We start from the raw sequence: 144,179 nt of genomic DNA on the forward strand, positions 1-144,179 counted from the left end.
AAATGAGGAAATTGAAACGGTCAGTCTAATGAGCCACATATTCACCTGAACCATCATCTTGAAATTGGAGTCAACAATTTGAAGACGGTGATGACCAAATGTTCAAATGTGTGTGAAATCTTATGGGACTTAACTGCTAAGGTCATCAGTCCCTAAGCTTACACACTACTTAACCTAACTTATCCTAAGGACAAGCACACACACCCATGCCCGAGGGAGGACTCGAACCTCCGCCGGGACCAGCCGCACAGTCCAAGACTGCAGCGCCTTAGACCGCTCGGTTAACCCCACGCGGCCGGTGATGACCCTGAGAGATCACTACCAAGAAGATACCATTATGCATAGTGTACCACATGGAAATATCAATACGATCATGTGAAACAGACCTCATCTAGAGAACGTTTATTGATATTCTTAATAGCACGTATCCTGTGCCACATAGTGTGCAGAAAATGCTGGAAATATAAATACACCCCGTGATTTTTGACATTCAGTCTTAATCTCACTTTACGTAATTTATAATCTGCCACATCGCAGGTGTTCAGCCACTCCAAGGTTAATTATTTTCACACATACCAGATACGAGATGAGATCACAAAAGATGCAGCTGAAAACTTTGAGATCAAGACACACACACACACACACACACACACACACACATTCGGCTAATCTTTCCACATAGTGACTTTTGTTCTCCAAGAGTTTTTGACAGGGTGAAACATGTATTTCTTTAAGAATGTGCACAGACCACGTACCATCTTTTCCTTAGTTTTCTTCACCCATTCCTGAAGACTCATATCAGCCACAGAGTTCGCAATGCATTTCACCCGTGTTGGGTTCTTTGGCATTATGTAATCGAATCCCATCCATAAAGAGGAAGTAACAACAGTACCAAGAACTTAGCTGCTTTCTTTTTTTTTATTTTTCCTTTTAGTTCCTAAAGCCTTACATCACAGTTGCAATCTAGTCATCTCTAAGTCCATTCGCCACAGACATTGTACTTTATTCCATAACTACTAATAACCGTTAATTTGATTTCGTGATATACAGGGTGATTATAATTTAAGTTAAACTTTCAAACCGCCGTAGAAGTAACACCACTGGTCAGAATTACGTCAAATTGCAACAGAATATTATCGGAGAAGGGGAAAAACGTATGGCAGAAGAAAAATAAATCGTTACAAAATGTAGCAGTAGATGGCGCTGTAAGCATCATAATTTAATATTGGCCGACTACAAATGACTAATGAATCATACAACAATGCCTAAGGCGTGCGTCTGACGTTAAACAAACTGTACTACCCAGTGTGCATGGGTGTACAGGTGTGATACTGTTAGTTAGTAAGCGCATCCACCACAGCAAGGTCATATCACATCGGATGGGAAAAATCGGTTTTTAATTGTCCTGAAGCCAAAAACCACATACAAAGCATCAATCAAAATCGAATCGGAGTATTACTTTCCGTATGACTGAAGCAAAACATGTTCAATATGCTGTCCACCGTTTTCCGCAACAAGTTGAAATTGAGAAACAGCATGTTCCACAACTGATCAATGTGTTTCAGGGGTCACGTTCAGAAAATGTTGCGCAATGCATGCCTTCAATGCAGCTAAGTTTGCAATCGGAACGCTGAACACAACATCTTTCAGATAGCTCCACAGCTAGGAGTCACACGGATTAAGATCAGGTGATCTGGACGACCAGGCTGCAGGAAAATGGAGGCTGATAATTTTAGCATTTCCGGAATGGCACTTCAGCAGCTGCTTAACTGGATTTGCAATGTACGGAGGTGCGCATCTTGCATAAAAATGATCCTATCCACACATCCACGCTGTTGGAGAGATGGTATGACGTGATTGTACAAAAGAAACTCACAGCGCTTACCAGTGACGGTACAAGTAACAGGACCGGAAGTAGCTGTCTCTTCGAAAAAATATGACCCTATGATAAGTGAAGCCGTAAACCAGCACCAGACAGTGACCTTTTCAGGATGAAGTGGTACTGGTTGATTTTTATTTATTTATTTATTTAAATGTCAAGTTCCGTAGGACCAAATTGAGGAGCAAATCTCCAAGGTCATGGAACGTGTCAGTACATGAACTTACAACATCAAAAGTAATAACAGATAAAAATAAATGTTCATGAACCTGAAAGAAAATCAGTCCATAAGTTTAAGCAAACGCTATCAGCAATACAACGAGAATCATCTTAATTTTTCAAGGAACTCCTCGACAGAATAGAAGGAGTGACCCATGAGGAAACTCTTCAGTTTCGATTTGAAAGCGCGTGGATTACTGCTAAGATGTTTTAATTCGAGTGGCAGCTTATTGAAAATGGATGCAGCAGTATACTGCGCACCTTTTTGCACAAGAGTTAAGGAAGTCAGATCCAAATGGAGGTTTGATTTTTGCCGAGTATTAACCGAGTGAAAGCTGCTTACTGTTGGAAATAAACTAATATTGGTAACAAGAAACGACAATAAGGAATATACATATTTAGAGACTAATGTCAAAATACCCAGACTCGTGAACAGAGGTCGACAAGAGGTTCGTGAACTCACACCACTTATTGCCCGAACCGCCCGTTTCTGAGCCAAAAATATCCTTCTAGAATGGGAAGAGCTACCCCAAAACATAACACCATACGACATAAGTGAATGAAAATAAGCAAAGTAGACTAATTTACGTGTCGAAATATCACTCACTTTCGATAGCGTTCGAATAGTGAAAATGGCAGTATTAAGTCTTTGAACAAGCTCCTAAACATGGGCTTTCCACGACAGCTTACTATCTATCTGAACACCTAGGAATTTGAACTGTTCAGTTTCACTAATCATATGCCAGTTCTGTGAGATTAAAACGTCAAGGTTTGTTGAATTGTGTGTTAGGAACTGTAAAAACTGAGTCTTACTGTGATTTAACGTTAGTTTATTTTCTATAAGCCATGAACTGAGGTCGTGTACTGCTCTACTTGAAACCGAGTCAATGTTGCACACAACATCCTTTACTACCAAGCTAGTGTCATCAGCAAACAGAAATATTTTAGAGTTACCCATAATACTAGAGGGCATATCATTTATATAAATGAGGAACAGGAGCGGCCCCAACACTGATCCCTGGGGCACCCCCCCACTTGACCGTACCCCACTCAGATCCCACATCACAGCCGTTATCAACATTGTGAATAATGACCTTTTGCTGCCTGTTGCTAAAGTAAGAGGTGAACCAATTGTGAGCTACTCCCCTTATTCCGTAATGGTCCAACTTCTGGAGCAATATTGTGTGATCAACACAGTCAAATGCCTTTGTTAAATCAAAAAATACGCCAAGCGTTCGAAACTTTTTGTTTAGCCCATCCAATACCTCACAGAGAAAAGAGAATATAGCATTTTCAGTTGTCAAACGACTTCTAAAGCCGAACTGTACATTTGATAGCAAATCGTGTGATATAAAATGATCAATTAACCTTACATAAACAGCCTTTTCGATAACTTTTGTAAACACTGATTGCATAGAAATAGGTCTAAAATTATCTACATTATCCCTTTCTCCCTTTTTATAAAGCGGCTTTACTACTGAGTACTTTAATCGCTCAGGAAACTGACCATTCCTAAAGGAAAAATTACAAATATGGCTAAATACAGGGCTAACATGTGCAGCACAGTACTTTAATATTCTACTAGACACTCCATCGTAACCATGAGAGTCCTCAGTCTTCAGTGATTTGATTATTGTGTCAATCTCCCTCTTGTCTGTATCACAGAGGAGTATTTCAGACGTCAATCTCGGAAAGGCATTTGCTAAGAAATTTATATGATTTCCTGTAGATGCTAAATTATTATTTAATTCACCAGCAATGCTCAGAAAATGGTTGTTAAATACTGTACATATATCTGATTTATCAGTAACAGAAATATTATTACTGCAAACTGACTTTATATCGTCAACCTTGTGCTGCTGACCAGACACTTCCTTCACAACTGACCCTATGGCTTTAATTTTATCCTGTGAATTAGCTATTCTATTTGCATACCACATACTTTTTGCTTTGCTAATAACGTTTTTAAGCACCTTAAAATACTGTTTGTAATGGGCTACTGTAGCTTGATTGTGACTACTTCTAACATTTTGATATAATTCCCGCTTTGTTCTACATGATATCCTTATCCCACTAGTCAGCCAACCGGGCTGTCCATTACTGCTAGTACCCCGTTTAGAATGTTCTAATGGAAAGCAACTCTCAAAGAGCATGAGAAATGTGTTACGGAAAGCATTGTATTTATCATCTATATTATCGGCACTATGAACATCTTGTCACTCTTGTTCCTTGACAAGTTGTAAAAAACTCTCTATTGCTGTTGGATTAACTTGCCTACGTAGTTTGTAATTAAATACGACATTGGTTAGAGTACAAAAATCCTTTTAGTGTTAAAATTTGTGCATCGTGGTCTGAAAGGCCATTCACCCTTTTACTAACAGAATGCCCATCTAGTAATGAAGAATGAATAAAAATATTGTCTATGACTGTGCTACTGTTCCCCTGCACCCTAGTTGGAAAAAACACAGTTTGCATCATATCATATGAATTTAGGAGATCTACCAACATCCTTTTTCTTGCACAATCATGTACAAAATTAATATTGAAGTCACCACATAGAACTACTTTCTGGTACTTCCTACTAAGTGAACAAGAACCCTCTCTAGCTTAAGCAAAAATGCTCTGAAGTCGGAGTTAGGGGACCTATAAACAACAGCAATTAGAAGTCTAGTTTCACTAAATTCAACTAATGCTGCGCAACTTTCAAATATCTGTTCAGTGCAGTGTCGTGATACGTCTATGGACTCAAATGAAATACTGTTTTTTTACGTACAGAGCCACTCCCCCACCCCGCAAGGAACTCCTTGAGAAACAGCCAGCTAATCTGTAGCCTGGTAAAGGAAGCCTCTGAATTATCAAATTATTTAAGTGGTGCTATGATATACCAATAATTTCAGAGTTAACATCTATTAGCAGTTCACTAACTTTATCTCTAATACCTCTTATGTTTTGATGAAATATGCTAATTCCTTCTCTACCTGGAAACATTACATCCTCTGGAGGTGATCCCTTAGTTAGAGGCACTTCCTTTAAGCAGGTATTTGGGTGTGGATTTTTCGTTGCCCATATTCGACAATTCTGTGTATTGACATGTCCTATCAGATGGAAGTAGGCTTCGTCTGCCGACAAAATCTTCAACGGCCAATCATTATCCACTTCCACGTGAGCAAGAAATTCTAAAGCAAAGGTTTCTCTTGCTCGCAGGTCAACAGGAAGCAACTCGTGCACGTGGGTAATTTTGAATGGATAGCAAAGAAGGATGCTTCGTAAGATTTTACGCATCACTGGTATTTCCAATGTTCGGGCAGTACACGTTTGCACACCATCACTGGTCCGCTTCTGCATTCTTGTGGCCACAGCTTCCATTGGCGTCGAAACAATTCGTTTCCTCCCTCTATCAGGTTGCACACCAAAAGAACCCGTCTCTTCGAATTTCCGAATCATTTTCTCCAGACCCACGGCAGTCATCGGACCAACGCCTTTCTTGAAACCCTTCAGTTTGCGGAAGTTCTGCAGAGCGACGTGTGCACAGTCATCATTCTTGTAATACAGCTTTAAAAGCGGAGAGCGAGCCTGCATTGAGACAGTCATGGCGAAAGTCACAGATGCAAAAGGAGGAAAAGCCGTGTACCCGGCGTGTTTATACCAACTTCAGTGGGTCGTGAGCATGACAGGTGCATTCATTTATGTATTCTGACACATAAAGCGCCATCTATTGATCAATTTTCACACTATTTTGTAGCAATTTGACGTCATTCTGACCAGTGGTTGTATTTCTACAGCGTTTTGAAAGTTTAATTATAATCACTGTGTATATATTTAGCTGAGACTCTAAAGAACGGCACGTTTAAAACTCACACCCATGACAAAGTCAGGACGAAAACCCGCTTATAGGGTCAACGTGGTTCTAGGTGCTTCAGTCTGGAACCGCGTGACCGCTACTGTCGCAGGTTCGAATCCTGCCTCGGGCATGGATGTGTGTGATGTCCTTAGGTTAGTTAGGTTTAATTAGTTCTTAGTTCTAGGCAACTGATGACCTCAGAAGTTAAGTCGCATAGTGCTCAGAACCATTTGAACCATTTTGAACCAGGGTCAACGACATTACATCGCCGTCAGGGACACAGGCTACTTTTGCTGTGAGTAGTCTCACACGGGTGTGTGAATGCTATTGCTCTTAACGCTAGCTGATCTCTCAAGAAACTTTTGTCAACCATATGCTCGTCATTAAAGGACGCCTCGTACTTTGCCACTTCGACAAAAATAGTACTCGAATTACAACGAAATGGAAGCAAGTAAAAATCTACTAAGAATGCTAAGATAAGTGGACCTAATATCGTCCCTGTTCCTAATTCCGTCCCCCTTAGTATTCCCGGTATCCGAAGTTGGTAAGTAATGTTTAGCTGCGTACTCATACGTGACCTCAGTTCATTGTTGTTGAGAAAGGCTGTTGTGTACAGAACGTTCAGCTGCCGTGTACGGGGGAATTCATCTTTTTACGCTGAGGCGAGTTAGTTCAGCAGTTAAATTAACAGCGTGCTATTCCTAGTGTGAATACTGCTTTGTGCTCAAATATCGGGCTTTATTTCAGTCGAGTGTTGTAGTCTCTGTCGTGTATTCGCTATAGTCAAGGGTTTGGGCCACGTTGCTGTGGAGGACATTGTAATAAATCTGGGGTCGTCCGTCATTTCATCACCCTCCCAGTTCCATTTTTCGTCCGGGGACCAAATTTGGAACCGCTGCTAAAAACTTATTTTATTTTCTGTTTATAAAGAATATTTTACATTTTCATATGGTGAAACGCAAGCGGAGGGAAAACGATTCGCTGCACAAAATGCCTGGTTTGTTATCACTAAACGTTCTCTTCATCTACGAGGACTTACGGACAACTGACAGATGTCTAGAAAGCTGAACACAGGTTGAAAATATTGTTCACTCATGGCTTTCATGTGGTTTATAGTGGTAAAAGCCTTCGCCTCTATTTCTTGTTAGGCGAAATGAGGTACATAAAGGTAATTACAAATATATGTACTATTCTACGTATCTTACACAATTTTTCCACATAATCCCTACAGCGATTCAGACATTTGTTCCATCGCAATACTAAGTTTGTGATGCCTCTGTGGTAGAATTCATCCGGTTGACAGTGGAACCACCGTTGGACGCCTGCCTTGGCTTCACCCTCGCTTTCCTGCCAGGAACTTCTTCAACAGACCAGAAACGTCAAAATCACTAAGGACGAGGTCTGGGCTATATGGTGGTTCGTTCAGACTCTCCCACTGAGAGGACAGGAGCTTGTCGGTGATTCTGATTATCACATGTGGCCCAGTAATGTCGTGGAGGATAACCAAATTGTTCACATCGAGAAATCATCGGCACTTCTTCCTGATGGCAGCACGCAAACGTGACAGTGTAGAACAATAACTGCCGGTTTTCATCATTGCATCCAGGCGGAAAACGTTGTTGTCAGTAAGCGACGAGCTCGGCCTCTCCGAACGCTCATCGTCATGCAAGTCTTCACGGCCTTTCGCAAACCCACAAAACCACCACCTCCTCACACTTCTCAAATCAAGACACTTTACCCCCATATAGAGGCTGCATTTCCTGTAGATTCCGATGGGCGTTCGCCCCTTGCTCCATAGGAAACGAATCACACGTTGTTCATGCGCCGTGGACATTTGAAAAACAAAGGCCATCTTCAACAACTGGCAGCTGCACCATGCCGCGGAGCTACCGGCAGACAAGTCGGACCGCTCCAAGAGAGGTCCACCGCTGTAAATGGACATCTTGACGTACTGCGTATCATTGGAGATTCAGAGAAATTGAAAAACGACTTCGAGAGAATGTAAAGTTCTAAGGACGTACCGTATTTCCCGGCAGAAGTAGTTCCAGAACTGTACAGTGTATATATTTCTTCTGTTTCTGATACGGTAGTGTTGTAAACTAGTAGACAGAACAAAATAAAGTTACAATTCCAAAAGATATAGGCTGATAAACAAACAGAGATATTTGATTTTGGTGTGCTGTGTCTCAAGAAACGTGTGATAAAGATTGAAATAATAAACAGTACAGTACGGTTAGTGCAAATAATATATATGTTAACTACCAGGAACCGTTTGAATAAACAAATATGTGAGTCAACTGCACGACATGCAATTCAGTGGATAAAAAATGCTAGACGATGGAATATCATAATCAAATTTGAAAATTTATCACCTACTTTTGCCGGCTATAAAACCGATAAACGCTACTCTGACACATTATGCGATGAATTAAGGAAGTCTCATTAATAGAATATGTAATATCTTCGCATCTTTGAGGAGCTGTTAAACTATAAGTCCCAGTCGTAATAATGACGACGCCATGGCCTCCACTCATATCAAAATCTAACTTTGGAAAGTCACTTGGGATACTTTTAATGTGGACTGTTTTATGAACAAGTGTGCAGTGAGATGAGAAACCCGTCGCCTAATGTGATGGCTGTTTTTAATAAATAACTCTATTAAAGAAACAAAATACATTCTGGTTCAAAATGGTTCAAATGGCTCTGAGCACTATGGGACTCAACTGCTGTGGTCATAAGTCCCCTAGAACTTAGAACTACTTAAACCTAACTAACCTAAGGACATCACACACATCCATGCCCGAGGCAGGATTCGAACCTGCCACCGTAGCGGTCGTGCGGTTCCAGACTGTAGCGCCTTTAACCGCTCGGCCACTCCGGCCGGCTACATTCTGGTAATTCGAGTACAAGATACTGTCCGCAGCTTGTGGTCTAGTTTCTAGCGTTGCTGCCTCTGGATCAAGGGGTACTGGGTTCGATTACCGGCCAAGTTGGGGTCTGGGAGTTTGTGTTGTCCTCATCATTTCACCATCATCATTCGTGAGCATTGCTAATTTGGACTGTGTGAAAATTGGGACTTTGTACGGGCGCTGATGACCGCGCAGTTCAGCTCCCCACAAATCAAACGTCATCATCAAGATACTCCACGAGAAAGTTTTGCTAGAAGTAAGAGAGAAAACAAAGGAATACTACTGCACCAGCCAATATTTTGGTGACTTCTTTGATGGCATTTTTGTTGAAGACAAATGTTATACTATGTATTTGCCTAGGAATCTATGTAGTGAAGTATGAAAAGCCAAGTAAGACAACATAAAGTCACAGTTGCGTGTCCCTCAAGATCTTTGGTAAGAATTCAAGAGCAAAAGTACTAACATGTAAGTGAACATGTTAATTCAGGGAGCAAACAGTTGAATTAGACAATTATTAGCACTTTCCCTAACGTCTAGTAAATGAAGAAAGTCCTGTAAAGTGCAATGACGAAACATGGCTGTATGAGGGCTGTAATATTGAGAATTTCTTTGATACAATCTGTTACGAAAAAAGAATATAGCTTATGCGAGTTGTAAAAAGTGATAATTACTAACCTCTGACCAAGTTGGTGAACATTTCTGAACTGGAGAAGATGCTAAACATTTCACGAGCTTTTCTGGTAAATTGTGAACTGAATAATGAAACTTTTGAGAATATTGATAGTAAAACTTAAGCTTCCTAAAACTTTAGCAGCTCATTTACGAAGTGAACCGTGAATAGAACAATGCCTGTGAGACAACCGAATTACTGTATTGAAACACCGTCCAAATGAACCAGACAACTTCATTACTGACAACACAACAGTTCAGCGAAACAGACAACATACGTAACTCTGACGCAGAGAAATAACGTCTGCATCGATCAAGATGGTGGAGTGCAAACTCTACAGACGCTGTACATCTACATCTACGTACATACCCCGCAACACAATATACGGTACATATCGGAGGGTGGCTAGTACTACTACTAGACATTCCTTTTCCTGTTCCATTCCTAAATGGAGCAAGGGAAAAAACACTGTGTTTATGCGTCCGTACGAGCCCTGATCCCTCTTACCTTGTCTTCGTGTTTTTGCGCGAGATGTAAGTTGGTGGCAGCGGGTGCGTTCTGCAGTCTGACGCATATACCGGTTCTCAACGTACAAAGAGTGTATTATTCCCTACAGACACTCCCATTTGAGTTCACGAAGCCTCTCCATAATATTCACTTGTTGACTGAACCTACCAGTAAGAAATCTAGAGCACGCCTCTGAATTTCTTCCGTGTCTTCTTCTAATCCGAGCAAGTGGTGATCGCAAACACTCGAGCAGTATTCAGAAATGAGTCGCATGGGTGATATGTACGCGGTGTCCTTTACTGATGAGCTACACTTTCCTACAATTCTACCAATAAACCAAAATCGACCATTCACTTTGCCTGCTACCTTATTTAACCGTCCCATTTCATGTCCCTCTGCACCGTTTTTCTAGAGTTTTTAATCGACGTGACTGTACTTATCCTTATTAAATTACACTTTCAATACGTAGAGCAACTTGCCATTCATCGTATCAAAGATAAAATCTATCCATCATTCTGTATCCTTCCACAGTCAGTCAAAGACGACACAGTGTCATCAGGGAAGAGTCGTAGATTGGTGCTCACCCTGTCAGTCAGATCGGACGAGTATATAGTACACTTTCCTAGGGCACATCTGACGATACGTTTGTTCCCAATGATAACACTCGCCGTCAAGGGACAGGGTTCTATTACTTAAAAAGTCCTCGATCCAATCACTTACCTGATAACCTACGTATTTCTTATGCTCAGACCTTCGTCAGTAGTCTGCAATGGGGCACTGTGTCAAACGCTTTTCAGAAAACTAGGAATATGGCATCGGCCTGTTGCATTAATAGTTCAAAGGATATTCTGCGAGAAAATGGCATGCTCATCTGTCTGCTGCCTTCCATTCAGTGTTCAAAGGATATCCTGCTAGAAAATAGAAAACTGAGTTTCTCAAAAACTATCGATTAAAATCAGTTTTGACTTCTGGATGGAAGCTTTTTCTCTCAAGGTAATTTATTGTTGTTGTTGTTGTTGTTGTTGTTGTTGTTGTTGTGGTCTTCAGTCCAGAGACTGGTTTGATGCAGCTGTCCATGCTACTCTATCCTGTGCAAGTTTCTTCATCTCCCAGTACCTACTACAACCTACATCCTTCTGAATCTGTTTAATGTATTCATCTCTTGACCTCCCTCTACGATTTCTACCCTCCACGCTCCCCTCAAATACTAAATTGGTGATCCCTTGATGCCTCAGAATATATCCTACCAACCTATTCCTTCTTTTAGTCAAGTTGTGCCACTAACTCCTCCCCAGTTCTATTTAATACCTCCTCATTAGTTATGTGATCTACCCATCTAATCTTCAGCATTCTTCTGTAACACCACATTTCGAACGCTTCTATTCTCTTCTTGGAAACTATTTATCGTCCATGTTTCACTTCCATACATGGCTACACTCCATACAAATACTTTCAGAAACGACTTCCTGACACTTAAATCTATACTCGATGTTAACAAATTTCTCTTCTTCAGAAACACTTTCCTTGCCATTGACAGTCTACATTTTATATCCTCTCTACTTTGACCATCATCAGTTATTTTGCTCCACAAATAGCACAACTCATTTACTACTTTAAGTGTCTCATTTCCTAATCTAATTCCCTCAGAATCACCCGACTTAATTCGACTACATTCCATTATCCTCGTTTTGCTTTTGTTGATGTTCATCTTATACCCTCCTTTCAAGACACTGTCCATTCCGGTCAGCTGCTCTTCCAGGTCCTCTGGTGCCTCTGACAGAATTACAATGTCATCGGCGAACATCAAAGTTTTTATTTCTTCTCCATGGATTTTAATTCCTACTCTGAATTTTTCTTTTGTTTCCTGTACTGCTTGCTCAATATACAGATTGAATAACGTCGGGGATATGCTACAACCCTGTCTCACTCCCTTCCCAACCACTACTTCCCTTTCATGCCCCCCGACTCTTATAACTTCCATCTGGTTTATGTACAAATTGTATGTAGCCTTTCGCTCCCCGTATTTTACCCCTGCCACCTTCATAATTTGAAAGAGAGTATTCCAGTCAACATTGTCAAAAGTTTTCTCTGAGTCTACAAATGCTAGAAACGTAGGTTTTCCTTTCTTTAATCTATTTTCTAAGATAAGTCGTAGGGTCAGTATTGCCTCGCGTGTTCCAACATTTCTACGGAATCCAAACTGATCTTCCCCGAGGTCGGCTTCCACCAGTTTTCCCATTCGTCTGTTAAGAATTCATGTTTGTATTTTGTAATTTATTATATTCAAAATTAGAATATGCTCAAGAATTCTGCAGCAAAATTACATTAGGAATATAGGCCTCTAATTTTTTGTGTCCGTTCTTTTACCCTTTTAATATACGGAAGTCACCTGGTCGTTAGTTTTCTAGTCTTTGGGACTTTCCACTTCATGATTAACGCAAGCTAAGTATGAGGCCAATGCTGATCAGTACTCTCTGCGAAAGCGAACAGAAGATGGCGAGAGCAGTGTTATGACCTACAGAATGTTTTCGTTGCATTCACTACGACTACAAATCCAGGATTCTGAGGATTATCAGAAAACGTCTCAGAGTTGCTTGTCCTGCCTGATATGCAATAGCGAACACAGGGTGACATGTACTTCTTGTGGGGTCGTCTGCAAAGTATTATTTCCGAGACCCCAGTAACGACAAAGGAAGATCTTCTGGCGCGAGTTCTGGCCGCTGTGCTAGAAATTGAAGAGACGCAAGGTGGGATGGAGAGTGTATACCAGAGCGTGCTTCGTAGGTACAGTGCCTCTAAGAGCGATAGTGGTCGTCGCTTCGAGCCGCTGTTGTAATGCATCGGTACTGTTCTGCTCATACAGTATCTGGAAAAATATAAACACTTAGTTTAAATATTAAAACAAACAAATGTGCTTAAATGATAAATGGTTTTTCCTTTGGTTTCATTTCGAATCGTTACCTAATAACTATACAGCGTCACACCTAATTCAATTCCTCAAGCAGAAGTGGGTTAGTTAAACTTCTGAATTGAAATTGTCATAGGACATATACGGTACGTTTCCAGACATGGATTCCTATTAGAAATACTATGCACTCGAACCTGTCTACAAGTCCTAGTAGTTTTTAACTGGAATGGGGCAGGTAGTAGGCCGTCGCCTTGTAGTAGGAAACATTCAGGAATTTGCTCGAAATAATTTAAGGAAACCACGAAAAACCCAAATCTTCATGGCAGAATAGAGACAGGAGCCTCCACCAGATACAAGACCAGTCTGTTTGGAACAGTACTACCCCATTCGGTTTATCCCTAGTGCACAATACTGTTCTATGAATAAGTTATTTGACAACATAAAACTAGTGGTACACTGTTCATTCATTTCTCATTCCCTGTCACTGGCCACACTACCTACACTATAAGCGACTTATTTCATAGCACACGTACTATGAGTTGACGTCAGGACCATGGTGACTAGTTCCGCTTTTATTCTGTATACCGCAGCTTCCCGTTTGCTAGCCTGAAAAACGGAGTCATCATCCTTCTATAAGGAGTGAGATGTTGAGCTCAGAAAGGGGTAAGGAGTTAGTATTATTCACTGCATAGCTTTGGGGGTAAGGTTTGCCAGGGCAAGAACAGTGTGGAAGAGTTATACGAAATAATAGGTGTTCATTATTATTATTATTATTATTATTATTATTAGTCCTATTGTTATTACTATTATTTATTTGTTTTACATTTTTTATCAGTGATGCTCGAAATTATGTACAGCAAAAACGTGGGCGATTAGGAATTTAAAGATCAACGTTTTTAACTTAGTATCTTAGAATTTCAAACAGTACTGGAGGTTATTTGTCTGGCAGAATTTCACTCATTGTGAGTTGTCTCTGTAAGTCACTGAAATAAGAGCGTACTAGCTGCTGTGCATGATTTCGAGTATCATTCTAAGGTGCTTCAAGCTTATCTATACTCTGTTTTTCTTCTTACTCTTAGACAAATCATGTTACTAATTACTTTTATTTTCAAAATTCTCAGTAGACACCTTCTTCGCTGCACATAACTTCGGGCATCATTGAAAGGGGCGTCAAATGATTCTATAACCTATTTTATTTCTTACTTTTAGACAAATCATTTCACTTTTGATGTGCTCAAGTGGTCGGTAAATGTACTCACATGGCTTATTTAAAGTTACCATTGGTTTGAGCACATCTTTACAACGAGCTCGACTATTATTTTTGGTTATTGTTCTTATGGTTCTTTTCTGAGATTTGAAAACTACGTTCATATTTTGTGTATTTGTTCCCCAGAAAATAATTCCTTAACTAAGAGCTGAGAGAACATATGAAAAGCATGTAACCAAAAAACTGTGGTTGTTACACACTGATGACAGGACTCTAAAGACATAATATGCTGATGACATTGTGTTTACAAGGACCTTTGTTTGTTCGCACAACTTCAACTGACAATTAATATTCATTCCTAGTAATTTTTTGTTTGTTGCGCAGTCTGTAAAGGTGTCATCTAAATTTAATTTAACAGTGTCATTCTCCCTCTTCAGACTGAAATTCGTGCTATTTGTTTTCTTTCTATTCAATGTCACATTATTGCATTCTGAGCAGTGGTAACTCAAGCATATAAGGAATAGTATTGGTCTAACATGCTATACTGAGGCAATCCTAAATTAATTCATTTGCTTCTGGTAAGTTTTTCACTAAAAAATTACCTTTTTAGTACCACTTGTGCGACTTCTACTGTATCTAATTCTGTACTTCTACATTTCGGAAACGAAACTCTGCTTCGCTTAGAAGGTTGTATTTATTTAAGCACTTCATTAATCTGCCATTCATAGTTGATTGTATTACTTTGTGACAGCAGGAAACGAACCATTAGTTTTCTACATTTTGCCGGCTGAAGTGTCCGAGCGGTTCTAGGCGCTTCAGTCTGGAACCGCGCAACCGCTACGGTCGCGGGTTCGAATCGTGCCTCGGGCATGGATGTGTGTGATGTCCTTAGGTTAGTTAGGTTTAAGAAGCTCTAAGTTCTGGGGGACTGATGACCTAAGATGTTAGGTCCCATAGTGCTCAGAGCCATTTGAACCATTTTTTTCTACATTTTCTGCATTATCTTTCTGTAGAAGATGCAGAACACTTGCCTGTTATAAATATATTGGAAATTTCCGTCATGTGAATGACTCATCCGTCACATTTGTTAAAGAAGCTTGTATACTATGTATGCATATTTCACCACACACAATGATACTTCATCTAAGACTACTTTAATTTTAAGATTTCGTACACTTTCACTGGTTTCACGTTCTGTGGTTAGTAGTAACGTTATTATATTTAGTGCGTGATTAATTAAATGTGTTATATTTGTTTTTGAGAATTTTTGCTGCAAATTATCTGCATTGCCATCAGCATGTTTCGCTAGGCGATGTGAATCATTCATTACTTTATCCTCCTCTTTTATCAATATGTTATTATGCTTCTGTTTGTCTATCCCTGTTACGTGGTTATCGTGCAGAAAGGTGATTCATTTTATTCGTTTTGTTCTTTTCAATGGGTCATATTGCAATCGAATCTTTTTTTATTTATTTATGTATTTTTTATACACATTTGGGCCAGTTGAGTACCACGGCGACTGTGTTTTTGATTTCCTGTTGTTATCTGCCAAGTATGATGATGTTAGTGAAGTTTAGTAGCTGTTTTCTCGTTACTGTCTTCAGCGTTGCTGTACGCCCAGTATTCCTCAATTTCCAGCTGAAATCTATCTTGCATTCCTCGGAACATTGTCTGGTACACAGTGGTTAACAACTACAAGGGATGTTAGTAGGCGCTTAGTTTCAATAACTTAATGATAGTCACGCCTGTTAGTTAGCAAGTCTTGCCTAATCTGCAGTTCTGCAATGTGTTTCTCTGTTTGGATGAACAGCAAGGTTCCAGTGGCTTTGACATTGTTGACTACTTCGTAGTCTTATAAGGCAGACTATGGGATCCATTCTGCACAGGTGGTCATAGAGAGCTAGTTTCTTCTTCTCATGGCGTCGATGATGTTCTCTTGGTGTTAGCAAAGTTCACGATTAGTTTTTTATCATCATCTCCCATCTGGTAGGATCTCTGGTTCTACTATCTTTCGTAGGAATTTCCTTCCTTCTAGTTTGAGGACTCTTATTGGAATCTTCTCAGTTAGGAATAGCCACTCTGAGCCATAGAGGACTGACGGTCTGACTATTGTCTTATAGTATCTTAGATTGATGTTTATCGATAGATGTTTCGAGGTGTACATTTCTCTACAAGTATCTAGTATGATTTTCCTTTGTTCGACAGCTACCGTTTCACTTAGATCATCTCAGCTCCCGTCTCCGAGGTTTTTTACGATTTTCGTTACCGCTTGGTGGCGCCGACTCCTATCGTTGTAAGGACGTCATTAAGACTGGTAATGAATTCAGTCTTTTCGATTTTGATCAACAGAGGTGTTTTCCCAGTTACTAAATGCAGTGTTTGGAGTTCCATAGAACACTCTTGCATATTGTTTACCTGTGAGGACAGGTCATCACCAAAAGTCAGGCAAGGGATTCTTCATCCATTCTCTAATGATTTGTTCTAGGACACAGTCAAATAATATACATAAAATACCATTTCCTTGCCTCACCCCTGTATTGATCGGAAAGTTCTCATGCTTGTCCTGTAAACTTCTCTTTGGATTTGGTGTTGCACAGGGTGACCTGCATCAAGTGCTACAGAGGTTTTGATTGGGCCATAGTCCTCTAAGTATTGCAAAGAGAATGGCTCTATTCACAGTGTTGTACGTATTTTAGAGCTGTACGAAGGTAGGTATCCACTGTCTGTTCGTTTCTTGTTGCTCTAAAACCTGTCTGATATTCGCCATAACATCATCTGTTTGTCTCATTACTTGTCGTCAGAGGATTTTGGGAAAGATTTTGTGTGTGAGTGCAAGGAGCAATCCTCGTCCTTATTCAGCGGGGTCTGTTTTGCTACATTTTTATTAAATGGGTGTATGATGGTTGAGGTCCTATCGTCTGGGAATTTCTCGCTAGCTCATACGCCGAGGACTTTTGTGTGCACATACCTGTCTGTGTTTTGCTCCAACTAGTTTCAGCATTTCTGCCATTATGGAACTTCCCCAGAGGCTTTGTTGTTTTTGAAGAGTGCGTTTTAAGACGCTTCCGATGTATTAACTGCTTGAACGGTTCACAACCGTTGCATTAGCGCTGTGTAAACTGCACAATATTTCCACTAGACAGCTGCTAGCCATATTCAGATGCATCAATAATTCAAGAACAGTCGTAATCGCATTTATTATTGTTATAATACCGCCAACCGGTTTCAACCCGACGAAGGGGTCATCTTCTGGGCGTTTACACCATTGGTCGACGGTTGGCTGTATTATAACAATAATAAATGCGATTAAGACTGTTCTTGAATTATTGATTAATCATACTAATCGCTGCTTCTCTCCACAACCATGTTGCCCAAAAATATTCAGATGCTACTGACACATTGGTGTTGTGGCTCGCTAATTCATGCGCTGGCTTGCGGCTTGCTAGAAAAGTGCAGGCACCAAGCGACGGGGTTGTAACGTCATCGTCGACATCTGGAGCTCCCTGCCGAGAAAAGGGCCACAGTCATCGCATGGGTGGAAAATTCATGCACGGGAAAAGCGCAAGCGCAAGCGGCGGACTACGGGGGACGCGCACGGCTAAACTGCTGGTGCATGCATAAACTGTCTTGGCTTCGATGTCCCTTTTGTGTTACTTCATTTCATTAGTATGCCCGCGGTTGACGATGTCTTAGAGCCGCTAATGCCGGTTCCCATGCTTTGCCGAGTTGATAGCCCTTGTCTCTGTAGCTTAAGTCTTTAGTTATATGTATTTCAAATGCTCCTGTAATGATAGCTCCCATAACGTGGTAGCGGATGACGAGAAGATCGTGTGCGGGGGAGGGATGGAGGAGGGCCGGATGTCACACTGGAGTGGGGGCTTTCCACCCTCACCCTCACACCCCGAAAACATTTATATTCGGATTGTAACATACATGAACTTCGAAATTTCTCTGTAAACTTTTGAAGAACACAGTAACATGAAAACACTAAGACCACATAAAATTACAAAGTAATCTAGAAATCACAAGATGTGTTTAACGTTGCTTGTGCAAGGACCTTTCTATATGGTCTAGTGGTCTAGCCCCCTACAGAAAACTGTCCAACCAGTTAGAAACGCCCATTCACAAGGGGATCCGACAAATTAGCAGTATCTTAAGACCTTTATTCACAATGGTAGTGGTCAAGAAAATACTGATAATGCTGAATGCACACTTAAATTTTATGTGGAACTAGCCTGCTCCGGCAGTTTTGCCCACGTATGCATCCAACACAATATTGCGCACATAATTGCCTCCTCTTTGTTACCATCAATTCTTCCATCATTTTCCACTTCTCCTCCTCACTACTCTCTGTCTCTTCATCTTCTTCTCCTCCCCCTCCCCCCAACCTTCCACCCTCTCTCTCGTCCTCTCTCTCTGAATACCTCCTCTTCCCCTCTCTCTGTCCATCCACGCCTCTCCCTGTCTCTGTCCATCCCCTCCTCCACCACTCTTTGTCCATCTTCTCCTCCTCCCTCTCTTCCACACCCTCTCTGTGATGATCAGCTTCTCCTTCTCCACACTGTCTACCCATCTCCTTCTCCCTCACATTCCGCCTGTCTCCTCTTCTTCCTATGTGCCCATACCCTCCTTCCCACTCTCTCTATCCATCCCCTCCTCTCTCCCTCTCTACCATGCCATCTTTACATCAAGCTAAGACTACTCTGTCATGCAGAACAGCCTACATGTCGTAGGCTGGAAAAGTCTTTCTTGCCCCTAACATGCTGGCTGGCATGCAAAGCAGGTCGATCAGGCAGCTACCCAATATGTCTCTTATACAGGCAGCCTTTATGCCAGGGGCTGGAGCATCTTTTTTCCAGTATCTCTACTCCTATTGGAGCTAGAAGTGCTGATACTTGTGAGATGTGCTGTTTCTGTGCCAGATTTGGTTGAAATCGATCCAGTGGTTTGGGAGGGATACCAGACTTACACAAAAACATACGCACTGCTTTATATATGAGAGAGAAGAGATAAATCAAGAGACTGTCAAATTTGTGAGTGTCTTTTGCTATAATAGTTCTTAAATCGACCATATAACACATGTATTCCTCAAATTGTCCAATGAATACTTTTCTGATTCAGTATTTCTCTTTATTTCAATTCCTTGGAAACTGTGCTGAAGCTATTACTGAGAACTCATATCAAAATCTATTATTGCTATTATTATTACTGTTATTATTTCAGTAAACAAAACAAATGAGATCACTGAGCTGGACACTGCCTAAGTCTCTATGTCTGGGGTATGTATGGGTGGAAAATTCATGCACATGCCACTAAAGTAGCTTCTTACAGGTGGTGAATGGCTATTTTATCAATCCCAATGGTTCTCAAGTGGCCATTAAGATCTTTTGGCACATCTCCCACTGTGATGAGAACCAATAGGTTCACTTTCAGTGGTTCACACCAGAGTCTCCACAGTCCGATTTTCAAGTCTTTTTATCTGGAAGTTTCAAGTTATTTCTTGTCTATTCTGCTATCACTTAGGACGGCAATATTAGTGATTAACACTCACTTTTCTACACAATTGTGATGTCTGATGTACTGTGTTCCAGCATTCTATCTGCCTGGAATCGGAAGTCCCACACTAATTAGGTGCGTTCATAGTCCACGACTTTATCTGGCTTGGTTACCCACCATTTACGTACCACAGGAAAAAGGTTATTGTGACATATGCCCCGTTTGATCATTCGTGCAACATCTTTTAACCTCTGCTTGTTATCAGTCTGAGCGATCTTTACACAATAGCTCAGAATTTGGTCAATTGTTTCGCCAGCTTTTTTGCAGAGTCTGTACTTCGGATCTTTCGTTGATTTCTTGGTTCTGGCATTGATGGCGTTAGATCTGATGGTTTAATCCTGTGCAGTAAAAATCAGTCCTTCGGTTTTCTTCTTTATACTTCCGTTAGTCAGCCAAGACCAGGTCTTTTCTATATCTATTTCTCCAAAACACCCTATGCAATGCCTAGTGCACATGGTGTCACTGTACCACTGGAGTACAGGTTTTTGGTACTGATTCTAGGTTTGCTGTACCTCAAGAAACTTTCTGTGACAGCAGATTTCAATCATAGCCGACTCTGTTTCACTTTCACATAGCCGACCAATGCATGCTCTTCTTGCACTGTGTACCTCACTCGCAAGAGTCCCCTACTGCCTGTTTTTCTGGTCGACTACAGGCTGTTGATACGCTGCGATAATGGACTGCATGGTGTTTTTTTCTGTCCAGATTATCCAGATCTACTTGAGATGAGTTCCTAGTGTCTGCAGGGTGTCTGTTGATGAGTATGGTCCTTGTAGTGAATGCCTGGATAGTATTGCCACCGTTCAGTTTGCTGTTCAAAGTATTTTCTGACCCTTCGGATACACTCTTTCCTGACCAAATTTTTTTAGATGCTCATGCTTGATTATGTGCAGCTGCAAAACTACATATTTGTAGACTTCTGACTTTTGCCTTTTTTTATTTGCCCATTTGGCACTTCGATGCCTTTATTTTCTAATATTTTGCTCTTGTTTGGTTCCACTGTGGCGTACTTGTCTAATCCGAATTCCATCCTGATGTCATTGTGTGGATTCTGAATGCATTCGTTGGAGACTCGATTTTTATTTCAGATTTTCCATACAGCCGTAGTTCATCCATGTACAACAACTGGGATATTGTCTATGAACTTCTCGCTGCTTGATAGTTCAGGTTTATTTTCTGTAACATGGTTGACAATGGAATCAAGTTGATCCTGAAGTCATGAACAGCAATGGGGACAACGAGTCTCTGGGGAGTCCGCAGGGAGGAGGCGACAGCGGGGCTACATGCCCCTAGTGAGAATTATATAGAGCCTGTAATGGCTCGAATTTTTATGATGTGCAATACATGAAAATGTATCACTAAAATGACCTGAAAACATCGATAAAGTTACACAATAATTATGTAACACTTATATACAATGGTTGATCAAGAAAGACTGTAACCGATTCTTTTCACAGATGTTTATTATTCGAGTTCAGCGTTTACATGATCTTTTTAAAAGTACTCCCCTACTACTGGAAAGCACTTTTCGTAGCGTCTCTGCCAGTCCTTGAACACATGGTGCAGGCGATTCTTTGTCAGAGAATCGCCTCACTTTTATTGTATACTGCTTCAGAGCTCTCAAATCAAACGCCCAGGAGCTTTCCCTTTAGTGATGGAAATAAAAAAATAAAAATCACAGGGTGCAAGATCGAAACTATAAGGAGGATGCGGTACAGAGATAATCTTGAATTGAACCAGAAACTGCTCGACTTGATTTGCGATCTGAGGCCGTGCATTGCCACCCAGTCTGAGAAAGTTGTGGTCGTTTCCTTGCAATGTGCTCCCTCAGTTTATCCAATAATGACGTGTAATATATCGCTGTAAAAGGGATGTGTGAGGAAACAGCCTGCTGGTAAATCATTCCTTGGCAGTCAAAAAACGTGATCATCACTTTCACTACAGATGGAACAACTTTCACCTCCTTGGTATTGGAGGACCTGCCGATTTCCACAGTGTGTTGGCTCGTTTTCCTTCAGGATCATAATGAGTCAGGCATGACTCATCACCTTTGGTAAGCGATTCCAGCATCAGCAAAGAGACGCAGCACCTCACGGCTTGTCTCCATTCTCACAGCATTTTGTTCTGGAGTCAACAGACGTGGCACCCAATGGGCATATACACGGCTCATATGGAGATGATCATGTATAATTGTAATGTCACTGCCATATGAAATTCTCAACACTTCGCTAAGGTTGCATAATGTTATCCGCCAATCCTCACGGGTAACCACAGCAGCTGTTTTGCTCTTGACTTCAGTCCCGGCATAAGTCCGAAGTCTAGGACGGTCTTGCTTAACACAGACTTCTTTGAACCGCCAACACACTGTTGCACGAGGTAGTGCAGCTTCGCCGTAAGCTTGCAGCAGCTTTTCGTAAGTTTCAGTGGCTGTATCATTTTTAACGAACACAGAAAGTTATTGCGCCGTACTGCGCCTCTCGCGTCACCTCCATTGTTTGGTATGCAAAATGTAAAAAGCATCTACAAAATGCAGCATTATTGCGAACGGCAACTGATACGAAAGTGTTGCCACCTATTGACATTATTCATAAAAAACCGCTCTTTTCATATATTCACGGTACAGATAGGAAACTGTCACGGAAGCCATTGGAAAAAAATCTGTCTTTTTTGATGAGCTCTCATACAGTGAGTTCTGGACTAGACTAACGAAAAGCTTTAGGAGATTGGAATGGAAATTAAAAAAGTGATACTTAACTAAAATGGCCATTGAAGACGAACAAAAATTGTTCTGTAACCATCATAGAGCAATGGCCTGGTGAGTCGCCATGGAAAAAGGCTCTGTTGATGTTGACTAGTCCATAACTTTCGTTTTTGACAAATAGTAATTACTATTATATTAAAATTTTTGTATATTTTGTTCAGTCTATTGCTATCAAAGTCATAGGCATCTGTGGCACGTTAAAAGTGGCGGTGATGAGAAGTTGGGGGTGGGCGCGATAAGAAACAATAACAAAATATGACCTACCCCGCAGAACCACACAACCATCCCTGGATCTGCATCTCATCACCAGCATCTGACTAAGTCAGTAGCATTTCCTCATCTAGACGTTTGCACGGGTCCTAATAGGTGGTCATAAGAGTGAGACTTGATGGTGTACATTTTATTATAAACAGTGATTTTTGAAAAGATCGTCAGTTGTTTTTGGGTGACGGCGTGTATGTGAGTTGATACTGCCGCCAGGTGTGACGGGCAACATGGCGACGACGGTGGTGCTGTCTCGCCCGCGCATGCGCTCCTCGACCAACACGTACCTGTGCGCGCTGGCCGTGTCCGACCTGCTGTACCTGTGCTTCATCTTGACGCTCTCCTTCAAGCACTACCCGGGCATGGACCAGGAGAGACACTCGCGCTACTGGTACTACCTGCCCTACGGCCACTGGCTCACCGACGCCACAAGTAAGTCGCTGCTCGCTAAACACTAACCACTGTACTCCATCGTAACACCTGCTGTGGAATAACACGCGAGTGCCAACAGAATGAACATCTCAGTTTTCTCCAGCGTCTCTGGACATTGGAACCTACGGACTTCACCTGCAAGGAACTCAATCTTTATCTCATGGCAAACTGCTTTAGGTCTTGGTTGCAAATCGTTGTCGTGTCCTGGCGTAGGTGGGAGAGGGAGAAAAGGGATCAGTCTGCGCTCCCGAGCGGTACAGAGCAGAAGGCAGAAGGACAATTTACTGTGAAGGCATTTGATTGTTTTCTTCTGTCTGAGCCAACACTGGTACAGGCATTTACTAGAAATGTAGATGGTGAGACTCGGTAGGGAACTCGTTGTGGAGGCTCTTGGACAAACAGGGTTTTGAAATAGTTGTTTATTCCAGACAGGACTAACTAATACACTGGAGGCTAGTTAAAAAAGCATGACTAACACTGTTACAACAAAAGCCAGTGCAGAAGTCCCAGGAGTGGATGCTAACCACAGTAACAAACACTAGCAGCATCTTAAAGCAACAACTTAGTTGAAAAAAAAAATAAAAAAAAACATGCTAAATGTCACACTGTTCAATGAGGCACTCCAAGTGCAAGAGCAGACTCACGTGGAGCTGGACCAAGGCTGGAGTCAACGGACGCGGATTCAGCGCCCAGATTGTCTGACTGAGAACTCCGCCAAAATGCGGAATCTAGGGGTTTTAAAGAGTCGCGTGGGGGCACTGTTTTTCCGACTTAAAGCCACCCAGCCAATCCCCCAGGTCTTTTGCAGGCGCCTGCCAATCACGGTTTAGTTTAGTTGTCCCCTCTACTGCTCCTAAGGCGGGGATGTTAATGCAGTTGCGCTAAGTCCGTATTTGGTATCAACATTGATCAGCTGAAAGCGAAACGTAACTGCTCTGCCAATTAAGGCTTGCAACATTATCGTTATACGTCATTTAGTCCCGCCCCTCGGGCTCCCCGAGTAGAGACTGGTAGGTCAACAGTTTTTGGCGTTTTCACTCTCTTTCTAACCCTTGTGAGACTATTGACGTTCCTGTTGTCAGGGCTGGTATCAATCCTGGCTTTATACGCTAGTACGTGCCAATTGGTTACAAACTCTACGGTGGCAACCTACCACAGCGTCTAGACGACGTATGAAGTTACATGTTAATTCCTTGAAGAGTAACTAGCGCCCTGGGACCGCGTCTGGGGGCGTCTGCATTTTCGCAAGGCTCTCCCCTTACGGTTTACTGCATGTAACAATATCTCTGCTGGTTTCGTCGGCCCTCAGCATCGTCTCTGCTTCCGCGCCTTGGAGCGCCTGGCCTCCTTTCTCACAGCTTCAAGATAACACTACAGTAGCAAGGAATAATCAATATATTACATGGTGTTGTCAATTTACGCAAGACTAAATAAAATAATTTGCCTTTCCTTTAAGCCGTCCTCTGTGAGAACCCAATCCCTGCCTCAGACACAGTGTATTAAAAAAAACAAAAAAAAACAAAAAACTCGTTCATATTCACCAGTATCTGCTCGATTTCAGCTACTAGCACCTGTTTCAAAAGGGCACTGTTCGATGATCTTAGATCAACGAGCAGATGTTGTCTCTTACCACAAGAGCTGAACCACCTTCAGTGAGAGTGGCTACAACGACAAAAAAGTTACAGCCAGCTAATTCAGGAGGTATTTCCAAGCAAAACACGTCCAAATGGCGTTATAGAAAAGCTTGCGTTTCTGCCATTCTGTGGTTCAGTGACCGGAAAGATCACGTGGCTCCTGAAATCTGACTTCAGGCCTCTTGTGAAAGAGACGACGCGACACTACGCCACCAAAAAGTCTATGAGTAACGTACTGTGATTTTTCCGGCGCAAGCACTAGACTTTATTTTGACAGTGCAGATTACAACAGAGATAGGCGCTGGCCAAACGTAAGGACGCTTTAAATAAACCACTAACAAATGCAGTAACCGTTAAGAAGTTTGTCCATAACCGATGGGAATCACATGTAAGTAAATTCAGAGTCTATTGGAAAGCCAAATAACCCACGCGGTTGGATTAGTTGATGCCAGTGGCAGCGGGGCCACAAAGTGATCGTACCTGAAGTGTTCGTCAGATTCTGATGTGAAACAGAGGTTCTGCCTAACCTGGATGGCAAATGTCGCCGTCGTATTTTCTACCGTACTTTCTGAATATGCCTGGCGAGATACCTTTTTTCTCGTTATTATTGCATTGCAAGCCAGCCCACACAGCTGTAATCATAGATAATAAACTTTACTTGTACTTTTTTGAGAGGTCTTTCGTATTAAAGTGCGTTCTTAAATTTGATTTTACGGAATGGAACATTTTAAAAATTGTTAACCTAATGTCTCTATTTTATGCCTGCTCGTATGGGTCCGCAAGCCTACATTTCTAAGCAATGTTTGAAATATGTACTGAAAGCAAGAGAAGTAAGAAGAAAAGACGAACAAAATAGGGCTGTAAAATATGGCTGGGTGATGCTTGGTAAAATATCGGTGAAGCAGCGGCACGGATTGACATTGGAATCTACCCACTAATATATTGAACAGGAGGCGAGGCTGAACGAAAACCTTTAAACATTTTAATTACAATGGGGATTCAAAGATATGACAAATTCTTGACTTATATCAATTTGCTACCAGGCTGTTATTGTTAGGATTAAATCACGTTTTCATTGTATGTTGTTCAACGTAGTTCTGTCTGCGTCACCTTTCCTATGTGTAAAGTACAACCTGCGAAATGCACATACTTGTGCGACAATCAACGCACTTCTTTAAGTTACGCAGTTTTGGAAGCCAACCAAACTCTGCTTCTACAATTGTGTGACGTAGACAAGTACGTTGACTAACTCAAGTACATGGTTTTGACGGGTTATGCAGGGTGACTACTAGGTGTGGTACCACCCATAAAGACAAAAACAGGTGGATCATCTCTGGAGGCCCAGCCACCGCCTCACTGTCGCAGTGCAAACGGCATGGAAGGCGCCACGTACCTGATAATCGTCTGGTATGTGAAAGTAAGTATATGTCATTGGTCAATGGCCTATTGTACATTCACTTAGAAACATTTATTTTAAAATTTCTGCTTGGGCTAATGTGTGCCATTTTGACTGATTTCCTTTATACGTCGCATCGCTTGTCCAAATCTCGGTATAAGACACATTACAACTAGTATAATTTTTAAAATCACCATTGTACATAGTCAGCATTCTGGAACGTTCACTAGTCGATCTTACCCATCACTGTCGTTAGCAAATGCGCAAATACAGTGAGTCTCGTTTTGCGAGGCGAAAATATGGAACTTCCAGATCAAATTTTTGTCGAGAGTGGCTCGTCGTAGCGCCAATGATGGCAAAGTTATAAGTCGTTACGATTATTTTAGTTCATGGCATAAAAAAAGTTGAAATTTCGGAAATTTTATTTTACAGGACACAAGAGGCAATAGCAGATGAGCGTTATGTACGGCACCGACCTCTTTTCAGAAAGACCGTGCACTATGAAGCCCCTGCACTCGTCATTCGCCTTGGCCAGTAGTTACAGCAACCGACATTTGGCAAAAACCGACGGTTAATTTGATGATACAAAAATGTATCGATTGAGGCAATACATGTTTTTGTTATTAAAAACTGCTCTTTCGCCAAAACTGGTTTTTTGTGTGTGTGTGTGTGTAGGCGAGAGGAGGGGGGGGGGGGGGGGGAGAGGGAGAGTACATAAGACAATACTTCACTGGTGTGATATGAAAACATCTGTACTCAGTTACTAGGAGCTCTTGTTTAAGACATACAGCATGGGCACATTTACTGGTATGGATGGCATAAAATGAAACGTGTCAATGCAATCATTAGCAAATATAGTTGACATTAAAGAATTTTCCGTTTGTGCTTGACAGGAAAAGCGTGATAACAATATCACTTCACGATGGCCTAAGAAGCCAAAAGCCTATTAGCGATCAAATAAACAATATTTTTAGGACATCAGTAAAGTGTATCCTATTAGATATTAAACTCAGATGGAATAAAATCATATTGTAACTACAAGTACCAAATGGACTTAGCTGCACCATAGATATCTCAAGAGATCACTGACAAGCTTTCTCCCAACTTACCTGAGCTTTTCCTATATTGTTTAGCATGTATGTCCATACTCTTGTTGTGGAATGGTGGTCAGGGAACAACCATTTCTGTTCCTCGGTATACGATTGTTGAATAACATAAGTGTTGAGCGAGGTAGCGCAGTGGCTAGCACACTGGATTCGCATTCAGGAGCACGACGGTTCAATCCCGCGTCCAGTCATCCTGATTTAGGTTTTCCGTGATTTCCCTAAATCGCTCCAGGCAAATGCCGGGATGGTTCCTTTGAAAGGGCACGGCCGACTTCCTTCCCCATCCTTCCGTAATGCGATGAGACCGATGACCTCGCTGTCTGGTCTCGTCCTCCACAACAACCCAACCCAATAACATAAGTAGGGCAACGCTTAAAACAACACACTTCAAAACATTTTAAGATAATGACAGCGAAACCTATAGAACTAAATATCAGTACACACACACACACACACACACACACACACACACACACACACACACAGACGCGCGCGCGCGCGCGTGCACGGTGATCAACTATCAAACCATATATACACAACACAAACAAAAGACGAGGGATAAAGACACGGCGCAGTTGGCAACACTACACACTGCAAACACAACGAACGTTCAACACACAGTGAAAAGTGTAAGTAAAGTGTTGTAATAAATGTGGACGAGTAAACGCCGAAAACCGGTCATCTGGAGAATGGAGATCGAGTAAACACCTTCAGAATACGACACATGAACTAACAACGTTGGAAATCATAAGTAATACCAAGCGATAATTTAATCTCACGAATCTTGTGCTACAAAGATTGTTTATAACCTGAAAAACAAGAGAGGGGCAAGAGAAAACTTAACATAGTAACTTAGCTGTAACTACCACATGATGTAAACATGATTTACAGACCACTGAAGATGCTTCATAAATAAAAGAAGCGAAACGCGTCTGGCAAAAAACAAACAGCATTTAATTTTACTGCAAAGACGGAACATACCTCCACGGAGACAGAGAGTAAAATTTGGAAATTTGTGGTAAGTTCTTATAGGACCAAACTGCTGAGGTCATCGGTCCCTAGACTAACACACTACTTACTCTAACTTAAAATAACTTTTGCTAAGGACAACACACACAACCATGCCCGAGGGGGGACTCGAACCGCCAAGGGCGGGAAGGGGCGGGGGGGACCGCGCGAACCGTGGCACGAACCGTGGCCCTAGACCACGCGGCTACTCAGCGCGGTGACAGAGAATACACTGGATTATCTTTCTCGTGGAAGGTACTCTAGAATCGGTCTCAATTTTCAAATTCTTGGAAGATTCAAATGTGACGAAAACACCATTCTTAGGAAGAATAAAGTACAACTGAGAAACTTGTGTGGGCAATTGGTTAAAGACTGTTATTATATAAACGACTTTTTCTTTTTTTGCACGCTTTTGTAACCATCTTGTCAGTGTTGGTTCAGTGGTCAGAGATTATATATTCATAAGACATTTCACTATTAAACGCCATATTTTTAAGGAAATCCATTTAGTTACTTTGCGCAGTAAGTGATTTTCAGACCAGTCTCTTCTTTGGCTTAATCAACTATTTCAGCATTTATCTACAAACAAACCCACACAGGAAAGATTCATTCTCTTGAGTGTACCATCAACTACTTTCAACTTTGTTGGCGCCCACAAAAAGAAGAAACCAGCGCGAGGAGAGGGGCCACCGGCGCTGGGAGGACCACCAGGAGCGCTGCCCGGCTGCCCGGCTCTGCGGTAAACAGGTAGTAATGCTGCTCTCAGGCAGTTAGTTGCCCGCCTGTCAAACACGTCATTCAGGGGCTCTCCGGGAACCAAAGCGGCCTCTGTTCAGGTGCTCCACAGTGAAAGCTACGTGCTACTCACAACCAAGTTTCTAACATCGCTACAGTTTTTCTTCTTCGAGCCTCTTAGTTTCTGTTATTCTGACCTTCTGACGTTTAGGTAAAGTATACACCTTCTACGCTGGGCCGCTTGACGCACGCACACACACACACACACACACACACACACACACACACACACACACACACACACACACGCACGCACGCACGCACACAAGCACAAAACCATACACAAGGCTAAGAGTGGGCCAACACCATATTTAATTCCAGCGTTACCGATGGAGGGCACCACGAACTTGTAAGCCATCTTCAGCTAGGTGTCCGCATATTTTTGATCACATAGTACCGGGTAATCAAAAAGTCAGTATCAAATGGAAAACTTAATAAACCACGGAATAATGTAGATAGGTAAAAATTGACACACATCCTTGGAATGGCATGGGGTTTTATTAGAACAAAAAAAAAGTTCAGAAACTGTCCGACAGATGGCGCTGGACAGCAAAACGTCAGTGACTGCGCATGACAATCGTGTATAAAAGGAGCTGTAATGAGAGAGAATCAGATGCGCCAGCAGTCGCACCATGTTGACGTTACCTGAAAAGACGCTTTTAGTGAAGCTGTATTATCAGGATGGGGAATGTGCTAGTTCAGCGTTACGATCCTATCGCCATAGGAAGGGGATTCGAATGGGTAAAGGTCCGTTGACAAATGCAGCTGTGGCGAGAATGATTTCGAAGTTCGAAGCCACGGGTTGTTTAAACGATAGACCCCGTAGTGGCCGACCGAGCACAAGGCGTAATGCTGCTGAGACAGTTCAGGAAGAAATGGAGACTGTAGCGGGTTCGTCTATGCACGGGGAAGTCAGCGCTCGTGCAGTCGCACGTCGCACCGGCATTCCATACACTACTGTTTGGTTGGCACTGAGGCTTACCCTCCGATGCTATCCGTACAAAATCCATCGGCATCATGAACTGTTACCTGGCGATTTAGTGAAGCGGAGGGCATTTCTGGTGTCGGCGATTCAAAAGATGGCGTAAGATGACGATTGGTTGAGTAATGTGTTGTGGACCGACAAAGCTAATTTCACGCTCCGAGGGTCTGTCAACGCCCACAACTGCAGAATTTGGGCTACTGAAAATCCCAGAACTGCCGTGGAAACTCCATTGCACGACGAGAAAGTCACGGTATGGGTTGGATTTACCACATCTACCGTTATCGGGCCTTTTTTCTTCGAGGAAATGCGTGATTCTGGTTTTGTAAGTGCTACCTTGACGGGTGAGAGGTACGCCGATATGTTACAGAACCGCATCATCCCCAGTCTGGCTGATAAACACCTGCTGGAAAGTATGATGTTTATGCAGGATGGCGTTCCACCCCATGTTGCTAGACGCGTGAAAGATCTCTTGCGCGCGTCGTTTGGTGATGATCGTGTGCTCAGCCGCCACTTTCGTCATGCTTGGCCTCCCAGGTCCCCAGACCTCAGTCCGTGCGATTATTGGCTTTGGGGTTACCTGTAGTAGCAAGTGTAACGTGATCGACCGGCATCCCTACGGATGCTGAAAGACAACATCCGACGCCAATGCCTCACCATAACTCCGGACATGCTTAACAGTGCTGTTCACAACATTATTCCTCGACTACAGCTATTGTTGAGGAATGATGGTGGACATATTGAGCATTTCCTGTAAAGAACATCACCTTTGCTTTGTCTTACTTTGTTATGCTAATTATTGCTATTCTGATCAGATGAAGCGCCATCAGTCGGACATTTTTTGAACTTTTGTATTTTTTTTGGCTCTAATAAAACCCCATGTCATTCCAAGCATGTGTGTCAATTTTTACCTCTCTATCTACATTATTCATTGATTTATTGTTTTCAAATTTATACTGACTTTTTGATCACCCGGTATATGTGCGAAGTTAAACAGATTGTAAATCGTGCTCTGGACAAGTATGTAACTAATAAATGGATTAACGACGGAAAAGAACCACCATGGTTCAATAAGGAGTTTCAGAAAATACTGAGGAACCAGGAGCTGTTACACTCTCGGTTCACAAGAGATCCCGAAAATGATGACAGGCAAAAGTTAGAAGAGATTTGGGCGTCTGTGAAAGCATCTAGGTGCGAAGCGCACAATGACTACCACTGTCGTACCTTAGCAAGAGATCTGGCCGACAAGCCGAGAAAATGTTGGTGCTACGTAAAATAGCTAAGCCGATCTAAGGCTTCCATCCAGTCACTCGCTGACCAGCCTGGAGTGGCAGTTGAAGGTGGCAAAACGAAAGCGAAAGTTTTAAATTCAGCGTTTAAGAAATCGTTCACACAGCAGAATCGTACAAACATACCGTCGTTTGACCATCGCACAGTCCTGTATGAACAAAGTAGTAATAAGCATCCATGGCATAAAGAAACAATTGAAAGAGTTGAAAGCAAATAAGTCGCCAGGTCCGGACCGAATTCCAGGTGGGTTTTACAAAGAATACTCTATGGCAGTGGCTCCTCGTGGATCTTTCGCCCAGCGACTGGACAAAAGGTGACGGTGATTCCTGTACATAAGAAGCATAAAAGAACGGACCAGCAAAATTGCAGACCAATATCCTAACCATCGGTTTGCTGCAGAATTGTAGAAGATATTCTGAGTTCGAACATAATAAATTTGCTAGAAGCCGATAAGTTTATATCCACAAATCAGATTACCCTTTTCTCACGTGATATACTGCGAAGTGTAGATTAGGGCGCAACAGGCAGATACCACACATATTTCTAGATTTCCGTAAATCGTTTGACATAGTACCTCACAGTAGACTTAACGAAAGTACAAGCATACAGAATAGCTTCGCAGATATGTAGGTGTCTCGAAGGTTTCTTAAATAATAGTTAGCAGTATTTTGTCCTTGACGGCGAGTGTTTATCAGAAAGAAGAGTAAAATTGGACATCGAAGCAATTCAGAGGCGGGCTGCTAGATTCGTTACCGTCAGTTTCGAACAACACGCAAGTGTTACGGAGATACTTCGGAAACTCAAATGGGAATCCTTGCAGGGAAGGCGACGTTCTTTTACAGATACGAGAAATTAGGGCTCATACAGAGGCATATAGATAGTCGTTTTTCCCTCGCTCTATCTGCGAGTGAAACAGGAAAGGAAACGGGGTACCCTCCGCACGCACTGTAAAGTGGCTTACAGAATATGTATGTAGATGTAGATGAACTGTCAACCTAGCACATCTGCGCTTGAAAATATCATGACGTTATTAGTCTGAATTGCTGAGGGTTGCGAATGTATCTGGTTTCTCTTTGAACGCACATAGCACAACAGGCTGCATCAAGACGTACCACTCCTCCTGCTCACAGAAAGCGTGTCGGCAAACAGCAGATTGGTGGATCAGAGGACGACAGCAGAAAAGGTTACTTGTAAAGAAAGCAGGAATGTGGAACATGTGGTCTACTGTCTGACTAGAGTTGATTCCTGTTGCAGACAAGATTGTACGTATTGATGACCATCCATTCGTGGTCAGAATACACGCACTCATGGCGATGTGTGTCATGCGAGTACAACTGCACGACGTGCTGCTCCGCGGTAGATAATGATTAAAAGTCCTTTAGCTGTACCGGAGGGCAGAAAAACTCTTATAAGCTTATAAGGGTGTTGCGGGGTAGGTTGTACTGAGAAACAATTGTTAAGAAAAAGTTGCGACGCGTTCCACAACTTCCGAGTTTATAAGCATTGAAGTTCTAATCAGGTCGTTGCGGTCCAAATTCAAGCGCCACCCCCCTTCTTATAAGATTAGTGTCAGTTATTCTCATAACGTAGATGATACCGCACGAGATTGCTCAACCTTTGGCACGTGTTCGATCCTTACTCCAGTACCAAACCCAATTGTATCCCTCTCATGTTCGGAATAGGGAAAAAAAAGAACACGTTTGGCGACATTTCCGTGATGGGCGGCATATAACGCTCTAATCGGCTAACTTCAATGTTAATTTACTCGGAAGCGCCACATCGTATCTAATTTTTTCTTATCAACTGATTGTCAACACAACCTATCCGCAACACCCTTACAAACTTTTCAGACTGTTTCTTGCCACCCTCTATAACTACTTTAAGGAGATATTCCGAGATCCGACCACTGGACTGGATACGCCCACCTATAGCAGTTCAATAAACCGTCTCCAACCGGCTACTAGAAACTCTCGCCGATAATCGTCCCAACAAGCAAACAGGGGTACAGTTTAAAGTGCGTTGCGAAATCCCCTCTTTGTTGTTTTAATGTTCCCAGCACAGAAGACCAATTGTGGAGAGGTCACTTCGTTAAGATCCACCCTTTTAATTTACACGCACGCGAATTGAGATAGATAATGCGACTTTTACTAGCCCCTAGGTACAGTTCCTAAAGTGGGGGATCTGTACGGTCAAAAGCGCGAAAGAAATATTTGTAAGAGTCTTTCGTTTAAATACACAATTTTGTTCCAATAAAACAACCATAATGGTAATTATAGCAAGAAACGGAGAAACAATGAGCAACTCAGTGAGTTCAAAGGCAATCTGAAGCTAACGTTCACCCCACGAATCCCTGACAGAAACAGCTACTGAAAGCTTGGTGATTGCTAAAGAAAATTATGCACTCAACACATGTGATCTGATCCTGACACTGGCAATCGTATGGAATCCCTCAAGTGCAGGACAAATTGACCTTTCCGCTCGTGCCACCTGCAATGCTCACCGTGAATTTCATACGCCTTGCTGAAAGGCGCTAACATGGATTTGGCTCTGCAGAGAAGACGAGGATGCGTCGCAATAGCTGCAGCTCTGTCCCCTGCTAAGCTGCTCTGCTGCCCACCTCAGCCAAAGTCCGCAATCGAATCGAATCTCCGGCTCCTCTCCACCCGGTACGGGTCCGAACGTCTCAATACTCACGCCCACTGTCGGTGACCAGATCTCCCAAAATGTCCCCCTTTCTTCTCTGACCTGCATTCTATTGCCAGCCAAGCCGTGTCTTCAAATCAAATGGTTCAAATGGGACTTAACATCTGAGGTCATCAGTCCCCTAGACTTACAACTGCTTAAACTTAATTAACCTAAGGACATCACACACATCCGTGCCCGAGGCAGGAATCGAACCTGCAACCGTAGCAGCAGCGCGGTTCCGGACTGAAGCGCCTAGAACCGCTCGGCCACAGCGGCCGGCCCCGTGTCTTCTGCCAACAGAAAACTGCTAAAGCTCTGAGACCCAATAACGAGGTTTCCCTCCAGAACCGAGTCCCGCCAAAAACAGTGCATCGTCTTCAGATGGCTTTCAAGGCATACTGCTCTCCCCTACTATTGAAAAACATGCGCCCTCGCTCTGCGTCGCGACATCACATTCAAACATTCCAACCCCGCGCGTTCACTCCTGTAGCACTAGCTACGCGAGGCTAGCCCAGTATCTTGTGAGCGTCATGTTTCGAAAGCAGCAGACAGCTATCACCAAAACCGCTCTGAGAACACATGTGGAAACAGCCCCGGCCTCCTCCTCGTGGTGGTTCTGTCCTCAGGGTCCCACACGCAGCCAGAGGTTGTAAGCCCGGACAACGCCTAGCAAGCTCCTGGGACGCCTCCGCAACTCCATTTCCATCAATTCTGTGCCTGACTTCGCTCTCCCACTCTCAGCAACATTTCCTTTTCCCCCTGTCTCACCTCCATTGCCTTCCCACAACGCCAAAAAAATTCAAAACGACAGAGTCCTTCATAATTTTAGAGGAAAGAATGCTCACATAGGGCATCGTACCAGCAGTCACTGTGGTGCATGTTCATTAATAAATTATCCGTAGCAACCCCTGTCACCTTCCTGCTCTAATTTATTAAATCTATGGCACAATAAAAATGAAACATGCATGTAAATTGGCCTGCTGTATTTCACAGTAACACAGAAAAATCACTGTCAAATGTGCATGGAAACAAATGAAATTTATTGGCTTGAATTAACCCTAATGAAGTTAGTCCCTTTTAAGCCGTTCTGTTACCAAGTAACTAATGGTTCCACGTTCTGCTCTTTATACTGAACAAGTCTCCGCTCACTGATCCGCATCACTTGTCGAGAAAGACAGGAAAATTAACAGAATTCCACACCTACGCATGGGAATGCACTTTCGAATGCTACATAAACTTTAAGCACTGGCGAAGTAACCACGTTGATTACGGAGGATCATAAACACTGGAACTCCGAAATGACCGCCACTTTAAAAAACAGAGGGCCCACGACTTGTCTCAATCTCACGAGGCCACCCGCCGATCAATGATTTCTTGAGCTGAAGATCACTCGTCGAAATTATGTAATCTTTAGTAATTCCAGCCAAACAGAATGTAGCCATCCTCATTGCCCATTCCCTGCTCCTGCGTACCACACATCTGTAAGGCGCTGCTTTTGCAGGACTTTAAGAACTTTTTTTGTAATGAATGATGGAAGCAGAAGCCGTCATGGGTAAATTACTAGCCCTTAAAAACAGTCTTGTCAATTTCAACCACCACTTATTTAGAAGGCTTAGGGAAAGCCCAGCCCGCCAACTTCCGGTCAATCAAAACGCGTCGTTCCTATTCAAGTGGAGACTAGCCGACACGACTGCAACACGAGAAAGGACTAGTAAACATGGGTGTCCAGGAAATGATATGTTTGAGTACATAGCCCGTATTGTTTACGTTACTTCGACAATTGAGTTGGGCTAAAGATAAAATCAGCCGAATTAATACTTAAATGCATTGTCTAATAATAGAGAGGTTGGACAAATACATGGAAACACCGAGAGAAATACCTACCTTTACGTAAAATGGTTCAAATGGCTCTGAGCACTATGGGACTTAACTTCTGAGGTCATCAGTCCCCTAGAACTTGTTGTTGTTGTGGTCTTCAGTCCTGAGACTGGTTTGATGCAGCTCTCCATGCTACTCTATCCTGTGCAAGCTTTTTCATCTCCCTAGAACTTAGAACTACTTAAACATAACTAACCTAAGGACATCACACACATCCATGCCCGAGGCAGGATTCGAACCTGCAACCGCAGCGGTCACGCGGTTCCAGACTGTAGCGCCTAGAACCGCTCGGCCACTCCGGCCGGCGCCTGTACATAACTATAGAGGCCAACACTGTTTTATTTGATCACGAACAGCACCTGTGTCACGGGCCTCAATGCGTTGCAAATGTCAGTAGTGGTCAGATCAGTGCTCTGGCTATATTCAGTTTGGCTGGAAGATTACATAATTTCCAGGAGTGATCTTTAGCTCAAGAAATCATTGATCGGCGGGTGGCCTCGTAAGATTGAGACAAGTCGTGGGCCCTCTGTTTTTTAAAGTGGCGGTCATTTCGGAGTTCCAGTGTTTATGATCCTCCGTAATCAACGTGATTATGAGTACATTATGTCAGAGTTACGTGAATTCAAACAAGGTCAAATAGTTGGTGCTCGTGCAGTGGGTGCTTCCGTGACCAAGGTACCAAAGTGTTTGGTGTTTCAAGAGGCACCGTATCCTAGATTTATACCGCACGCAGGAAAATCGGAAGGATATCATCCGCTATATCACAACGGGGACGAAAGTGTGTCTCGAGCCACCTCGACAGTCTGTCGTTGAAGAGGATTGTGACGAAAAATAAGAGGATTGCAGCTGCAAAAGTCACTGCAGAAATGAGTGTCGCACTCACGAGCGTTGTCAGCATCATAACAGTATGAAGGGAGCTCCATAAGCAGGGAGTTGCAGTGACGCAAATGCCCGTAACAGGAAAACCCATAAAACCTGGACTATATACACTACTGGCCATTAAAATTGCTACACCACGAAGATGACGTGCTACAGACGCGAAATTTAATCAACAGGAAGAAGGTGCTGTGATATGCAAATGATTAGCCTTTCAGAGCATTCACACAAGATTGGCGCCGGTGGCGACACCTACAACGTGCTGACATGAGGAAAGTTTCCAACCGATTTCTCATACACAAACAGCAGTTGACCGGCGTTGCCTGGTGAAACGTTGTGATGCTCCCGTAAGGAGGAGAAAAGCGTATCATCACGTTTCCGACTTTGATAACGGTCGGATTGTAGACTATCCCGATTGCTGTTTACCGTATCGCGACATTGTTGCTCGCGTTGGTCGAGATCCAATGACTGTTAGCAGAATATGGAATCAGTGGATTCAGGAGGATAATGCGGAACGCCGTGCTGGATCCCAACGGCCACGTATCACGAGCAGTCGAGATGACAGGCATCTTATCCACATGGCTGTAACGGATCGTGCAGCCACGTCTCGATCCCTGAGTCAACAGAGGGGGACGTTTGCAAGACAACAACCATCTGCACGAACAGTTCGACGACGTTTGCAGCATCATGGACTATCAGCTCGGAGACCGTGGCTGCGTTTACCCTTGACACTGCATCACAGACAGGAGCGCCTGCGATGGTGTACTCAACGACGAACCTGGGTGCACGAATGGCAAAACGTCATTTTTTCGGATGAACGCACATTGGAAGCGTGTATTCGTCATCGATATACTGGCGTATCACCCGGCGTGATGGTATGGGGTGCCACTGCTTACACGTCTCGGTCACCTCTTGTTCGCATTGACGGCACTTTGAACAGTGGACGTTACATTTCAGATGTGTTAGGCTCTACCCTTCATTCGATCCATGCGAAACCCCACATTTCAGTAGGATAATGCACGATCACATGTTGCAGGTCCTGTACGGGCCTTTCTGGATACAGAAGATGTTCGTCCGCAGCTCGTGGTTGTGCGGTAGCGTTCTCGCTTCCCACGCCCGGGTTCCCGGGTTCGATTCCCGGCGGGGTCAGGGATTTTCTCTGCCTCGTGATGACTGGGTGTTGTGTGCTGTACTTAGGTTAGTTAGGTTTAAGTAGTTCTAAGTTCTAGGGGACTGATGACCATCGATGTTAAGTCCCATAGTGCTCAGAGCCATTTGAACCATTTGAAGATGTTCGACTGCTGCCCTGGCCAGCACATTACCCAGATCTCTCACTAATTGAAAACGTTTGGTCAATGGTGGCCGAGTGGCTTGTCACAATAGACCAGTCACTACTCTTGATAAGCTGTGGTATCGTGTTGAAGCTGCATGGGCAGCTGTACCTGTACACACCATCCAAGCTCTGTTTGACTCAATGCCCAGGCGTATCAAGGCCGTTATTACGGCCAGAGGTGGTTGTTCTGGGTACTGATTTCTCAGGATCTATGCACCCAAATTGCGTGAAAATGTAATCACATGTTAGTTCTAGTATAATATATTTGTCTAATGAATACCCGTGTATCATCTGCATTTCTTCTTGGTGTAGCAATTTTAATGGTCAGTAGTGTAGAACGTCATTTGATCGAATGAGCCTTGTTTCACCCCGTTTCCAACTTCTGGCCGAGTTTATGTCCAAAGAGTAAAACATGGCTGGGGTTCGACGATGATTTAGGTGGAAATTGTGGTATTTCATAAGCGCCATTGTTATTCTGCAAGGCCGCATTACTGTGAAGGATGTTGTTACCTGCCGGCCGCGGTGGTCTAGCGGTTCTAGGCGCTCAGTCCGGAACCGCGGGACTGCTACGGTCGCAGGTTCGAATCCTGCCTCGGGCATGGATGTGTGTGCTGTCCTTAGGTTAGTTAGGTTTAATTAGTTCTAAGTTCTAGGCGACTGATGACCTCAGAAGTTAAGTCGCATAGTGCTCAGAGCCATTTGAACCATTTGTTGTTACCTTTTTAGCTGATCACGTCTATCCCATGATACAATGTTTCTTCCCCGACGGTGATGCTGTGTTCCAGGAAGACAGGACCCCTGTTCACTCAGCTCGCATCGTCCAGCACTGGGATTTTGAGCACGAAGATGACCTGAGGTATCTTCCTTGGGCACAATCACCAGATCTCAATATTATCTAGCCTCTGTGGTCTGCTTTGGAGAGAATGGTGCGTGATTGCCATCAACCTCCGTCATCTTTGCCTGAACTAGCCACTAGTTTGCAGGAAGTATTGCTCCAAACTCTTTTGAAAACCGTACAGACCTGTGTTTATCCATTCCGAGATGACTGGGAACAGTTATGAATGCCAACGGTTTTTCTGCATCTTATTAGGGCTGGTAATGTGCAGTCTTTTTGGTGTTTCCATATTTTTGTTCACCTCTATAAGTAATGTAATGTACGAAGTAACGCAATAGCTTTTTTGTTAAGTTGTTTGGTTTAATGAGGACTCCAATACACCGTATCATTCCCCACTTTCTTGGCTACAAAACCCTATTTCTTAACATAATCGCCGTTCATTGCGACAGCCTTCCTTCACCTTATTGGGAGGGGCTGTATGCCCGCATGGTACTACTCTACTAGTCAAAGTCGGATCCAACGTATTGCCGCATTAACAACCTTCCCATCATCCAAGTACTGCTTCTCACAGAGGGCATCCTCAATTGGGCCAAACACATGGAAGTCGGAAGGAGCGAGATCCGGACTGTAGAGCGGATTATGAAGTACAGCCAATGAAGTCTTGTATACTCCTCTCGAGTGCGCAGAGTTGTGTGCGGCCTTGGGTTCTCACGGAGAAGAACTTCGTTTGACTTTATTCCAAATTTTTTTTACCGAAATGGCCAAGGAAAAAATATGTTGAGTTACTTATGAACCGCCGCTCTTACCATACTGCGATTCTGACAAACGTGTTGTAAGACGAATTCTTACATCAGTATAATGATCAGCAATATACAGGTCTGAGATTGATGAAATTCGACAAATTTTTACAGTAATAAGATAAATTAGATGAAAAATATTCAGTACGTGATTTTAGCGTCCTGTACAAAGTCTTGTCGGAGGAAGACAATGGCAAACCACCTCCGCTAGGACCTTGCCTAGTCGGCGGTGCGGGTCTCCCGCATCGTCCCCTACGCTCCTCGGAGTATGGGACCTCATCATCATCGTCATCACAAAGTCTATAAGGGACATATTTTTAACTCCGAAATGTGGGAAATATCTTACTATACTGGTTGTTTGGCAAACCTAGTGCAGAGCGACATGTGGTATACGCCAGCCATGCACTGCATAACCGGGCTGCTGATGAACCGTAGCTAACAGCCCTGGTAGAGGTATTCACGCTGTGCTGTTCTAGGAAAAGCTGTCCTATGCCTCGGCAACCGAGAGCGAAATAGTCCGCAGCTTCACTGTGTACCACGCCGGGTAACTGCTGGTGTTGTTTACACAACGGTTCGACGTACCCGCGGGTGTTGGATCCGCGCAGTTTGTTTTCGGCACTTTGGCCCGCTCTGAGTGCCTCTTCAGGCACTGCGCGGACATTTAGGAGGTGTTAATAGGGCCCCGAGATAAACACGAGCAGGGCCGGACGCGCAGGTTTGCTGATACGGGCGCTACCTGCGCCACTGCGCGGCTGGCTGACTCACCTGTCCACTCCGTATCACGCTGCCACATCTTACGGCGCGTCCGCTCATTTGGTTATTCGCCTCGTAACCGGGCGCGCCTCAATAAGCGACATCAAAGCGGCGCCCTGTCCGAATGTAACGACGTTATACAGACCTCGAGTGATTCCAAAGCAAATTACTGGCGTGTGGCGTTTGAACACTAGAGCGAAATGCTGGAGGTGATCGATGAACACCAGCCAGGTTTTACGACGCAGATGTTTGTTACATCTAAGAACGTTCGAACTAAAATAACAGAACGAAGGCTACAGTTTCGTGTCGACATCGAGGTCGCAAGAAATGAGCGGCAACTCGGACAGTAGTAAAAGAATTACGTGTAAATCGTCTAACGTGACCACGTAAAACCAGCCGGAGTATCGGTGTGACCACTTGTCTTCCATAGGCTCAACCACCGGGTGAGGTAACTCTGTTTAATTCACTAAAAACAATCCCATAATTTGCCGCCGGCCGGAGTGGCCGAGCGGTTCTAGGCGCTACAGTCTGGAACCACGCGACCGTTACGGTCGCAGGTTCGAATCCTGCCTCAGGCATGGATGTGTGTGATGTCCTTAGGTTAGTTAGGTTTAAGTAGTTCTAAGTTCTAGGGGACTGATGACCATCGATGTTAAGTCCCATAGTGCTCAGAGCCATTTGAACCATTTGAAGATGTTCGACTGCTGCCCTGGCCAGCACATTACCCAGATCTCTCACTAATTGAAAACGTTTGGTCAATGGTGGCCGAGTGGCTTGTCACAATAGACCAGTCACTACTCTTGATAAGCTGTGGTATCGTGTTGAAGCTGCATGGGCAGCTGTACCTGTACACACCATCCAAGCTCTGTTTGACTCAATGCCCAGGCGTATCAAGGCCGTTATTACGGCCAGAGGTGGTTGTTCTGGGTACTGATTTCTCAGGATCTATGCACCCAAATTGCGTGAAAATGTAATCACATGTTAGTTCTAGTATAATATATTTGTCTAATGAATACCCGTGTATCATCTGCATTTCTTCTTGGTGTAGCAATTTTAATGGTCAGTAGTGTAGAACGTCATTTGATCGAATGAGCCTTGTTTCACCCCGTTTCCAACTTCTGGCCGAGTTTATGTCCAAAGAGTAAAACATGGCTGGGGTTCGACGATGATTTAGGTGGAAATTGTGGTATTTCATAAGCGCCATTGTTATTCTGCAAGGCCGCATTACTGTGAAGGATGTTGTTACCTGCCGGCCGCGGTGGTCTAGCGGTTCTAGGCGCTCAGTCCGGAACCGCGGGACTGCTACGGTCGCAGGTTCGAATCCTGCCTCGGGCATGGATGTGTGTGCTGTCCTTAGGTTAGTTAGGTTTAATTAGTTCTAAGTTCTAGGCGACTGATGACCTCAGAAGTTAAGTCGCATAGTGCTCAGAGCCATTTGAACCATTTGTTGTTACCTTTTTAGCTGATCACGTCTATCCCATGATACAATGTTTCTTCCCCGACGGTGATGCTGTGTTCCAGGAAGACAGGACCCCTGTTCACTCAGCTCGCATCGTCCAGCACTGGGATTTTGAGCACGAAGATGACCTGAGGTATCTTCCTTGGGCACAATCACCAGATCTCAATATTATCTAGCCTCTGTGGTCTGCTTTGGAGAGAATGGTGCGTGATTGCCATCAACCTCCGTCATCTTTGCCTGAACTAGCCACTAGTTTGCAGGAAGTATTGCTCCAAACTCTTTTGAAAACCGTACAGACCTGTGTTTATCCATTCCGAGATGACTGGGAACAGTTATGAATGCCAACGGTTTTTCTGCATCTTATTAGGGCTGGTAATGTGCAGTCTTTTTGGTGTTTCCATATTTTTGTTCACCTCTATAAGTAATGTAATGTACGAAGTAACGCAATAGCTTTTTTGTTAAGTTGTTTGGTTTAATGAGGACTCCAATACACCGTATCATTCCCCACTTTCTTGGCTACAAAACCCTATTTCTTAACATAATCGCCGTTCATTGCGACAGCCTTCCTTCACCTTATTGGGAGGGGCTGTATGCCCGCATGGTACTACTCTACTAGTCAAAGTCGGATCCAACGTATTGCCGCATTAACAACCTTCCCATCATCCAAGTACTGCTTCTCACAGAGGGCATCCTCAATTGGGCCAAACACATGGAAGTCGGAAGGAGCGAGATCCGGACTGTAGAGCGGATTATGAAGTACAGCCAATGAAGTCTTGTATACTCCTCTCGAGTGCGCAGAGTTGTGTGCGGCCTTGGGTTCTCACGGAGAAGAACTTCGTTTGACTTTATTCCAAATTTTTTTTACCGAAATGGCCAAGGAAAAAATATGTTGAGTTACTTATGAACCGCCGCTCTTACCATACTGCGATTCTGACAAACGTGTTGTAAGACGAATTCTTACATCAGTATAATGATCAGCAATATACAGGTCTGAGATTGATGAAATTCGACAAATTTTTACAGTAATAAGATAAATTAGATGAAAAATATTCAGTACGTGATTTTAGCGTCCTGTACAAAGTCTTGTCGGAGGAAGACAATGGCAAACCACCTCCGCTAGGACCTTGCCTAGTCGGCGGTGCGGGTCTCCCGCATCGTCCCCTACGCTCCTCGGAGTATGGGACCTCATCATCATCGTCATCACAAAGTCTATAAGGGACATATTTTTAACTCCGAAATGTGGGAAATATCTTACTATACTGGTTGTTTGGCAAACCTAGTGCAGAGCGACATGTGGTATACGCCAGCCATGCACTGCATAACCGGGCTGCTGATGAACCGTAGCTAACAGCCCTGGTAGAGGTATTCACGCTGTGCTGTTCTAGGAAAAGCTGTCCTATGCCTCGGCAACCGAGAGCGAAATAGTCCGCAGCTTCACTGTGTACCACGCCGGGTAACTGCTGGTGTTGTTTACACAACGGTTCGACGTACCCGCGGGTGTTGGATCCGCGCAGTTTGTTTTCGGCACTTTGGCCCGCTCTGAGTGCCTCTTCAGGCACTGCGCGGACATTTAGGAGGTGTTAATAGGGCCCCGAGATAAACACGAGCAGGGCCGGACGCGCAGGTTTGCTGATACGGGCGCTACCTGCGCCACTGCGCGGCTGGCTGACTCACCTGTCCACTCCGTATCACGCTGCCACATCTTACGGCGCGTCCGCTCATTTGGTTATTCGCCTCGTAACCGGGCGCGCCTCAATAAGCGACATCAAAGCGGCGCCCTGTCCGAATGTAACGACGTTATACAGACCTCGAGTGATTCCAAAGCAAATTACTGGCGTGTGGCGTTTGAACACTAGAGCGAAATGCTGGAGGTGATCGATGAACACCAGCCAGGTTTTACGACGCAGATGTTTGTTACATCTAAGAACGTTCGAACTAAAATAACAGAACGAAGGCTACAGTTTCGTGTCGACATCGAGGTCGCAAGAAATGAGCGGCAACTCGGACAGTAGTAAAAGAATTACGTGTAAATCGTCTAACGTGACCACGTAAAACCAGCCGGAGTATCGGTGTGACCACTTGTCTTCCATAGGCTCAACCACCGGGTGAGGTAACTCTGTTTAATTCACTAAAAACAATCCCATAATTTGCCGCCGGCCGGAGTGGCCGAGCGGTTCTAGGCGCTACAGTCTGGAACCACGCGACCGTTACGGTCGCAGGTTCGAATCCTGCCTCAGGCATGGATGTGTGTGATGTCCTTAGGTTAGTTAGGTTTAAGTAGTTCTAAGTTCTGGGGGACTGATGACCTCAGAAGTTAAGTCCCATAGTGCTCAGAGCCATTTGAACCATAATTTGCCAGAAATGATTTAGAGGAATACTGGAAAACCCACACAACTCCTCGTTGATTTCAATCATAGTCCTCCAGTGGCTTAAATCCTCCATCAACTCGCTCGGTATGTTTGGAGCGTGAATATAATCGGAGCCTATTGGTAATTCCAGTACCATTAACAGCTTTACCATTCCTCTCTCGGTGCGTTTGTACACAACGAAAATTGATCGCTTTTACTTTTAGTTTATTTTCCTATTAATATGAAATTTAATAAGGAAAGATGTAGGGAAAAATAATGAAATATTGTAACCTCCCCACAGTAAAATTCCGTAACCTCCCAACAGTAAAAAATAATATAATTATTTATATCATTCACATTCAGCGTAACCTACCAACAGTTTACTTCCGTAACCTTGGAATAATAAAAATGTGACTTATCTCTCAATAAAATTGTGGCTCACTTATAACCTTTCAATAGTTGAATGTGAATTTAAACTGGTAAATTTTGGACGTCAGCAGTGCTGCGTCATGGCCCTGAAAGATCGTTCTGAATAAATTGAAATTCTTGCCTCAATAAGGTCGCCGGATAACGCATATATATCTGCTCCTATAAGAAATTTTTCTGACACAGCCCAGTGCAATGCTGGCCGATAGATTTGTCATGTATAAAAAGAAACAACTGGTTTTTCTTTACAATAATCGGGATGACCATGGATTGGAGAAATTAGTAAATTCTTTAAATTGAGATTAATGCTTGTCAAAAGTTACTTTTTATGAGGAAGATTATTATTAAGAGATTATTTAAACATTTACATGGGATTTGATATAACAATAGTACATACGCGCGAGGCTGCTTTTACCTTATATTATATTGCTCAGGCTCCGCCATCGCTCCCCACTACCGGCCCAGCCAACACGATACACCAGACTGCTAGCTACTACTTACTCCTACTGCTACACAGTTCCTGCTGCATACAACACTGCTCTTTGGTCTGAGATTCTCTTATAGCTTACATATCGCAGGCTGCACGAGCAATCCATCGAAATTACATCTGCTCGAGTGCGCTAGCAACAAACTCCTTAATCATGGACCTCTTACAATATTCCATATTTTTGTTGCGTTATTAATTAGAGTTATGTTTCAAAGTTTCATTTACTGAATGTGATTAGAAATTCACTGGTGGAAAAAAAAATTGCAACACCAAGAAGATGTCCAGCATGAACGAAAGTCTGATAATATATTGCAGGCATGTCCAAAGGGACTTGGTATCGTAATTCAGAATAACACAGGCACTGGAGTATCATATTTATCCATGGACACCAGGCGCGGGAATATACATAATGGATGTACATTCGTAGAGACATGTGGAAGTTTGGGTGCGCCTGTGAGTTGCGCACAGATAGCCACATGGTAAGGCGACCGCTTGGGATAAGCGGGAATTTCGGGTTCGAGTCCCGGTCTGGTACAAGTTTTCACTGTCGTCATTCCATTCTAGAGTTGATCGTTGTCCATATTCGCAATTGCGATTACATTTAATGTAGATGAAAGTTCGTAAACGTGTTTCTACATATGAAAGAAGATGTCTATTCAAGTTTCACGCCAGTCGCATAAGAGTGGCACTAGTAGCGCCACTACACATCAGATTTGCTTTAAATACACACTTTAATGGTCGTGAGCGTTAGTTATCTTTGACATAGACGTGGTAATGTTAGTCACGGATGCCTTTAAAGCGACAAAGACGCCGTTAGCAACACCTCACTGAGTTTGAACGTGGTCGTATAACAGAGCCACAAGAAGCTGGATGTTCCTTCTGTGATACTGCAGAACAGCTTGGTAGGAATGTAGCAACTGTCGGAACCTCGCGACTGCTACGGTCGCAGGTTCGAATCCTGCCTCGGGCATGGATGTGTGTGATGTCCTTAGGTTAGTTAGGTTTAATTAGTTCTAAGTTCTAGGGGACTGATGACCTCAGATTTTAGGTCCCATAGTGCTCAGAGCCATTTTTTTGTAGCAACTGTACATGATTGCTGGCAGCGATGGTCATGCTAATGTGCGGTCGCAGGAAGACCCTGGCCCATCGTACTGCATCTGCGGTAGCAATTTGAACAGCGGTCGGCACCGCAGTGACACAACGAACTGTAACAAATTAATTACTTCAAGGACAGCTCCTAGGCAGGCGCTCTGTAGCATGCATTCCGCTGAACCCATACAACTGCCATTTGCGATTTCAGTGGTGTGAAGTGAGAGCTCACCGGAGGGTAGGCTGCAGGTCTGTTGTGATTTCAGAAGAAAGCTGGTTCTGTCTCAGAGCCAGTGACGGCTGTGTGTTTGTTAGGAGGCCAGGGGAGGGCCTGCAACGAACTTGCGTGCGTACTAGACACACTGGACCTATACCTGGAGTTACAGTCTGGGGTGTGATTTAATGTGACAGCAGGAACACTCCCACGCAACCTGGCTGCAAAATTGTACGTCAGTCTGGTGATTCGACTTGTTGTGCTACCATTCGTGAACAGCGTTCCAGGCGGTATTTTTCAACAGGATAACGTTCGCCCACATGCCTCTGTTGTAACCCAACATGCTGTACAGACTGTCGACGTGTTGCCTGGGCCTGCTCGATCACCAGATCTGTCTCCGGTCGGGCACATACCTAACATCATCGGACGATAGCTACAGCGTCATCCACAACCAGCATTAACCATCCGAGTATTGACCGGTCAAGTGGAACAGGCATGGAACTCCATCCCACAAACTGACATCCGGCACTTGCACATCATAATGCATGCACGATTGCATATTTGCATCAAGATTCTGTCGGTTACAGTGGTTATTAATGTACCCTCATTTCACATTTGCCGGTCGGAGTGGCCGCGCGGTTAAAGGCGCTTCAGTCTGGAACCGCGCGACCGCTACGGTCGCAGGTTCGAATCCTGCCTCGGGCATGGATGTGTGTGATGTCCTTAGGTTAGTTAGGTTTAAGTAGTTCTAAGTTCTAGAGGACTTATGACCACAGCAGTTGAGTCCCATAGTGCTCAGAGCCATTTCACATTTGGATAGTCTCCAGTATCTGTCACGCCCCCTTTTTTCCGTTATTGTGACCCACACAGACTTCATGCTGGATCTTATTGTTTTTACTAATTTTTCTGTCACATAATCGAAGCGAACGCTACCTGTGCGTAGACCGTCTCTAACGACCTCGCTGTCGACCGCACGCTAAACGCCAAGTTTCCTTTTTACGAGTGCCTAGAAGGACGTGACGAAGGTAACCCTTGTTCATTTCCTGTCCCTGGGTTTAGAAACGCATTTGTTTTGAATAGAAACCCAGACACAAACCGATTTGAGGTTACTTTTATAATTATTAACTTATTTAGTTCCAAATGAATTACAATCGAACAGTGTGAAGCATGACCCCGAAAAGCAGAGAAATCACAAGGCAATAGACAAACTTTGGCAAGATAAGGGTTCCAGGAAAATAAAAATGGGTACGGACGGCATTAGTGAGAAAAGATATGGATACACTGATAAAAATTTAAATATAAACTTTAAATGGAACTCGGTGTAACGTGCTTTTATGGAGATGTGATGTACCTTTTCTCAGAAAATATAACTGCTAATGTTCTGAGATTTGGTACAATGCTTACTGTACTTACTGCACAAACCTATTCTGTACGTTTTCTTCGTATAGTGGCTGCCTAAATTTATACTCTTTCAAGTGAGTAAAATAGGGCAATCTCTTTTAGTAGCAAACTGAAAAATTTATTTCATAATAACTATGAGTTCAAAGAAAAGTCTGTTGCACACATTTAATCTCTTTCTTGGATAAGTAAAATTTGTAAAGCAACTTGAATGATTAATTTGACATATTAATTACGTGATTACATGTAACGGGCCTTTCTGACACTTTTTTATCAAACGAATATCTTAGAACATTGTTGAACAATCAGTTCCAAGTGTCAACTTTATATCTGAATGTATGAATTTTGGCCTACACCTGCAATTAGTAGCAGTATTCTCACAGTTGCATGCTCAATGCATTGTCAACAGCCCCAAGCGAAAAACGTGCGTTGTTGTAGTCCACATTTTACGTCTTTTTCATGAGATATACTAAAATTGAAGAGATTCTTTAGCACATTAAGGTGACACGAAACTAGCTAGGTGTAAAATTTACACGTTCATTTACTTCATCATACGTATATAATCAGACTTTCGGAATATCGTTTGTGTCCGAGAAAAATCTTCTGCGTCAGATAAATTCACCTTGAAAACTTGGGTCCAAAGGCTTGCCGTAAAATTTAAACTTGTTTCTCATCAAAACACATGGGTGTGTCGTCAGATATTACATATTTTCGTACGTTGTGGTCTGCGCAAATCGTATTCTGTGCTAGAGCATCAGTTGTAACTAGCGTTTATGCTTTACACAATGTTTCTAGTAGTATTCTCTTATCTTGAATTTCAGTGCATGTTAAAGTGAATAAATGAGCGTCTTTTATAATCTTCAGAAGATTCGAGTATTCTGCGGATTTGGTAATAAATTGGCATTTGTGATTTAGTTGCCGTAGCAGATGTTGTAACTAACATATCGTGTTACATTATTTTCCCTTTACCAGGAGTGGACATCGTCTGAATTTATTGTAAATTAACGCCGTTTTCAAGTTTTTTAGCGTCTACAATCTGTAGAAAGTTTCAGGAAATTAGTAATCTTTATACCGGGTTTTGCTGTTGCCTTAATAGAAATCTCGACTTACGTACTAACTGCTTCAGTTCTTAAGGGGAATTATTAATGTTTTTAATTTAACAGATGCAGAAATTGAAAGAGAATCAGCAAGCTTATTTAAAGTTATTTGTTTACTGTTCTGTAAAATATTGCATCAGCCACAATGCAGCCTCACTGTGAATGCTGTTCTCGAACTCGGGATGAGTTAGTTGATGTTCGTAGGTAGCTGGAAATCGCCATGACTACTGTCAAACAAATTGCAAACTGTTGTGTTGGGAAGGCTCTCGAGAATCGTATATCAGAGATAAAAGAGCCAATTCAAGTACTGCCCTCTTCTGTGGATACTTTCTCCTCTACAGTGTGTACGGAATCCGTTACTAGTCGTCCACTCGACTGTGATTAACGAGTCAATGGTGGGGTTGGGCGCCACGTACAGAGGAGTCAGGAACCAGGGAGAACTCACGGATTTATACCCATCCCCTTAACCAACAGGTTCGAGATCAGGACTTTCACTGAAACCGAAACTGAGCCAGTGAGTTTCACTTCACATGCTGTGTAACCTACAACACCCTTTTTCAGATGAGAGTAGGGTCTATTAATCGCCAACAGCTCTAACGTACGGTGAATAATGGTACGCCTTCGAGACATGGCAGGAAGAGGTCGAAAGGAACACCAGGCGAATTCAGTATGTATGCCTGGGAGCCTCATTCAACACCTTGAAGAGGCTGTTCCGGCAGCCACTGATGGAGTGCAATCAGTTACACGCTATGGCGTCCATTGGAACAAACGATGCCTGTTGACAGCTTCGACGCCACACTTGGATCATTCCATCAACTGGCAGTGAAGTTTGAGAAGACCAGACATGCTCAAGGAGTTTCACCGAAGCTCACAATTTTCAGTATTGCCCCCAGAAATGATCGTGGCCCACTGGTTCTATGTCGAGTGGTAGGGCACTTAGATGTATCTGTGTCAGATCCAAAGAAATTCACTCTAGAAGCGAGAGTTTAATGATGTATTCTCTTTAGCCGCTTTTATGTCGACTCGTTGTAGAGCTGTGCCATGGGAAGCAAGGAGAGGATGTTTGTCGGTGGCCGGTGTCCTCGTTCTACAACACAAATTACACGCAATTAATATCTGGGTTCTTTATTCATAAAGATATTTAACGTAAGTTTCCATGTGCTGTGGCACAAGCTCTCTCCTATATAGTTTACGTACCCTCTTGCTGTTGAAGTAGAAGTCCCCTATATTCACTATAAGGTTACTATGTGCTGCCTATCTCTGTGCTAGAAGCTAAGTCTGCAGCTCCGTCTCGGTGACACGCTGGTACTCCGCGGCCTACAGACTCGAACTAACTTGCGTAACAGGCTCGAACTAACTGGCTATATTGACCAGCACATTTAAAATCCTAGTGATTAATTGCCGAAGCATTCGCAGTAAAGTACCGGAGTTTGAAGCACTCTTCAGTGCAGTGGAGCTCACGCGTTACTATGTACAGAAAGGTGGTTAAGTTGGAAATTGGTAGCACTGAGATTTTGAGGTAAAATTTGATCGTACATCGTAATGGGAAACGAAGGTGGTGCGTTTGCCGCACTAGACAAGAAAATCAAACCCACGGAGACAGAATTGGAATGTATGTGAGATTGTTTGGACAAGACACGGTACAGAGGATGGGCATACGCTCAAAATCGGATCGTTCTAGCGACTACCAGACTCATCTCCAGATGTAACAGAATATTTCAGAGAAAAACTAAAATCAATTATATATTTTAATCGACCAACAATCAACTGGAAAAATTACAATTACATAGAAAATATTGTTGCGAAGCCTATCCGTGATGGAAATACACAGCCTGAGAAAAAATAGTGAAGCACCCAGAACACATTGACGGGTGTCAGTGCAACTTCGTACACGTACAAACCATAGGAGGGAATGTAAATGACTAGAGTTGTAAATTCTCTCTGAGAGGCAGATTGGCCTCCAGAGTGCTAGACAATTGTTCGTGGTTAGTGTTCTCATCAGCCTGGGAGTATGTATAAGGAGTACGAATTGTGTCAGATGTGGAGCAATCACTGTGAAGAACACGGAGATGCCGTGCACTCGTGTGACGCACATCAGGGACCTCATTGTGGGTCTTCATTTCCCCGGCTGATCGAATTGTGAAATTCCAGATTGTGGGGCATTCGGACGACACAGTGGTCTGATGTTGGACTTCACGGGAAACGTGAGGGCAGGCGTAGCAGATGCCATGGTTCCGATGACTGCGTCCGACCACGACAACGAAGGGTCGCCATATGGTGCACTAAGCGGATCGTAACACCTCCACAACTGTGCCTGCCTCCCGAAAACAATTAATGGACTCCCTGGAACATTCTGTGTCATCCTACGCAATTAGTCGGACACTAGCAGTAACCGGACTATGGAATACTTGTCCCATGCATAGGCTGAATTAACACAACACAATTGATTGCGTTTGGAATGGCGCCGTGACCGGGAAGTATGGGCTGTTGACGAATGGTGACGCATTGTGTTCAACGATGAATCGTGCTATGATCGTCATCAGCGAACATGGTGGCGACCTGGGGAGAGGTCATATTCTCTCTATGCTTTGGGGAAGCACAACGGTGTCATGATGGGGAAGCAACTGGGTATGACTTCAGTGTAAGACTGATGATTGAGAGGACTCTGATGGCACAACGGTATGTCGCGGACATCGTGTGTGTACTCATACGTTACCTCTCAAGTGATAGCCATTTTTCAACATAGCCTTGCTCGTCCATAGATCTCACGTGCCTCTCTGAACTTTCTATGTCATGCTGAGGTTCTCCTGGCCGGCAAAATTCCTAGATCTGTCCTTGAAAGAATGTATATGGGACCAGAATGAGATTTTCACTCTGCACCGGAGTGTGCGCTGATATGAAACTTCCTGGCAAGTTAAAACTGTATGCCGCACCAAGGTTCGCAGAAAAGCTTCTGTGAGTTTTGGATTGTAGGAGGCGAGGTACTGGCAGAATTGAAGCTGTGAGTGGTGTTCCGGTAGCTCAGTCGGTAGAGCAATTGCCCGCGAAAGGCAAAGGTCGAGTCTCGGTCTGCACAGAGTTTTAATCTGCCAAGAAGTTTCATATGGGGCCAGATCAAACATCAGCTCCGTGCTAGTACGATTATCCAGGATATCAAGGACCAGTTACAACCATTGTGGGCCACTTTGTCTCAGGAGACGGTACAACGGCTTTATGACACCCTTCCCAACTGGCCGAAGACCATGCAACGTCATGCTGATAAGTGGACTCATATTGCCTAATTCTTTGTAAAATGGACTCGAAATCGTAATCAGTGAAATAGCATTATATAACGACTAAATCAGTGAAGTATCGTTTGTTTTGCTCCTTCCTTTCTGGGTGCTTAACTTTTTTGTCAAAGAGTATATGTAGGATCTAATCGCAACAAACAGGCCTGACCTTTTTAAGGATGTTCGCATAGGAAATGGAATCAGTGACCATGAGGAAGTTGCACAACAACAATTAAAGAGCAACTGAAACAGGTAAAAGGATTTTTACGTTCAGCAACTTAGATGAAGAGGCAGTAATGTCGTATCACAATAGGGAAATTAAAATACTGAGCTCTGTAGAGAAACTTGTAGAACTGTACCTCAGTTTTAAAAGAACAACTGACCACGTGCCTGACACATGTGTGCCCAGTACAACAGTTCTTGGTGGGTGGGATTATTTGTTGTATACAGTCACTACAAAGAAACTTCTGAAAAAACGGGGACTACTGCATAATAGTACAAAACTAACCATAGGGCTGCAGATAGTGAGATGTCGAATGAAACACGTCTGGTTGTCAAGAGAGCGGTTTTTAGAGCCTTCAACGACTACCATAGGGAAAATACTATCGGAATGTCTCTTCCAAAACCCAAACTCTAGTCGTATAAAGGATCTTAGCGATCGCGAAGTTAATGTCCAGACAGTCATGGTCGAGACAGGGACTAAAATTGATGGTTCCAAATCAAAAGCAGAAGTTATGAAATCCGTTTTCAAATGTTGCTTTGCAGATGAAAATCCAGGGTTATTGCCCAAATTTTCGTACCACTGCAAAGATGAGAGATATAGATATTAGTGTCAGTAGTGTTGAGAAACAGCTGAAATCGCTGAAACTGAACAAAGCCGGAGGGCCCAATGGAACCGTCTTAGATTCTATACAGAATTCTATACCGAATTAGACCCTCTTAACAATAATTTACCGTAGATCCCTCGAACAATAAAACCGTGACCAGTAGTTAGAAGAGAGTAAAGGTCACAACCCATCTACATGAAGGGTAACTACTGACCAGCAACCTTGACATCCATAAGTTGTAGTATCTTAGAACACATTCTCAGCTAAAACGTAATGAGGTATCTCGAATAGAATGACCTCCTCCTTGCCGAACAGGATGTATTCCGGAAAGATCGATCATGTGAATCCCAAATGGCGCTTTCCTCACAAGACGTCCTGAGACCCATGGATCAAAGCAGCCAGTTTTCCTAAAACATTTTACTCAGTACCAGACATACGCTTATTATCAAAAGTACGATCGTATGGGGTATCAAGGGAAATTTGTGACTGGATTGAGAATTTCTTGATTATAGGGATACATCATTTACCTTGAAAGACGTAGATGAAACTATGTGTGTTCCGCAAGGAAGTGTGTTGGGACCCTTACTGTTCATGATATATGTTAATGACGTTGCAGACTTTTCGCAGACGATGCACTTATCTATGATTCATTACTCTGTGAAAAAGAATGTGCAAATATTGATGCGGTTCCAAACTGGTGCAAAGATTGGCATCTTGCTTTAAATGTACAGAAATATGAAACTGTGCGCTTTACAAAACGAAAAACTATAGGATACTGTGACCATAATATTAATGAGTCATAGTTGGAATCGGCCAACACATATAAATATCTTGGTGTAACGCTTTGTAGGGATATGAAATGGGATGATCACATAGGTTCAGTTGTGGGTAAAACAGATGGTAGACAGGTTTATTGGTAGAATACTGGGGAAGTGCGATCTGTCTACGAAGGAGATTGCTTACAAATCACTTGTGATACCCATTCTAGAATATTGCTCAAGTGTATGGGAACCGCACCAAATAGGAATAACAGGGATATTTGAACGTATACACAGAAGGTCAGCACGAATGGTCACAGGTTTGTTTGACCGGTGGGAGAGTGTTACAGAGATGCTGAAGAAACTGAACTGGCAGACAGTTGAAGGTTGAGGTAAATTATCCAGAGAAAGTCTACCTTAAATGTTTCAAGAACGACTTTTAAATAATGAATGAACGTATATACTGCAACTCCCTACGTATCGCCCCTGTCGAGATGGCGAGGACAAGACCGGATCAACCATAGCGCCCAAAGAGGCATTTAAAGAATCATTCTTCCAGGCTCCATACGTGAATGGAACGGAAAGAAGCCCCAATGACTGGTGCAAAGAGAAGTATCCTTTACTGTGCACGTCACAGAAGTATGTAAACTGTGGATGTAATTGTAGATGTAGATGAAATGTTGTGGAACTTGTTTTTGTAGTTTTTTGTAAGATTATTTTAACTGGCTAGACTAAGCTTGGGTTGTAGATCAGCAAATATAAATCACTAGGGAATCGGAAATGGTTCGCAATTACTAAATATTATGGGAATTGCATGTACGTCCTGATGTCCATCTCTCCCCTCTTTCTGGCTATTTCCTCGTCCCCTTCTCGTTGTCTAGCTCCTCCTCTTTCCCCTCTTTTTGTCCCTCCTACCTCTCACTGTCCATCTCCTCCTCCCCCTCTCTTTCCATTTTCTCGCCCTCCCTCTCTCTGTCCATGTGCTCTTCCCCTCTCTGTCTGACCCTGAACCTCGTTTTTTATAACCTCGATTGGAAATTGAAGTCACTTAAAATGAATATGTAAATCGATTTTGATAATTAATATAAGGGATGAAGGAGAGACCTCTTCAGTTGCTAGACCTGTGACGACCAATGACAGTATTTCTTATAGTATTAATATGTGAAAAGATAGGATTGCAAAGCTTCGGATGATTCAGAGTCCAAAGTAGTATTCTAACCATAAGTCAAGAAGCCTGTAAATACAATATTCCTCTTTCCTCTCAAAACTGACTGCAAAGAACAAAACAAAACAGCAAATTCTTGTGTATATAGCCTCGGTTTAAAATTGAATAAGGAAAAAAAATATGTGGAAGAAAAATTTCGTCTATTGGTTTAAATGGCCTGATATCGAGTTACAACTGACTGCACAAAAGGAAACGAAGCCGCACAGCACATTTTCACAGCACAGCACTTTCTTTCTCTTTGAAAACAAAATCTGTAAATTGTTGTTTACAAAAATACGTAGCGTATGTTCGTCTGAACGTTAGTAGAGTATCATGTAACAATTTGAAGCAAAACGGTCACGAACTTTTCGAGATTTTTGCTAAAAACGTTTCTTCTTTAGATTTGTAATACATATTTATATATTACATAGATTTAAAACATATACAGCCATTGTCTGTCCGAAGGTTTATTAGAGCATCGTCTAAAGGACTGAAATAAATTAGTCACGAACTTTCCCCTTCACATATTACGTATTTATTTACTGCATATATTTAAAAGAAATAGGCAACCTATGTCCGTGTGAAAGCTTATAAGAGTATTGTGTAAAAATAGGAACTAAATCGTTCAAGATCTTTTCGTGATTTTCACTAACAACATTTCCCCGTTATGTATTAAATACGTATTTTTACCCCATACAAGGTTATTATAAATGATTGAAGCGACTTCACAAATTCACTGTAGGTACGTGAATTGACATATTGTCACAAAACGCCACAGTCGTATATAAAAGCCCAAAAAGAATTGTATCGTTGCAGCAGCACCTCATTTTTCTACCATGAGAATGTAGCAATGGGCAGTTATACAAGATGGCGACAGGTCGCGAGAAAGCGTACGTTCTGCTTGAAATGCATTCCAAACCTAACCCCATGTGATTTATTTGTATGGGGTTATGTGAAATGTTTCATTGTGTACTCCTTCTCTGCCAACAGCCATACCAGAACTGCGACCTTGCATTAACAGCATTTTTTAACCAACTGATACGGACAAGCTGCGTCGAACTTGGATAGAACTTTATCATCGACTTGACATCTGTAGGAGGGGCGGAGAGCGCGGGGGAAAGTGAATACGTGGAGCTCTTTTCATACGTGGAAAAGAACGTTTTGAATTTTTTTATATCTGTGTAAAGCCCTATGACAATATGTCAAGTAGTATAGCAATAGCAAGTCTGTGAAATGGCTTCAATTATTTAAAATAACCTTGTATGTTCGCCTAAACGTTTATTGTAGTGTAGTATAAAAATAGGAAACAAATCGGTCAATAACTTTTTCCAAGGTATTTCTCTTTAATGTACTACATATATATTTATGTACCATATATATTTATGTGCCATATATATTAAAGAATATGTAGCCTGTCAGTCCGAACGGTTAGTAAGGTATCGCGCAAAAGTTTGAGTAAATCTGTCAAGAACTTCTTGAGGTGTTTGCTAGCAACGTTTCTCACCAATGTATTAAACATATATTAAAAAATATGTATCCTATGTCCGTCTGAACGGTTACTAGAGTATCGTGAAGAATTTGAAGTAAATCGGCCAAGTACTTTTCAAGACTTTTGGTAACAATATTAATTAATGTCTTATCGCAATATAGTAAGTATAGATAGATATATTTCGGTGTTAATTAATTTAAGTAAAATGTTGCCTGTGTCTGTCCGAATGTATACTAGAGCATCGTTAAAAAATGTGACGTGAATAGATCAAGATCTTTACGAGATTTTTGGTAACAACTTTAAACATCGACAGCAGCTTACATCCATATACCGTTCATATTTTATAAAACTATGTAGCTCATGTCTGTCCGAACGTTTATTGGGGCACCGTGTAAAAATCTGAAGTAAATTTGTCAAGAGCTGTTAGAGGTTTCCGATAACGATGTTAAACTACAACGTGTCTAGAAATAGTATTATATATCAGCAAGCTAATGAATAATACTATACATACGTTTGTTAATTTACCCTTTCTCTTTGATTTATTTAGTTAAAATTATTATCATCAGACTCATTCTTAAGTGTGTAAGAAGTGTTAGTGGAGAACACAGTACCATAGTGCAATAAACTGTACAGTAATCTGGATATGTCATCGAGAATTGTTTCTTCGTTGGTTGAGGTTATTGCGGATTCCAAATTGTCAATATCTATGATATACTGCACCAGCTATGCTCCAAATGCTGCTCTTTTTTGACTCTCAAACTGTATTTCTAGGTTACCAATATATGTTATGCATAAACGAGTGAAATGGCACAGTGATTAAGATACTTAACTTGCATTCTGAGCGAGCTGATACCGAGTCCTCGCCAGCCATTTCGATTTAGATTTTATCTACTTTCATCAAATCGCTTCAGACGAGTGCCGCAATAGTTTGCTTGAAATAGGCGTGGCCAGTTTCGCCTCTTATTTGTCCTAACAGAAATTGTTCTCTCTCTCTCTCTCTCTCTCTCTCTCTCTATTGCTGTATTAATTTAATCTCGATGGATTACTAAATACTTCACACACTAAGCTACAAAATGAGTCACAAGAATTTGGTGGTAACTGAAGCAGGTATTGAGCATCATAATATAATGGAGATCCGTTATGGTGAAATCATAGAATTTCAGAAGACTGTATTCTACTCTGTAAGCATATCAGCTACAAAATATCAGGAACGTCTTTCGGATGGATGTTCTCCTTTGCTTACGGATAGGGAAAATTGGCTTATTCTACAAGTCAGTTACCAAAACTCTGTACAGCACAAGCAGCGCCTACATTTCAGAATGGATCTTTTATCCTCTAGCATAGTTCCTGGCACATTAAATCCCTGTGGATGGTGCGTTAGTCCAGCAAGATAAACGGGAGAGCTTCTGTGAAGTTCGGAAAGTAGGTGAGAAGTACCAGCAGAATTAAAACAATGACGGTGTGTCGTGAATCATACCCGGATAGCTTAGTGGGTAAGAGCGCCGGACGCAAATGGGAAGATGCCGGGTTGGCGATCCGATCCGCCACAGAGCTACTCCCAAACATTTTACGGTTGCTGCTAAGTAGCTAACTACATCTACATTGTTTCTTTACATAAATGTTACTGGAAATTTACAGTGTGTCATAGAACCTGTATTAGAAGCGCCATACCATAAATAAACGCTTTCTGATAAAAGAAATCTAGAAGTGTGTCAAACAGAAAATAAACAGTCGTAAATAAAGGTATCCTGAAAAAAGAATTCTGGCATTTTGACAAATGGAAAATGGATACTACGGCAACTGGAATTTGCAGACTGTGTTCTTATTAGCACATTAAATGGTGCTTGACTACGTCCCAAATGCGAAATGCCTACTTATCCAAATATTTTCATACACCACGTAGTTGTATCTTTATCTAGAAAACAGTCACAAATTCATGTTGCGGATATGTGTGACTTTACATACAACCTGTCAAAGCTATCCACAGGGTACAATTCAACATTCCATCTTCTTTCCTCGGGTTGTACGATGCGCCCAAATTTAATACCATACACCGGCTCGAGGACAATAGGATCGACTGAAGCTAATAATCGGGCCTTTACTTTTCCTCTTCGCTACGGCTTCTCTATTGTTGTGGCCATGTCCCGTTTCTATTGTCGACATCCTTTCTTTCGTTGTTGCTGCTTATTGCTTTGCGCGGAGCAAAAATGTCTTCAATATTTATTAATTAAAATTACATGTGTGTGCGTGCGCTCATGTGTGTGTGTGTGTGTGTGTGTGTGTGTGTGGTGTGTGTGTGTGTGTGTGTGTGTGTGGGTTGGTGGGTGTGTGTGAGATTGGACGTGTAAGTATCTACGTACTTACTGCACGTGTATTCCAGCACGTCTGGAACATCTGTAGCTATTTAAACCAAATTTGGTACGCACATGAGTTAGTGGCTGTGTGACATCACAACAACGATGTTCATGAATACATTACATAATTTGCGTACTAAGCACATACTGCGAATTACAATCCACATACCTCTTTTAAATCACGCAGAAATACAATTCAAATAATCAATCTACTGTAAACAGCGCTGGCTGATGACCACATTATTTGTAGGGAAAAATCCGTGACTCTTAGCTATACAAGTGTATCCTTTATAATTACCGGCTTCGGTCTGACAGTCAACACGGTGAGTTAGTGTCGTACATCAAACTCGTATCAAAAACAGTTTGTAAACTACAAAAGCATAATAATACTGCAACGTCCGTCCGGAAGAAGCAACTGGCCAGAAAAATGTAAGTATGAAGGATACATGTTAAATAACTGTACAACGAGGGATTTAGCTGAAATGGCTGTTATTTTATCAGCCATTTATTATTATCTGCAGTAGTATTGTAGTACCAAACAAAAGTAAGAAGTGACCTCTGCCTAATTGTTTAATTTTTATAGCATACAATATAACGGCGACGGTATACGCGAACAATTGCGCTAAGCTCTATCTAGCCGTAATTATATGTATGTGTAACTTACCGGTAGCAGCAGGTTTTCTTAATTCTTGATTAAGTGACTAATAAGCAACGCCAAAAAAAGAAAAAAAAAGTAACTAAATAACTGATGCACGTCTGTTAAATACAAATTGTTTCGAAGGTGAAGTTCACATGACAATACCAGAGTCAATCTTTAACTGCTGGTTTCTCGCAGCAAAGTATTGTCTATGGCGTTCCGTCATCGCGTATTGTCAGCACATATTAAAAAAAAAGTGATATTCCCATTGTAGTAATTTTGCTTTATTTCGTCGTAGTACAACGATCGAAATGACAAGGAAAGCTTATATGATATCTTCTCAGGTTAAAAACTATGACTTAATTTTTTGTTTAGCGCAACGATTAACGTTACCCGATCACAGAGTAAAATTAGATGTACTTTATTCTTTTTCAGTTGTTACGTTAACCACTTCATTAGGCTGTAACATTTTTTTTTTCAATTAAGGAAGGTAAAAGGGCATACTCTCAGTTGTTATATGTCATCTAAATCCTACTTCATTCACTGTCTACTGCTCTCTGCAATCCATTCCATATGCAGCAAAACCACCGTAAACCCTAGCTGGTTGCGATGCAAGAAAAATACATATAGCATGTCAGTATTACTGCACAATTGCTGTATAGGTCATTGAATAAGAAGCCACCAGCTGGTAAACTAACGATTTTATTTGACGTGTTTCGGGTTCAACCCATCATCAGATTATAACGAACATCTTGGTGATCAGATATATAAAGACTTAATACAGTATGTTTGACAGCTTTGTTTGTTACTTACTGTCTTTATATAGCTTATCACCAAGATGGTCATTATAATCTGATGTCGGGTTCTCAGCGAAACGCGTCCAATAAAGTCATTTGTTTATCAGCTGTGGCTTCAAATTCGGTGACCACTACACCAGCAACTACTGATTTGCAATTTGGTCGCATTCCTTTTGCATGACTATGTCACACTTACAAGCATAACTCTGCAGATGAACTTCAGAATTGGTAGTACGAACCAAAACAACAACAAAAAAACCTAGTAAACTTGGGCTGCAAAATGCATACCTTAACAACTACGAGCATTTGTTCATCTTCGATAGTGCAACACGTTTCTTATACTGTAGGCTCTTTGCTTTCCCCATTTTGAGATGGAGTAGTGTAGACCAAATCAAGAAAAAAAATCTGGTAAACATTGGCTTTAAAATGCATACCTTGAGGGCTATGAGCACTTGATCAGTAGAGGAGAGGTGTTTCTCAGTAGCGAAGATGATTAAGTGCCCACAGCTCTTAAGGTATGCTTCTTGGGACCCATGTGAACTGGACATTTTTTCTTGTTTTGTTCCATACTACCTCACAAAATATGGAAAGGGAAGAACTTGCGATAGAAGAGATGTTTCTCCCAGAAACGAAGGTTAATAAGTGCTCATAACCCTTAAGGTATGCGTTTTACAGCTGATGCCTACGAGATATTATACTGAGTGCACTATCCGAAAATTACCTCCAGCAATTAAACAGAGAACCGACTCGTGGAGATAACATCTTGGACCTACTGATAACAAACAGACCCGAACTTTTCGACTCTGTAAGTGCAGAACAGGGAATCAGTGATCATAAGGCCGTTGCAGCATCCCTGAATATCGAAGTTAATAGGAATATAAAAAAAGGGAGGAAGGTTTATCTGTTTAGCAAGAGTAATAGAAGGCAGATTTCAGACTACCTAACAGATCAAAACGAAAATTTCTGTTCCGACACTGACAATGTTGAGTGTTTATGGAAAAAGTTTAAGGCAATCGTAAAATGCGTTTTAGACAGGTACATGCCGAGCAAAACTGTGAGGGACGGGAAAAACCCACCGTGGTTCAACAACGAAGTTAGGAAACTACTGCGAAAGCAAAGAGAGCTTCACTCCAAGTTTAAACGCAGCCAAAACCTCTCAGACAAACAGAAGCTAAACGATGTCAACGTTAGCGTAAGGAGGGCCATGCGTGAAGCGTTCAGTGAATTCGAAAGTAAAATTCTATGTACCGAGTTGACAGAAAATCCTAGGAAGTTCTGGTCTTACGTTAAATCAGTAAGTCGCTCGAAACAGCATATCCAGACACTCCGGGATGATGATGGCATTGAAACAGAGGATGACACGCGTAAAGCTGGAATACTAAACACCTTTTTCCAAAGCTGTTTCACAGAGGAAGACCGCACTGCAGTTCCTTCTCTAAATCCTCGCACAAACGAAAAAATGACTGACATCGAAATAAGTGTCCAAGAAATAGAAAAGCAACTGGAATCACTCAACAGAGGAAAGTCCACTGGACCTGACGGGATACCAATTCGATTCTACACAGAGTACGCGAAAGAACTTGCCCCCCTTCTAACAGCCGTGTACCGCAAGTCTCTATAGAGGAACGGAAGGTTCCAAATGATTGGAAAAGAGCACAGGTAGTCCCAGTCTTCAAGAAGGGTCGTCGAGCAGATGCGCAAAACTATAGACCTGTATCTCTGACGTCGATCTGTTGTAGAATTTTAGAACATGTTTTTTGCTCGAGTATCATGTCGTTTTTGGAAACCCAGAATCTACTCTGTAGGAATCAACATGGATTCCGGAAACAGCGATCGTGTGAGACCCAACTCGCTTTATTTGTTCATGAGACCCAGAAAATATTAGATACAGGCTCCCAGGTAGATGCTATTTTCCTTGACTTCCGGAAGGCGTTCGATACAGTTCCGCACTGTCGCCTGGTAAACAAAGTACGAGCCTACGGAATATCAGACCAGCTGTGTGGCTGGATTGAAGAGTTTTTAACAAACAGAACACAGCATGTTGTTATCAATGGAGAGACGTCTACAGACGTTAAAGTAACTTCTGGCGTGCCACAGGGGAGTGTTATGGGAACATTGCTTTTCACAATATATATAAATGACCTAGTAGCGGCTTTTCGCGGATGATGCTATAGTATACAGAGAAGTTGCAGCATTAGAAAATTGCAGCGAAATGCAGGAAAATCTGCAGCGGATAGGCACTTGGTGCAGGGAGTGGCAACAGACCCTTAACATAGACAAATGTAATGTATTGCGATTACATAGAAAGAAGGATCCTTTATTGTATGATTATATGATAGCGGGACAAACACTGGTAGCAGTTACTTCTGTAAAATATCTGGGAGTATGCGTGCGGAACGATTTGAAGTGGAATGATCATATAAAATTTATTGTTGGTAAGGCGGGTACCAGGTTGAGATTCATTGGGAGAGGCCTTAGAAAATGTAGTCCATCAACAAAGGAGGTGGCTTACAAAACACTCGTTCGACCTATACTTGAGTATTGTTCATCGGTGTGGGATCCGTACCAGATCGGGTTGACGGAGGAGATAGAGAAAATCCAAAGAAGAGCGGCGCGTTTCGTCACAGGGTTATTTGGTAACCGTGATAGCGTTACGGAGATGTTTCGCAAACTCAAGTGGCAGACTCTGCAAGAGAGGCGCTCTGTATGGCGGTGTAGCTTGCTCGCCAGGTTTCGAAAGGGTGCTTTTCTGGATGAGGTATCGAATATATTGCTTCCCCCTACTTATACCTCCCGAGGAGATCACGAATGTAAAATTAGAAAGATTCGAGCGCGCACGGAGGCTTTCAGACAGTCGTTCTTCACCCGAACCATACGCGACTGGAACAGAAAAGGGAGGTAATGACAGTGGCACGTAAAGTGCCCTCCGCCACACACCGTTGGGTGGCTTACGGAGTATAAATGTAGATGTAGTGGTAGATGCAGATTTTGTCCTTATTCTGATCGAAACTGTCTCCTCGGAAAGTCGGTCGGTGGATTTCTGCTTCACCCTGAATATACACATTGAAATAAGCCACACACTTCTCGTTTGGGCCGTGTCTAAACTAAATCCCGCTTACATAGAAATAATCACTTTATTGTAAATTCTGTGGCAACGTGTCCAGAAAAGGATGCATGACCTTAATTAAACTTCTGCCTCTCAAACTAACTTTCATAATCGTCAATCGGCGAAAATCTGTCGTCCGCGTTAAAGAGTCTGTTTCGTAGCACTTCTCATCCTCAACTCTCGACAAATTTAAATACGATAGCTCCTGTACGACAGAAATTGCCTATGGTTTATTGTGCTTCGTCTTCGTCTCTTATTCATAAGCGAACGTTTCGGGCACTGCTTTCACCCTTGTGCTGCATTTCGTGCTCCAGCGCTGTTAGCTGCATGGCTTACAAAACACTCTGCCCGTCAGCCTCTCATGCCATGTAACCTACAGCCGTCATGCTACTGTTACCTCTATTGCTTTCTTTGCTAAGCTTTTTTTAAGTACACTTACGCTGAGGTAACAGTCATGACATAACGATATTCTCATATACAAATGGCAGTGGTATCGCGTACAGAAGGATTAAAAGGGCAATGCATTGGCGGAGCTGTCATTTGCGCCCAGGTGATTCATGTGAAAAGCTTTCCAAAGTGATTATGACCGCATGACGGAAATTAACAGCCTTTGGCCGCCGAATGGTAATTAGAGCTAGACACATGGGGCATCCCATTTCGGAAATCATTAGGGAATTCATTATTCCGAGATCCACAGTGTCAAGAGTGTGCCGAGAATATCGAATTTCCACGGACGCAGTGGTAGACAGCTTCCACTTAACGATCGAGAGCAGCGGCTTTTGCGTACAGTTGGCAGTGCTAACAGACAAGCAACACTGCGTGAAATAACCGCAGAAATCGATGTGAGGCGTACGATTAACATATCCGTTAGGACAGTGCGGCGAAATGTGGTGTTACCGGGCTATGACAACAGACGACCGACGAGAGTGGCTTTGCTGACAGCACAACATCGCTTGCAGCACCTCTCCTGTACTTGTGATCGTATCGGTTGGACCCTCGACAACTTAACAGTGGCCTGGTCTGAAGAGTCCCGATTTCAGTGGGTAAGTGCTGATGGTAGAGTGCGAGTGTGTTGTAGACTCCACAAAGTCAAAAAAAAAAAAAAAAAGTGTTCAAATGTGTGTGAAATCTTATGGGACTTAACTGCTAAGGTCATCAGTCCCTATGCTTACACACTAGTTAACCTAAATTATCCTAAGGACAAACACACACACCCATGCCCGAGGGAGGACTCGAACCTCCGCCGGGACCAGCTGCACAGTCCATGACTGCAGCGCCTGAGACCGCTCGGCTAATCCCGCGCGGCCACGAAGTCATGAACCCAAGTTGTCAACAAGACACTGGCTTCATAATTTTGTGGGCTGTGTTTACATGACATGGACTGGGTCCTCTGGTCCAACTGCACCGATATTGACTGGAAAAGCTTATGTTCTTCTACTTGGAGACTATCTGCAGCCATTCGTGGGCATTGTTCCTAGACAACGATGGAATTTTTATAGATGAAAATGCTCGATGTCACCGGATCACAATCGTTATCGATTGGTTTAAAGACGATTCGGGCCGGCCGAAATGGCCGTGCGGTTAAAGGCGCTGCAGTCTGGAACCGCAAGACCGCTACGGTCGCAGGTTCGAATCCTGCCTTGGGCATGGATGTTTGTGATGTCCTTAGGTTAGTTAGGTTTAACTAGTTCTAAGTTCTAGGGGACTAATGACCTCAGCAGTTGAGTCCCATAGTGCTCAGAGCCAGGAAAGACGATTCGAGCGAATGATTTGGCCCTCCCCTTCCCCAGTCAGTTGTTGCACAACACCCTACACTGGCAACAGTTTCGCAATTATAGATGGCTATAGAGGCAGCACGGAGGAGGAGGAGGAGGAGGAGGAGATTAGTGTTTAACGTCCCGTCGAGAACGAGGTCATTAGAGACGGAGCACAAGCTTGGATTAGGGAAGGATGGGGAAGAAAATCGGCCGTCCCCTTTCTAAGGAACCATCTCGGCATTTGCCTGAAGCAATTTAGGGAAATCAAGGAAAACCTAAATCAGGATTGAACCGTCGTCCTCCCGAATGCGAGTCCGGCGTGATAACCACTGCGCCACCTCGTTCGGTGAGGCAGCGTGGCTCAATATTTGTCCAGGGGACTCCCAACGACTTGGTGAGTCCATGCCACACCGAGTTCCTGCGTTACGCCGGACAAAAGCAGGCACGAGACGATATTACGTGGTATCCCACGACTTTTGTCATCTCTGTATAGGTTTTTCGTGATTTCTCTAAATCGCTCCAGAAAGATGCTGCGATGGTTCCTTTGCAAAAGTAATCAAAGTTTGTGCTCCGAATCCAGTGACCTACCCGTCTACAGGACCTGAACTCTTATCTACCTAACCGCATCTAGTGAGCAGTGCTTGCTACAGCAGCAGCTGTCGCAATTGTTGCGAAACGAGTAAAGTCTTAGCCGGGCAAACTCTCTCGGTGAACAGGACGACGGTAAAAGCGTTCCTCTGCGTCAGGGAGCTGTCGGGAGCCGTCGGCCACTTCAGGTGGCGTGTGTAAACAGCTGGCCGTGGAGCCGCCGTAAACCAGACGGTCGGTCGGTGAGATACTGTCGGCGATTTATGCTTCAATAAAGTGGCGGGCACTCAGCCTGCGGAACCGGCCGCCGCCCTCTCAAACGGCCTGCTAATCGCCCTCGCTAAATGTCTGATCTCTGCTGTGGCAGGGCCGCCAGTCCTAAACGCCGCTCTAATGGCTTTCGAATCACAAAGAGCGCAAGAGTGGTGCACTCAAAATAGATGCTGAGTAGGCGGAAAAATAACGTCAGAGTACGGAATCAGACATAGAGACGCAATAGCTTCTGGCCGAGCACAAAGGCCAGTTTTAGTTTACCAACAAATTCAATTATGTAAATTGTAAAAGTACACTACTGCCCGTTAAAATTGCTACACCAAGAAGAAATGCATATGATAGACGGGTATTTATTGGACAAATATATTATACTAGAACTGATTTGTGACTACATTTTCACGCAATTTTGAGTGCATAGATCCTGAGAAATCAGTACCCAGAACAACTTCCTCCGGCCGTAATAACGGCCTTGATACGGCTGGGCATTGAGTCAAACAGAGCTTGGAAGGCGTGTACAGGTACAGCTGCCCAGGCAGCTTCAACACGATACCACAGTTCATCAGGAGTAGTGACTGGCGTATTGTGACGAGCCAGTTGCTCGGCCACCATTGACCAAGCGTTTTCAATTGGTGACAGATCTGGTTAATGTGCTGGCCAGGGCAGCAGTCGATCATTTTCTGTATCCAGAAAGGCCCGTACAGGACCTGCAACATGCGGTCGTGCATTATCCTGCTGACATGTAGGGTTTCACAGGGATCGAATGAAGGGTAGAGCCACGGGTCGTAACACATCTGAAATGTAACGTCCACTGTTCAATGTGCCGTCAATGCGAACAAAAGGTGACCGAGACGTGTAACCAATGGCACTCCATACCGTCAACCCAGGTGATACGCCAGTATGGCGATGACGAATACACGCTTCCAATGTGCGTTCACCGCGATGTCGCCAAACACGGTTGCGACCATCATGGTGCTGTAAACAGAACCCGGATTCATCCGAAAAAATAGCGTTTTGCCGTTCGTGCACCCAGCTTCGTCGTTGAGTAAACCATCGCAGGCGCTCCTGTGTGTGATGCGGCGTTAAGGGTAACCGCTTTCATGGTCTCCAAGCTGATAGTCCATGCTTTTGCAAACGTCGTCGAACTGTTCGTGCAGATGGTTGTTGTCTTGCAAACGTCCCCATCCGTTGACTCAGGGTCGAGACCTGGCTGCACGATCCGTTACAGCCATGCGGATAAGATGCCTGTCATCCTGACTGCTAGTGATACGAGGCCATTGGGATCCAGCACGACGTTCCGTATTACCCGCCTGAACCCACCGATTCCATATTCTGCTAACAATCATTGGATCTCGACCAATGCGACCAGCAATGTCGCGATATGATAAACCGCAATCGCGATAGGCTACAATCCGACCTTTATCAAAGTCGGAAACGTGACGGTACGCATTTCTCCTGCTTACACGAGGCATCGCTACAACGTTTCACCAGGCAACGCCGGTCAACTGCTGTTTGTGTATGAGAAATCGGTCGGAAACTTTCTTCATGTCAGCACGTTGTAGGTGTCGCCACCGGCGCCAACCTTGTGTGAATGCTCTGAAAAGCTAATCATTTCCATATCACAACATCTCCTTCCCCTCGGTTAAATTTCGCGTCTGTAGCACGTCATCATCGTGGTGTAGCAATTTTAATGGCCAGTAGTGTATTAACGGTAGACAGATTTGAAGTATCGTCTGACAGAACATGTACACGAGGACGCGTGATTTACATACGAAACCGAAAACATCCGCTCCCACTTCTCGTAACTGAATTATCGCCAACTTGCTTACCTCATATTTCGTAGACCCTGCCCCAGTTATTTTCCTCTCCGGTGGCCGCGAACTCTAACACTTAGGCAATAAACACTTCATAATACTGTAGCAAGTGGGTAGGTTTAAATGCTAAGCTTAATAAGAATCGCAAAACGTTAGGATGACAGCTAATTTTGTTTTATTTGTACAATCGCAAAATTAGCAAAATGATTTCTTGAGCCAGTCTATCGCTAATATCCATAACAAGATCCCCGGTCTTTTATAATCAGCTCCCGAGCACCGCAAAAGTCACAAAATGCTTCACACACTCTTAGAATCGACACAAGATCGTACAAATGTTTTCGAGGCACCTTTAAAAATTAATTCTCTCTTTATGCAGAGTAGCACTTCATACACTATTTGGCGTGTTGCAACCTCGAAAATCGATAGTAGACTGGCTTGGAATGACACAGCATCGCGCAAGTGCGTCAACCGAGACAATTTTTCAACAAACGTTTCCGTCTTTACATGAGATCAGATTTTATACGCAGATTCATGTATTACCTCCTCGGAAACCTATCGTAGACCAGTAGTGAGCTCTTTTAGGAGTTTGACGCCGCCGCTTTAGGGCATACATGTGATTCGTCTACCCTTTCCATCGGTAATAACTGACAGCAATAAAATTTGTAATTAGCATTTCCTGATGAACTGAGTGATATTGAAATCATTATAAACACGTTCTCAATGCAAGTAACGATATCCCCATGATTGGATCTTTCTCGGTGCCCAGCGTTGTAGGTGAATCCTCATTGTCTCTCCCTGTTTCAGTACGATACGGCTCTTGCTCGCCCGCACATTTTCACGCTATGTGACCATCGAGCGCGTCGTTCGTTGAGTCTGCCTTGTGATCCTGTTCCTTTGCTAGCCTCCCGTAACAACATCATCCAATATCGTGCTTTAAATATAGTAACTAGAATGAAATAAAATTGGACGGGGATTTGGCATGAACGCGGAAGATGCTGTATAGTTCTGTGGCAGTTGTCATTGATATCTTCTCAGTGGTTATGCCGTCGGCCTCGATAGTTGCCGGCACGGTAGCTCAGCGTGTTCGGTCAGAGAGCTGCGTGCTCTCTGCAATAAAAAAACTGAGTCAAGGAATCAACGATCAACCTGAACGGATGTCTTATGACGTCCGGCCAGACCAAACGCAACGAACTATATCGAAAAAAAAAAGATAGCTGAATGGTCAGCGTGTCGGACTGCCGTCCTAAGGGGCCTGGATTCGATTTCCGGCTGGGTCGGAGATTTTCTCTGTTCAGGAAATGGGTGTCGTGTTGTCTTCATCATCATTTCGTCCCCATCCGGCGCGCAGGTCGCCCAATGTGGCGTCGAATGTAATAAGACCTGCACCAAGGCGGCCGGACCTGCCCCGTAAGGCGCCTCCCGGCCAGTGACGCCAAACGCTCATTTCCATTTTTCCAGTGGTTATGCCGCGTCATATTCTTCTTCAAACGTCTTCAGTGATATCCGTTACCATCCCTGTGTGCGACCTTCTTCATGATTCCAGCTCTCATTTGTACTCATGTGATTCATGTGAAAAAGTTTCCGAACTGATTATGACCACACGACGGAAATTAACAGCGTTTGAACACGGAATGGTAGTTGGAGCTACACGCATGGGAGATTCCATTTGGATATCGTTAGGGAAGTCAGTATTCCGAGATGCACAGCGTCAAGAGCGTGCCAAGAATACCGTATTCCAGATATTGTACGCCTGCTTAGCTGGGTGGTAAACTAGCCGGGTTCCATTCCCGGACGGGTTGGAGATTTTCTTGGGGACTGGGTGTTGTGCTGTCCTCTTTATCATTTCATCCTTATCACTGGCGCGCAAGTCGCCCAGTGTGGCGTCGACTGAAATAAGACTTGCACTTGGCGGCCGAACTTCCCCGGATGAGGCCTCCCGGCCAACGATGCCATACGCTCATTTCCATTTTTTCCAGGTATTACCTGTCACGGCGGACAATGCAATGGCCGACGGTTTCACTTAACGACCGAGAGCAACGGCTTTCGCTTAGAGTTGTCTGTGCTAACAGACAAACAACACTACGTGAAATGACCTCAGAAATCAATGAGGTACAATACGCGTATCCGCTAGGACAGTGCGGCGATATTTTGCATTAATGCACTATGGCAGCAGACGACCGTCGCGAGTATCGTTGCAAACGGCACGACAACGTCAGCAGCGCCTCTCCTGAGCTCGTGACCATATTGGTTGAACCCTACACGACGGAAACCGTGCACTAATCATGTGAGTACCGATCTCAGTTGGTAAGAGCTCATGGTATGGGTCGAATGTGGTGCAGACACCACGGTCCCATGGACATGTTAACAAGGCAGTGTGCAAGCTGGTGGTTGCTCCATAATGGCGTGTTCCGTGTATACATGAAATTGAGTGGTTCCTCTGGTCTAGTTGAACCGATATTGACCGGAAATGGTTATGTTCGGCAACTTGGAGACGATCTGCAGCCATTCATGGACTTCATGCTCCCAAACAACGCCGGCCGAAGTGGCCGTGCGGTTCTAGGCGCTGCAGTCGGGAACCGCGAGGCCGCTACGGTCGCAGGTTCGAATCGTGCCTCGGGCATGGATGTGTGCGATGTCCTTAGGTTAGTTAGGTTTAACTACTTCCAAGTTCTAGGGGACTAATGACCTGAGAAGTTGAGTCCCATAGTGCTCAGAGCCATTTGAACCATTTTGAACCCAAACAACGATGGAATTTTTGTGGATGGCAATGCGCCATGTCACCAGGCCACAATTGTCCCAGATTTGGTTGAAGAGCATTGTGGACATTCGAGCGAATTATTTGGCCATCCTGATCGCTCGTAATTATTCCCATCGAACATTTGTGGGACATAATCGAGAGGTCAGTTCGTGCACAAAATCCTGCACCGACAAGAGAGTTATGCAGATTTTGGAGGGGAATTTTGTTGCATTTTATGTCGTTCAGTTGGGTTCAAATCTCATAGTCAGTCAACCATTTAATCCAGCCGCGATTAGTCCGACGCGAACAATTACATGCCTACGCAGTGCCAGTGGTTAACATTGCAATGTACCCCTGGTCGATCGCTCTTGACACTACAGACACGCGAGTAATAACAATGATACATGAAACGGACTCACTGAAATTCCGGCAGCAAGGAAATGAAGCACTACATCCCGGAAATCCGGAAATAAGAAGCGGTCGACACGTTACTAAGTCAAAACCGTATTTCTTTTCTGAATCAAAGTCTGCGTTTGTCTGATACTTATTTCTGCATGTTACATTCATTATATTTTGCATCTGCTCTTACCGCACCTGCTCTTAGAGGACAGTGTGTTAATCCAATAAACAAGACAGGAAAGAGCCTGAATCTGAAGAAGATTTCAAAAGGCAAGCAAGGTTAGGGATGGCTTTCAGTCTATGATGAGATCATTACAGATAGGGCACAAGCACAGTTTTGAAACAAGTCAAAAAGAAATCGCATGTGTCCTTTCATGCAATCTACGTTAAGCGATGCGCTGAACACGTAAATCTGGATGGCCGTACGGGGATATGAACATCCATATCTTACAACTGAGCCGTCTCCAAAGAAGAAGCTTTCAACATTTCATGGTCGGGCATTGTCATGTTGAAATATCGGTTGTATAAAATTATGAGGGAAAGATCTGCTGTTGAGGTTAATTAAACTCGGTAGTAACCAACGTCGTCGGTGATGACGAAAGACACACTACACCACTGGGACTTTCATTTGTCTAATTTGACAGAAACGTTGCAGTCAGTGTCTATTTCCCCATCGCTGTAATAAAAGATATGCGAGACGTATCCCGAAACATGACCCCACACAACTGGCTGTACTCGTTCGCTACTTACAGCCTGAGGGGTCAGCTACTGAGGGTCCTGTTCAAGCTTGTATTTTGGAGAGTTTCTCCATATGAACAATGATCAAATTTCCAGATGGCTGTTAATCAGTGATAACGACTGCAAAAAGTTGCATTTAACCTCAATAGGAGGTCGCTCAAAACATTTCTGACAGACGTAGCATTCTAACAATACACTGCTCAGGCTTCATGCTTTCAGAATGGCAAAAAATACTTCTTGGCATAGCCCGTCATGTTGTCTCTAGACAGGTTTACCTATGATCACTTCGCTGTTCCTTTTTCGGACTCCTGCATTATTACACATTTCCAATAAGAAATTAAAAAGTGGTGAAACTATAATACGTAATGTTCTTATTCACTTACGTAGTGCATCACTAATTTGGGAAGTTTTCCCAGACGTTGAAATATGCCATTGCCAGGCATCTCTAGAAGAAGGGTGACACCAAAGATCTAACTACTGTCCTGTGTCGCTCCTTACATCATTTTCTAATAAATTTTAGAAAGTAATGCACTTCAGGATTGTTACTACCCTGCATTGTAAAGGATACTTAGCAAGTCATGGTTTGGATCACGTAAAAGCCACTCTACTGAGTCAACAATTTATATACTTACTGAGCATATAATAAAATCTTTAACAGATTTAATGTGACTAATTTGGATCATCTGTGACTTATCGGAGGCATTTTTATTTTGTTGTTGTTGTTATGGTCTTCAGTCCTGAGACTGGTTTGATGCAGCTCTCCATGCTACTCTATCCTGTGCAAGCTTTTTCATCTCCCAGTACCTACTGCAACCTACATCCTTCTGAATCTGCTTAGTGTATTCATCTCTTGGTCTCCCTCTACGATTTTTACCCTCCACGCTGCCCTCCAATACTAAATTGGTGATCCCTTGATGCCTCAGAACATGTCCTACCAACCGATATTTATTTCCCTTCTTCTGGTCAAGTTGTGCCACAAACTTCTCTTCTCCCCAATCCTATTCAATACTTCCTCATTAGTTATGTGATCTACCCATCTAATCTTCAGCATTCTTCTGTAGCACCACATTTCGAAAGCTTCTATTCTCTTCTTGTCCAAACTATTTATCGTCCATGTTTCACTTCCATACATGGCTACACTCCATACAAATACTTTCAGAAATGACTTCCTGACACTTAAATCAATACTGGATGTTAACAAATTCCTCTTCTTCAGAAACGCTTTCCTTGCCATTCCCAGCCTACATTTTATATCCTCTCTACTTCGACCATCATCAGTTATTTTGCTCCCCAAATAGCAAAACTCCTTTACTACTTTAAGTGTCTCATTTCCTAATATAATACCCTCAACATCACCCGATTTGATTCTACTACATTCCATTATCCTTGTTTTGCTTTTGTTGATGTTCATCTTATATCCTCCTTTCAAGACACTGTCCATTCCATTCAACTGCTCTTCCAAGTCCTTTGCTGTCTCTGACAGAATTACAATGTCATCGGCGAACCTCAAAGTTTTTATTTCTTCTCCATGAATTTTAATACCTACTCCGAATTTTTCTTTTGTTTCCTTTACTGCTTGCTCAATATACAGATTGAACAACATCGGGGAGAGGCTACAACCCTGTCTTACTCCCTTCCCAACCACTGCTTCCATTTCATGTCCCTCGACTCTTATAACTGCCATCTGGTTTCTGTACAAATTGTAAATAGCCTTTCGCTCCCTGTATTTTGCCCCTGCCACCTTTAGAATTTGAAAGAGAGTATTCCAGTCAACATTGTCAAAAGCTTTCTCTAAGTCTATAAATGCTAGAAACGTAGGTTTGCCTTTCCTTAATCTTTCTTCTAAGATAAGTCGTAAGGTCAGTATTGCCTCACGTGTTCCAGTGTTTCTACGGAATCCAAACTGATCTTCCCCGAGGTTAGCTTCTACTAGTTTTTCCATTCGTCTGTAAAGAATTCGTGTTAGTATTTTGCAGGTATGACTTATTAAGCTGATAGTTCGGTAATTTTCACATCTGTCAACACCTGCTTTCTTTGGGATTGGAATTATTATATTCTTCTTGAAGTCTGAGGGTATTTCGCCTGTTTCATACATCTTGCTCACCAGATGGTAGAGTTTTGTCAGGACTGGCTCTCCCACTGCCGTCAGTAGTTCCAATGGAATATTGTCTACTCCGGGGGCCTTGTTTCGACTCAGGTCTTTCAGTGCTCTGTCAAACTCTTCACGCAGTATCATATCTCCCATTTCATCTTCATCTACATCCTCTTCCATTTCCATAATATTGTCCTCAAGTACATCGCCCTTGTATAGACCCTCTATATACTCCTTCCACCTTCCATTTTTATTTTGTCGGTCATAATATTGTATTACAGAATTAAAAAATTTAACTCAGCACATTCCTGATTTAATTCTTATATAAGAAGCAGAATGCAGAAAGCTACCCTAGGCTTTGCTATTAACACAAAGAGGAACGCCACATCATCTGCATGGAGAGAAATTACCATGCGTGTCCCACGGGGTTCGAGCAATGAACCACTAATGTTCTTTGTTAATACGAGTATTAAAGATTAACCATTCTATTTAAATCAGGAGGCAGAATTAGTCCTGTTAGCGGATGATCCAGCTATTCTTGTGAATCCGAGAAGAAAAGCATCAATGGAGAAAATAGTAAGTTATGTTTTTGTTAATGTATTATTGGCTCACTTTAAACTTTGAAAAAAACACAGTTCATCCATTTTTATACTGACAGAAATATCCCATCCCTTTTTAGCCGAGTATATAACAACAAATAGTAAACTTTAAAAAGATGAGTTTTTAGATGTGCATATTGATGAAAACTTAAAATTGAAAACCCTGCTAAAGCGCATAGGTTCTGTTACTTATGCCTTAAGAGCAATTGCCAACTTCGGCGATATAGAAGTCAGTAAGTTAACATAACCTGCATATTTTCATTCCCTGATGTCTTATACAGTATTATTGTGGTGTAATTATTCACTTAGGCAAAGAGTGTTCATTGAACAAAAGAAAACAATTAGAATTATGTGTGGGTATCAAACACGTACCTCTTGTACGCATCTCTTTAAGCAGCTTAAATAATAGCCACGGCCTCACAGTATATTTATTCACTTATGATATTTGTTATCAAGAATCCATCTCAGTTTGAAAGTAACAGAGATATTCTAAATTACCACACTAGAAGGAAAATGATCTGCATTATTTTTTAACGAAACTAAATTAGGCACAAAAAGGGTAAAATATGCAATGTGAAAACTCTTTAAAATCTTCCCAGGGACAGCAAAAGTGACTGACTAATTAACTAATTAAATTTTTGGTAGACGGTGGTCTAGGAAAGCATGGTTTTCATACTGTTGGCCAACAGCAGCAGTAATGTTGTTATAACACAACGAGAATCATAGAAATATTTTGACACAGTGCCAAAACGTTTGTAGGATCACCTTAGTGATACGAAGTACGAACCATAATGTAACAGACCTTTGGCTGGTTCTCGTATTTACAGCCTATTAAGGCTGCTATTGCATTGGATGGAGCTGTGCGGAGCTCCTGGTGATGACAGAGGCAGAATAAACGTTTAGGAGCTCTTCACATGAGAGCGAGTAGATTGCACACTTAAGTCGCAAATACAGACCTAAGACAGCGCCAAGCCCCTCTCAGCGCAGCACTGTGCAACATCTTGCTTGCCGGCTCCTGATCTTCCTCAGAGGGCTAAGAGAAATGTACACATGATTCCAGTACTACAGGGACAAGTTACGGAATTCGTCAAATCTTCTTCTAGCCGATGGGAATCAGATATCGTTGTCTTAGAAGAGAGTCCCTTAAATTCCTCGTGTATTTACCAATTTCTGCATCTGAAAACCTCTAGGAAGAGAAGAGATTTTGTAATATTAAATTTCGCGCTTGACTCCTCCTTTGAATTTCCCGGAATTCTTACGAATACTAATGGAAATTGTTGCTCTAAGATGTATACAATTTTGCAGATATTAACATTAACTGAATCAATGCTTGGTTTCTCAGTAGCTGTCAGTTCTGTCGAAAGGTATCATAATTTAGTAATCCCAGGCGAAATGCTAATTTATGCTCATTGCTTCCATTGTGCTGTAACTACTTTTAAATATCGCTTGTACCTGTACCTGTTATCATCTACCTGTTATCATCTTCACCCCTGAAATTCGCAGGAAATTTTTCTTTTCGTATTTTCCAGCAAACTAATAAACAAGCATGACACAAAGCAAATGAAATATTTCTTTGATGATTCACTGACGCATCTCTGCTTCGTATTTTCTTCCCCCTTACTCTAAAAAGAACATTTTGTCTGGATATATATAATTTGAAAGATAATTGTTTTTGCCAATGCACACACAAAATAGGATTTTCAATGTTAATATTTATGAATTACGTGATTTCCAACACAGGTTTTTGTTGATGCTCTAAAGCAACTTCATAAATGCAAGAAAAAATTAATCATACGTAATTTTCTGACAATTAATAATTTCTTACTGGCTGTAAATAAATCTTTATGGTAAGTTTTATGGTAACTTCAAAACAAATACTTTTCACAATACATAAATACATTCCACATTTGACTCACTTATTTCTTATCCTGAAATTCCAGCCGCGTTTCCTTATTTTTGAGGCATTCTTTGCCTCAACAAACTTTGGTATTTGGCCAACACTGTAAACCCTGGCATCTGAAACTCGTTGCAACACAGTTCTCCTTGGCTTTTAATTCACATTTTCTGCATCATCTACATCTTCACTGTCACGAGAATTCACTGTACAAGGATGTCCTCTTCTTCTAGCTACTGGCACGGGATCTTAACGTTCTTATTGCTTACCAATCAGTTTCAAGTCCAGCAGGACAATCTTTAGTCAAATATAACTATTCGTCATATTCCCAGTCAGATAGTTCCGCATTCCTGTCATGAACAAGAACGTCTAATTGCTCAGCAGTGAATATTTCATGCATCACTGGTCCGTTACCGATGACCAAATTTCAGTTAGCAAATATGCATTATGACATGAGGTCCTTGTACGAGGATCTTCAGAGAATCGGTTATTTCACAGTAACGAATAAAATTTACCGAAATCTGAACTAATTCTCAACATCTAGAATAGTTAGTGAACGTTAAGTAAAAAAGCACAGATTCTCAATTTAATATTTAGATATAATAATTATGTACATACCTTTTAGATTTCTAGGAGTAACCATTTCCTGCGACCGATCAGCTGTAAAATAACACTAGAACATTCCCTGCAAAGTGCTGCACGCTGGTTTTAAAACTAAGAACTAAAAGGTCCACACTCATGGACCATCGGTCTACAAGCGGAAAATACGCCTACTTACGGAGAAAAAAAAAAATGAACGAAGGTCCACATGTCTAGAACAAGAGAACGAAGAGGTCATGTTCCGACCTGTGTCGCTGATGAAAATATAAGTAATATAAATAATATATAAAATATAAAAATATAAAAAATATAAAAATATATAAATAATATAAATAAGTAATAAAATATAAGTAAAGTATAAGTAAATGTCTTACTCATTGCAAACAGAACGCTGGCAGGCTTATAGTTGATGACTTGCCTCTCTTCTTCCGTGACAGTGACAGCATTGTTCCAGTTTTGGGGGACTATCAGACTTCTGTTAAAAAGTTTGCAAATGCCTTACTTACTAATTTTCTCCCAGCTTTAATAGTTTTCATTCGCACACCAAATTGCCAAGCACTATTGAATTCCATGAAATCTGGAATGAAGATTCTTCTCATCTGGCGCTACTCACGGAACTCATTATTTTCATTATTAACTATCGCAGTTTCTGATGGAGCTCTTTAACTATGCAATCAATTGAAGAAATCCTCGAATGAGTAAATGTAAACAGTTTATGAATTTGGTAGCAAACCGATCGTTTGTTATTGGTGCGTTACTGTCTTTTTTTTAACTAGTGCGTTTTCTGCGGCGCTGAGACGCATCTGCCAAGTATTTTATAGAATTTCCCCTAACATTACTCTTAGTCCTGTCACGGTAAAAGCCAAGTATAGGACTTTCGGCTCTTACTAAATCAGCAATATTCCAATAATGTTACTCCTTTGGAAGAATTTTTATTTGACGGTAAATGTGTGTGATAGTTAAAGTGTCCGATTATTCTCTTTTCTCGAAATATTATTATTGAAAGGAAGCAATAGCAGACAAAACGTGATCAGAACCAAGCCCCTATTAGTTATACGTAAACTGCAATTATGTGAAAGGAAACGGTCGCCAGTCTAATGAGGCATAATTCTACGAAGTACTAACACTGTTCATAAATGAAATTAACTATTGGGGTTGGCTTTACGTGGTACTGAAATATTGTTTTACAAATAAGATACAAGGCATTAGCGCAATTTAGCAAGCAGTGTAACGGTGGTTTGGAATGAAGAAAGAAATAATATTAAATGTTTCAACAACAATTGGCTATCAATAACACTCTCTATACATTATAGTAGGAAGCTAATGACCTTTGTAGGTAAATGATTACTTATGATTGAGCATTACTAACACTGAAATGGTTATCTGGTAATTATATTCTCTATTATGATTACTATCTGTCTTCTCATGGGACGTACACTAATTTATGCTATATACATAAAATAAAAAAATGTGGTCCCCAGTCTGTTACAGCTTGTACAGTGGTAGGTAGTTGCTTATTATAGCACACGCAAGTTATAAGAATGAAAGTTGCACTTCTATAGTAGTACTATTGCAATATATGCTGCAAAATTGATTCACCAACTGACATGGGGACCCAGAAACCATTTTATAAACTGACTCAATTGCAAACAGAACCTTTTAGTTAATACATAATATGAGGACCACATTTAATTATATATACATGAAAAGATAAACACTGTTACTTAAAAACCGGCACAATAATTATATCTTGTGCTGGCCCTTCAATTTTATTAGCTAATAAACTACTCTGAATAATCTTAATTTTAATACTGTTCTGGGAATTCAGTAAGAATAACAATTGAGCAAAACGGTTTAGATCATCTCTTTGCAGTTGTACTTTGTTGAAACTTTCCTTACCCTGAGAAAAGACATGGAGGATTTCACAACCTTGGCTCGCAGAATAATTCCGAAATTTACTACACCGCAAAAGTTATTAAATTTAGTTACAGAAAATAATTACGTTACTGATCAGTAAGATAGGATACTCGTAAACATTGCAGTATTTTGAGAACGACCCAGCCTCGGTAAATGAGTAGGGATTCAGTATGGGTCTTCGGCACTAATTTTAAACAAAAAAGAGCGATTATTTAGATAAGGTACCAAATAACCAGTCTACGCAGTTGCCAGTACTTAACTGATATTTTGAGACGAAATTCATGGCTATGGCGATTTCCTGTGGCTATTCAAGAAAAGCGGCAAAAATAAATATGACTCTTTCTGCGTAACAAGCTCTGAAAATTCTCTTCTTAGCGTCGGATTTTCGTAGTACAGAAGTAACCAATATATGCCATGAATAATAAGCCAAATTATTTTCACATCTGAGGCTATATTATGTGATCTTGCTGCTCTTCTTAGCTCGTTCAACACACAGGATGCGAACACTTCGCCTGGTAGCCACCGAGTAACTCTTGCTGCAAAGGACCCTTGCAGTTCGACCGCCGAATCCACCTTTTCTATTCCCTCCACGCTGGTTTCCCCCATGTTTTATATTATTACAAACCTGAGCATCCTACGCATAAAACAACTATTACAACTAAATTTTAACATTTTCATTCTTTTTACAGATAATTAGTTTTGAAATTACACCCACAGATTAATTACGTTGACGTAAATGGATACAAATAATAAATACAAAATTTACTTAGATGTTGTACCAAAGAGCATGGTTATACAGATGTCACATTAAGTAGAAGCAGACGGAGAAGTTATGTGACATAGGTATAGGCAACGTCGATAACAATACTACAATGTGTCTAGACGAGTACTGAATATTCGGCAAGTGAGCTGCATACTGTAATATTTAGTTAGCATCTAGCAGACAGGGAGGAGGGGGGCGGGTGAGAAGTGACTAAGTGATTGGTTCATGTGGCGGGATTTTTTTCGGATGTGTCAATCCGCCAAGGGAAGTACTTCCGCCAGAGAACATTTGGGACGAAGTATTCGAGCTGTCTATGGAACGCGGTGTTGTGTACAACGGCGAAGCGGCCAGTGACCGCCGTCTAGGGCGCCGCCAGCAGGCCCGGAACGCGAGCCAAGCGCCACTGTGCCGTCGCCAGAAAACGCACGAGTGACGCACGTGGTGGAGGCGGCGGCCACAGTCAATGCGAAGTGCGCTACTGGCACCTAGTCTCACCTCTGCGAGCAGTTGCACATGAAACGTGTCATGTTTCACACGGGAGTAATACACTGCTGGCGAATAAAATTACTACACCAAGACGAAATGCAGATGATAAACGGGTATTCATTGGACAAATATATTATACTAGAACTGACATGTGGTTACATTTACACGCAATTTGGGTGCATAGATCCTGAGAAATCAGTACCCAGAACAACCACCTCCGGCCGTAATAACGGCCTTGATACGCCTGGGCATTGAGTCAAACAGAACTTGGAAGGCGTGTACAGGTACAGCTGCCCAGGCAGCTTCAACACGATACCACAGTTCATCAGGAGTAGTGACTGGCGTATTGTGACGAGCCAGTTGCTCGGCCACCATTGACCAAACGTTTTCAATTAGTGAGAGATCTGGAGAATGTGCTGGCCAGGGCAGCAGTCGAACATCTTCTGTATCCAGAAAGACCTGCAACATGCGCTCGTGCATTATCCTGCTGAAATGTACGGTTTCACAGGGATCGAATGAAGGGTAGAGCCACGGGTCGTAACACATCTGAAATGTAATGTACACTCCTCCAAGTGCCGTCAATGCGAACAAGAAGTGACCGAGACGTGTAACCAAAGGCACCCCATACCATCACGCCGGTTGATACGTCAGAACGGCGATGACGAATACACGCTTCCAATGTGCGTTCACCGCGATGTCGCCAAACACGGATGCGACCATCACGATGATGTAAACAGAACCCGGATTCATCCGAAAAAATGACGATTTGCCATTCGTGCACCCAGATTCGTCGTTGAATAAGCCATCGCAGGCGCTCCTGTCTGTGATGCAGCGTCAAGGGTAACCGCAGCCATGGTCTCCTAGCTGATATTCCATGCTGCTGTAAACGTCGTCGAACTGTTCGTGCAGATGGTTGTTGTCTTTTGGCAAACGTCCCCATATGTTTACTCAGGGATCGAGACGTGGCTGCACTATCCGTTACAGCCATGCGGATAAGATGCCTGTCATCTCGACTGCTAGTGATACGAGGCCGTTGGAATCCAGCACGGCGTTCCATATTACCCTCCTGAACCCACGGATTCCATATTCTGCTAACAGTCATCGGATCTCGACCAACGCGAGCAGCAATGTCGCGATACGATAAACCGCAACCGCGATAGGCTACAATCCGACCTTTATTAAAGTCGGAAACGTGATGGTACGCATTTTTGCTCCTTGCACGAGGCATCGCAACGACGTTTCACCATTCAATGCCTGTCAACTGCGGTTTGTGTATGAGAAATCGGTTGGAAACTTTCTTCATGTCAGCACGTAGTAGGTGTCGCCACCGGCGCCAACCTTGTGTGAATTCCCTGAAAAGCTAATCATTTGCATATCACAGCGTCTTCTTCCTGTTGGTTAAATTTCGCGTCTGTAGCACGTCATCTTCGTGGTGTAGCAATTTTAATGGCCAGTTGTGTAAATCGTTGACAGAATCGCTAGCGATATTCGCACAGTTACTCGCTCGCTTCGATCCCGCCACACTTGAGAAACTTACTAAGCAGTTTCAAACTGTATTTAGAACGCGACCCTGTAGCTAAGTGTCCTTCCGAATGCGAGTCCACTGTACTAACCGCTGCTCTACTGCACTAGGTCTGTTGAACGAATAGATGGAACGAGCGTCTTGTAAGCAACGACTCATTTTCCCGGTATCATAATAACAACCTGCTTTACCTACTATTGAGCAGCCGGCCGTTGTGGCCGAGCGGTTCTAGGCGCTTCAGTCCGGAACCGCGATGCTGCGACGGTCGCAGGTTCGAATCCTGCCTTGGGCATGAATGTGTGTGATGTCCTTAGGTTAGTTGTGTTTAATTAGTTCTAAGTTCTAGGGGACTGATTACCTCATATTTTAAGTCCCATAGTGCTTATAGCCATTTAGAACCTACAATTTAGCCATATCGCCACAGACCGTAAAGCTCATGTGTTTTTATGAGTTAACTGATCCCAGTTGTGCCTCATTGATATTGTAGTCATAATATACTACTTTTTTGCGTTTTGTGAGGTGCACAGTTTTACATATCAGGAAATTTAAAGAAAACTGGCAAACTTTGAACTACTTCAAAATCTATAAAAATATGACTGAGTATTAGAGCAACTCTTTTAGGCGGTAATTCATTATAAATAACTCCATCGTCTGCATAAAGTTTGAGGTTATTATTAATATTGTCTGGCAGGTCATTAAAAAACAAATACAAACAGCTAGAATTAAATATCTGGGGAAAACGTTGCAAAGCATTATGTAAAGGAATGAGTATATAAGGGTTGTAGCAGGGAAGGTGAATGGTCGACTTCCTTTTATTGGGAGGATTTTAGGAAAGTGTGGTTCACCTGTAAAGAACACCGCGTGTAGGAAACTAGTGCGATCGATCGTTGAGTACTGTTCAAGTGTTTGGGATCTGCACCTGGTCGGAAACATGGAAGCAGTTCTGAGGGGACCTGCTAGATTTGTTGCCAGTAGGTTCGGACAACACCTGAGTATTAGGGAGCTGCTTCGGGAACTCAGATGGGAATCCCTGGAGGGAAGGCGACTTTCTTTTCAAGGAACACTGTTGAGAAAATTTAGAGAACAGCCATTTGAGGCTGACTGCAGAACGATTCTTCTGCCGCTAACGTACATTTTTCGTGATGATCGTGAAGATAAGATAAGAGAGATCAGGGCTCGTAAGAAGACAAATAGACAGTCGTTTTACCACCGTTCTGTTCGAAAATGGAAGAGAAATGGAAATGACTTGTAATGGTACAGGGTAAAAAATGGTTCAAATGCTCTAAGCACGATGGGACTTAACATCTGAGGTTATCAATTACCTAGACTTAGAACTGCTTAAACCTAACTAACCTAGGGACATCACACACATCCATGCCCGAGGCAGGATTCGAACCTGCGACCGTAGCAGCAGCGCGGTTCCGGACTGAAGCGCCTAGAACCGCTCGGCCACAGTGGCCGACTGGTACAGGGTACTCTCTACCATGCACCATACGGTGACTTGCGGAGAATGTTTGTAGATGTAGATTCCAGCACATTTCACCGGAACTATACAGTGAGATGCAAATCACGATAAATCTTTTCAGCCAGGACTTACAGTTCCTGCAGTGTCTCAAACGCTCATTGACGAGCGTGAGAAGGAATTTGAATTCAGTTGTTCAACATAGACCGACATTTACCTAAAACACCATCATGCGGCAATTACATCCCTATTATCTGCAACACTAAAGTCAGCTGATGATGGAATCTAGTCCTAAAACAAAGAAGACTGTCTCCGTCAACGTTGAAAGTGTTTTAGAAATTTGTAATAATTCGTTATGTTAATACTGCTGCTGAACAGATTGTGCTTAAGGGCAGATACTGATATGCCATCCCTGCACCGTTATGCAGGTTTGGCAGCCTGACGGATATTACTTTGTAATGCGTAACTCATTCCGTTACTCATGTCATATAATACAGTAACCTCACGTTTTGACGAATAAACCACATATGTTTGCTCTATCAAGTCTTTCATTTCTCCTTCCTTAGTAAATAAGTGAATGCTGAATCTGCAAAACGACTTCAGTCCACTTTTTCATGGTTCTCAGTTATGAGTATAGCAGTGTTCAGATGACCAAATCGCATCATTTAGTATCAAAAGAACTTCAGGCTGCATCTTCAGTACATTTTTTCCAGAAACAGAAAATTCCTGTTTACCGCCATTACAGCCTTAGTCTATGACTTAAGTTGTTTTGCTTGTCAGATATGCAGTTATCTCCATTATAGTTTCAATACCTGTGTTTTATCTGGTGTTAAGGAACTCTGGTTTTTTGGTATGGATGTCTACGCCAAAATAAGAACACTCATCACGTTGCTAATGAATGTAAGTGATAAAAGGCAATTTTTGAACATCAGACTTCTTTTACCTGTCAGAGACAACTCTTTCTGCCATCAGATAGGGACTTTGTGGTAGTGAAAAGAAAACTAAGACCTGTGGACAAACTGTACACAACGAAGGACGTGTGTGAGCAAACAGTTAGCTCCACAGGGTGGGCACAAAATCCCGTTGCCCCCCTAGAACCACCCACATTAATCTCTGAACTTAAACAAATAAGAAGAACAGTACTTTAGTGGATTTTGGTTGAGTTACGAAGTACTACTTCTCTCATAGTAAAGGATATTACGCGACCAGGTGTTGTGCGACATTTTTCGAAGCATTGCTGATGTGACTCGGGTACAAGCAACGCTACCTAAAATGTTGCACAGAACCTGGCGGCGTACTATCCTTTACCATGATAGCGACGGTGAGCATACTGATACTCTGGACAAGTAATGATTCGCATTTCAAGGAAACACCTCCAAAAAACCATTGTTTAGGTTTGTTTATGTTCAGAGGTTTATGTCGTTTATTTACATTGACGATTTACTGTTCGAGGTATTCCGAATGTCTTTTTCAACAAACATGATACATGTGTGTTTATACATAAGAATTTTATTACGTAAGAAGAACAACTGAAGTTAATTGGAAAAACGACGCAAGTCCTACTTTTTTAAAACGAAATTGGAACATGAAGACAGCACGAGGTTGTTTTTGATGACAGATTTATGTCATTTGCTCGTACGTATCGTATCATACAACAATTTAGAGCAATATCTGCTTCAGAAATATAATAGACTTTTTTGCAGTTTCTGAAAATTTACCTCTAAGGACTTAACTAGTTTTGCAAATTCACGATTCAAGTAAACATTGTTTGAAGTTTTGAATGAAATATAGTGAAACTTTTATACCTTGTAACTGAACGGAGTGGGGCGTGGGGCGGGGAGGGGCGGGGGAAATTAGTATGAAAAGTCTGCGGAGTGTAGCACACATTGTGCTGATGGGTACTAAGAAACTCTTAAAAAGTATAGTTGGATCTCATTGCCACGCCAGATACAAATATTGTTAGAAAATTGTAGTTTGCCGTATGAAAAAGCCTCTAATTAATCTCAAAACATGAACGAGTTTTATTTTGCGTAATATTGTATTATAGCCTTTCTTCTTCTTTTTGTCTTAATTTTGCTGTGTACGACTTGTGGAGAGAAGTATAATCCACCATAAGGAAGCAAGATTGTTGTAGTTGCTCCATAGAAATTCCTCAGTCCTCCTACTTTATTTTAGAATTCGATTCATTTTAATTCCTGGAAGTGGGTTTGGTTCAAATTGTTCAAATGGCTCTGAGCACTATGCGACTTAACTTCTGAGGTCATCAGTCGCCTAGAACTTAGAACTAATTAAACCTAATTAACCTAAGGACATCACACACATCCATGCCCGAGGCAGGATTCGAACCTGCGAGCGTAGCGGTCGCTCGGTTCCAGACTGTAGCGCCTAGAACAGCACGGCCACTCCGGCCGGCGAAGTGGGTTTACCGATTACGTCGTAGTAGTATTTCTAGTGAAGTGCTTGTTTGATTATCGGTTGGAATTTTATTGCTCTCTTTCTCATCCGCTTGTGGACAGAAGCTAATACGAATCATACACACAGTTATTCATTCAAATAACTTGATCTAATTTTACCTGTTTGAGTGATCAGGGAAACTGTAATTCCTGTCATTCACTGTTAAACACACCGTAAAAATGCACAAAGTATACAACTTTAGCGCAAGGTTCCCCAACGGTACGTAAACCTCTTTCAAGTAACAAATATTGCGGATAAACAAGTGATAAAATTTACCAGAGATTTATGTAGCTAGTGGTTTTTCATTGGTGTGTGATGCAGGACGCGGGCAGTGAATCGCGTTATCTTCTAGGAACAGCTGCTTTTAGTAGCAACACATGTAGTATGTAGCTGCAATTGTCCTTTCACTAGAGTTGTTGTGTTGTTAATGCCATTTGTCTCGTTTCAGAATTTCAAGACCTTAATTGTTGATAAAATAATTAATGATCAGAAAAAATAATCTGTTTCATTAGGTAATGGTACTGAATTATTTATGATGTGGATATGACCGCAATGGGAAACATGCTTTAGAAGAAATACAAAGTTGCTAACGTGTCGTCGTGTTTGTTGTGCCCTATACACGAGCATGTGCAGGAAGGAGAGATTTAAAATTTTCGAGACGTTTTAACAACATGCTGCTCGAACTGAGACTGTAATCCGTTTCTGGGCTCAGAAAATGCATTGTGAATGCACTGAGTGGCCGCAAAATACGACGCTGCCTTAATAAATTACGATTTGTGTGATTGGAATGTTCTTCTTTACATTGAAAGGAAGCCAATTGCTTATGTAGAATATTCTTAAGCAGACTGCCATAAAGAATGCAAACTAAAGCTTCAGAAGCTAAAAGTGCTCGAGTGCTTCTCAACAGCTGTAAACTGCCACGCAGCGACAAATTACCAGCCCCAAGTTATCAGTCTCTCGAGAGACAAGTTTTTCCTAAAACATGTCACTACCGGCACAGTACACAAGGCAATTATGAGAATCTCTTCCGAGGCAGTAGGAAATGATGGAGTGCGCACTGACATGATTAAGAACGTCGTAGACACTATTACTCCAGTTATCACAGACATCTTCAACCTGTCTCTTGTCAGTAGTACATATCCTGCTGAGTGGAAGCAAAGTTTAATTCAACCTATACCCAAGACTGACAACCCTAAGTCGCCAGGTGACTACACGCCGATCAGCATACTACCTGCAATATCTAAAGCCCTAGAATACATCGTCCATGAACAGCTGACGGATTACCTCAAAACTCATAACACCCATGACAAATATCAGTCAGGCTTTCGAAAGCACCATAGTACAGCAACTGCATTAATCAAAGTAACTGATGACATTAAACATGCTATGGACAGACGTGAAACTACCATCCTAACACTGCTTGACTTTAGCAATGCTTTTGATACAGTTGACTTTGATATATTACTAATTAAAATGAAACAGCTGAATTTCTCAAACAGCGCAATACACTGGTTCGACAGCTACCTCAAAAACAGAAGTCAACAAGTCATTTGTGGGTCGGAAAAGTCATCATGGAAAAACGTGCGCTCTGGAGTTCCCCAAGGCGCCGTCCTTCGTCCATTACTCTTCTCTCTGTACATTAATGATATTTCTTCAGTGATTCACTCCTGCAACTACCATCTATATTCCGACGACATCCAACTGTACATAAGTGCAAGCCCCAAGAACATTGCTGACGCAGTAGCAAGTATGAACGCAGATCTTTGCTCTGTTTCTCGATGGGCACAGAACCTAGGTCTGAAACTAAGCCCCAAGAAATCCCAGGTCATGCTTATATCTCATCCAAAGTTAATCAGCCGGTACTTTCGCGAAACAGTCCCTCAAATACTTCTCAAGGGTACCCAACTACCATACCAAAAAACAGCAAAAGACCTTGGAATAATCTTGAATGAACACCTAAACTGGGAAGAACAAACAGTCACAGCTTGCCGGAAAACGCTCTCCTCCCTACATGCAATTCAAAAATTTAGAAAAATATTTCCAACCCATGTTAAACAAAAATCAGTCCAAACACTAGTCATGCCTAATCTATACTACTGTGATGTAGTTCAACACGGCACAAATAGTGAAAATTCGAGATGCCTCGAGCTAGTGATGAATGCTTGCGTTAGATACGTGTGCAATATACGGTTGTATGATCATATCAGTCCTTCATACTCCCAGCTAGGTTGGATACGCCCACATAAGGCACGCGATCTCCACACGATGTGCTTACTTCATCGATTTCTTAGCCACTGGTGCCCCCAATACTTATCTTCTCACATTAAACACCTATCATCATTCCACAACCGCAATACCAGATCGGATACGTCTAGCATCTTGGCTATACCTTTACATAACACAAAATCTTTCTCCGTGTCATTCTCCATCTCAGCCATACGACTATGGAACGCGCTCCCCTGTGATCTGCGTCTTATCCAGAACCTCTCAACATTCAAGAGGGAACTCAAAACTTACATATTAGAGACGGTATAGCCACCATTGTTGTGCCTCTCTCATCTATTTCTTTCTCCTCTCCATCATAGCTTCGAATTTTACCATTCTGTTTCTCTTCCTCTAACCTATCTACCTCTTCTATATCTCTTTCACCCCATTCTATCGTCTTATGTCTCTGCTCGATGAGAATAACTCACAAGCTGCAAGAACATAACGAGAAAATTCCCGACTAGCAATAGGACTGACATTCATAAAAGAAAAATATGTTTACTTTCATATACATAGTCATTATTATTATCTTTCCTTTCTCAGACCTTAGGTCTGATTCGGAATGAAACTGACGCGGACCTTGATCAAGCGTCACTTCCTTTTAACTGTACGGTATATGTTACATTGCGTATAGGAACTTTCGGGTAATTGAACATGTATCAATAATTACGGATTTCTGAAGTTGTATATATAAGTTTGGATGTAGCTGTATTGCATTGATGTACTGGTGGATATTGCGTGGTATGACTCCTGTAGTTGAAAGTATAATTGGTATAATGTCAACTTTATCCTGATGCCACATGTCCTTGACTTCCTCAGCCAGTTGGATGTATTTTTCAATTTTTTCTCCTGTTTTCTTCTGTATATTTGCTGTATTGGGTATGGATATTTCAATTAGTTGTGTTAATTTCTTCTTTTTATTGGTGAGTATGATGTCAGGTTTGTTATGTGGCGTTGTTTTATCTGTTGTAATGGTTCTGTTCCAGTATAATTTGTATTCATCATTCTCCAGTACATTTTGTGGTGTATACTTGTATGTAGGAACGTGTTGTTTTAAAAGTTTATGTTGTAAGGCAAGCTGTTGATGTATTATTTTTGCGACGTTGTCATGTCTTCTGGGGTATTCTGTATTTGCTAGTATTGTACATCCGCTTGTGATGTGATCTACTGTTTCTATTTGTTGTTTGCAAAGTCTGCGTTTATCTGTTGTGGTATTGGGATCTTTAATAATATGCTTGCTGTAATATCTGGTGTTTATTGTTTGATCCTGTATTGCAATCATGAATCCTTCTGTCTCACTGTATATATTGCCTCTTCTTAGCCATGTGTTGGATGCGTCTTGATCGATGTGTGGCTGTGTTAGATGATACGGGTGCTTGCCATGTAGTGTTTTCTTTTTCCAATTTACTTTCTTTGTATCTGTTGATGTTATGTGATCTAAAGGGTTGTAGAGGTGGTTATGAAATTGTAGTGGTGTAGCCGATGTATTTATGTGGGTGATTGCTTTGTGTATTTTGCTAGTTTCTGCTCGTTCTAGAAAGAATTTTCTTAAATTGTCTACCTGTCCATAATGTAGGTTTTTTATGTCGATAAATCCCCTTCCTCCTTCCTTTCTGCTTAATGTGAATCTTTCTGTTGCTGAATGTATGTGATGTATTCTATATTTGTGGCATTGTGATCGTGTAAGTGTATTGAGTGCTTCTAGGTCTGTGTTACTCCATTTCACTACTCCAAATGAGTAGGTCAATATTGGTATAGCATAGGTATTTATAGCTTTTGTCTTGTTTCTTGCTGTCAATTCTGTTTTCAGTATTTTTGTTAGTCTTTGTCTATAATTTTCTTTTAGCTCTTCCTTAATATTTCTATCATCTATTCCTATTTTTTGTCTGTATCCTAGATATTTATAGGCATCTGTTTTTTCCATCGCTTCTATGCAGTCGCTGTGGTTATCCAATATGTAATCTTCTTGTTTAGTATGTTTTCTCTTGACTATGCTATTTTTCTTACATTTGTCTGTTCCAAAAGCCATATTTATATCATTGCTAAATACTTCTGTTATCTTTAGTAATTGGTTGAGTTGTTGATTTGTTGCTGCCAGTAGTTTTAGATCATCCATGTATAGCAAATGTGTGATTTTGTGTGGGTATGTTCCAGTAATATTGTAACCATAATTTGTATTATTTAGCATGTTGGATAGTGGGTTCAGAGCAAGGCAGAACCAGAAAGGACTTAATGAATCTCCTTGGTATATTCCACGCTTAATCTGTATTGGCTGTGATGTGATATTATTTGAATTTGTTTGGATATTAAGTGTGGTTTTCCAGTTTTTCATTACTATGTTTAGGAACTGTATCAATTTAGGATCTACTTTATATATTTCCAATATTTGTAGTAACCATGAGTGGGGTACACTATTATTATTATTATTATTATTGATTGTTATAATTATTTTTTGATTGTTATAATTATCATTATACTACTGTTACAGTCTCTATTTTTTTCTTTAACATTAATACTGTGTAACACGTTATACATCCTTAATGTTCTGTAAAAACTGTAATTCGTTCAATCTGAGTATGCCTGGTTAGGTGTAAGAGAGGGCCTGAAGGCCCTAATCTTGCCAGGTAAAATAAATGCATAAATAAATAAATAAATAATGAATTTAAGAGGGTCCGCGTTCTTCTTCACACAGTTTCTTCTTCTATTATTTTTGAAATATATAATTGCAAACAGGAATACGTTGACATCAGATTTTGTTGTTTAGATTACACACGTATTTCACAATTTTATATTGTGTGCGCCCTGTGGCTGTCAACAGATATCAGCCACATGACTATATTACCACAGCATTTTATCACCACTGGGGAAACGTCTAAATTGATTTTTTGTTTAGAATACAACATAAAACTATGTATTTTGGTAAAATAGTTGCGTATGCCTTTCTGTTCTTTTTTTACGCTTACCCTTGCTGTAGTTGAAATGTGAGGTGCATTTGGTTATCATTTGCTGGTTAAATGTGTTGTTATCGTTTTAATGTTTAATGTGACCTGTGAGCATCAGGAAAATTTCGCAGGGTTTTGCTTTGGAGAACTACGTGGTGTGATTAGCTATTTATAGTTTGTTTAGATTTTCTCGTGCTCACTGGCGAATTCTGGATGTTATTATGTGGTTGTGACTGCACATTTACTTTTCAGACACACTGTTGACAGTCGTTTGTTTCACTGTTTTGTTTTAGACTGCCCGTCGCAAAGATTGAATTTGTTCAGATGTGTTAACATTTTTCTTTGCGCGCGTGTGTGCGCATGCGCTTGTTACGATTTTACTGTGGGGATTAAACAAAACATAAGAAAAAAAATGTTCTTGCATGAAGGCGATCGTCTTTGATTCATTATTGTTTTCTGAAAGCACGGCAACAGAGCTCGGAATTTCATCATACATATTGTTTATTCGCCTGCTTTGGAATATTTATTTGCGAAATGTGTAACAAAGAATGGTTCAAATGGCTCTGACCACTATAGGACTTAACGTCTGAGGTCATCAGTCCCCTAGAACTCAAAACTACTTAAACCTAACTAACCTAAGGACATCACACACATCCATACCCGAAGCAGGATTCGAACCTGCGACCGTAGCGGTCGCGCAGTTCTAGACTGTAGCGCCTAGAACCACTCGGCCACCACGGCCGGCTGAAATGTGTAACATGTAACTGTGTGGTGTAGATGACAGAAGTGCTCGAGCTACTTATGATTAAGAGAGAGAACGGATTCTGTGAAAGCCTGTTGCAGCATAAAAGGTTTCATAGGGCGACGATCTCAGCACCCCCGTCGGACGAGATGATCGTCGTCGGCAGATAACGTCGCAGCTCGAGATGTGTTATCACGGAAGCTGCTTGACAGCCTTCGCAGCGGATTAATTGATATTTTCACGACTCAGTAAACGAAAAAAATGGGAAGGAACTTCGAAGTTGTTTCTTCCATTCCGATTACCTGCGATCAGTAATAAATTGCACTGTCTACTATCACCTTTATCAGATTTTCATAATAACTTACACTGCCTATGATAAATAGATCTCACGTGCTTTTGAAAAATTTTTGTGTGTGTGACTCGTCGTTCACCTCTGTAAGTGAGTGGGCAGCGCGGCTGACTGCCATGTGGCGGATCCTGGTTCAATTCCCGGTACTATCCAATACACTGATGGAAAAAAAAAATCACGATACCAAGAAGGAGTTGTGCGACATGAAGGAAAGCTGGTAGGCGTATTTCTACATCTGAAACAAGATGTCGATTCAAATTTCACGTCAGTCGCATAAAAGTGCCAGTCAGGTTTGCCTTAAATACACTCCGTAGTGATCGTAAGCATTAGTTAGCTTTGAGATTTGACGTGGTGAGTTGATGTTGGCCATGAATGCCTTTAAGGCGAAGAAAACATTATCAGCACCTTTCTGAACTTGAGCGACGTCGTGCAATAGAGCTACGGGAAGCTGGACGTTCCTTCTGCGATATTGCAGAAACACATGGCAGAAATGTAGCCACTGTACATGATTTCTGGGAGCGGTGGTCACGAGAATGTACAGTCACAAGGAGAGCGGGGTCCTGACACCCACGTGGCACCGCCGAGAGGATAAGACCCACGTGTTCGGTGTATGGCTCTGTCGCAGAGTACTGCATCTGCAGCAGCGATCTGAAAAGCAGTTGCCACCATAGTGACACAACTAACTGTTACAAACCGGCTACTCCTGGCACAGCCCCGAGCTAGACTGCCTGTAACTCCATTCCTATGACCCAAAACGACCGCCGTTTGCTTCAGTGGTGTCAAGCGACAGGCGATTGGACGACAAGGTTGAGGAGGTCTGTTGCGTTTTCTGATGACAGTCGGTTCTGCCTCGGTGCCAGTGGTGGCCGTGTGTTGATTAGGAGAGGCCAGTTGATGGCCTCCAACCAGCCTGTCGTGTGCTAGACACACTGGCCCTACGCCTGGAGTTATGGTCTGGGGTGCGATTTCGTATGGCAGCAGGAGCACTCCCGTGGTTATCCCACGCACCTTAACTGCAAGTCTGTACCTCAATCATTAGATTCGATCTGTTACGCTGCCATTCATGAACACCATTCGAGTAGGTATTTTCCAAAAGAATAACATTCGCTTACATACTGCTGTTGTAACCCAACGTCCTCCACAGAGAATCGACATGTTGGCTTGGCCTGCTCGATCACCAGATCTGTCTCCAGTCTACTACATACAGGGCATCACTGGACGACAACTTCAGCGTCATCCATAACCAGGATCAACTGTCCCTATGTTGACCGATTAAGTGCAACAGACATGGAAATACATCCATCACCTGTACAACACAAGCATGCACTTCTGCATCCTTACATTCAACATTATGGCAGTCACACAAGCATTTCACATTTGCAATGGCTTGCCTCGCGTACATTAACCTGTGATCTTGCAATGTTAATCACTTAAATATCTTACGTAGGTAATGTATTCCCGAAATTTCATTACTCTACATTAATTTCTTTTGGTGTCGCAATTTTTTTCCGTCAGTGGACCACGCTGCGCTTGTTATTACCACGGAAGATACGGAATCAAGTTAATTTTCGCCCGCTGCATACGATTCTGTTCACTGCAAATGAAAACGGTTGTGGATGGCATGTTACACTTGGGGCCTGAAGATGACACCATTTTGTGTCGAAAGTGGTAGCGTGTTTTGAAAAGAATAAACGACGTTGTATTCAAATACAGCCGCTGGTTTTGTTATCATTATTCAAGTATTTCGTGTCCAGCTGCAGTTCCGCTTTCGTTGATGGTTCACCAGACGGAAAATACTTGAGGTCCGCTTGGTTGGTTGTTCCGTCACGTTCGAACTCCACAGAAATATCGACAGTCCGCTTGGGCAGCTTTAGGAGGGTTGAAATATCCCCGATGAATTTGTTACTCAGGTGACACCCAATGGCCTGCCACGTTCCATGTCACTCAGGTGCGCTGCCAGAGAGCTTCTCTACTGACAACTTTATACTTCCCGCCTCCTTTTACACAGGCTGGTCCGCCTCTCGTTACATCTAGTAGTTGATTCCGCATTACATATGGGTGTCCGAATACCTTTAATCAGATAGTATATTTCTTTAGGCTCACAATTTTAGTCCACTCAATTTCGCAAAGTTCTAGCATACCATAATTTCGTGGACACAAATAAGATACATGCACGAGATTAAGAAGCAATAAACGCACAATATTTATAAACATCTGTTAACATATCTCATTTAAGCTAAACGGAACTGCGGTGTCTGGAGGAGGCCTACTACTTGAGGAAAAGAAAAACTTCTTTGCATTTCTCAACAATCTTTTTAAATTCATTTTTGTTAACATCTCTATGCTTGGCGTGAAATTAGTGACAACCAAACAGATTGATCCAGCCAGACGAGCTTCAGTGAAACTACTCCTAATCTTTGGTTTCATTAACGTAATTAGTGAAAAAAACGCTTTAACATATGGTTTACGTTCCGAACATACTGCAAACACGAGCAGCAATTTTAAACAACTGCGTGAACTTTTCGCGTGGAATATTCACGTAAAAGAATTCCAAATCTTCGGCTGTACGAGGTATCTCCCTCTCCAGTAAGTAAACGAACTACAACAGAATATCAGCAAAGGCGTTCTCACTGACCACCGTAAAATCTGTTGCAAAAGCATTGAAATCAAAGTGAAACTTGAATGAGCGGAGAGTGCACTGATATGAAACTTCCTGACAGATTGAAACTGTGTGCCGGACCCAGACTCGAACTCGAGACCTTTGCCTTTCGTGGGGAAGTGCTCTACCAACTCAGCTGCCCAAGCACGACTCCCGAACCGTCCTCACAGCTTCAATTCTGCCAGTACCTCGTCTCCTACTTTCCAAATTTCACAGAAGCTTTTCTGCGAGCCCGAATCTCGGTGCGGCACACAGTTTTAATTTATCAGGAAGTTTCAAAGTGAAACTTTTTACGTCGCTAAATCCACTGTCAAGGGTCTCTTTCAGTGCCTGTAGCACAGTAACAGTTCCAAATATTCGTTGAGTTTCTTCTTATTCCAGATACTTCTAACTTGTAACTGGTCTTACCTTCGAAAATGCACACACAAACAGAAATTGCAGAACTAATAACCGAAGTACCTGAAACTGTTTCGGTTGTAAGAGGAAATTAGTGTTGTGTGTGCTTGGCTAGTTCAGCAGAAATACAACACCTAATAAGCACTGACAGTCGTCAGACTCTTAACGACTTTCCTTTCCCAACCGTTCTCAGCGTTATTTCTTTAGACCTGTTGAAAATATATTCGGAAACAACATCTGTGTTTAACGTGTTTACTTCACAAAAACGAGGCACGTCGCCGTATTCACGGTCGATTTCTGACAGAAAAAGTGCGAATTGCCGACGCTCCTAGTCGTGCAATTTGAGTGTTTGTGACTTACAACTAGGTCCATTACAGCATTTATTTTAGAACTTTTTGCCAGCAGATCAACATAGTGCAGAATACATGTACTGCTAGTATTTCTGCTTGATATCAATTTCTTTCAGCTCGTTCTCTTTGTTGGGAAAAATATTCGTCTATCATAAAGTAAGGAGCTGTTGCAATGATTGGTCAGAAGTATGGCGTCATTACTTCATACTAGGACAAAATCAAGGAGTTCTCCATCACGCTAAACTTAACGTGAACAGTTATCAGAAGGGCGTTGAGCAACATTTCCATCAGTGCTTTCGAACAAAGCTAGAGGTAAACAAAACCAGGTCTTTATTCTTGTCTTTCAACTGTGCTTCCACCTCATTCGCCATTTACTCAGCACGTCTGCAAAACCGCCTCATTGAAAGAGAAAGTATCTCGAAAGGAGAAAATATTCGATGTATATAAAATTGCTGCGGAAGTCGAAACATTATTTCACAATTTCACCATCGCTGAAAGGGACGCTCTACTTTCGCTATTCTGAGAGGTGTATGATAGCTCCGTTTCATTACAGCGCCGTTAGGAATCGCATGATTTTCTTGATACAAGTACGTTGCATGGAGGAGATAGAGGACAGAACCATGCAATGATTTACCAGTGATAGCAATAATCTCAAATAATGTTATCTAGGCTACATGAACACTTGTAAATAATAGATTTCAGCTATCAGTCGTCCTTTTGAAATTTTATTGGCAGATCTAGATTTCAGCTAGAAACTAGCCATTCTCAATGCACTATCATTTTTGATCAATGCATGTAATGTCTGTTGGTCGGGCTTCATCCACAGTTCATTGTTTATAGGTATTCAATGAACTGCGCTGCATGGTTTCGTGCTTGTAGAGATGGACCTCGCCATGGACGTCGGGAGTGAATTTGCTCATCATGCAGCCTATTGCGAACAGTTTGAGTCGTAACAAGACGTCCTGTGGCTGCACGAAAAGCATTATTCAATAGGCGTTGCTGTCAGGGTTCCTCTGAGCCATAATCTGTAGGTAGCGGTCCTCCAATGAAGTAGTAACCCTTGGGGCCTGAGCGAGGCATGCCATCGACAGTTCCTGTCTCTCTGTATCTCCTCCATGTCCGAAAACATTGCTTTGGTTCACTCCGAAACACCTGGACACTTCCCTTGTTGAGAGCCTTTCCTGGCACAAAGAAACAATGCTGACGCGAGTGAACCGCGGTATTCAGAGTCTAGGCATGGTTCAGCTTCAGACAACACAAGCCGTGTACCTCCTTCCTGGTGGAGTCTCTGCAACTGATCGGCTGTCGGACCCCCTCCGTCTAATGGGCGCTGCTCACGCGTGGTTGTTTACATCTTTGGGCAGGTTTAGTGACACCTCTAAACAGTCAAAGGGACTGTGTCGTCTATGATACAATACCCACAGTCAACGCCTATCTTCAGGAATTCTGGGAACCGGCGTGATGCAAAACGTTTTTGATGTCTGTAATTCAAAACTAGTCAGGTGCGTAGCATCTAAGTTACATGCTGCAGCAGTGAAATAACTGTGCACCACGGATGGGACTTCTTTCAGAATTCTGAAATCCCACCTGACAGTACAGCTCAAAAAATCATCACTTCCTCCAAGATAGATCTTGTGTAAGTGTCGTGATGATAAAATTAGACATATCCATTGTTTATAGGTACCATTTATTACTAGGCTGCTTTAGTGCCCACTCGCGGATAACCTAGAGCGCGTGGGTAACAGTGGGCAAGGGGTGGGCAAACACCTGAAGCGCAGGCTGCCTAGACAGTAGAGCAGTAACGTACGCAACCGAGCTGAAGTGGCTTGTGCATGCGCATAATGCATGTATTAGGCCTGCCTGGCGGGTAGCCTATATTACAGGCGGCCGCCTGTGAGGGCGCTGACAAAGGGTGCCCCCCTCCCGCCCAGCCCCTCTGCCAATTCCACCTAACGTGGGGCGGCGTTGGAGCGTCCTACTAGTAGAATAGGATAGGTTGAAAATTATTTTGCTGCCCTACGTACCCTCTGCTGCAAGCTGTAGAGTGAATTTCAAAGTACAGATGTGGACCTAAGTATACGGATTTTACTTCTAGCCAATACCCACCAAATCAAAAATTGCCCAATAAGTCTTAAAAAATAATCATTATTAATTTTAACGTAAAGGTCTGCTCCTGTAGGTACCCATCACCTACCGATTTTCCTGCATTACAGTGAACAGCAAGCTGAGATAGCGCTGCTCAGAATTTATAGAGTGACAGTTTTCAAGACATTAGAGTAGTTAATAGGGTGGAAGTGTGTCAGCTCAGGATAAATAACGTGATGAGATTCATAGAACGGCGGTTCCTGTTTACCAATGACTGTCGTTCGTGGATTACGCTACTGGCATTTAAAACTGCTACACCAAGAAAAAATGCAGATGATAAACAGGTACTCATTGAACAAATCTATTATACTAGAACTGACATGTGATTACATTTTCACGCAATTTGGGTGCAGAGATCCTGAGAAATCAGTTCCCAGAACAACCACCTCCGGCCGTAATAACGGCCTTGATACGCCTGGGCATTGAGTCAAACAGAGCTTGGATGGCGTGTACAGGTACAGCTGCCCATGCAGCTTCAACACGATACCACTGTTCATCAAGAGCAGTGACTGACGTATTGTGACGAGCCAGTTGCTCGACTACCATTGACCAAACGTTTTCAATTGGTGAGAGATCTGGAGAATGTGATGGCCAGGGCAGCAGTCGAACATTTTCTGTATTCAGAAAGGCCCGTACAGGACCTGCAACATGCGGCCGTGCATTATTTTGCTGAAATGTAGGGTTTCGCAGGGATCGAATGAAGGGTAGAGCCACGGGTCGTTAACACATCTGAAATGTAACGTCCACTGTTCAAAGTGCCGTCAATGCGATCAAGAGGAGACCGAGACGTGTAACCAGTGGCATCCCATACCATCACGCCGAGTGAAACGCCAGTATGGTGACGACAAATACACGCCTCCAATGTGCGTTCACCGCGATGTCGCCAAACACGGATGCGACCATCATGCGCCGTAAACAGAACCTGGATTCATCCAAAAAGATGCCTTTTTGCCATTCGTGCACCCAGGTTCGTCGTTGAGTACACCATCGCAGGCGCTCCTTGATGCAACGTCAAGGGTAACCCCCCCCCCCCCCCCCCCCCCCGCCATGGTCTCCGAGTTGATAGTCCATGATGCTGCAAACGTCGTCGAACTGTTTGTGGAGATGTTTGTTGTCTTGCAAACATCCCCATATGTTGACTCAGGGATCGAGACGTCTCTGCACGATCCGTTACAGCCATGCGGATAAGATGCCTGTTACCTCGACTGCTAGTGATACGAGGCAGTTGGGATCCAGCACGGCGTTCCGTATTATCCTCCTGAACCCACCGATTCCATATTCTGCTAACAGTCATTGGATCCCGACCAACGCGAGCAGCAATGTCACGATACGATAAACCGCAATCGCGATACGCTACAATCCGACCTTTATCAAAGTCGGATGCGTGATGGTGTACATTTCTCCTCCTTACACGAGGCATCACAACGATGTTTCACCAGGCAAAGCCGGTCAACTGCTGTTTATGTATGAGAAATCGGTTGGAAACTTCCCTCAAGTCAGCACTTTGTAGGTGTCGCCCCCGGCGCCAACCTTGTGTGAATGCCTTTAAAAGCTGATCATTTGCATATCACAGCATCTTCTTCCTGTCGGTTAAATTTCGTGTCTGTAGCACGTCATCTTCGTCGCGTAGCAATTTTAATGGCCAGTAGTGTTCTATAACTTGTGCTCCTCCCGTTTTAGCTGGGAACAAGCATCCGAAATAGATTATAGTTTTGTTTGGAGCTAATTTAGTAGCTATCTGGCTGCAAGGGAATTGAGGAAAGTCATTAGTAAAGAATAGGAATAGCCTACTTTTGCGGAATGATTAGACGTTTAAGTGACTTCCACAAAAGTTCTGTTAGCACATGTGCTAACATTTACACCGTCTAAGTAACTCTGTTTGTAGCCAAAATACTGCAACGGGCACGTTTTTCTCGTGTGTTGGCCCAGAATTTCTATCTAAAAATGAGAATATTCAGAGTCACAAGGCAGCCACGTTATTTGTATAGTAACAAGTTGCCAACACCTTCTGCTAACCCCAACTGTGAACTTACCTTCTGTTCCGAAAGATTATGCGAAGAAAATAGCAGCAGCATACGCTCACTGTGGTTACTGAAAGACATGTTGGGGGAGTGTTGTACCTATAAGATAATGTATCTCGGAATAAATGTTTTTCGGAGTACTTCAGCCTAGTGACTGATTTTAGCATTATACACTCCTGGAAATGGAAAAAAGAACACATTGACACCGGTGTGTCAGACCCACCATACTTGCTCCGGACACTGCGAGAGGGCTGTACAAGCAATGATCACACGCACGGCACAGCGGACACACCAGGAACCGCGGTGTTGGCCGTCGAATGGCGCTAGCTGCGCAGCATTTGTGCACCGCCGTCGTCAGTGTCAGCCAGTTTGCCGTGGCATACGGAGCTCCATCGCAGTCTTTTAACACTGGTAGCATGCCGCGACAGCGTGGACGTGAACCGTATGTGCAGTTGACGGACTTTGAGCGAGGGCGTATAGTGGGCATGCGGGAGGCCGGGTGGACGTACCGCCGAATTGCTCAACACGTGGGGCGTGAGGTCTCCACAGTACATCGATGTTGTCGCCAGTGGTCGGCGGAAGGTGCACGTGCCCGTCGACCTGGGACCGGACCGCAGCGACGCACGGATGCACGCCAAGACCGTAGGATCGTACGCAGTGCCGTAGGGGACCGCACCGCCACTTCCCAGCAAATTAGGGACACTGTTGCTCCTGGGGTATCGGCGAGGACCATTCGCAACCGTCTCCATGAAGCTGGGCTACGGTCCCGCACACCGTTAGGCCGTCTTCCGCTCACGCCCCAACATCGTGCAGCCCGCCTCCAGTGGTGTCGCGACAGGCGTGAATGGAGGGACGAATGGAGACGTGTCGTCTTCAGCGATGAGAGTCGCTTCTGCCTTGGTGCCAATGATGGTCGTATGCGTGTTTGGCGCCGTGCAGGTGAGCGCCACAATCAGGACTACATACGACCGAGGCACACAGGGCCAACACCCGGCATCATGGTGTGGGGAGCGATCTCCTACACTGGCCGTACACCACTGGTGATCGTCGAGGGGACACTGAATAGTGCACGGTACATCCAAACCGTCATCGAACCCATTGTTCTACCATTCTAAGACCGGCAAGGGAACGTGCTGTTCCAACAGGACAATGCACGTCCGCATGTATCCCGTGCCAGCCAACGTGCTCTAGAAGGTGTAAGTCAACTACCCTGGCCAGCAAGATCTCCGGATCTGTCCCCCATTGAGCATGTTTGGGACTGGATGAAGCGTCGTCTCACGCGGTCTGCACGTCCAGCACGAACGCTGGTCCAACTGAGGCGCCAGGTGGAAATGGCATGGCAAGCCGTTCCACAGGACTACATCCAGCATCTCTACGATCGTCTCCATGGGAGAATAGCAGCCTGCATTGCTGCGAAAGGTGGATATACACTGTACTAGTGCCGACATTGTGCATGCTCTGTTGCCTGTGTCTATGTGCCTGTGGTGCTGTTAGTGTGATCATGTGATGTATCTGACCCCAGGAATGTGTCAATAAAGTTTCCCCTTCCTGGGACGATGAATTCACGGTGTTCTTATTTCAATTTCCAGGAGTGTATTTAGGAACAAGCACTAGAGATTGCCATAAGCAGTTCCCGGCATTTTTTACACTTTTTGTAGACGAGAGGTTTTTTGTGCAGCATTTTTATATGTTTAGAGACCTACCGATTTAAATGCTGTATAATATATTAAAGCTATTTGGAATCTACAGTTAATTCTTCAGTTACAGAATTTTGTGGCAAGTCAAATTTTGCACATTTTTAAAACCCGTTATATGACGTCTGAAATGTAAAACCCTACTTCGACGGTGGTGCGCCATTTTGTACATTGAAACAGAAGGTCTTTTACCATGGAACTTGGGATATTTGCAAATTAACTGAATTTCGTTAATGTCGCAATTTCAACTGAAAATATAAATTTTTGTTCGCTTCCGATAGCTTCAGTTTCAAAAGTTGTTTAATTTTAACTTTTTTATAATACCTCTGCTTAATTTGATTTCACTTGCTGATTATTAAAGAGTAGTAGTGTACGAATGAAACAGATACCCTACTATATACAGTATTGACAACATTTTCTCGACTGCAACGCTTTTAAATTTCAGTAGATTATGTGTTCCTAGGTACATGGCCATGTTCCCTCTTCGAACATGCTTTTACTTTTCCAAAGAGATAAATTTTCTGCAGTACTTTTTGTAATGTTTTTTCTGACATTAAAAGAGAATGCCATCAATTCAAAATAGAACAAGAAAATATATTAAACTTCTGTTACAGTATTGGTTATCGATGAAAGTCTGAAAGTGTTCCAAAGTACAACATTCTCCCCTATATTGATCGCAAGGACAGTTCAAGGAAGTTGCTATCGTTGTCGAAGGCAGAAATAATATTACGTGAAATAGCTATATATGAATTGCAAAGTGCAGCTCTCGGCCGAAAAGACATCGTATTTAACAAGTAATAGCTAGGGATCACGAATAACTTTTAGGACCTTTATTTAGAATAACATCTAATTGAATTCAAACCATAGTTAAGCCACCATGTCACGGATCATGCCTGCCAGTGACATTTGGTACAAAGAGTCACTATACGTGAAATAAACGATCAAAAGACGATCCATATACACCTGAAAATACTGAAGGAAGCTCATTAAGGGCGAATGTTATGACTCCAAATGCCGTAATATTTGTATGTATTACCAGGAAATCACACACCTTACAAAGCCATCTCAGACATCTCCCAAATTTCTGGAAATATTGTAAATATCTCCACGTCAGGCCCTGCAATACGAACCAGAAATTAGACACATATTTATTCTGCGATGTATGCCGGTGAAGTACATACTTTAACTGCAGTGGTACTCAAATTTTACTTACGCATAAAGCATCTTACCACACCCGCCCTTGCCAAGCGTCAGCGACCAAAAAAGTCTTATTTGTTAATTAAGAAACAACGTTCTCATAAAGGCACTTACACACCAGTCCAACGAAGGCAAACGAACGACAGCTAATGGATTTGGCCGAATGTTGGTAGCTAGCACATTTCTGTTCGTCCTGTTACACTCGCCATGCCAAGGGATTGCTTCAAAGATGTGTGAAATCTTATGGGACTTAATTGCTAAGGTCATCAGTCCCTAAGCTTACGCACTACTTAATGTAAATTATCCTAAGGACAAACACACACACCCATGCCCGAGGGAGGACTCGAACCTCCGCCAGGACCAGCCGCACAGTCCATGACTGCAGCGCCTTAGACCTCTCGGCTAACCAAGGGATTAGAACCGGAGGATTCAGCCATGTAGAATCGTGTTTGGCTCTGATAACCTATCGAGGTTGCTCCCATTTTGCAGTTATTATGAAATAGCGTTGTAATAACAGTTACGTCGGTCGATATTATGAATGATAGAAGAGACTTTTAGCAGTCTTCGGATGTGCAGCATTGATTTTACTGCAAGATGCTGATCGGCAGAAAAGAAGAAACGGCGCTGGTGGTCGACCTCTCTTTTTAAATAGTAAGGAGCAGTGTGGTGGGACGGAGGATGAAAATACTAGCGGTCTATGCCGTTGGGCTTTCTCATGCGAGGAGGGACAAAGTTAATGTCTACCATAAAGCTGAATATGCCAATATGGGCTATTTCATAATTTTTTATGAATGAGATCTAAAGATTTCGAATTGTTAATGAACTGTGTAGGTCCTAAAATTTCCAAAGATGAGACCTCTTTCAGGAGAACTGTACCTGCTGTAAAAAGAGCTCCATAAAAATTTCATTTTCTTTTTCACATTGTGCCCATTATTTTCTAACAGTTCACTTATTTCCCTCCAAGCGCCTAATATTTGCAATTTGTTTTTACAGTCGCAGTCCATACGGTCCCATAAACATTCTCGTTCAGGATAAAACTAGCTGCTTTAATGCTATCTCCCTATTCCACTCAATACTCCAATATTTTTACACACAATAATTACATATACGTCAACAGACACGGCAAATCGCTACTAAACCAACGAACATTCAACCCGGCGTCCACACTTGGAGGTGGATCCCAAACCCAACTCACCACCAACGCTTTGATGTTAGCGCCGGCGGTCCGAACCGCCACCAGCACCATTCGCTTTGTTGGCTCCGATTTGCTACCCGTACACATTAAAAAAATTTCGGCCAACGAAGCGGTTGGTTGTCGTTCGCTGACCTTCGTTGGTCTAGTGTGAACATACCTTAAGAACCACACCGTGCGCTTGTTTTTCATCGGTCAACGCGCCCATCCCGTCGAAGTACTTACTCAAGTTTCCTGTTCATCGTGTCAAAGACATGCTTTTAGATGTCGATCCCTTGGTACAGAATACGTCTTTGGAGAGTCTCTTCGGTTTAAGATTGTGTTGTTTTGTTGGAGGAGACCAGACAATGAGGTCATCGGTCTCACCAGATTAGGAAAGGAAGTCGGCCGTGCCCTTTCGAAGGAAACATCCCGGCATTTGCCTGGAGCGATTTAGGGAAATCACGGAAAACCTAAATCAGGATGACCGGACTCGGGATTGAACCGTCGTCCTCCCGAATGCGATTCCAGCTTGCTAGCCACTGCGCCACCTCGCTCGGTGTTAGGTTTGAGAAAAGGCGAAATAATTTTAGTACCGGAAGTGACAGACAATTTCAAGTAGTATGTAATTAATTAGTGAATCTATTTTTGAATTGCCGTTTGTAAAAGTACATTTAAAGACATAATTCAAAATTTTAGGTTTCGTTTGATATTTTCTGATTCATCAACAAATCTATGAACATTAAGTTCTGGGCTATTTTCAGCCTTGACATACGTGTATCCAAACTATACTAGGATTTAGGAAAAGATCCTGCCATAGTGGGAGAGGGCGGGAGGGCGTGTTCGTTGCAGCTATTGAACGATTTGTGCATTCCCGTTAAAATTCCGAAAGTATTCCGATTAACAGCGTCCTGTCTGTAGTTGTACCAATTGTGCTGCAGGCGATTCTTTTTAAGGAATTCTCTGCAATTATTTTTTTATCGACCTTAGTTATTCCTGGAAGTATTTATCCTTCTAGCCTTCGATCATTATCTGTTTGAACGTGAACCAAGTTCCTCTACATTTCTACCTTCCGACATACGAAGTTCCCGTTACAGTCTGAGAAACTTCTTATCTAATTAAGTGAACGTATAATCTTTCCTGCTTGCTGTATTACACCTTTTTCTGTTTGCTGTTGTGCCTCTGTCTACCTCATCGATCTCTGTCTCAGATTATGTGAGTCACTGAAAGGTGAACCGGCCATACAAATCAGACTCCAGTCAAACATGTACATTAATCATCATATGCAGGTCCCGTAACATCCTACATAATGACGCGAAAGAGAGGTGCAGAAGGTAAATGCAGAACTGTCACCTCTGCATCAGATACGAGTGCAGACACGTCTTCATGGACGTCAGACAGACTAACGTAGCCTGCACCGTACTTCTGACGACGTCATTTTAGCTATTTTCTTCTGTTTTAATGCCCCGCTGACAGCAGGGTGGACTGAGACGGAGCGGCTGCAGAGGGCTATAAAAGTGAATTCCTCTCGTTTACAGCCAACATCCGCTTAACTTCAAAGCGTGAGTCTCATAACTACGGGAGTTCGAGGGCTTTATCTTTTATTATATTTCTCTTCTTCTCAGTAGACAATGACGCTCTGTTAGGTTGTTTACGCGTATATAAAATTATGAGTAATAAATCTCACTATCCAAACGAAAAGTGTAATTACTTTGGCTGCTTTGGCACAGACATTTTATTTATCTTTCAGCAGAGCTCATAATTTTTGTTGTGTCGGTGGGACTTGCATGACGTTGTAGAAGAACGGTTTGTATAGATGTGCTTCCATCGTACAATTATTGTCAATATCGTGAATTATGAGTTCTGAATGCGGCAAAAGGGAAATATAAACACAGTCCCAGAAAATGATAAAAGATAAAAGTCAACATCTTAGGCAGCTTGGTATGACAAATGGAGTATTTTGCAGTGAACACATAGTGCGTAATTGGGCGATCACTCTGTTTTGGAAATAATTCAAACGCCAAGATCGCTTAAATACTGTTTACTGAACAACCGGTTTCAACACACTAAAGGTGCCATCATGGTTTATAAATGTTAATCTACATTCAGATCCGATGATGGCACCTTTAGTGTGTTGAAACCGGTTATCCAGTAAACAGTATTTAAGTGATCTTGGCTTTTGAATTATTTCTACAAATGTAGTCTATCAGAAAAAATTGTTTGTGTGTATACTATCTGTTGTGACTTGGCAAGACAGCCAAGCCACTAGGAGAGGAAGCATAAAGGCACGCGTTTAAGCTCACGCAGGCTGGCGTGAGGTCTGGAACAGTTAAAGGAATAGAGACTAGCAAAAAAGGTACGTAGCTTCTGGAATACTTAACTTTAATCCATAATTGGTAAACATCGGTCTGACGGTACATGCATCACAAGATAAATAGCAAATGATAATGGCGCCTTGCTAGATCGTAGGAAATGACGTAGCTGAAGGCTATGCTAACTATCGTCTCGGCAAATGAGAGCGTAATTTGTCATTGAACCATCGCTAGCAAAGTCGGCTGTACAACTGGGGCGAGTGCTAGGAAGTCTCTCTAGACCTGCCGTTTGGCGGCGCTCGGTCTGCAATCACTGAAAGTGTCGACACGCGGGTCCGACGTATACTAACGGACCGCGGCCGATTTAAAGGCTACCACCTAGCAAGTGTGATGTCTGGCGGTGACACCACACTATCTGATGAGTATTATGCAGGATAGGAAAGTGATGTTTATAGACATAGCTGGCTACAAAACGGGTGCACCAAGAGTCCAGTGAGCGGAAATATTTCTCAGTCACGTAGCAAGACTTACAAGACAAGATTGAAAACGAAACATAAAAATACAGAATGAAGAGCTATAAGATGACTCAAAACCAGATGGAAGGACGTAGGTTAACTTCTAGAAGTAGGTGTAACAGCCGAAGCCCAATACATGCAGAAGCATTTAACAGCTGTACAAAAGACGAAGATGGGAACTGTTACTTATACAGCATCGTTATTCAAACTTTAACCGTGTTTCAAGAAAATAGGCACACTAGCATTGGGAACAGCAGTGGTAAATACTGCAGAAGGAGATAAAGGCTTACATACGCTTCTGTCCAATGCAACATACCAACAAAGCAGCAGTATAGTCAGAAGAAACTGCGTGAGGACATGTTACACCAAGTGTTTGAACAAGGCACGTACATATCCCTGCACACTTCTATGCCTGTACTCGAATGCTCTTCTCAGAAGTGATATTGTTTAGCGGCACAGCCTAGTTGTTAGGGGCACCATACTTTTAGCCAAGTGACACCCTGATCTCGGTCCTCGGATGTGTATACTCGTACTATAGGCCGCCAGCATCCAAAATATGTGATTTCATGTCATCGACTGTGTCCCTAAGGAAAATAGTTTCATGTAAAGTAGAAAAAGCTATATCCATTCCTGAAGTTAGATTGCCAGATAAAATTTTACTCATAAAAATTATAAATAAAATACTCCTTTTGGATTTTTGTGCTTTTTTTATCACGTTATATAAAGGGAATTATTTAGCAAAAAAGTTTTTTTCTGTCATTTACTATTGATATTGTTGATGTTGAACTGGCTTTGTTTATTGCTTATAATTATTGTAATATACTAAGGGAACAACTGCTAACAATATTTTATTAATTTATATTAATTTAAATATAAAGTAAGCATGAGCGATTTTTTTAAATACATATTTCAATGAAGTGTGAAACGAGAGGCTGTGGTCTCACACCTATCCTGCACACCGCTTCCGCTAACAGGTGGCATCGTATGAAGGCTATGTCATACCTTGTGCCCGTGGAAGCATGACGCACGATTCTACTGGCAATACCACGATCATAACAATAAGTAGAGCTCAAATTCGAATCCTTAACTTCAACATACAATATTCCACATTCAAGATTTAAAACACAGCAGAAAACGAATGTTAAACAGACGGATTGGGAGTCAAGGGTCCGCTGGTGTTTAATACTAGTTTGAAATGTTATCAAGATCACTTAAAATAAGTTACAAAAAGGTAATCGATGAAGCCTCTATGAGGGTCAGACCGGAGAGAGAGGGGGGGAAGTGCTAGCAGTGAGGAGCAACAATGGAGGCTGATTGCGTGTCACCTAGTCTGTAGACGTTAGCATCTCGGCGTGTTGGGCCAACAGCGGCTGGCGGTTGTGCACGATGTCCTCTGTGACTGACGCGGACGCTACGTTTGACTCCTCCAGGACACCGATAAAAAGAAGGCTGACTGACACACCTGTATCCTATTTCAACACCCGGTCGCAGAAAGAAAACAAAAGACTGTCAGACTAGTTACTGTTTTCTACTGCCACCTTAAACGGCCATTCCTACAAAAAGCTACAGGGGTTGGACAATGGAGACACCGTGAGAAATGCATGCTTGAACTTAATGCAGAGGATAAGCAACGCTGAATGTTGCGCTGTTGTTTATGACCACGAATGTGCAATGTTCTCAAAAAATTTTCAAGTGTCAGTCCTGGTCGGAACGGTTTTCTGTGTAGTCGTCTGTGCAGTATATCGGAGCTAAGTGAATTCGAACGCGGGCAGATTGCTGGTGCTGGTGGACGAAAAAATGTGAAGAGTAATCGTCACGAACAGTCATTGAAACGGTTGGTGATGAAAGATAAGAAGACCACAGCAGTAAAAGTCGCTCCAGAACTGAATATCGCAGTAGCCAACTCTTTCAGCATCGAAAACAACACGAAAGGAGCACCAAAAACAGGGAATTGCAGGCGAGCTGGAAGTCCAAAAACTGATCACTGATGCAAATGAATGTAACAGGAAAACGTGGTGATGAGGCCATAAAATCTAGACTGTGAAGTAGTAGAAGAAAGTCATTTGTTCGGATGAGTCTTGTTTCACACTTTTTTCCATCTTCTGGCCGAGTTTACGCCCCAAGCTGAAAAACGGCGGCGGTTCGGTGGTGAAATGGGCAGCGGTAGCGTGATATTCTATGGGCCCCATGGTAATTTTTCAAGGTCGCATTAGCTCGCTACGATTGTGTGACCATCCCATGGTACAGTGTTTGTTTCCCAATGATGATACTGCGTTCCATGACGACGGAACCTCTGTTCACGCAGCTCGCATCCTCCAGGATTGGTTTTGTGAGGACAAGATGAACTGTCGTATCCGCCCTGCCCACTACGGTTACCAGATTTCACTGTTACTGAGCTTTAGGGGTCCACTATGAAGAGAATGGTGTGTGATCGCTAACCACACTCACGCCCTTCATCATTATCCAAGCTTGCCACTATTTTGCAGGAAGAATGGTGTAAGATTCCCTTTAAAACCACATGGAACTTCTTTTTGCCTGTTACGAGAGGAACGGAAGCTGTTCTGAACACCAGAAGTTTTCCTACACCGTATTAGGCATGGAATGTGTTGTGTTTGCAGTGCTTCGGTATTATTTCCCCCTCCCCCCCCTCCTTACAAGTACGTATGTCCGTATTACGAGCGAGCTTTTACGGAATTCTCTGGACACTTTAGGTTTCAGTTACATGGTTGATTCTAACCCCGAACTGTATTCCTGCGTTCCTGGCAGGATCACAGTTTGAAAGGCGGTTGCCTGGCCGAAAATTATTTCTGTACGGAAAGGGTAATGTGCAGTAACTGCCGTGTCACTCTTTGTCTCGGGACGCACAGAAAATCGGGAGGAACAGTTTTTATAGTAATTTTACAGCTAAATTTCCAAAAAATTTAATCTACTATAAGAAAATTAAACACCTACAACGGTGCTTAAGCTCTTATTTATTGTGTAGCTACCAGTTTCGGCGCTTCAGTGCACTATCTTCAAGCCTTAGTTTATGCTGGAGGGCCGGCCGGCGTAGCCGAGCGGTTCTAGGCGCTACAGTCTGGAAACGCGCGGCCGCTACGGTCGCAGGTTCGAATCCTGCCTCGGGTATGGATGTGTGTGATTTCCTTAGGTTGGTTAGGTTTAAGTAGTTCTAAGTTCTAGGGGACTGATGAGCTTAGAAGTTAAGTCCCATAGTGCTCACAGCCATTTGAACCAATTTTTATGCTGAAGGGATTATCACGATCCATATATACTCTGCATAACTAACTGGTTTACGCAGACTATCTGTAAATGTGATGTCAGCACTCCAGCCATCAACTGCCCTCTGCCAGCTGACCTGGAGATAGCCCACTGAAACGCCTAAACTGATAGCTACTCAATAAATAAGATCATAAGGACGGCTCTTGGCGTTTCATTTTCTTACAGTAACTCCACACAATGGACATACAAAATATAAATCTAGTATCATGAACTCTTATTCTCGGATGTGGTATTCGAATATCTCGGTGTCAGTTCTCGCGAACACTGATAACATATTGAAATGAAGAAATTTTCGGTTTTCGGATTGTCTATCGCTACCATTGCGCCCTACGTAACTGCCGAATAATCTTAGCTCCATGAAAAGTATCGTAGAGGATAAGTCCACATTTCTTATAAATTTACATTAGTGGATCATGAGATAGTTTGTCACTCCTCCAGATACGTAAATCTAGTTCCAATCTGGCGGAGCACTGAATACCACTCCTTCCGATTGCAATTCTAGTGAGACAGCCATTGCATCACCTCTCCCATTGCGGCTAACGTACCGTGAAATTAATGGCAGCCGTCACGCAAGACTCGGTAATCACATTACGTAATGCACCTGAAGTCACTTAGGGAAACTATTTATAACTTCTGTTAGGATTTTTGACATGTAGTGGGCTTTAAGCATTGAAATATAGGATAAAGGAATTGACCTACTTTCGCCCTTATAATGTCATATAATCGTTTTTATCCTCAGCTCCTTGAACATTCGCGTCGCGCCGTGCCCACCGTACGTGTCAGAGCGAAGTTGTAGCAAGTCACTCGGCGGCGTCTTCGTGCGTTGCGGCAGATCCTGCGCATCTTGCGGCATCGTTACTGGTAACCGCCATCCTGTTTGTCGAGTTTCCTGTACTGTCGCGCAGCTGCAGCCGGAAGCCGAAGTTCGAAACAGCGTACGCATACGGACGGATCACGCTCGCCATCTGGGGCGAACGATAAACTTATCTGACTTTTTGTTTCTCTTTTCCTCCTGATTTCTTCACACTTTTCTACACAAATATGTTCAAATGGCTCTGAGCACTATGCGACTTAACTTCTGAGGTCTACAGTCGTCTAGAACTTAGAAATAATTAAACCTAACTAACCTAAGGATATAACACACATCCATGCGCGAGGCAGGATTCGAATCTGCGACCGTAACGGTCGCTCGGCTCCAGACTGTAGCGCCTAGAACCGCACGGCCACTCCGGCCGGCCACAAATAGGTAACAAGTTCTCTAGATCTGATTAGTAATTGGCTCGTTCTCAGTTACTATAGACATTCTACTTTCGCAATATGCATGAAATTATAGGTTTAATGCCTTCTATTAGAACATTAGCCTTCAGTCTGAACACAGTAACTTCTCTTCCCCAGTGTGCAACCTTGTTCTGCTGTCCTTCTGGCTCGTATTTTGATATCGTTGGTAATCAGATATTAGTTTCTCAAACTTGTGTTGCTAATCTTGAACTCAATGAATGAATCCTTGATTCATAAACTGAATGAACTATAAATAAGTGAAACAAAATATATGCAAACGTATACAACCTGTAGAAAGTATTTTTACCTGTATGGAGTAGCCAAATTCTTAAAAATACTGCAACGACTCTCGCTTCTATGAATCGCATCATTCACTTTAATACTAGCTGAACGCGATAACACTGCACGACATTGTTACCTAGAAAACCCGTGGGCATCATTCCTTAAGTAATCTCTTGTTGCACGTTGTAACTGTCTGCTCTCGATGTATCAGTCTTACCTCTTCAGTGTATCAGTGTAGTGGGCACGGTTATGATGAATGTATAGACAAGAGCTATACAGCTACCCGAATACTTGAATTTAAACAACGTGAAACATAAATGTAATTATTTATTAATGTAACATAATTTTCCGAATCCCCGAATTACACGAAATTCTCTCCGAAGGCGTTGCTCAGGAGTTTAACAGGTCATGAACTTAGGAATGAGTTTTTGACAGTTGTATACGTCAGCCACGACACCGGTATCATTCGTCAAAACGAACTTGTGCATCAAGTTAACAGCACCATTCCACGCTGTGTACAGTGTGCATACAAATGGTTCAAATGGCTCTGAGCGCTATTGGACTTAACATCTGAAGTCATCAGTCCCCTAGAACTTAGAACTACTTAAACCTAACTAACCTAAGGACATCACACACATACATACCCGAGGCAGGATTCGAACCTGTGACCGTAGCAGTCGCGCGGTTCGGGACTGAAGCCCCTAGAACCGCTCGGCCACCGCGGCCGGCGTACATTGTGCATACAGCAGCAAACCAGCGTCTCCAGCGCCCCCTTAAGAACTTGTTGGATCACCTCTTTAGGAAGAAAGGAAGGAGTATTTGGATTTTATGCCAAGGTTGGTGACGTGGACGTAAGGGACGGAGCACAGGTCAGCATTCGACAAGATTTGGGAAGGAAATTGCTTACAAATGTTTGAAAGGAACGACTCTGACATTTGCTTTAAGCTATTTGGAGAATCAACAGGAAAAAAGTCTGGGTGATCGGAGGAATTTTCATTCTCGTTCTTCCGTAATGCGAGAGCTATGTTTTACGCCTTCTTCACACGGGACGTGAAGCTGGTCGAGTTTTGTGACGTCACAACGTCGGATTTCTAGTTGCGAGGCATTCCAAGACATGAAAGGCAGACTGAAACACGGAAAATTTTTTCTGCGTGGAGAGGAACGTGGCCAGTTTGATGCAAGCTCGTTTTGAACGTCACAAGCAGAACTTGGGAGCCACCTTATTGGATTACGTCGTTTGTTGTTTAAGCCCATATTCGAAACATTTTATGCTGAAACTTGTGTCCTATGAATATTTGCTGTTTCAAAGCACCAACACACTAAACATCTGTCAAAAATGCGTCCTTTTTGGTCGGAATTGGTATAATAAAGTTACGGGAAGCAACAATTTGGGGGTTAAACGATTTTACGATTATAGCTTGCATGCTATGAAAATACGATGTTTCAAGGCACCGTCACACTGGTGATTTATCAAAAATAGTTTCTGCTGCGGTTTGTCACTATTAAATATAAGTTAAAGTCATATCAGCGGCAAAGTATTCACGACGATGAAAAATCCTACAACATGTGTCTATTGTAGCGTAATGGTCAGAGACCGGACTGTGAATTTATATACTCTAAGTTCGTGTCCTGCATTCTGCAAATTTTATATTTATCCACACGTTTTCTAAAGCATTCTAAGACTTTTTAGTTAATGTAATAGAAGTATGTTCTGGGATATCTGATGCAATGCGTAAATAAGAGCATTCTCCTTCGACGAGTGACTTTGTTCAGTGTTATGAACGAGCCATGGAACACGAAACAGTGAAGTGCAATGAGCATTTGATAGCCTACGCTCTTTGCCATGTATCTGTAAACGTAAAATTCGTTAGGTCTGCGTTAATGAGTGCAAAATGAATGCCAAAGGAGTTGTTTAAATATACGTAACAATTCGTCGTTCAATCCATCGATGTATCAACAGACTTCTTTTCGATTTTCTCGGCTTATCTCCCACAGTCGCTTCGGAGCAAGCTTTGCAGTTTGCGCGCCAGGTTTAGCCAACATTTGCATCTGAAGAATGATGAAGGGTACTTTGTGTGTGATGTACCAACTCGTTTCTGAGCGTGCGACAATCAAGTTTGACAGGCTTGACGATGAGAAACACGTCCCATGTAGGGATGGCTTTAACCACTGCACAATCTCGCATGGTTTTTACCCGCTTAGTACATACAGGAGCAAATCCCGGTCTCCACATAATCGCATAACGAAACCATAACAAAATGTCGACAGATTACGAACAGCATTGATACATTAGTACGGCTTAGTTGCTGTTGTACTCTAGTGCCTATCGGTATAAATACAGCTAGTCATCCAATTTTCATATCATCGCAAGAAGAGAGTGTTATGGAATTATTAGGTGCGAGACCGTGATCGGTTCCTCAGCCGCCCAAAGGGAAAGAGTTTTCTTCTCCCGCACTTAATGGCTCCTTTCCATGAGGTGTTCAGAGTTATGTCTTAAGTATATCTGTTGTGCAAGTGACTGTAATGAACGTGTGTGTAGTGTGGTTACACTTTTATATTGTGTGACGATGAGAAAAGGGAGAGGGTGAAACACGGAGCCGTCGCACAGCATACTCCTCTCGTGTAACGTCAGGGGACCATCGGGCTTAACGTCTACATCTGGCGGACGGATCACCACCAAGATTACACGCTAAAAGCTATCATCAACAAGAAGAGACACATGTTTACAAAGGACTTACGCCAACTTATTTATATGTTCTTGGGTTGACTACGTGCAAAATCATTGAGGGTGCGTTGTTTCCTAATGACGTCCGTTGCTCAAGCCTTTTCAGCTTACGAGTCCGTTCGGTCTCCGCTGATGCATTCGCAGTCACCCTAAAACTGTTAGGCAACGTCAAGGTATGCTATCGCGTAATCTCTGACGTGGAACGAACTCTTCAATTCCTCCCTGACTCCAGCGCTAGATTTCAACGGCTGAAGTCCCATATTGCTTGATTTCTTGGAGATACAATTAACATTTTTAGCATCTGATGCCACAATTTGCTACTTGCACAAGCGTCACTTAACATTTACGACAGTTAAAGTGAATTTCTGGTTATTGTCTTTTCATTAATTTGATTCTCCATCTACGTAGATACTCCGCAACCCGTCATGTGGTACACTGCGGAGAATACCTTGTACTACTACTGGTCATTCCCTATCCTGTTCCACTCTCAAATGCAGCGAGGGAAGAATGTTTACCTGTCCCCTTACGAGCGCTAATTTCTCTTGTCTTCGCAGTTCTTACGCGAAATATAGGTTGTCTCCGTTACAGATGAGCTACATTTTCCTGAAATTGTCCCAATAAACATAAGTCGAACTTTCGCCCTACGCTCTCGTTACATTTCATATCGCTTTGCAACGTCATTTCTAGATATTTAATCAACGTGACTGTGTCAGGTAGCAGCCATTAATACTGTATTCTAACATTACCACATTGTTTCTTCTTCTCAATTCTTGTGTTAGTGTGAGAATTTCATTCCACGAAAGACGCGTCATGAATGTATTACTAGAATTCTTCTCCGTGCGATAATGATCTGCTTATGATGACGCTGTACGTGCTTCTGGTCTGACGTGTATTTTTTACTCTTACCTCTAATGTGTTACGGGACAGTGTCTTGATGAATGAAGCGCTGCCGTCCGCTGTCGTTCTTCGCGTTTATCGGTCTAGCTTTAAGACCAAATGTTTGTCTCTGAGCACCATGGGACTTAACTGCTGAGGTCATCAGTCCCCTAGAACTTGGAACTACTTAAACCTAACTAACCTAAGGACATAACACAGATCCATGCCCGAGGCAGGATTCGAACCTGCAACCGTAGCGGTCGCGTGGTTCCAGACTGTAACGCCTAGAACCGCTCGGCCACACCGGCCGGCTTTAAGACCAATTTCCGTACTTGACTTTCCCAAATTTTTCATGGAAGTGTGGAAATATTTTGCGGTCAGGAGACACTTATCCATCAAATACAATCAGCAATAGACTACATGAAATGTTATTTACATTCATATTGCAAGGAACATTGCACTGTACTTCTGAGCAACACAGGCGCTGGAATATCGTATCCAGCAATAGACTAGTTTCTTCTGTCTGTAAAATCCATATATATTTATTCACACTGGTTTCTGTTATTGATAAAAAAACATTCGTAGACGATTCTTTCATGTGACGAATAAGACTGATAGTACTTACGTTGCCTTGTCTTGCAACTTGCAGTTTACGGTTTTGATCCACACTAAATTTCCGACTATATGGTTGTGGGATATCCAGTTTACTGATAATCTGTTCACAGTTCAGCAAATTTTGGGAAAAACAATAACGAATTGTAATTCTGTCACAGACAGCAAATGACCTGGAAGAGCAGCTGAACGGAATGGACAGTGTCTTGAAAGAAGGATATAAGATGAACATCAACAAAAGCAAACCGAGGATAATGGAATGTAGTCGAATTAAAGCGGGTGATGCTGAGGGTATTAGATTAGGAAATGAGACGCTTAAAGTAGAAAATGAGTTTTGTTATTTGGGGGGCAAAATAACTGATGATGGTCGAAGTAGAGAGGATATAAAATGTAGACTGGCAATGGCAAGGAAAGCGTTTCTGAAGAAGAGAAATTTGTTAATATCGAGTACAGATTTAAGTGTCAGGAAGTCTTTTCTGAAAGTATTTGTATGAGGTGTAGCCGTGTATGGAAGTGAAACGTGGACGATAAATAGTTTAGACAAGAAGAGAATAGAAGCTATCGAAATGTGGTGCTACAGAAGAATGCTGAAGATTAGATTGGTAGATCACATAACTAATGAGGAGGTATTGAACAGAATTGGGGAGAAGAGAAATTTGTGGTACAACTTGAGTAGAAGAAGGAATCGGTTGGTAGGACATACTTTGAGGCATCAAGGGATCACCAATTTAGTATTGGAGGGCAGCGTGGAGGGTAAAAATCGTAGAGGGAGACCAAGAGATAATTACACTAAGCAGATTCAGAAAGATGTAGGTTGCAGTAGGTACTGGGAGATGAAGAAGCTTGCACAGGATAGAGTAACATGGAGAGCTGCATCAAACCAGTCTCTGAACCGAAGACCAGAACAATTTTCGTTTAGAATATCCTATTATGGATGCGATCCGTTTTTTAGCACCGTTGCCTGAAATACTTATATTTTTCCGTAGTTTCCCAATTCATCTCAGGTACATGTGCTACTGTACCATTTTAACATGTCAACGGTCGATTTTTTGTCAGTACGTTCGTCTATCCCTTTTCTTCTGAGGAAAGAAGGGTTGAAAGAGTACAGCATATAGTTCCGTAGACAACGCAGTCATTCCAGACGCAGAACAAACTCGTGCTTCGAAAGGATGTGGAAGGAAATCGGTCATCGCGGCATTTGTCTGAAGCGATTTCGGGAAAGCACGGAAGACCTAAATCTGGACTGCCGGATTCGTATTTCAACCGTCGTCCTTCCAAATGCGATTCCAGTGTGCCAATCACTGTGCCATCTCACTCGTTTTTTCTTATGAGCTAAGGGTCAATAGTATCCAACCCTTTGTTTCCGGCGCTTAAGTACTGAAATGGATTTTCAGATGTCACACGTAGCACGTTTTGTAAATACAGTAGCAGTTTTCGATAAATGCGCATGTCTTTTGAATGATCTGTGTTCTTGGGTCGGAAGTTCCGTGTGTGTGTTATTTCTTCTTGTTGATTTCATTTCACACTGTGCACCAATTCTTACTCTAATGCTGTATCGTAAAGAATAAAATGGATAATTGATAAAATTTCTATAAGTAATTAAGTAGAGTGATAGAGAAAAACGTGTCTATTTTAGGCTTCAGCACATTTTACTTCAGTGCTTACGAAAGAACACAAGCACTTGTGAAAGTTGATCGATGTTCAGAGTTCCTCTTAATTGAATTTACAACTGTTTGGGGTGACATCTGTTGCCAGCACTTTCAATTTGCATGCATACATTAATTTACATTTATTCGCATTATAGGACATTTTCTGTTATTCTTGTATGAATAATCTGTGGGCTACGTATGGCATACATTGTGCATGCACATTAAACGGTTAATTCCAAAAATAACACGAGTCCACGAGGGTTTGTTTTCATTTTCATTTATAATACTCTACAAATGGAATAGCATTGATTTTCCACTCTCCGCGAATGTAAACGAAAGAAGTTCTATGCATTCACTAGTATGAAGATTACAGTGGGACACCACACATCAGTACACTGAGGCTCCGAAAATCATGGGAGACTTGCTAATATCGTGTCGGACCTCTTGTTTCGCGGCGTAGTGCGGCAACTAGCACGAACTCAACAAGTCGTTGCAAGTCCCCTGCAGAAATATTGAGCCATGCTGCCTCTATAGCAGTCCATAATGTGAAAGTGTTGCCGGTGCAGGATTTTGTGCACAAACTGACCTTTCGATTATGTCCCATAAATGTTCGATGGGATTGATGTGGGTGATCTGGGTGGACGGATCATTCGCTCGAATCGTCCAGAATGTTCTTCAAACCAATTGTGGCCCAGTGACATGCCGCGTTGCCATCTATAAAAATTCCATCGTTGTTTGCAGGCATGACGTCCTTGAATGGGTGCAAATGGTCTCCAAGTAGCCGAACATAGCCAATTTCAGTCAATGATCAGCTCAGTTTGATCAGAGGTCCGAGTTCATTTCATGTAAACACAACGGAGCCACCACCAGCTTGCACAGTACCTTGTTGAGGGGTGCAGAGCTCTCTGGGGTTTGCGCCACATCAGCTCTTATCAACTGAAGCTCTTACCAACTGAAATCGTGACTCATGGGACCAGGCCACTGTTTACCAGTCATCTAGGGCCCAACTTATACGGTCTCGAGCCAGGAGAGACGCTGCACGCTATGTCGTGCTGTCAGCAAGTGCACTCGTCGCCATAGCCCATTAACGCCAAATTTCGCCACACTGTCCAACTAACAGATACGTTCGTCGTATGTCACATTAATTCTGCCGTTGTTTTACGCAAGTGCACTCGTCTCCATAGCCCACTAACGCCAAATTTCGCCACACTGTCCTACTAACAGATACGTTCTTCGTACGTCACATTAATTCTGCCGTTGTTTTACGCAATGGCGCTTGTCTCTTAGCACTGACAACTCTTCGAAAACGCCATCGCTCTCGATCGTTAAGTGAAGGCCTTCGACCACTGCGTTATCCGTGGTGACATGTAGTGCCTGGAATCTGGTGTTCTCGGCACACCCCTGACGCTGTGAATCTCGGAATAAAGAATTCCCTAACGATTTCCGAAATTAAATGTCCCATGCTTCTAGCTCCAATTACCAATCCGCGCACGATGTCTGTTAATTCCCGTCATGAGGCCATAATCACATTGGAAACCTTTTCACAAGAATAACCTGGGCACAAATGACATCTCCGCCAGTGCACTGTCTTTTTATACCTTGTGTAAGCGACACTACCTCAGCTTGTATAAGTCCTTATCGCTATCCCATGCCTTTTGTTAGATCAGTGTATAGTACATTGTAATTCGGTTGTTCCATACTAGGCTATCATAGTATTCCCTGTGTGAGGAACATTCCCCACTGTTCGCGGTCAGATCGGGAAACCATGAAATGTATTACTTTTGAATGCATTATGGGAACAGCAGTGATCAATAGAATTGTAAATAATTACTATTAAAAACAGTCTTGATCACAATTTATTTTATAAGGTGACCGGTTTCGACCACTGCTGTGGTCATCTTCAGACCTACAAGATGTATACAAAGCATTAATTAGAGGGCTACATGCATTAATGAAAATACATAGAGTTATACGGCTATAAAACGTTGAATTACCATTGAGTGGAAACCCCTTTCTGTTGGAGAATCACAACTGGAGAAACCAGTGCACGTCTTACTTTATATAATGGAGGCTCCACCCACTTCTGACTGCATGATGTCATTATTAACCAATGAGTTATAAGTCGAATTACAATTTAAAATTTCTTAGTTAAAAGAACATTGTCAAGAATTAGAAATAAATATACATTAAACTTTGCTTATTTAACAGCTATTGTCAATTAAAAAGCGTTAAAAATATTTAAAAATGTAGGAAAATGAACTTCAGTTTGGCAGTACATGGGTTGCCCTCTCGTGGCCTGTCAGTGAACCATTTGAAACCACTGGTTGCTATGGTGAAGTTAGACGCCGTTACAAAGATGAAGGAGCAAGCTTTTTCCACTGAAGTTGTTGTAGAGTCGATAGTTGAACTAGTGGTTGCCATGGTGAGGACAAACGCCAATGCAAAGATGTGGCAGCAGGCTTCTTTCCAATGAAGTTGTGGCGTCAGACGATGTATTATTGAGCAGCAACTTGTCTTTATTGAAACGAAAAGAGTAAGCTACAATAATCTGTAGCTGATATATATAACTCATGCTGCACAAATACGCTATGAAGTAGTTGACTGTATATATAAAATATTATCTATGAAGTTAGCATGTAGATTACCAGTGCCATTTTTTTATAAGGCATTGCTATTCTTCAAGTTACATACCAGTCATATAAGCAAATAAAATTGAAAGAATTTAAAATTATAAAATTATTAAATTATGAGCCATTGTCAATAATAAAATAAAACGATGTGAATTAGCAGTCTAAAAGCATAAAAGCAATAATTCTAAAACAGGTAGTCAATCATAAAATAATGTTTGGTAAAATACAATTACAATGTAAAGATAAAATTATTTGCTAAAAGTCTTAATAATTAGAAAGACCTTTTTTTTTTTTAAAAAAAACAAATACAGAAGAGTAGACATTCTAAAGCAGATCATCGAAAAGCTCAAAGAAATGTTTGTCTTTGAACTGAAGTTGTTCGTTTAAAACAGATAATGGATTACTTTTGTGAAGTGAAAAAATTTCAATTTCTTCTAAGGTATTTAGCAGTGGTCCTTTTGGCACAGTATGTAATATTTTCAAATTCCTAGAAATGCAACCCTCAGAATGATTGTATTCATCAAGATGTTGACCGAATATTGATTTGATACGTGCAGCACCAGTAGTATGTTCTCTGAAACGTGTTAAAAAGTTTCGGCCAGTTTGGCCAATAAACTGTTTCTCACAGTCATTACATATTATTTTATAAACACCTGACTTTTGGTATCTATTTGAGTCTCCAATTGTGTGTTTCAGTTTCATCTGTAGGGGGTTATTAGTTTTAAATGCTATTGCCACGCTTGTGTTCTTAAATAATTTATTTATTGTATCTGAGATAGGTCCCATGTATGTCATTTGTGTAAATCTCTTCTTGGAATTTATAACGGCATCATTTTTTTCTTGTAATTTTTTATATAACAGATCAACCTGATGGGAATTATAATTGTTAGCAACTGCTATCTGTTTTAATGTATCAATTTCCTTTTGGATAGCATCATGTTGGAGAGGTACAAAATGTACAAAAAACTGAAACCCAGAGGCGACACCCCTGCTCAAAAGCAGCTGGGTAGGCACACCCTCCGGTGGTGCTGGAAAGAGGAAGGGGGGAGGCAGAGAACTTACTGCCACCGCCAATACCCTTGAAATCCAGCTGTGATACCGAATTTGCGTACTGCCATCGGTAGGTTCCTCACCCAATTAAACGTACAGTCATTAGTGATTAGTTCCTGTCCGAATTTCTGAACGCGTTAATGCCCCGCTTCCGGGATTACTTAATTACTTACTTACTCCTCGGCTCCACAGCCCTTGAAGGGCCTTGGCCTGCATCACAATATCCTGCCATTCTATCCGATCCATGGCTTTCCGTCTCCATCCTCTGACACCCAGCTTTTTCATGTCTTCTTCAACTCCATCCACCCACCTTTTTCTGGGGCGTCCCCTCCGCCGTCTGCCTCTAGCCTTTCCATCAAAAATCCTCTTATATGCTCTGTCTTCTTCCATTTTGACCACGTGCCCTGCCCACCGCAGTCTTCTTATTTTAATCGTAGTGATAATGTCAGGTTCTTCAAAAAGGTGTTGTAGTTCTGCATTCGTACGAATGCACCAACCATCTTGATCATATATTACGGCCATATATTTTACGTAGCACCTTTTTCTTCCATATGCTAAGGATCCTTTCCTTATTTACAGTCATGGTCCACGTTTCGGCACCATACATAACAACTGGTCTTACAATTGTTTTGTAAATGATGATTTTGGACTTTCGTGATAGAAGCGAACTTCTAACAAGGGAACCTCCCCATCGCACCCCCCTCAGATTTAGTTATAAGTTGGCACAGTGGATAGGCCTTGAAAAACTGAACACAGATCAATCGAGAAAACAGGAAGAAGTTGTGTGGAACTGTGAAATAATAAGCAAAGTATACAAACTGAGTAGTTAATGGGAAGATAGGCCACATCAAGGACACTAGAAACACAGGAGCGCCGTGGTCTCGTGGTAACGTGAGCAGCTGCGGAACGAAAGGTTCTTGGTTCAAATCTTCCATCGAGTGAAAAGTTTAATTTTTTATTTTCAGTTTATGTGACAAACTCTTATTTTTTCATCACTTTTTTGGGAGTGATTATCACATTCACAAGAAAACCTAAATCGGGCAAGGTAGAAGAATCTTTTTACCCATTCGCCAAGTGTACAAGTTAGGTGGGTCGACAACATATTCCTGTCATGCGGCGCACATGCCGTCACCAGTGTCGTATAGAATATATCAGATGTGTTTTCCTGTGGAGGAATCGGTTGACCTATGACCTTGCGATCAAATGTTTTCGGTTCCCATTGGAGAGGCACGTCCTTTCGTCTACTAATCGCACGTTTTTGCGATGCGGTCGCAAAACACAGACACTAAACTTATTACAGTGGACAGAGATGTCAATGAACGAACGGACAGATAATAAATATGCAAAAATAAAGAAAGTAAAATTTTCACTCGAGGGAAGACTTGAACCAAGGACCTCTCCTTCTGCAACCGCTCACGCTACCACAGGACCACAGCGCTTGTGAGCACACGGACTCCATGATGTCGCCTATGTGACCCATGGACTATTCAGTTTGTATATTTTGCTTATTTTTTCACAGTTCCACACAACTTCTTCCTGTTTTCTCAATTGATCTGTGTTCAGTTTATCAAGGCCTGTCCACTGTGCCGACTTATAACTAAATCTGAGGGGGGTGCGATGGGGAGGTTCCCTTGTAAGCATGGGTAATGCGGCAAAGTAGCATCTGTTACCTGCTTCTGGCTTTCACATCACTGCCAATGTCATTTGTCTCAGTGATAGTCGACCCAAGGTACTAGAAGTCTCTCACCCTTTCAAACTCCCTGTCGGCTATCCTGAGATTTGGTAGTTTTTGTTGGTTGGTCATTGCCATATACTTGGTTTTTTCAACATTGACTGTCAGGCCAAATTCCCTTACACCTTTCTCCAGTTGTCGATAGGCTTCACCTAGCACAGCAGTGTTTCGTGCGAGTAATGCCACATCGTCAGCGAAGGCTAGGTGCTGTAGTGAACGATTTAAGAAGGTTCCTCCTTTATTTAACTTTATATGACTTACGACTTTCTCTAGGCAAAGGCTGAATAGCAATGATGAGATATTGTCACCCTTTCTAAGTTCCTTCTTCACTTCCACTTCTCTGGAGATTTCGCCCTGTATTTTTACTTTTCAGTTGGTTTCGCTGAGGGTCATCATAGAAAGTTTAACGAGCTTCTTAGGTATTCCAGCTTCTTCCATTACATTACGCAATGCCACTCTTGAGATGCTATCATAGGCTTGTTTAAAGTCGGGATTCGGGTAGGCGAACATGCACCGGTCACCTGACGGATTAACGACACGAGCTTTGACCTCCGGATGTGGCTTTTTAGGCGTTTCCCCACACCCAACTTGGTAAACAGCGGACTGGCACCCAAGTTCTGCCTCAGTTAATCTAAACGCGGGCAGGTGGGGTGCACACATCCGGTACCGAGGGGAGTAGTAGTATTAGGAAGGGCATTCGACCACCAACTGTCACTAACACTGACACTGTCAAAACCCATATAACGATGTAGACCCCTTACAGAAACGGGAAAAGGCAAGGAAGAAGAAGAGAAATGGCTCTGAGCACTATGGGACATAACTTCGAAGGTCATCAGTCCCCTATAGCTTAGAACTACTTAAATCTAACTAACCTACGGACATAAGACACATCCATGCCCGAGGCAGGATTCGAAACTGCGACCGTAGCGTTCGCGGGGTTCAGACTGTAGCGCCTAGAACCGCTCGGCCACCTCGGCCGGCGAAAAAGAGAACTGAAATGTCAGTTTTTATGATGTCAGCCTGCTGATGGTAACATTGTGATCCTGACAATGCGAATCATGAGGGTTTTTCTTGATGGGGCTCAACGAATTTTATCCACAGTGTTTGAAATGCTTTTGCTAATCTCTATCGTCGCAGGTAAGTAGTAGAGAAAGGTGTGGGAGTTTTCGTCTCCCTTTATGACGTTTTGAAAGTGTGCAGTAAACCATAAATTGACGAGTGTGTATATTGGTGAAAAAAAAGGAAGGACACTTCGAACATTTTCTATTACATGATGGTAGTCTTCACACGATACGTTTCCTACATTTATGTTAGGGACTACTTGGTCGTCTAGTTTATTTGTAGTAATTTCTTGAAAACGTCTTTAAGGTTTTCATTTCCAGTTAGAATATTTGCCTGTAATCCCTTGACCCTTCAGCAACATAACGATGTATTGGATTCCTTTCTATTCGGCCCGACTGCATACACTACCACCGGTTGTTCCTACAGCCATTGCAGGGCCAGTACCAAATCTTAGACTGCAGATGATGAGCTTTCTGTTCTCTTCAAATAATTTAAGTACATTATCCAGTTAGGACTGGATGCTATGGTTAAAGGGTTATAATTATACATTATAGGCGGAGGAGCACGAGCTGAAATGGTCAGGAACGGGGAAGGAAATCAACCATCGCTTTGTTAGAGCAACCAACCTGAACGTTCACCTGATGTGAGTTTACTGCCATTACTGCCGTGTTTTACTTTGATGGCCATCAAGAAACAGAACAAAAACTAATCAGTCACAAATCTGAAGCATAATATTGAGTCTCCTTATTACTTTTATTATATGTATACTGCAAGCATTCCTTTGTCATTGCCAGAATTCAGTTATCCTGAATAAGTAGCAGGTAAATTTCTAGTACTATCACCAAGCAGGAAAAACAGAGACGCCATGACTTCCATACTTGTGACTCATAATCAGGCACAACAGTAAAACACTGAAGCAGGAACTGTTTAATCATTCTCATACAGGTTTCCAAATGAACCACAAAGGCACGTATCTCGCTACGGAAAAAAGGACGAAGGTACACAGAACACAGGTGAGAGTAATGAATTTTGAATTACTCTTTAAGGAACAGGAGAAATGGTCTATCTTTTACTGAGTGCAAGATGTGCACCGTTTGTCCAAGCTCTCAAATTGAGAAAAACGAAGAAAGTGATTTAACTTCCTCGTTAAGGAAGACTGATTACTATTTCCAGGATGTAAACCAAAATTTGGCGTTAGGAGGAGCCTCATATTCGATGTAGCCTACAGACATGACTTAACAGATGAGCAATTTAATTTGACATCTGAATTTTAAATCAGTAAGACCGCTTTCAGACAGAGAGCGCGCATGTAGTATCAGAATTACCCACGCGCCTTGGCCCCATACGTGGAGCAACATTCGAAGTGGGGGCGAAACTCGACAGATGTCGCTCATGTAGGGGCTCCTTATGTGCATACGCCTCCCCGTCAATTTTTTGGTGCAGAGTTAGCGATGTGAAGTGTGGTGTCACCGCCAGACACCACACTTGCTAGGTGGTAGCCTTTAAATCGGCCGCGGTCCGTTAGTATACGTCGGACCCGCGTGTCACCACTGTCAGTGATAGCAGACCGAGCGCCACCACAAGGCAGGTCTAGAGAGACGTACTAGCACTCGTCCCAGTTGTACAGCCGACTTTGCAAGGAAAGGTTCACTGACAATTACGCTCTCATTTGCCGAGACGATAGTTAGCATAGCCTTCAGCTACATTTGCTACGACCTAGCAAGGCGCCGTATTCAATTGATAATTAATATTATGAAGCATGTACCGTAACGAGAGATGTTCTACAATTGTGGATTAAAGTTAAGTATTATATCAACTACTTACTTTATTTGCTACTATTAATTCCTTTAACTGTTCCAGACCTCGCGCCAGTCAGCTTGTAATTAACCGCGTGCATTTCGGCCTCCTCTAGAAAAACAGTGTTGGCTCTTCTGCCAACACTACATGAAGTAGCAGTCTCCAGTGAAAAACACTCATCTGAAGGTAGCTGAATGGCTGTCAGCCGAAGTATCGTGGCAAGAAGTCGACGTTGTCTGGCTGCAACCCCGAAACTTTACGGAATACTCTTTATGCCGGGAAAATTTCAAGAATAGCAACCAGGAATAAATTGTAGATACTGTGACGCGATGTCATACTTACCCCACTGTCGCACTTTCTGATCCGATGCCAACACAGAGTTCTGGAAAGGTCTTCACGAATGTATTTCTTTAATAAAAATGAAGTACGGCGGCTATCGCTCTTCACCATTTGACTAAAAAAATTTAAAAAAAATCTACTTGCAGAATTCGGGTTCGCATTGAGGAACTTTCGGGAAAACGTCCGGATAAAATCATAACGAGTGTGTGGCATTAATATGAAATTTAATTATCAATGTCTTTAATACAATGGCTACACAGAGTAGCTGAGCGCTTTTCAGAACAGATAAATCGAAACTTTGTACTCTCGCTGGCCACTCTATGCCCCATCTATCTACCACCTGGTTACTCTGCTATTCTCAATAAAGTGCCTGGCAGAGGGTTCAGTGAACCACCTTCAAGCTGTCTCTCTACCGTTCCACTCTCAAACGGCACGCGGGAAAAACGAGAACTTAATTTTTTTGTGCGAGCCCTGACTTCTCTTATTTTATCGTGGGTGCCAACAGAATGTTTTCGCAATTGGACGATAAAACTGGTGATTGAAATTTCATGAGAAGATCCCGTCGCTACGAAAAACGCCTTGGTTTTAATGATTGCCGCTCCAATTCATGTATTATGTCTGTTGCACTATCTCCCCTATTTCGCGATACTACAAAACGAGCTGCCCTTCTTTGAACTTTCTCGATGTCACCCGTCAGCCCCACCTAATACGGATCCCACAAAGCACAGCAATACTCCAAAATAGGGCGGACAAGCGTGGTGTAAGCAGTCTCTTTAGTAGACCTGTTGCACCTTCTAAGTGTACTACCAATGAATCGCAGCCTTTGGTTTGCTCTACCAACAACACTACCTATATCATCGTTCCAATTTAGGTTATTTGTAACAGTAATTCCTAAATATTTAGTCGAATTTACAGCCTGCAGATTTGTATGACTTATCGCGTAATCGGAATTTAGCGGATTTCTTTTAGTACGCATGTGAATAACTTAACACTTTTCTTTATTTAGGGTCAATTGCCACTTTTCACACTAGACAGATGTCTTACCTAAATCATTTTGCAATTCGTTTTGGTCATCTGATGAATTTACAAGACTGTAAATGACAGCATCATATGCAAACAATCTAAGACGGCTACTCAGATTGTCTCCTATGTCGTTAATACAGATCAGGGACAATAGAGGGCCTATAACACTTCCTTGGGGAACAGTGGATATTACTTCTGTTTTACTCGATGACTTTCCGTCTATTACTACGAACTTTGACCTTTCTGACAGGAAATCACGAATCCAGTCACACAACTGAGGCGATGTTCCATAGGCACGCAGTTTGGTTGGAAGACGCTTGTGAGGAACGGTGTCGAAAGCCTTCTGGAAATCTAAAAATATGGAACCAATTTGACATCCCCTGTCGATAGAACTCAATACTTCATGAGTATAAAGAGCTAGTTGGTTTCACAAAAACAATATTTTCTGAATCCTTGCTATGTGTCAACAAATCGGTTTCTTCTAGGTACTTCATAATGTTCGACCACAGTATATGTTCCAAAACCCAACTGCAAATCAACGTTAGTGATATTGGCCTGTAATTCAGCGGATTATTCCTACTTCCCTTTGTGGGTATTGGTGAGCAATTTTCCAGTCTTTAGCGAGCGGTTGTATAGAATTGCTAAATACTGAGCTATTGTATCAGCATACTCTCAAAGGAACCTGACTGGTATACAATCTGGACCGGAGGCCTTGCCATTATTACGTGATTTAAGCTGCTTTGCTACACCGAGGATATCTACGCTCGTACTTCTATATTTCTCATCGAGGCAGTTGTTCTTGACTGGAATTCGGGAATATTTACTTCGTCTTGTTTGGTGAAGGCGTTTCGTAAAACCGTGTTTAATAACTCTGCTTTAGTGGCACTGTCATCAGTGACTTCACCGTTGTTATCGCGCAGTGAAGGTATTGATTGCGTGTTCTCACTGGTGTGCTTTATGTATGACCAGAATCTCTTTGGGTTTTCTGCCAGATTCCGAGACAGAGTTTCGTTGTGGAAATTATTAAAAGCTTCTCGCATTGAAGTGCGCACTATACGCAAAACTTTGCCAGTCTAGGGGATTTTTCGTTCTTTTAAATTTGGCATGCTTTTTTCGTTGCTTCGTACCATGGTGGACCAGGACCACCACTTATTAATTTATATGGTACATATCCCCCAACTGCCGTCGATATTATCTCTTTGCAATCATTCCACATCTTTTCTACGCTTACATGATCAGATCGGAAGGAGTGAAGACTGACTGGCCCATGTGCCATTTTTTTCAGTTTTCTTCAGTTCCTTTTTGACGCTACCGTAAGCCTCGCATTCGCTCGGCTCGACTTTTTAGGCTTTTTGGATTCCTTTCGACTCGAGCTTTCTGTGTGACACGATAGTGATGTGTGTGGTTTATAAAATTGCAGGGTGGGTAAAATGAAACTGGTCTAGACACTATTTCATGCAGCTTAAGACATATCGATACGACAGACGTTAGGGACACCTCGCTGCAGTCCGCAACAACATTTGAGAGGCGCTGCTCAAGACCGCTCTCCCCCCCCCCCCCTCCCCCCCTCCCCACCCCAGCACGGCAGCGTCCTCGCACTGGGGTTAATGTAGAGTCGAGCTTGGAAGTGCTCTGCTCCACACTGAAAGCTCAGCTACAACTGTCAACATCATCGTGTAGGGCAGTGACAGTTAAAGTTTCTGGAAAATGTACTTTAAAAAATGCTGAACATTGTACCTCAAGAGAATAGTTCGTTCATCTGTGCATCGACTGATGCTTTGATAGTAATTTACGGTTGTTAATTATCAAGCAGTCATGTGGCAAAGAACTGAGTCAAAGTTAAGTAGATCATTTATTCATTAATGAAGTAAAGTGAATTAATATTTCATGTGGTATAGTTTAATGTGCTACCTCACAGAGCAGTCAGAAACCCACAGTTAAGGCCAGAGGAAAGTAGTTTCGTCTCATCACAACAAGGTGCATGAAATACAGGATGTATCAAACAGAATCATGCGATTTGGCACGTCTGTACTCCTGAAACTAATAAACATATACAATGAATTTAGTTTTTTAATGAACAGGAAACTAATTTTTTTTTCATACCTTTTCATAGGTTTCACTATGCCACTCTTGAGGTGCACGGAAAACGTCAATCGAGTATTGCTCCCATACTGCAGCGAGCATGTCTTGAGTTACAGATTCCAGAGCTGCTGTTATGTGATGCCTCAGTTCATTCATTGTTGTTGGTAACGGAGGCACCAAAATAGACTTTTACAAATCCCCACAGGAAATAATCACATACAGTCAGGTCCGGTGACCTTGTAGGCCGGTAATGTAAGGCTGAATCATTTGGTCCAGTGCGACCGATCAATCGTTCAGCAATCGTTTGATTTAAAAATTCCCGCACTTCCAGATTCCAGTATGGTGGTGCCCCATCCTATTGGTAAATGAAGTCGTTAGGATCAGTCTCCAACTGTGGCAAAGGAAAGTTTTCAGGCATATCGAAGTATGTGCTTCCTGTAGCAGTGTTCTCGTCAAAGAAAGATGGACGATACACCTTTTCCCGTGAAACTGCACAAAACACATTAAATTCTGGAAAATCCCTCTCATGTTGTACAACTTCATGTCGTTGTTCCGTATCCCACATTCTCACACTATGACGGTTACCTTTCCATTTAAATGGAATGTTGCCTCGTCACTAAACACTAAGCGTGGAAGAAAACTGTCATCCTTCATCTTGTCAAGAACGAAATTACAGATCTCCACACATTGTTGTTTGTCACCTTCACAAAGAGCTTGCAGCAGGTGAATTTTGTATGGTTTCATGTAAACGTCAACGCAACACTTGCCAGACGGATGTCGGGGGCATGTTGAGCTGTCGAGCTGCACGGCGAACGGATTTTTGCGGACTCCTCGTGAAACTATGGCGGATGCGTTAGACGTCCGTGTCAGACTCTCGGGGACGACTCGGCGATTTGCCAATACACAAACAACCTGTTTCTCGGAATTGTCCATGCCATCGTCTAATAATCGGTGCTGCAGGAGGATCCACACCGTACCTAGTAGGAAAGTCACGCTGAACTGTTATTACTGACCCGCATTGCGCAAAAAGTAGAGCACAAAACACTTTCTGTTGTTCCGACACCCTTTTTACTAGAACTGAAGTGGGTGCACACTGCTGTTACCTAGCAGGAACTATGTAAAACTCGAGAGTTCGCTCTTTCCCACAGTACGTTGTTCACGCACAAATCTCAAATAACATAATAGTTATGATCTTTCGAATCGGACGATTCTTTTTGATATGCCCTGTGTTTTCCGGGCCGATTTTATTTCACCCACCCTGTATAATGATGACGGTTCCGTGGGCTCGTGGTAATATTTCCTTCGTGAGTGATATGAGTGCAGACGGCATTGTAGAGGAAGTTATGCGAGGAAAGGTGTGAGTTGAGTACTGTGAAGGGTCAATGAATAGCATGTAGGTGGCAGGAGGGGAGTAGAATTGCGGTTATGGATGGTTCAGAGCTTTCATTTGAAAATTCATCAACTGAAAGGGGGAAACGATTGCAACTATCTTAGGAAAGGACATGGAGATGTAAGGAGGGTGGAACGCGATGACAGGTTTGTGTCAGGAGGTTATCTATGGTGGGGGACGTCCTGGGGTGTTGGGGTTCGAATTTGCGGGAAACGTAAGATTGCCGGAGGTATTTCCGGGTGTTTGAAGAGATGTGTAAAATTATCAGCTGGTACAGGATATGGGTGCGGCAGGATAAACTTATATGGAAAACGAGGCGGAGAACAAGGTGCTCAATGATTAGGAGTGGTAAACGTGCTATTGGAGGAGATCCATCAAACATTAATTGCACATGTGATAATGTTACGGATTGAAGTGTTGTATGTATATATGACAGTCAGTGGATGTTCAGCCACGCGGAAGCTTCAGAAATTTATCTTAAGTATGGATCCATTGTTGTTGTTGTGGTCTTCAGTCCTGAGACTGGTCTGATGCAGCTCTCCATGCTACTCTATCCTGTGCAAGCTTCTTCATCTCCCAGTTCTTACTGCAACCTACATCCTTCTGAATCTGCTTAGTGTATTCATCTCTTGGTCTCCCTCTACGATTATTACCCTCCACGCTACCCTCCACAACTAAATTGGTGACCCCTTGATGCCTGAGAAAGTGTCCTACCAACCGATCCCTTCTTCTAGTCAAGTTGCGCCACAAACTCCTCTTCTCCCGAATTCTATTCAATACCTCCTCATTAGTTATGTGATCTACCCATCTAATCTTCAGCCTTCTTCTGTAGCACCACATTTCGAAAGCTTCTATTCTCTTCTTGTCTAAACTATTTATCGTCCATGATTCACTCCATACAAATACTTTCAGAAACGACTTCCTGACACTTAAATCAAAACTCGACGTTATCAAATTTCTCTTCTCCAGAAACGCTTTCCTTGCCATTGCCAGTCTACATTTTATATCCTCTCTACTTCGACCATCATCAGTTATTTTTCTCCCCCAACAGTAAAGTATTGTTGAAATCAATTTCTATTTATTAACTGATGAGACTGGATAAACGTTTGCGAAATATTCAAAACACATACGTTATGGCTTAAGTAAATCAAAAGTACGAAGATTTTCAGAACTGTGTGTCATCAGCGGGTAATTAAGACTGTGCATACGTAACCAACTTATTCCTCTTGTCTGGTTGGAAAAGTCACTCCAAATTCAATGAATAGCTGTCCCGAGCAGCAAAAACAGGAAGGCAAATAAATACTAGTATTCCACCTTGACAACAAAGGATACAATACATTGTTTGAGTGAGCTTGTAACATGTACAGTGATTGGACTTTGAGGAATGAGTTTGCCTTAGCATCACGTTTCAGGACTCCATGATAGTGATATGTATGCTAATCCAGTAAAGAGATTAACATACGCAATGAAGAATGAGACTGGAGAAAACAGTGTGACCATAGCACGGGACGACCGCCATCTAGCCAACTTGGCCATAATGGACCGTACAACTTCGTCCACAGTATCGGCCTGACACTGAGTATTGCAAAATATGTGGGCCTGTCTGCGTCAACAAATCACTAATGGCTGAGCGGTGACTTAGCATAGGCTGTCATCTTCCAGAAACCGCAACCACCCAGGCGGACAAGGTAGAGGATTCCCATTTCTACTTGCCGTACAACGATGGTCGCATGCGTGTTAGGTGCTACCGTGGTAACTGGATTCAGAAGATCTGCATTGTTCAGCTATATGAGTGACAAATGCGAAGTATAATGAATTTATGCTGAATTGGATGCCACAGTTTCTTGACTCCTCCGTATTGGAGACTCATCAAATATCAAGTAAGCTCTAGAGTTCACAGACAAATCCACATGCCATATTTCAGCCGAACAGTGCACTATTTCATGTTGTAAGCAGACTGCAAAGCAGAAGAGGCACCTGTGTTCCTTCTCTCGTCCCTCCAAACATTTGCCCCTTCTTCTAGAGCCAATCCTAGCCCCTCACGTGCAGTCATTCAGTCGCAAAACTCAATTCTCGTGGAGCTTACTTTCACTTCTCAATAATTTTCCAAAACTTCATCTAAAGATAGCAATGTGTTTTGGCTCTCAGTGTCAATAGACTTCACTAACAGCTCTTGGAATGATGCAGTAGTGTAACGATCGAATTCACGATATCCAGATGTTCGTTTATTTGGATAGATGCGTATGGGGCTTGAATATGGCATAATGAAATGGTGAAACTGGTAGCCTTTACAATAATATCCGAAGTTGCACAGCTTATCCGTCTCCCGTCTTTTTCAATCAAATATGTTTCACCTATTCGTATTATGCATTATCAGTGCCCTACAAAATAAAGGTAACTGTTTAGTTACACATTTTTTAAAGATCTACATTATTGCCTGGCAGCAATTTTAGGTTACCTTAGGACTTACGATTATACTCTTGCGAATTCCGTTTTTTATGTCTCCTTTTCGTGCGCCCATTCACTCACGACAAAAATAGGAAACATAAAAGTAAGTGGCAAATCGCAAAATTATAACAATTCTAAATAACAACATAACCTAATGTGCTGTCAGAAAATACCAATAGTCTGACAACAAAATACGTATAGCTAAACTATATTTTTCTTTTTACACACGACTAACGATGTCTCATACGAGTAGCTGAAACTTGTTTGTTTGAAGACAATAATGAAAATTCCGTTGCAAAAGGTGGATAGTATTTATTGTTATCCATTGATAAATATAACTGAAATAGTAGCTGACGAAGAATGGTTGTAAGAATTAACAATAATAAATCCAAGTAATTATTTTCCAGTCTTAAATAATGCTCTTTAATGACTCAGTGGTATATCATATGGCTCAAACGAAACTGTTGTGTTATATCAAGACGTATACCGGAAAGCACACCCTTTACATTCGATATCTTAGTTTTGCCTGGCGCTGCAACGTAAACGAAATCAGTCTAGTTCTTTGCAAAAACGACTCAAAAGGATTTAAGAGAATTTAATAATCACAGTCAGGTCTTTCCATATTCTTACGAGATTCAGATGTTAATATCTGTTTCTCTATGGAAATTAACGTCGTTGGATTAGCTTAAAGTGTTACAACATATAAAATGCCTTTTTCTTTTTTCTTTCTTTTTCTTTTTTATTTATTTTTTATATATTTTTTTGTTAGTATTGGACGTGACGAACACAACGTTTTAATGTTGTAGGGAAGTAGGACAAGATTTGCCTTTACAGAAAGAGAAAGAAGCACAAAATCTTTGTCATCAGTGAGACTTTGATTTCACCTTTATTATTATACTAAATCTAACTTGTCAGTGGAGATTTTCCCATTACATTTGCCGATACGTTAGTTTCTGGTTAGTCGCTGCATTGAGTTGCGAAAGCCCTACAACATGAACCGCCGGTACCCCGAGAGCTTCATAATGGGGCAATTTCCATCCCGTTAACAGGCTGTTACACCTAATTGTGTTCACAGTCGATTAGACTACAAAGTCCCGTCGTATCAAGTCTCGATGAATTGTGGAATCTTCTGATTAATATGGACTCCGGGGGACGCCCACCCACACGCTGCAGAGGTTTAGCTGGGAAGCTCTTACGCATCTTCCACACATTCTCGACCTCTCCCCACGTGATTTATATATTTTTGGAGCCCTGAAGAAAGACATTTGTGGCCGTTGATGCGCTTCGGACGAATAGGCGTCTCAGTACAATGAGGGTTCCTTAGGCTTATTTTGACTACTCTTCCATTGATCAAAGTTTCTGTAAAATCAGGCTACGGCACTTGCTGTATTCTCCTCGTTAGCAATAGTAAGAAAAAGGAAATCACAAAAGAGTATGGTGATAAACATTTTCTTAAAATTTCATTAATGTCGTCAAGTGATAGAAATACCCATCGTCTATAGCAATATATGCTTGCCGTCACTGGAGAGTCTCAAGAGGTTGCACATGCTGCTACAATGCGGTGTTTTAAATCGTTCTGGGCCATCGAAACTTCTGCATGGACTTCATCTTTGAGTTTACCCCATAGGAAACAGTCCAGTGCCTTCAAATCAGAGGAACTACAGGCCAACTGATGAAGCCTTCATGTCCTATCCAACGACTAGAAAAGAGTTGGATGAGCGCTTTTCTAGTCACAATCTAGTAGTGAGCCGGGCACCCATCGTACTCGTACCACTTTCATCTACGTATTTCAAGTGATGGTTCCTCTATGGGAGCTGGTAGCAATTCGGTAAGAAATTTTGTGTTTCTTCATCCATTTAAGGTTCCTTCAATGGAGGAAGTTCCAATACCTACTCTCCGAAATAACCGCTCTAAACGCTCAAACTCCACTGCCTCTGTTTCAACCAGTGCGGACCCTCAGCGACCCAGAAACGCTTACTTCTTAAGTTCAGCTTCCCATGACCGTAACTTCATCGGTAAAGAACTGTCTTGTCCTGATGTCTCGTCAGAAACGGGCGACAGGAGCCCCTGCATCATCCGATGTCCCGCTAGTTCATCTACTGATCAAACGACGTGATGAGTATGGAAGCTGTGTGAGTCATAAAACGGAAAACTTTGCTCTGATGTAAGGGAAAGTTTTGGTCGAGGGAGATGAAAAATGCGTGAAGTTCATAATTTTTTTTTTCATACAGGTTTTGTTTCTATTGAAGGGAGATTTTTACCACTTTATTATGCATACATTCGCGTGTGAAAAAAAATTATCTCATAACAGATTAAAAATCACCACTGCGGCCCTAGTCAAACGATGAGCCTCGCGCCGCTTCCTGGTTTGCGCGAAGCGTTGTACACATTCGAGGCTATTTCTGAAACCCATAAAAGTCGAAAATTCCTAAATCAGTTGAATGTGAGGGCCATCACGATGGGGTTTTGAAAACTATCTCGAAAAAAGTGGCAGCTATTTAAAAAAAAGCATGTAATTTTCTTGGCATATTCTTCTAAGTTCAAATGTTCACAAAACTATCTAAAATCCGAATAAAACATCTCTGCGGTAGCGTTCTCGCTTCCCACGCCCGGGCTCCCGGGTTCGATTCCCGGCCGGGTCAGGGATTTTCTCTGCCTCGTGATGACTGGGTGTTGTGTGCTGTCCTTAAGTTAGTTAGGTTTAAGTAGTTCTAAGTTCTAGGGGACTGATGACCATAGATGTTAAGTCCCATAGTGCTCAGAGCCATTTGAACCATTTTTTTTTTAAATCTCTCGCTGAGGCCTTCTAAATTTTTAATTGTCTTTTGTTTTGAAATAATAAAATGAAGTCGAGGCTGTAGAGCGCTGCACGCGCTGAAGAATGTTGTTTCGAGAAAAATGCGTTAAAGTTAGAAGTATCAAAACAAAGTTTGTTTCGTAGCTTAAGGTTAATCTGCGATCCCAGGGCCATAAAGGTATTCTTTCTTTTCCTGAAACCTGTTCTGGTTCCGAATTTGGTGCTGCATTTTTCAGTCCGGTCTCTTTTAACAAACTGAGACATTCCTTGCTCGGCGGCGGCCATGCATTTCCTGTCAGATAATGACGTTTTCGCTTTTCGCCTCTGCGACGATTCCTAACATGTTTTTAGATTAATAACCTTCACTGAATATGCCTGTAGCTATATATGCTCCTATTTCAACAGTTTTTGTCCGACAGTGAAGATGTCACGGTAACAGATTCCAAATCCAGGCGTTTAAGCTCTCGTTGTCATTTTACGCATATCATCATTGGAAATAAATTCTTATATTGATCGAATATTTTCTTGAATTAATTCATCGAGCGTCTACAGCTTCCTATATTTCAGTCAGTACAAGGCTACATTCAACACTCTGTAACTTCTAAAATGCTTTCACGATCAAAAACTCCTTTTGCGGGCATAATCTGTATACTACAGGAATGAAAATTATGTAAAATTATTCATTTTTCCTCGGTCCCAACCAGAACTTCTCCTTAAAGGCACTCGTAACAGCTGCCAGAACATCTATTTATTTCGTTCTGCTCTATTGTGGCTTGCTCCTTAGTCATTGCGTAGTATTCCAGCGCCCCTCCCATATTTTTTTCACATCGGCTGAAATATTTTTGTTGTACACTGTCTTGCTATGAGAATACTACTCAGCTGTTCCCTTCGCGTTCCCTCTGTGTTCCGAGTAAAGAAGTAGCATATCTAGCTTGTCATCGTTCGTATTACTTCTATACCGGTATCACGGCGGTGCAAAACGCTGTTCCCTCCTCAACCGACGAGACGTATTTCCTTTTTTTGGGTGTTAAATCACGAACTTCTGCTAAGAACAGCAATCGCTTTCATTTTCAAAACAGGTAAATCCTACACTTTAAATAGCGATATTTCTCAGAAATTACTAACTGGTTTTTGAAGAATGAAGGATAGTTGAATTATTTTGTTTTAAAGGTACGATGCTAGCAGCAGAAATTACTGTATTTCTGTTTTAAAAAGTGAAGTTGACGTCGATATCTATTTAATCAATATTGCTATGAAAAGAGACTGTAGTCCATTTAGTAAGGACTTGTTCACAATCCAGAATTGCGATATCTTAAACAGTTTACGAAATATCTGAGGTGAATAGCTCAGCTGAAACCTCGTATTACGGTTCTCCTGTAATAATCGTCAGACTTATAATTTCGAGGGCACACTGTCGAAACTCGGTTAGCGGCAGCAACACGTGCATTGGAGACTCAATGCGTCGCGTGCATGGAGAGCAACAATCCCATTACGAAACATCTTCAATGGGGATATACTGTGAACTAAAAAGCAGCTGTCTTAATCGGAGACTTTGGACGAGACCTGCCACGTGAAGCAGTATTAATTTCTCAGGTAATAGCACGAAGACGTTAGATCTTCAATCACAGTGTGATGGTACTGAACATCCGTTTTGGTTGATGATTTCTGTCCTCACATCACTATGACGAAAGGCAGCTATTGTTGTAACCTTGGCTCAGGAACCATCGATGATTGGAAGATAACAATATGATACGACGAGCTAGCTATCACATTCTTTACAAATGTGGGAAACCTCAGTTTATCAGAGATTTCGAAAGGAACTGGGGCCCCACTTCCTACTATGTAGAGTTGAACATGGAGTCGTTTCTACACGAATGAGGCTGTCTGGTACGTGGCATTCCATTAATTGTGCTGTTCCTTCTCAAAGGAAATACGAGCCCTGATTACACGGAGGGTCTAGTTGAAGCTTGTGGCACAAATGACGATCATCGATTGGGATAATTATGGTTTTATAAGTGGTGCGCGAGACAAGGCATCCAGCGAAGTAACAATAACTTGTCTGAAAACTACTTAGAACAGAAACTTTGTAAGTCTGTTAATGACAAAATTATATATTACATCTAAGGGCAAGAATTGTGCTCTTCTATCTGAAAACGTCCACATTCAATCTAGTATCACTTACCATGAGGGAGTTGGAGTATCAATGATTCAGAGAGTACAAAGGACAGATGAAACGATTAGAGATATTAATAGGGTCAGTAAAATAGATATAGTGTGATTCGGTGAGGCACTCGAAACATATGTAATATCGAATCATGTGTAATATCAATATCTGGATAGATATGTACCGAGTAGAGCAGTTTGTGATGGGAAGGACCCTCGTTGGTATAAATACACCTCTAAAGAATCAACGACAACTGAGCAATAGGCGTACAATAGGTGTAGAACAAACCACAGATTTGTGTGTAGCAAGATGCTGAATGAAACGATTTGCCTGTTAAAAGGACAATACGTAATGCCTTCAACGACTTCCGTAGCAGAATCTTATCGAAAGGCCTCTCGCAGCACTCAAAATATTCTGGCCGTGTGTAAAAGCTATCATATCACCGTAGTTAGGGTCTTTCGAGACATTCATGGCTGACACAGGAACCGAAATTGATCGTAGCAAAGCAAAGGCAGAACTACTGAACTCGGTTTAATGTTCCTTTACAGTGGTAGATACAAACCTGTTAACCCCAGCAGCGTTGAGAAATAGCTGAAATTTCTAAAGTTGAACGAGGCCTCAGGACCAGATAAGATCTCTATTAGATTGTCTATTAGATTGAAGCTCAGTTAGCACCTCGCTCGACCATAGTATACCGTTGATCTCTGGACTGTGCTCAGTGTTTGGAAGACAGCAGAAGGCTCTCCCGCCTACGAGAATGGTAGCAAAAATTATCCACAAAAATAGTGACCAGCGACTGGGATATCCATTTGCAATGAAGTACGTGGAACAGAATGACCTTCTCCATGCCGTCCAGAAAGATCACGCGTAATCCAGCTCACACTATTTTCACATGACATCTTGAAAGCCATGGGTGTAGGTAACCAGATGGATGCACATTTCATTACGTTCGAAAAGCATCTGACTCAGAACCGTACTAAGGCTTATTGATAAAATTACCACCAAATGGTGTCACAAATGAGGTTTGTGACTGGACAGGGGATTTCTCTGACGACGCAGCATATTACTGTGGACCGAGAATCACCAACACTTGGGGAAGTATCTTCACGGGTTGCCCAAGACAGTACGGTGGAGCCCTCCCTGTTCATCATGCATGTCGCATGTAGCTTGTTAGTGGTCTTGGAGATAATATGAATAACAACTACAGACTTTCTGCAGACGATGCAGTTGTCTGTGACGAAGGGGTATCCGAAGAAAGCTACACAAACATCCAATCAATTTCATACACATACATAATCGGAAACAACTGTCTGATGGTAGCAGTACCAATACTAATCATTTCCTCTTCTGCTCCCCTTGTAAATGAAATGAAGGAAAAACCACTGTCTATATACCGCCATACAATCCTTGATTTCTCTTGTGTTCGCGGTCCTTATGCGAAATGTACATTGCTGGCAGTAGAATCGTTCTGCAGTCAGCCATAAATTCCCGTTCTCTAACTTTGTCAGTAGTGTTCTGCGTTAAGAACGTCGTCTTTCCTGCAGAGGTTTGAGTTCACGAAGCATCTCCGTAACACTCACTTATTGATAGAACCTACTGGTAACAAATCTGGCAGCACGTTTCTGAATTGTTTCGATGCGTTCCTTTAACCCAACCTGGCGGTGATCCGAAACACTTGAGCAAGACTCAACAATGATCACACTAGTGTTGCACGTGAGGTCTCCTTCGTAGATGAGCTAAACGTTCCTCGAACTCTCCCAATAAACCGAAGTAGACCATTCGCCTTCCCTACTACCGACCTTACGTATTCGTTTCATGTCGATCTGCAACGTTACACCTAGATATTTAATGAACGTGACTTTACCAAATAGAACACCACTAACCTTGATAAGGTTTCAAAGTGGTGCAAAAATTGGCAACTTGTTTTAAATGTTCGGACATTTGAAATTGAGCGCTTCAGAAACTGGTATCCGTCACATCATACAAACACGTGGCACATTATGGTTTATTGGTGGGATACCTGGTAAATGCAGTCCGTCGGCAAAGGAGATTGCTTACAAAAATTCGTAGACCCATCTTAGAACATTGCTGAAACATTCGGGAATCGTTCCAAATGGGACCAAAAGTGGGTGCTGAACGTGTAAAAAACAGGGCAGCATGAATGGTCACAGAACTATTTTCCTCACCGGATTGCTTTATGGAAATGTTGGCAAACTTGAACTGGCAGATCCTGAGTGCAGACGTCAACTACTCCGCTAAAGACTATTTAGAAAGTTTGAAGAACACGTATCACCGTTAATGAAGAATCTAGGATCATGCTGCAGCACCCATAGGCGTCACGAAGACATAATTACCCATATTACAGTGGGCACAGAAGTATTCAGGCAGTTGTCTCTCCCGCGGTCGGCACAAGAATGTAACGGAAAGAAAATCCAAAATGTGATAAATGAAAAGTGGCCTCCGCCACGCATTTCAAAATGAATTTGCACAATATGGATGCAGATGTAGATTTAGATGTAACTGTAAATGTGAGGGGTCTTTCTTCCCAGACAATCATGAGATTCATGTTCCTATCCCATTTCAGGCGTTGCCTTGGAGACATGTAGAAATTAAACACCATCACCTATGAACGCACTCGAGTATTCTTGGTCGCTTCCAGATTGAAGAATACAATAGCATATTTCACCCTCGCGACATTACTGCCAAACCTAACTTCTAAACTACATGATGAACTTCGCAAGATTATTCGGAAAGAAAATCACGAGCTAGATAAAGCTATTACGTGACGAATCAGCTGATTACCTGTGTAGGATATGGAAGATCGAAATTCATTTTAATGATTTCCGTTCAGCCGTCCTTATTGTTTATTCATTTTCATGAATTCCATCCAGCACCCTTTATTATTTTGACACTCCTACACACAGTTGTGGGCACTCATCACTATCAGCGCAATCCGTAACCCCCGCTATTAAACTATTCAAGGTTACTATCTTTTTTTTTTTAAAAAAAAGCAAGAAAATGTAGGCCTCTAGATAAATCAAGGGGGAATTTAGGTTAAATCTGTTAATTTGGTTTCATGATTTGGCAAACTACAGCGAAAACTCACTAATTCGGTCTAATTAGGGAGAGCCCCAGTCCGAATTATTGAAATTCCGAAGTACAGAATTTTGTTCTAAAATAGTTATCTAATGATGTAATTAGGAATATAACATTCATTATATGTAGAGGTTAAATAAAAACTAGAAACACTGTAATACGACATGAAATACTGTGCAGCATTTTTAGTTTAAAAGCAACTAAAGAAACTGTATCATAATAATGAACAATATAATTAAACAAATTAATATTAATTTAAAAAAGCTGTATATGTGTTCTAATGCACATACGAGGGTTGGAACCTTCAAAGCAGTCACCGGCATTGTGTATAACCCGTTGCCAGCGATGTGGAAGTCGTAAGATACTGATAACTCTTATCAGTGCCAGTTCTGCTGACAGTTGGAGCGGCGCGGTCTATTGCCCGACGAATTTGCAGCAGTTCTGAAGCGAATGCCGTGAAGTTTCCTTCCGTTTAGAAATCGAGTTGAACCTACGAGGGATTAACTCAGGAGAGTGCACTAGGTTGTATAGCACTTAGCAATCCAATCAGTCAAACAAATCAGTAACAGCTTGCACCGTAACTGCTTGAGCACTGTCCTGCAAAATGATGGTCAGGTCCTGCAGAAAGTGTCATCACTTCTGTCTCTGTGCTGCCCATTTTTGGAACGCAACCTACGACAAGCTTAGAGACAGAAGTGATGACACTTTCTGCAGGACCTGACCATCATTTTGCAGGACAGTGCAAGCTGTTACTGATTACGGAGTGGCCGTGCGGTTCTAGGCGCTACAGTCTGGAGCCGAGCGACCGCTACGGTCGCAGGTTCGAATCCTGCGTCGGGCATGGATGTGTGTGATGTCCTTAGGTTAGTTAGGTTTAATTAGTTCTAAGTTCTAGGCGACTGATGACCTCAGAAGTTAAGTCGCATAGTGCTCAGAGCCTTTATTTTTTTTTCTTTTTCTTTTTTTTTTCTTTTTGTTACTGATTAGTTTGACTGATGGGGCTGCGAAGTGCTATACCAACTACTGCACTCCCCTGACTTAAGCCCTCGTGAGGTCAACTCGATTTCTAAACTGAAGGAAACACTTCACGGCATTCGCTTCAGAACTGCAACAAATTCGTCGGGCAGTAGACCGCGCCGCTCGAACTGTCAGCAGAACTGGCACTGTTAAGAGTATCCTACGACTTCCACATCGCTGGCAACGGGTCATACACAATGCCGGTGACTAATCTGAAGGTCAGTAAAACTTTGAAATACATATCTATTTTGTACTAGCTGTAAATAAATAGTTCCCGGTATTAAAGTTCCAACCCTCGTATAAATTACTGTATAATATTCGAAAATAAAAGTCTGAACTATACTGGAAATTAATATGCTACATATACTGTAGAATGGTACGTACGCCACCCGTTATTTGTTACCGTTATCTGGATCTACGATGAAATGGTCCACAGCAGCCAAAGAGGGACTATTACTACCTGATGTTGGAGCCATGTAAATATGTTCAACCCTAACAGCTGTTAATAATGTCTTACAGGAGGACCTTACTTTTGGCTGAGGTACTTTTGTGCACTCTCCTTTCACGACTTGTCGTATTTCTTTTAGTGTAATCTTTTTACCTCGATCTTCATCACTATCATTGACTTCCTTTTCTTCAGTAGAAAATAGCTGCTCTTGCTCCTTTATTTCGCCCTCATTCGTCAGTTCAGTGCCAAGATCTTCATCATCATTATGCAGCCAGTCCATGGGTGTAGCTTAAAATCCACTTTCTAAACCTGAATCTTCAATTCCTTCAACGTCAAATTTCGTTTCTTCGTTATTCTTCGTTGCACGTAAGATAATTCCGTGAGTTTTCAAGAATCCTCCGTTTTATCTTCACTCCCACTGTTGGCCCATTTGAAAAATGGGACTCTTTATTCTTGATATTACAAGCTATCGGGAGGTTCACTAAGATGGCGTTTCACTTCCGATGAAAAACCAGTTGGAATTATCGGGATTCCGAATTAGTGAGGATTTACTGTAGTTTTCTTTTTCTTTTTATTTCTTTTTGTGTAATGAGGCGCAGTACATGTAATTGAAAGTGTTGGCAAAATGCAGTATTGGATCATTTTCGAGTCAGAAATTGTATCGTACCAAAACGTCTAGCAATGTTAAACGAAATAGCGCTGTGATAGTAGCAGTGACAGATCTTGTACACTCAGGAACATTGAAAATAGCGCTCCCAGAGGGAAGAAAGGTACAAACGTGAAACTCAGTAAATAGCACAGTGAGATCCGGTTTGCAAAGGATCCAAGTTTGGTACCAATGCGATTGCCAACAGACAATGAAGGGACACTGAAATAGGGGGAGGGGGCCTTCCTTAAATGGCGTATGGTGGACGAGTCCTACAAGTGACGACCACATCCCGACTGGCCGGCCGGGGTGACCGAGAGGTTCTAGCCGCTACAGTCTGGAACCACGCGACCGCTACGGTCGCAGGTTCGAATCCTGCCTCGGGCATGGATGTGTGTGACGTCCTTAGGTTAGTTAGGTTTAAGTAGTTCTAAGTTCTAGGGGACTGATGACCTCAGAAGTTAAGTCCCATAGTGATCAGAGCCATTTTTGAACATCCCGACTCGAGGAGGACATCAGTCGGCGCAGAACGGCAGGCAGACGACATTTCCCACAGGTAACACAATTTGAAAGCAGCCTTGTAAAGCGCAGACTTTTGACAAACCGTCTGGCTCGCTAGGTCGACCGCTCCGAATGTTCTGTCAAACGATGTTGGCAGTGGACACGAGATGGCACCCACCTGCGACATACTGGGTCTGCAGCGACCAGCAAGACGACGAGGCGAGAGCATCGAAGCATTGTGTGGCAAGTGATCATGGATCTTACAGTGACTCTCTCCACGATGCAAGCAAATGTACGGGTGCCAATTGTTTCACAAACCATTTCCAGACGTCTTGCAGATGCGAATTTAGAATCCAGGCGCTCTTGATGTGTACTGCCGTTAACAATGAGACATCGACGACTCCGATTACAATGGTGCAACGGCAGTATTACGTGGACTGCCACGGATTGGTAAAACGCGGTGTTTAATGATGATTCCTGATTCGTTCTGGGTTGATAATCACTTACCGGAGTGGAGGCAGCCTGTGAACGATACAGTTCCAACCATGCTGTCGAGCGCTACACTAACCGTGCCGCAGCGTAATGGTTTAGAGGGCCGTAAAATACGATTGCCGGTCCTCATTATTGTGGTACGGCCAGCTTTATGTTGATGACATTCTTCAGCCTCATGTGGAACCTTTCCTGCGTTGCCTACCAGAGGCACTTTTCCAGCAAAACAATGATCATCCGCGTGTAGCTCGACTTGCTCAATACTTCCTTCGTCATGTTCCGAAACTTCCGTGGCCGACCTACTCCCCGGACATGTCCCCAATAGCGCGTGCGTGAGACCACCTGAAACGCCAGGTGGCATAGTGTCCCTCTGTTCACGATATGGAGTTGGCTGTTTAAGATTTGAGGTCCATTTTGTCTCAGGACAATATCTGACG

This window comes from Schistocerca piceifrons, chromosome 4 (genome assembly GCF_021461385.2).
Source record: "Schistocerca piceifrons isolate TAMUIC-IGC-003096 chromosome 4, iqSchPice1.1, whole genome shotgun sequence".
Lineage (NCBI taxonomy): Eukaryota > Metazoa > Arthropoda > Insecta > Orthoptera > Acrididae > Schistocerca > Schistocerca piceifrons.